This window comes from Doryrhamphus excisus, chromosome 16 (assembly GCF_030265055.1).
Source record: "Doryrhamphus excisus isolate RoL2022-K1 chromosome 16, RoL_Dexc_1.0, whole genome shotgun sequence".
NCBI classification, from domain to species: domain Eukaryota; kingdom Metazoa; phylum Chordata; class Actinopteri; order Syngnathiformes; family Syngnathidae; genus Doryrhamphus; species Doryrhamphus excisus.
This window is the reverse complement of record NC_080481.1, coordinates 5,282,926-5,416,268: the sequence shown is the minus strand read 5'-3', so window position 1 is coordinate 5,416,268 and position 133,343 is coordinate 5,282,926. Positions and strand designations below refer to the sequence as shown.

At 44.5% G+C, this 133,343-nt stretch overlaps 8 protein-coding genes and 1 pseudogene across 24 annotated transcripts; 4 read left to right on the top strand and 5 right to left on the bottom strand.

Annotated features, from left to right (window-relative positions):
• The first annotated feature begins 5,386 nt into the window (after positions 1–5,386).
• LOC131104239 (XK-related protein 7-like) lies at positions 5,387–59,595 on the top strand. Its single transcript, XM_058051216.1, has 4 exons — positions 5,387–6,140; positions 54,036–54,235; positions 54,745–54,964; positions 55,337–59,595. The coding sequence occupies exons 1-4, from the start codon at positions 5,509–5,511 to the stop codon at positions 56,139–56,141; spliced, it is 1,857 nt and encodes a 618-aa protein (XP_057907199.1). The 5' UTR covers positions 5,387–5,508; the 3' UTR covers positions 56,142–59,595.
• A 9,729-nt stretch (positions 59,596–69,324) lies between these two features.
• LOC131104700 (major histocompatibility complex class I-related gene protein-like) lies at positions 69,325–69,882 on the top strand (annotated as a pseudogene).
• A 2,040-nt stretch (positions 69,883–71,922) lies between these two features.
• Positions 71,923–75,260, bottom strand: LOC131104035 (major histocompatibility complex class I-related gene protein-like). Of its 4 annotated transcripts, none has more exons than XM_058050739.1 (7): positions 75,186–75,260; positions 73,422–73,655; positions 73,021–73,299; positions 72,649–72,957; positions 72,380–72,490; positions 72,169–72,186; positions 71,923–72,094 (listed from the first exon to the last, which is right to left on the bottom strand). In XM_058050739.1, the coding sequence occupies exons 2-7, from the start codon at positions 73,651–73,653 to the stop codon at positions 72,069–72,071; spliced, it is 975 nt and encodes a 324-aa protein (XP_057906722.1). In that variant the 5' UTR covers positions 73,654–73,655; positions 75,186–75,260; the 3' UTR covers positions 71,923–72,068. The 4 variants fall into 4 exon arrangements, 2 of the variants coding, with proteins under 2 accessions (XP_057906722.1, XP_057906721.1); XM_058050738.1 differs by lacking the exon at positions 75,186–75,260 and adding an exon at positions 74,234–74,645; XR_009119721.1 differs by lacking the exon at positions 75,186–75,260 and adding an exon at positions 74,234–74,646 and having other exon boundaries at positions 71,960–72,094; positions 72,169–72,325.
• A 2,026-nt stretch (positions 75,261–77,286) lies between these two features.
• On the bottom strand, positions 77,287–85,921 carry LOC131104034 (oocyte zinc finger protein XlCOF22-like). 2 transcript variants are annotated; one of them, XM_058050735.1, is made up of 4 exons: positions 85,682–85,826; positions 79,638–81,120; positions 79,157–79,435; positions 77,287–78,988 (listed from the first exon to the last, which is right to left on the bottom strand). In XM_058050735.1, the coding sequence occupies exons 2-4, from the start codon at positions 79,987–79,989 to the stop codon at positions 77,853–77,855; spliced, it is 1,767 nt and encodes a 588-aa protein (XP_057906718.1). In that variant the 5' UTR covers positions 79,990–81,120; positions 85,682–85,826; the 3' UTR covers positions 77,287–77,852. The 2 variants fall into 2 exon arrangements, with proteins under 2 accessions (XP_057906718.1, XP_057906717.1); XM_058050734.1 differs by having other exon boundaries at positions 77,288–78,988; positions 79,638–79,907; positions 85,682–85,921.
• A 4,241-nt stretch (positions 85,922–90,162) lies between these two features.
• Positions 90,163–94,752, top strand: snx21 (sorting nexin family member 21). 4 transcript variants are annotated; one of them, XM_058052113.1, is made up of 7 exons: positions 90,163–90,319; positions 91,397–91,681; positions 91,741–91,915; positions 92,002–92,143; positions 92,208–92,431; positions 92,515–94,137; positions 94,230–94,752. In XM_058052113.1, exons 2-6 carry the CDS (start codon positions 91,405–91,407, stop codon positions 92,966–92,968), a joined length of 1,272 nt encoding a protein of 423 aa, XP_057908096.1. In that variant the 5' UTR covers positions 90,163–90,319; positions 91,397–91,404; the 3' UTR covers positions 92,969–94,137; positions 94,230–94,752. The 4 variants fall into 4 exon arrangements, with proteins under 4 accessions (XP_057908096.1, XP_057908098.1, XP_057908099.1 ...); XM_058052115.1 differs by having other exon boundaries at positions 91,741–91,922; positions 92,208–92,373; positions 94,230–94,742; XM_058052116.1 differs by lacking the exon at positions 92,515–94,137 and having other exon boundaries at positions 91,741–91,922; positions 92,208–92,373; positions 94,230–94,728.
• On the bottom strand, positions 92,953–101,964 carry LOC131104669 (uncharacterized). 2 transcript variants are annotated; one of them, XM_058052111.1, is made up of 6 exons: positions 101,729–101,964; positions 98,002–98,219; positions 97,540–97,723; positions 97,010–97,105; positions 96,460–96,943; positions 92,953–96,311 (listed from the first exon to the last, which is right to left on the bottom strand). In XM_058052111.1, exons 1-6 carry the CDS (start codon positions 101,753–101,755, stop codon positions 95,374–95,376), a joined length of 1,947 nt encoding a protein of 648 aa, XP_057908094.1. In that variant the 5' UTR covers positions 101,756–101,964; the 3' UTR covers positions 92,953–95,373. The 2 variants fall into 2 exon arrangements, with proteins under 2 accessions (XP_057908094.1, XP_057908095.1); XM_058052112.1 differs by having other exon boundaries at positions 96,244–96,387.
• A 682-nt stretch (positions 101,965–102,646) lies between these two features.
• On the bottom strand, positions 102,647–110,962 carry LOC131104862 (peptidase inhibitor 16-like). Its single transcript, XM_058052466.1, has 6 exons — positions 110,573–110,962; positions 105,629–105,779; positions 105,359–105,426; positions 104,773–104,882; positions 103,843–103,934; positions 102,647–103,576 (listed from the first exon to the last, which is right to left on the bottom strand). Exons 1-6 carry the CDS (start codon positions 110,855–110,857, stop codon positions 103,032–103,034), a joined length of 1,251 nt encoding a protein of 416 aa, XP_057908449.1. The 5' UTR covers positions 110,858–110,962; the 3' UTR covers positions 102,647–103,031.
• A 3,343-nt stretch (positions 110,963–114,305) lies between these two features.
• edem2 (ER degradation enhancer, mannosidase alpha-like 2) lies at positions 114,306–118,793 on the bottom strand. 2 transcript variants are annotated; one of them, XM_058051596.1, is made up of 11 exons: positions 118,563–118,674; positions 117,891–118,001; positions 117,775–117,814; positions 117,595–117,700; positions 117,377–117,502; positions 116,938–117,149; positions 116,438–116,579; positions 116,254–116,378; positions 116,040–116,184; positions 115,853–115,974; positions 114,306–115,793 (listed from the first exon to the last, which is right to left on the bottom strand). In XM_058051596.1, exons 1-11 carry the CDS (start codon positions 118,565–118,567, stop codon positions 115,347–115,349), a joined length of 1,581 nt encoding a protein of 526 aa, XP_057907579.1. In that variant the 5' UTR covers positions 118,568–118,674; the 3' UTR covers positions 114,306–115,346. The 2 variants fall into 2 exon arrangements, with proteins under 2 accessions (XP_057907579.1, XP_057907578.1); XM_058051595.1 differs by having other exon boundaries at positions 114,310–115,793; positions 118,558–118,793.
• A 7,616-nt stretch (positions 118,794–126,409) lies between these two features.
• Positions 126,410–133,137, top strand: ccdc135 (coiled-coil domain containing 135). Of its 8 annotated transcripts, XM_058051520.1 has the most exons (19): positions 126,414–126,546; positions 126,645–126,725; positions 126,860–127,052; positions 127,281–127,437; positions 127,522–127,647; positions 127,717–127,911; positions 127,968–128,102; positions 128,180–128,398; positions 129,286–129,411; positions 129,483–129,561; positions 129,788–129,916; positions 129,980–130,108; positions 130,185–130,408; positions 131,249–131,446; positions 131,522–131,632; positions 131,832–131,942; positions 132,104–132,298; positions 132,426–132,565; positions 132,630–133,135. In XM_058051520.1, exons 3-19 carry the CDS (start codon positions 126,922–126,924, stop codon positions 132,715–132,717), a joined length of 2,493 nt encoding a protein of 830 aa, XP_057907503.1. In that variant the 5' UTR covers positions 126,414–126,546; positions 126,645–126,725; positions 126,860–126,921; the 3' UTR covers positions 132,718–133,135. The 8 variants fall into 8 exon arrangements, with proteins under 8 accessions (XP_057907508.1, XP_057907503.1, XP_057907501.1 ...); XM_058051525.1 differs by lacking the exon at positions 126,645–126,725 and having other exon boundaries at positions 126,410–126,546; positions 127,570–127,647; positions 132,630–133,137; XM_058051518.1 differs by lacking the exon at positions 126,645–126,725 and having other exon boundaries at positions 126,922–127,052; positions 132,630–133,134.
• Positions 133,138–133,343: the final 206 nt, after the last annotated feature.

Below are 133,343 nucleotides of genomic sequence, written 5' to 3'. Positions count from 1 at the left end.
CAGCCGAGCCTTTTTATGGCTTAACATTGCTCTCAAGTGAATTCATTATTGGAGCTCCTGCCTCGCCTCTTGCTTCTCGCACAAAAAAACGTAAAAGGCGTACAAGTACATTGTTGGGATCGGGGCGTTTGCACAAAAACTTCACATTTTTTTGTGCTCTTTTACAATTGTCATGCTACAGTGCTGTGAACATTTGGCTTTGGACATCCCAAGGTGGCAAAAAGGAGGACAAGGGCAAGAGATGGCCGACTGTGAGACATTCTTAGGGATGGAGGTTCTCTGTGATCTAGTGATCTGTCTATTTCTAAACCCTCAAGCCTTTTTGCTATTTGCGTGTCCAAACGTTCCGTTATAGCTCGCAATATTTATCTTCCTGGCTGGCGCAGTTTCCCCGAATGGACGTGCGTGGGTCTAACCAGCGGCTTTGCGATGTGGAAACCTGGCTAAAATTAAATGGAATTTCAGCCCGTCTTGCTATATTTGGTCGCCGCCGGTTTTGTCACTAGAAGAGGCCCTGACGCCACGTGGGAGAGGGCGCGCGGCGTGGCGACCCAGCATGACGCCGCGGTGAGACGCAAAGAGAAAGTGTGGGAAACTGAAAAAAGAACAGCAGACTGAGGAGGAGGGAGGAAGGGGGGGACAATCCAACAGGAGTCAAACTAAGAATAGATTCCGTAGTGAACAAAAATAGGATCATTACATTCATCTTCACAATGATCATTTTTAATAGGAGTGGGATGTCTCCAGCATGTCCAAACAGCCAATATAAAGGACTGAGCGAGCCCTGCTGAAAAAATCAGCACAGACCAGCTTCCAGCATACGACGGCGCAGACCAGCGTACCTTGTGTTTCCGTGTTCCGTGGTCCTCCAGACCAGCATAGACCAGTTCCCAACATGACCTCCATACCAGCTTGAAAACATAATGTATGCTGGTCTGTGCTGCTTTTGGTTTCCTTGACCACAAAAACATACCATGGGAGGGCCTACCTCTGAAAATGCTCAAAATGTTGGTATAATTGTTAGCATCATAACATTAGCATAGTAGCATTTCTCGCCCAGTAGCATTTTTAACACCTAGGATGATGGTAATAAGTGTTCATAAAAGTGTCTACCCATGAAAGCGGCTAAAAATACTACTATGCTAATATTAGCATGCTAACACACATCGTGATAGTGGTGTTTGCAGTATACTATATGTGTCAATCCATGAAAATAGCAAACAATTCTTAGCAGTCATGCAAGCAAAGAGGTTATAGTGTTCATAGTAATGGCAATAGAAATTGTCTGTTCCAGGGTCAAACTGTGGCCAATATAAAAGCTTAATAATGGTGTATAGCTAATGTTGCATGCTATCCATAAACGTGAAGTCCGTATGTTCTAGATACATCACAACATATCATAGCAATGCTCAGACACAAGGCTGCTTTTCTGTACATGTGAGGCATGGACGGACACGTGTGGGGTCATTGTTCCAATCCCTGCAGTCTGCAGTGCCGCTCAATGCAGAAGCTGGGCGCCATTGAGACGTCTTTTCTTGTTAGTGTTTGTCTCCTGCTTTCACTTTCCCCATCCCCCCCCCATGCTAACTATATATTATAGTGTGTGTGTGTCTGGAGCCATGAGATGGAGTGTGTGGTTAGCCGCTGGTGTGTTCAGGGACTGTGGGGCACCTCATTCTCTCTTCCCCCCTCTCTCTCTCGGTCTGCTGCTGGCTCTGTCACTCTGTCATTTGGCCGCCTACGTGGGTCACGTGACCAGCGTGTCCCAGCGTGTCCCGCCATGTTCCCGTCTCCTTCAACGCTTCCTTCAACTACCGTGGAACCTCCTTTTGGATTCAGTTATATGTGTAAACTTGGCTGCCGGGGGAGTAGACGGTAAGGGCGACTAATGTGAAAGAGGGAAGATTCGCAGGAAATGGCCTAAAGTAAACATCCTGAGGCAGGAAACCTCTCTGGCACAGCAACAAGTGTTTAAAAATGTGCTCTTAATGACAATGCGTGCTTTTAAAGAGTCTCTCATCCATGATTCCACGGGTATTAGTGTACCCGGAAGCCAATCAAATGACTCTTCTGCGCGAGGAGGTGGTGTTGTTGCCCGTTCGCGCCAGCAGATGGCGACAGCTGACTTAAAAAGAAATCCCCCTTTGCGGCTTCTAATGGCATGCAGCCAATGTCAAAATTGATTGACAGCGTCAGAAAAGAGTGACTAATTTCTATTGAATTGATATTCATTCATGTTTATTCATGTGGTACTTTTGGCTTGTGCAAAATGCGATTGAAGAAAGACATAACGATCCTAAAGGTGACACGTCGTTAGCAAATAAAATAGCCAGGAGCTAAAGGGAAGACAAAAAAAGGCGTCATTAAAGCAGAATCTTTAAGTAGGGTATAGAAATAGCCCTCCATCGTCTCAGCCATCCATCTTCTCTCTCGCTCTCTCGCTTGTTAATATCATAATGAGAGCGTTTCCATTTTTGGACTGATTCATCTTCGTTGCTGAGGCGTAATCATTTCAAATAGTTCAGGAAGTAATGTCGTGAGTCACAACCGAAATCGAAACGATAGCTAAATGAAACAAACTACCTGTAGGCGTGGATAAAGAAGCTGAGTCGTTGTAGGAGGCATCAGAGCCCGAGGTGGCTGTCAATCAGTGGCGCCCCCAGGTGGAAACATCAATCACCTTCTCAGGCTGAGTGATGGATCTGCTTGACGCCTGAGACAGACGAAAGGTGGCGTCCTGGCGGGGCTCGGGTTTAGTCGGAAGAGCTGACATGGGTGATTTTGTGAAGGCAACATAATCACTGCAGCTGAAATGTATAGCAGAAAAGTGAAGAAGGGAAAACCCACAAGGGGATCACAACAGATGTTCAGTCTCATCAGCGACACGCTTTGATGATTTCTATTTCTAGTCGACTTTTTGTAGTTATTACACCACTACAGAGTATCTAGCCATAATGATTCCTGGCATTGGTGGCCACAGTTTGACCCTGGAACAGATGATTTCTATGGACTTTATTTCCGTGAGTAAGACATTTTGGACGCATTGCTAACTGTCCAAACTGCTGAGTGGTGAGAGCTGTCCGTCAAACTCGGCCACGTCAGCCATGGTGGCTTTTCCGACTCGTAAATCCGCATTTTTTTTCTTCCCCAGCTTTTACAGGATTGACTTGGCTCGGAGCAAATGAGCAAATCATCAGGAAGGCCGGGATGAAAGCTTGGAAAATGAGGAAGGCTATAATAAAGCTACATTTGTGTATTTGCACCGTTTGATAAGCTCGTCCAAATAACGGCCCTTGCTTTAGATTAAAGCCTGCACCTCCGGTGTGCTTCACACTTGCAGCGTTTAATGAGCCGCTAAGAACCATCTGGCTAGGCGATGCTCGCTTTTGGAAAAATCCCAGTCAAACATTTGATTCCAGTCAAGGGACAGCGCTGTAGACCAGGGCTTCTAGATCCGTCCCGCTTGGGTCAGCAGCAGCACCGTCAACAATGACATCAGAACGTACATTCAAGTAAAACTGAGCAGTCGTCTTCCTCTGTGGTGTATGAACACGGCACAGTTAGGAGTCAAATATCTCACTGGTGGTTTTTTACTCTTTACTTTGTTTGTTTGTTAGACAAAATGCCTTCAGAAATTCCTCTAAAATGCACTCACTCATAACTGGTCATTCATTCATTCATTTTCTACCGCTTATCCTCACGAGGGTCGCGGGGGTGCTGGATCCTATCCCAGCTGTCTTGGGGCGAGAGGCGGGGTACACCCTGGACTGGTGGCCAGCCAATCACAGGGCACATATAGACAAACAACCATTCCCACCCACATTCATACCTATGGACAATTTGGAGTGGCCAATTAACCTAGCATGTTTTTGGAATGGGGGAGGAAACCGGAGTACCCGGAGAAAGCCACACATGAGATGCCCGAGGGTCCACTCGAACTCCGGTCTCCTAGCTGCGAGGCCTGTGCGCTAACCACTCGTCCATCAATTTGGAGTTATTAACGTTATTAAGTTATTTAGGTTTTGGCCTATTACATAATTTGGAATTAATTTAATTTGCGTTAATAACTCAAAAACTAAAACAGCACAAACTTTCATTTTAACTGTGCAAACCTAGCACAAAAAAATGAGACTACTTTGGTTGAATTCGGAGCATGTTGGGGGGCTGGCTGACCTTTGGTTGACCTAAGTAATAAACTGTGGTAAGTTTTGAGTGAGGTGGGGGGCCAACTTCACTCAGGTAATGGGTCAAAAGAAGATAAGAAAAAACAACTTATATTTAAAAAAAAAAACAAATCTATACTTTTTTATAGAAATGTAAAAAAAATTAAAATATTAAATGATTTAAATGGGCGGCACGGCGGTCGAGTGGTTAGCGTGCAGACCTCACAGCTAGGAGACCAGGGTTCAATTCCCACCCTCGGCCATCTCTGTGTGGAGTTTCCATGTTCTCCCCATGCATGCGTGGGTTTTCTCCGGGTACTCCGGTTTCCTCCCACATTCCAAAAACATGCTAGGTTAATTGGCCACTCCAAATTGTCCATAGGTATGAATGTGGGTGGGAATGGTTGTTTGTCTATATGTGCCCTGTGATTGGCTGGCCACCAGTCCAGGGTGGACCCCGCCTCTCGCCCGAAGACAGCTGGGATAGGCTCCAGCATCCCCCGCGACCCTTGTGAGGAAAAAGCGGTAGAAAATGAATGAATGAATGAAGAAAAATGTAAAAATACAAATGTGTAAATATATACTTAAATAAAGTGTAAAAAATAAGACGTTAAGATCTCGGAACAGTGAGATTGATATGTACAGGCAGCACTCGTGCATTCCCAGACCTTGCCTTTCCACCACCTTGCTTGACAGTTAGCAAGGCACTATTATACCACCAAAACAGCCCCAAATACCAGAAAATATTATCAAAATAAAAAAGAACAGCAAAAATGGCAAGAAAGAGCAAAAGGATGACAAAGATGAGATACTTTTTTTTCTTGACATTTGCATCACTTCAGACGTTCGAATTCTCCAATATGAGCCTAACGTGTATGTTTTGTGTTTTTTTTTATTGGGGGGGGGGGGGTGACGGTCACCCTCAATTCCAAACTCATGATGATGTCCACCAGGGGGCGTTTGACCTTTAATCCAGCATCTAATCACCTGGATTTAACCTGAAGATGCGTACAGCTTTATGCGACGCTATTAGCTGTTTTTGTTTTTTATTATGAATATATATATATAAAAGACAGCAGAAACAGACATGTGGTATTCCCAATATTCCACTATTTTGGGAATGTCGTCAAAGATGCATGCGGCATTGATCTGCTGCAGACTTGATCTTTTTGGGGCCAACCTAGTCTAGATCTGCTGCGAGGAAGGCGAAATGGTCCTTGACGCTTAATTGGCTAATGATGAGGCTAGTTATGACGTCATCCCTCTAAGCTGCTGCACGCCGACAGCCCCCTCCTCTCCTCCAACACCTCCTCCTCCTCCGTCTTTCTCTCCTACCCCATCCAACATGGCCGCTAAGTCTGATGGAGCAGCGGTGGCTGTGGAAGATGACAACCCGCCCAGGAGCCTCTCGGAGCCGGGCCACGCCGCCGCCTCCACCCCCGCTACCGCCGCCGCCGCCGCCGCCGCCGCCGCCGCCCGGCCCCGGCGCGGCCCCGTCGGCGGAGAGGCTTACACGCTGCTGGACTGCTGCTGGGTGCTGTGCGCCCTGCTCGTCTTCTTCTCCGACGGCGCCACCGACCTGTGGCTGGCCGCCGACTACTACCTGCGAGACGACTACTGGTGGTTCGGCCTGACCCTCGTCTTCGTCGTGGTGCCGTCCGCCGTCGTGCAGGTTCTCAGTTTCCGGTGGTTCGTGTACGACTACACGGAGCTGAGCGGCGGGGACGGAGGGGCGGCGAGCGGCGCAGCGGCAAGCGCGACGACCGGGGACGCCGCTTTAGGCACCAAGGACAGTGACCAGCGCGGCGCGGGCGCGGCAGCGGCGAACGCCGCCAACGCCACCGCCGCCGCCGCGTCTTCCTGCTCGCCTGCGGCGGCGGCGGCAGAGAGAGGCGGGCGACCCCGGAGATGTTGCACCGTGTGCATGTGGGTCTTTCAGTCGGTGCTGCACGTCTTACAGCTTGGACAAGTATGGAGGTAGGACACGCGTGGATCTACAGTATGTGTATATGTAGCTGTGTGTGTGTGTGTGTGTGTGTGTGTGTGTGTGTCTGTGTGTGTGTGTGTGTGTGTGTGCACCATACATGCTGGTTGATTTTTGCTCGTGGCAACACACACGTGTCTGCTTCATGCATCAGCACACCCCTGCTGGTGTGCGTGTGCTTGTGTGTGTGTATGTGTGTGTGCGTGCGTGTCCAGCTACCACTATTGTTCCACACTATTGTCAAGGTATTTGACAATGTCGTAAAAAAACTGCACCATTGTTTGTTTTGTGAAAAGTAAAGATGGCAACGTTGTCGGAGTGATGTGTAATGTCCATGCCGGGCCAGTAGTTGGCGATGTGGCTTTGCAAAGAACCACCACGCGACACTATTAGCTTCAAAGCTAATATAGCTATGGAAGTCATGTGACTACGTTGGACCCATGAGTTGGGTAGGAAACGTAGACGTTGATGGGGAAGTGGTAGAGATAGCGTTTCAGGATGGAACGTACACGTTGATGGGGAAGTGGTAGTGCGCCAAAACAAGATTCCGCCTGAGACCATCTTTAGCTGAAGAAAAAGGAAACAAACGCTCAGCGCATCCTCTTTGAAGGGTTTAGACATTTTGGTGGTGTCCTCGCCACGTTCATGTTGTTGTAAAACATACAGGGGCTAAGCTACTACTAAGCTAGCCACAATCACATCTAGCTCTGCCTGTGCTTTAAAGTATCGCTGGACATCCTGCATGTTACGCTTGTCGTACTGCTACTGCTGGACCAGCCAAGTTCTTGGATGTCAAAGTATAATAATAATAATCGTAATACTGCCATGTCTTTATTTTGCACTGAACAGGAAGTGACTGTGTAAAGATCACCTTTGCCTGTTGTTTACTTGAAATGTTTGATTTTTAGAAGGCGCAGCGGGCGGCATATGGCCCCCGCCCCACAGTGTGGGTACTCAGGTGAACTTACACCCGCAGGTGACCTGTACGCCAGCTCCTTTTCAAAGCGAGCATGTGGGATTTGACGTAATTGCGTGCGGAGATTGTAATAAAGAGCATTAATGATCAACAGCAACATGCTGACACATGCACATTAACCGTGAGCCTGAACACAACACTGCCAACAGTTCCTCAACGTCTTCTTCTTATCTGGTTGGTTTCACTCTCTATCTGCTGCTTTTCAAACCCATCCCACCGGCCCGGCTTTGCTTTTTCATGATATTACGTAACATTTTATCATCCCATCCATGGCAAGGCGCACAGTGGCCGCGTCCTGGGAGCTGTCCGTGGTCCTGAGATAGACAGCACAATTAGAAAAGGCAATTAGAGCAATAACCAATTTAAAGACCAAGACTATTACATAAACCCAAAAAAGCAAAACAAGCAAAAGTCATCACAGAAAAGCTATAGAAGAAGCAAAAAGGCACAGTATCATTACAAAACGCAAACAAATACTATAACAAAAACAGCAAAAAAAAATAGCACAAAGGAACATTCATTTTAAAAAGTAGCAAAAGCGCAAAAATTCAGCAAAAAGGCACACTACAATGACAAAAAGCAAAATGGCATAATACACAAAACAAAAAGCAATTACAAAAACTGCAAAAAAGGTCAAAAGGGAGTAAAATAATAAACAATAAATACAAAAGCGATTACAAAACGTAGCAAGAGAGCAGAAATCTACCAAAAAGGAACAATATAGTTACAAAAAGCAAACAAAAACTAGGAAAAATTAAGAAAAACAACAAATGCAAAAAGAGAGCAAAATGGCTATTAGGAAAAAGAACACAGGGGCATAAGTGCAAAAAGGTATAATAGAATAACAAAAAAGCATTACAAAACTAGCAAAAGAGTAAAAAGGAGAGATACAATTACAAGAAGCAAACAAAAACTCTTAGAAAAACAGCAAAGTAAAACGAGTAAAAATGCACAATCCCATAAAACCCATAAAACAGGTGAAATCCAAATAAAAGTAAACCAATAAAACCTGAGAAGTCGTTTTTATGCACAAAAAACAGCACAAGGGCTAGCTCCTGCATGCTAGCCAGCGCTTTGACTCTTTTTAGAACACACAGAAAAGGGAAAGACCTTTTGGTCACGGTTCAAGGATTCTGGATGATGGGCTGTTACCCTGCTGCACTTATTTTTACACCTGTGTAGCCCTTAACTCATTCAATCCCAGACATCTTTCAAAAGCCGTCCCACCCGGCACCGGACACTTTTCATGATTTGGACTCATCTTTCAAGGCACACAGACCATGGTGTTCTTGAAAAAGGCTTTCTGTGAAAAGATATCTTACATTCCAAGCATACATAAGCAGAAAGAAACAGTGGCAGTGGTCGTCGGCCATGATGTTAGTTTTCAGGCAATTTAAGGGCTTCCCCTCCCCTGTGCCAGACCAGATCAATCAGGCTGTCCCACAGGGGGGCTGCCTGTGGCGGTTCGGGGTGGACCGACGGCGGCTGTGCCGAGTCAGTGGTACTGCTGCTGATAATCAGCCAGAGTGGATGGACCACTGGCAGCCCAACTACACTTCATCATTCTGTGTGTGTGTGTGTGTGTGTGTGCGTGCACACATTATTGCCCTCACATTTCATTTTAATTTCACCGTCCTGTCACTTAGACTCACTAAAATGTGGTTGCCGTGGGTAACGAGAGCTTGACGGTTATTTAACAAATAACAAAGCAACCCGTTTTTTTTATTTCTTTTTATTTACTGCATCCTCAATTGTCATTCATTCATTCAGTCCATTGGAATGCAGGAAAAACATGTCGGCAGACACATGGCACTATCATACCAGGTTTAACATAAGCATTGCTAACATTAGCGTTGTAGCAATTGATCTGTTTCATGAGTGGAAACCAATGCTAATGTTAGCCTCATTGCATTTTTGTCAACAACATTTCTTTGGCAATTTCACTGCTGTGTTTTTGTGCAATGACAATAAAGGAAGTCTATCTATTTATTTTAATGAGTATTCAAATATGAAGACACTTAGTGCTACCTTGCATGCTATTGTGCATGTTAACGTTAGCATAGTAGCCAACATTGCCATTTTTACAGAAACACATGCTATCATGCGAAGTGCCAGCATGCTCATTTAACATCTTAGCATTTATAGTGTGCTAGCATGGTAGTAAGTTTCTCCATTTTCATTAGTTTTAACATGGGCAGACAATTAGCGCATCATACTAGGTTTAACATACTGCAAGCATTGTTAACATTAGCATTGTAGCTATTTGGCTGTTTCATCAGTGGAAACCAATGCTAATGTTAGCCTCATTTTAGTGAGTATTAAAATATGGAAACACTACCTTGCGCTACCATGCTAGCAAGTGCTAGCATGCTCACATTAACATGTTAGCATTGCTACCATGCTACTTTGGCATAATATCCTTTTAATCCATTTTCATTAGTTTTAACATTGGCAGGCACTCAGCGCTATCATGCTAGGTTTAATGCTAGGTCAAACTGATTAACACTCGTACTAGTGTAACCCTTGCCCACACTAGCATAATAGCATTTTAGTTGTTTCATGAGTAGAAAGCTATTTAAGACTGAGACTTGGTGCTATTATGTCAGGTGTGAGCATGTTAGTTCGATGTTAATATTAGCATAGTTGCATTTTTACATTTTACATTTTGGTAAGTATTAACACACGCAGACACTTATCTCTACCATGCTGGGTGTTCATTAACATGTTAGCATTGCTATCATGATAATCATAGCATTTCCTGTTGTTTTTATGAATATTAAAATAGGAAGACACTTAGAGGTACCATGCTTATTAATTGCATGTTAATGTTAGCATAGTTAGCATGTGTTTCTGCTACTGTGATAATGTTATGTTGCACAGTGATAGCATGGTCATGTTAACATGTTAGCATTGCTAGCATGCTAACATTAGTGCAATAGCATTTTAATACATGTTCATTCGTTTTAACATTGGCAGACACTTACTGGTATCATGCTAGGTTTAACATGCTAACATTAGCATTGCTAATTGCATAGCATTTTTGTCATTTTCGTAAGTACTAACACACGCACACACATACTTCTACCATGCTGGGTATTGTATGTTAATGTTAGCATGTTATCATTGTTCGAATGTTATTGTTAGCATCATAGCGTTTTACCCATTTTCACGAGTAGACACTTATCTGAACAATTAGTGCTCTCATGCTCGGTACACCCACTATCTATTCAGATCATAAAAGTTGTAATGATACCAGAATAAAGTCAAAATACTGTGGGAATAAAGTGAAAATCAACAGTGGGAGTGGAAAAAACACAGCTGCACTTTTACAAGAATATAGTCAGAATATCCAGTTAAAACAACCCCAGTTGATCCGCTGCCAAGCTGTGGTTTATTTTTGGGCGGCGAAGATGTCGCGACAGCACACCGCTCCCGATTTTTGACCCGTGACGGACTCCCGCGGCTGGTGTGCGCGTCTCTAAAAGGGCGTGCCTCTGCGTCCGGGCGCACAGAACTTCATGTAAAATTCAATAGAGTTATTGATTATGAATAAAAAGACGCCTGCGGGGAAAGTGTTGATGATCCGCAGCCACCTGCCCGTCTGATGCTCCGACTGATGTTTGTCTGTCAGACGCTGCTGAATTATTCACTGCGGCCCTCTGGGGAGCTGTCAATCACACGCCATGTGTGTGTGTGTGTGTGTGTGTGTGTGTGTGTGTGTCTTTGAACACTCTAGTTCTCACTGCCTACAGGTATGGCAGAGGCTGGCTCAGATAGAACCAACAGAAGCTAGACATATTTTCTCCCTGCTAATCATTGGCCCCGACATCCAAATCGATAGCGATGTTGGCCCAAGTAAGAGGACAGTATTATTATGAACAGACAGGAGAACGTGATTGGAAATCGCTACGCAAGCAAGATAGAGCATCCTTGCAAAATCTGATGATATGTGAGCATACTGTAGTTTGGTAGTATTTTTCTTCCCATAGAAATCCACTTAATGCTCTTGAAGAACGTACTCATCCCCACCGCGAACGGCAAAGTTCATCTCGTTTTACGGCCTTTTGCTCCAAATGAAGCGCGCCGTCAGAATTGCCTCCGCGTTAGCGTTTTGGAATTCAATCTCCAGAGGAGCGGACGCACTTTGAAAGGCAAACTATTTTGCTGCTGAATGAACTCTGATGGCTTTGGAGCCCATTAGCGGCAGAGCGAAGGAAATCAGCTGTAATTCTCTGCAGCTTTTATGAGATGTAGAGGCGCTCGGCACACTCGCACGCCTCAGATGCCACACATTAATGCGCAACGCTGTTGCTTCACGTCGCAGGGACGCGTTCTGCTGAAGAAAGGAGAGTCGTCACGTCGCTGTGTGGTGTGCATGCATCACATGTGACAAAACCCATAAGGTCAAACCTTATTCGTAGATCCCAGCCTGTTGACAGATTTCCTTTCTCTGCTGCGAGCATCAATAGAAAGCGGTTTAATGCTGCGGTTACTACACGAATGAAAGTTCATTCACTCAACATTTTCCAGCAGGACGATGTTTCGGCAAGGTGTGATCTGGTGTATGTTTCAACACTTGACGCGGTTCACAACTTTGCAACTCGCAACTCAAGCACACGCTCTGTGATGGGTGGCTCGAGTGGCTCATGGACCCGATTCACAATATCCAAGTTTCTCCACATTGCTGTATTCCATTATGTATCCACATTGCAAGTATTCGATGGTTTGACGTGTTGCACACTTTGCATTTTCTACATGCGCTCTGTGACAGGCGACTCGGGTAATTGATTCACAACCTGTTGGGCATGTGTGAGTTTCTAAGTAAAATGCTCTGAGCATGAACTCGGGTAACTGATTCATGACTTCATACGCTCTGTGATGGGTGACTTGAGTGACTCAAGTACTCGATTTACAACTTGACTTTCTATGCATTTCTACTGGGCGTACAACTCGGTGTATCAAGTACCCGATTCCAAGTGACTGTGGATCCCTGCAGTTAGTAAAAGGATGGAGTCTCCCGTCACTACCTCATAACGTCTGCCTGTAATTGGTTCTTAGGTTTACAATTTAAGAAGCATTTCATAACATTTCATTCATTCATTCATTCATTCATTTTCTACCGCTTTTTCCTCACGAGGGGCGCGGGGGTGCTGGAGCCTATCCCAGCTGTCTTTGGGCGAGAGGCGGGGTACACCCTGGACTGGTGGCCAGCCAATCACAGGGCACATATAGACAAACAACCATTCACACTCACATTCATACCTATGGACAATTTGGAGTGGCCAATTAACCTAGCATGTTTTTGGAATGGGGGAGGAAACCGGAGTACCCGGAGAACATGCAAACTCCACACAGAGATGACCGAGGGTGGAATTGAACCCTGGTCTCCTAGCTGTGAGGTCTGCGTGCTAACCACTCATCCGCCGTGCTGCCCTGTAACATTTCATAAGCATTTCATTTCATAGTGTAAAAAGAAGCGAGCAGCACACCATGATGAAAGAAGCCTTTTTGTGATACCAAAGTTTGTGACCTCCATGCTGTTTGTGTGTGCGTGCGCGTGTGTGCGTGCAGTAAACATGCAGTACATTCCAGTTCCTAAGTTCCTATTCCCGATGTGTAAATGCATGCATTGATATTCTGCTGCTGTACTGGAACCTTCACTTCACATTCCAGTGGTGTAAATGCATGCATTGATACTTTGAAAGATGAATCTAGCAATGCTCATATTCTTTGGGAATACATGAATGTGCTTTAAATATGCACAGTAATATTCCAGCAACACTGCTGATGGGAATGCAGTCACCTTGTTCACTTCCAATAATATTGACAAGACTAAGAAGCTGGCTGGAACGAGGGAGTACTCGCTTTGAGGAAGATACAGTTAGCATGCCTGCTAACAACAAGTGACACAAGGAAAAGAGATTTGTGTTGTTTTGAGTACATTCCACTCCTCCACTGTGTTGCTTCTATTTGATGGATGGTTGCTGCTGGATCGGGGCCCGCCCTGATCCTGGTGACAGATGAGGCTCTGCGGGAATAGGCCCCATCAATCAATCAGCGACGGAGCCTCCAGCTCTCGCTCTGGAGCGCTCCACTCGCTGGGCCCGTTTGCCTCCCAGCTGGACTTTAAAGGGCAGAAATGAAGCACTTTTTATTCATCACGCATGACTGAAGTGTAATATTTCTCCTCGTGGCTTCGCAGGACGCCGCCTCGTATTTGCCATCGATTGGTGGGGGGGGGGGGGGGGGCAAATACAGTGGAACATCCAAAATCCCACGCCGTCATCAAACTTTATGAAGTGTACATGTTTGACGCCACATTTTGACATTCTTAAGAGTCATGCTGGTGTACAAGGACGTTACCAGCAGCATGTCATGCACTGCCATGACAACATTAAACTCATCACACAGCAGCTTAACATCCAAGAGTTATACCGCAGGAATATACAAACATAGCAATACAAGTTTCATATGAAACCAACATATTGACGTTTTTATTGTTTTTATTTTATTTCCATATAAACGCTGTAGTTGTCACTGTGTAGCTACAAGCGGGAGCAAATGTGTAGAGATGGAGAAAGAAAGCTTCAATTCTTGGCAGATGGCTCTCACGACAAGACCCCAGTTATTTGCATCTCCTGTCACTGTGAGTGGAACTGTCACGGTCTATGTCGTCGTTGACTTGCCAGAGAGAAGCGGGAAGGTACTGAAGCACTCGGACGTTTATACAGTGGTACCAAGGCCTACTAGCGTCTCAACTAAGGACCCAGCCGTCTCTGGGCTGACGGTTTGCTTGGAGATGCGAGGTCAAATTTGGGTACGTGTTGCTTGTTAATGGCAGGCATGGCATTAGACATCTATATTGGGTCTTGTGTCATTTCAGCGCTAACAGCTCTCTGGGCTCTCTGGGCTCTCTGGTATTAGCAAGAAATAGTAGACATTGGCTGTGTTGGAAACCGCATACTAACTACTACATACTTCCATGTCCATACTATCCACACTCCAATCCATCAGACAGTATGCAAAGCGTTTACACTACAGTGTACTACATGATAACCCACAATGCATTGTCCAAATCGACAGGCTGAAGCTGATTCCACTTTATCTCTAAACTCTTTAATTACATCACTTTATTGAGATTTTTTAAAAATCAGGCGAGAAAGTAGCCGTTTAGATCCCGAGTGTGCCATTTATTTGTCCAAATACCAACCGGTTACAATTTCGTTCAGACGAATTTGGCAAAATTTTAAGCTAGCCGAAGTGAGCAACGCACTTCAGGTTATTTTCACAAAATAAAAAAAACCCTTACTTTTCTCATACAAAAACCTAGTGATAAATCACTGCTTTTACTTTGAAAACAAGAAGCGAACCAACTCGCAATATATCCTGCTTGACACCGCCGTTTGATCCATCCTGCTGCTCAGTGTTCAGCCAACGGTGACATCACGTCGCATTGCATCCTGGGTAATTTGAGTGTGAGTAGTAGGCTGATGATACATACTCAACATTTCTGGGGAATGCAGTATGCATCCGGAAACTTCTCACATACTCAAAAATGACATACTGCCGGTGTAGACACATTGCATACTCTAAGAGTTAGTATGAGTAGTAGTTAAGCATGAGTAGTATGCACTTTCCAACACAGCCATTGACACATCAGTAAAAGATGACATTATCTTTTATTTTAGTAGGTGTGTTCAGGGATGGTCATAAATGTGGGACAAATCACCGCTGGCATTCAGCATTCATGCCGGGGGGGGGGGGGGGGGGGGGGGGGTGAATAAGTGATCATAATGGCCGAAGTGATGCTTCTTTTTTCTACTTTATGCCTCCTTCCTGCTCTTTGCCCATTCTCTTTCTGCAGCTAATCCAGACTTACCTTTCTCTCTGCAATGAGAGCTTCTTCCCTGGAGTTGTCATGCATAGAAGAATTAACCAAGCTAGAGCTGTAGCACGGCGTCACTCGGGGCCAATAGGCAGCCAACGCATCGCATTTTCGCTCACGAATTGCGTGCCAAGTGTGTGAACATAACGCCAACAGTGCACAAACTGACACAGCTAGTTGAAAACAACGCTGAGCAGCGTTTCTGTGTGGTAGAAACATACCCTGGACCCTGGACTCAAGCGGTGTACGAATAAACGGAGAAAGACGCACGTCATGCTTTACATCAACCATGAAACTGGAAATAATTATCATGAAATCATCATAAAACCTTGATAAACTGGACAGAAAAAACGAGTCAGATTTCCGCTCTTAGATTTTTGCTAATTTTGGTTCAGTATCCATGCCAGCCCGACCCGACCTGCACCCGCGCAGAAGCGATGGTTGGAGCCAGACCCTAGAACGATGATGCCCATCACCCCTCCTGCTTGCTCGAATCAGGACATGAAGCGCCAGCCTTTCACTTGACAGGCTGTATTGTGCGACATCATTCCGCTTTGTCTCCAATCATCAGTGGAAGAAAACGTCATGGCGCCGATGAAAGGCAGCGAGAGTCGTTTTGCACCCTTCCTTTTGTTTCCGACAGCCGTCGTTTGAGCGCCAGTCAAAAGAAGAGACAATAATATTTGTTTTAAAGAGCTGGGGCTGCTTCTCTGGCGTGCAGCACACTTAGGGTAGCAAGGCGAGGAAAGACAGAGCGACCAACATGATGAGGAAACGATGGATGGAGGCCAACCAAGAAGAGGAGATTTGGTATTTGGACTGATAGCCATAACGATTGCAGCGGAAATAATCAAACGACCCAATTGGATATAATCACTGACAGACAGACGCATGCCAAGCAGCAGCAGCCAAGCAGCAGCAGCAAAGCAGCGGTAGACAGTGTCTACAGTGGAGGCAGGAGAGCGGCCTGCAGCATGTAGCTGCCAAGGTCACAGCTTCGATTTCTCACATTTTTAAGGAAATATTCACCTAGTATACGAATTCCTCTTGTGAAGCCAAACACAACGTCGTGAAAATGTACTCGAAATGAGCCCGAGTCGCTAATGCCTGCTGGCATGCATCTATTGCGGGTTGATTTAGCCAACTTTGGCCGGCGATGATCACCAATTCAACCCGATTGTTCCGTTCATTCCATCTTATCTATCCGCCGTCATCCACTGGACGGGTTTACTTTGTCTTTTATAGCAGAAATTTAGAGCCAGGAATTTGGAATGGTCTCAACGTGGGACCCACATTATCTTTATCATGGTCTTTAAGTCGCGACCCACTTTTAGTGAAGTCATTTTGCTCACATTTATTGAGTTGATTTCAGCTCTATTTAGTTTTTCCTGCTTTTATTTCAGTCATGAGCACCAAATGTAAAGAACAAACCCATTTTTCTATTTTTGTATATAACCAGCACACAAAGTTTTCTAGATCTTCCATGATCTGCACCTATTCAACTGATTTCTTTGGATTTCCTGCGTCTTTTTTTATGTATTCCAGTTGAGTTGATAATAAAGGCGATGTATCTTTTTGGCTTTGAACATCCAGCCATATGTGTTGGATCTCCAACCGCATCCGGAAGTAGAGACAGTCCAAGTTCCTTCAAGACGTCTCTCAATGGTAAGTAGCTTAAGTAGCTACGGCATGGGTAACCTATAATGTGTTTTGCGGGACTACACGTGTTAAAAAAACACTGGTGTAGAGCCACTAAGTGTGGTGGGAAAAGGCTATTAGCAACCTGGCTTCCTCTATGCTATAATGCTACACAGACGAACGCTTTTGCTCCATGACTTCCACTAAATAAAGATAGTTAGGACACTCGTGAACTGTTACTTACTGCTGGCTCTTCTTACTCTTCCACACCACCAAGTAACGTTGGAAAGGCGTAGGGCTTCAGCAAGTTTGTGGGCTAGTCCAGCTGCATCGTGAACTAACGTCATAGAAGATTAATAATGTTAACAATTAACAAAAACGTCTTCAACAAAATTTTCATAATCAACCGAGACAATGATACATTGTTTACAGAAACATCAAACACAATTTGGAGTCGTGGACCAACCTAGTAAAAGAATTTTGCTAAACAATAAAGATGATTTTGATCTAGCATAGCATAGCATAGCATAGCATAGCATAGCATAGCATGGCATAGCATAGCATAGCATGCCTTTCCTGCTATGACCAACCAAACAAAACATGATACCTTGTTGGATGTTGCGCATCCAAGAGAAGCTTCATTAGTTTTCTGAGCATGAAAGGAAAGATGGAAGAGAAGATGCTAACGTCCTCCAAGGACTTTGCTGTTAGAATCCCATTTACCGCTCTTTTACTTCCTAGTACTTTATCGTAGTCATGTGAACTACTTTTTATTGAAGCTACAAAAGAAAGAATCATGACAAACAATAATAATAATAACTAGAAAATTCCCGCGGAAATTTTGATGGACTGGCCACCTGTGCTGTGAACCTCGGACCCGGTGCACCAACGGCTACCGCGGTAGCACCTAGCAAGAAAGCCTCAAGTACGGAAAAGGTTGATGCAGTCCCATAGTGTCCCCACATCATGCCAAGAGTGTATTTGCCTTTAAACTTGAGTAAATTAGCTAAAATGCTAAAATGCTAAAATGCTAACATGATAACGGCTACCGTGCTAACACGTAGCAAAACAGCCTCAGGTCCTGAAAAGTTTGGGGCAGTCCTACAGTGTCCCCACATCATGTCATGTGTGTATTTTCCTTTAGATATGAGTAAATTAGCTCAAATGCTAACATGCTAACAGTCATCATGCTAGCACCTAGCAAGAGGGCCTCAAGTTTAGAAAGTACCAAGGTTGTCCTATAACCTCCCCACATCATGACATGTGCTTAGTAGCCTTTAATCATGAGTAAATTAGCTTAAATGCTAACATGCTAACAGTTATCATGCTAGCACCTAGCAAGAGAACCTCAACTTTAGAAAGTGCCAAGGTTGTCCTGTAACATCCCTACACCATGCCATGTGTGTATTTGCCTGTATACATGAGTAAATTAGCTTAAATGCTAACATGCTAACGGCTACCATGCTAGCACCTAGCAAGAGGGTTTCAAGTTTACAAAGTGCCAAGGTTGTCCTATAACCTCCCTATATCATGCCATGTGTGTATTTGCCTTTAAACGTGAGTAAATTAGCTTAAATGCTAACATGCTAACGGCTACCATGCTAGCACCTAGCAAGAGAGCCTCAAGTTTAGAAAGTGCCAAGGTTGTCCTATAACCTCCCCACATCATGTCATGTGTGTATTTGCCTTTAAACGTGAGTAAATTAGCTTAAATGCTGACATGCTACAATCATTATGCTAGCACCTAGCAAGAGAGCCTCAAGTTTAGAAAGTGCCAAGGTTGTCCTATAACCTCCCTACACCATGCCATGTGTGTATTTGCCTTTAGACATGAGTAAATTAGCTTAAATGCTAACATGCTAACGGCTACCATGCTAGCACCTAGCAAGAGAGCATCAAGTTGAGAAAGTGCCAAGGTTGTCCTATAACCTCCCTACATCATGCCATGTGTGTATTTGCCTTTAGATGTGAGTAAATTAGCTTAAATGCTAACATGCTAACATGCTAGCAATTAGCATTTAGCCACAGAGAGACTTCAGAAGTTTATCTCAAAAATTAGCCATCAATCACGTTTCTACGTGGCCGTATGGCTGAGCTACAAGGCTGTGAAAAGTCTGTAAATTCTCATTCTTTTCACTGGCATGAGCTGTTCTAAAAATAGCCCAAATGTCCCTAATTTTTTGAACCATTGATTTTTGCATTTTTCAAACGCGAATAGCGTCGCCATGGTTACACAAAACGTTCCAAAAAATAAATACCGCTGTAGTCCCGAGTGCCACGTTTCTGACGGTGTAACATGTGTGGGGATCCTTCCTGCGGTTTTGGCCGCATTACGCGCACAAAAGTGGGAAGATTAAGATATAAGAATAACTAGAAAATTCCCGCGGAAATTTTGATGGACTGGCCACCTGTGCTGTGAACCTCGGGCCCGGTGGGCCAACGGCTACCGCGGTAGCACCTAGCAAGAACGCCTCAAGTACAGAAAAAGTTGATGCAGTCCCATAGTGTCCCCACATCATGCCAAGTGTGTAATTGCCTTTAAACTTGAGTAAATTAGCTTAAATGCTAACATGCTAACAATCATTATGCTAGCACCTAGCAAGAGAGCCTCAAGTTTAGAAACTGCCAAGGTTGTCCTATAACCTCCCTACATCATGCCATGTGTGTATTTGCCTTTAGACATGAGTAAATTAGCTTAAATGCTAACATGCTAGCACCTAGCAAGACAGCCTTAAGTTTAGAAACTGCCAAGGATGTCCTATGACGTCCCTGCATCATGCATGTGTGTATTTGCCTTTAAACGTGAGCAAATTAGCTTAAATGCTAACATGCTAACAGTCATCATGCTAGCACCTAGCAAGAGAGTCCCAAGTTTAGAAAGTGTCAAGGTTGTCCTATCACCTCCCTACATCATACCATGTGTGTATTTGCCTTTAAACGTGAGTAAATTAGCTTAAATGCTAACATGCTAACAATCATTACGCTAGCACCTAGCAAGAGAGCCTCAGGTTTAGAAAGTGCCAAGGTTGTCCTATAACCTCCCTACATCATGCCATGTGTGTATTTGCCTTTAGACATGAGTAAATTAGCTTAAATGTTAACATGCTAACGGCTACCATGCTAGCACCTAGCAAGAGAGCATCAAGTTGAGAAAGTGCCAAGGTTGTCCTATAACCTCCCCACATCATGTCATGTGTGTATTTGCATTTAAACATTAGTAAATTAGCTTAAAAGCTAACATGCTAACAATCATTATGCTAGCACCTAGCAAGAGAGCCTCAAGTTTAGAAAGTGCCAAGGTTGTCCTATAACCTCCCTACACCATGCCATATGTGTATTTGCCTGAAGACATGAGTAAATTAGCTTAAATGCTAACATGCTAACGGCTACCATGCTAGCACCTAGCAAGAGAGCATCAAGTTGAGAAAGTGCCAAGGTTGTCCTATAACCTCCCTACATCATGCCATGTGTGTATTTGCCTTTAGACATGAGTAAATTAGCTTAAATGCTAACATGCTAACGGCTACCATGCTAGCACCGAGCAAGAGGGTTTCAAGTTTACAAAGTGCCAAGGTTGTCCTATAACCTCCCTACATCATGCCATGTGTGTATTTGCCTTTAAACGTGAGTAAATTAGCTTAGATGCTAACATGCTAACAGTTATCATGCTAGCACCTAGCAAGAGAGCCTCAAGTTTAGAAAGCGCCAAGGTTGTCCTATAACCTCCCTACACCATGCCATGTGTGTATTTGCCTGAAGACATGAGCAAATTAGCTTAAATGCTAACATGCTAACGGCTACCATGCTAGCACCTAGCAAGAGAGCATCAAGTTTAGAAAGTGCCAAGGTTGTCCTATAACCTCCCTACATCATGCCATGTGTGTATTTGCCTTTAGACATGAGTAAATTAGCTTTAATGCTAACATGCTAACAATCATTATGCTAGCACCTAGCAAGAGAGCCTCAAGTTTAGAAAGTGCCAAGGTTGTCCTATAACCTCCCTACATCATGTCATGTGTGTATTTGCATTTAGACATGAGTAAATTAGCTTAAATGCTAACACGCTAACGGCTAACATGCTAGCACCTAGCAAGAGAGTTTCAAGTTTACAAAGTGGAAAGGTTGTCCTTCAACCTCCCTATATCATGCCATGTGTGTATTTGCCTTTAAACGTGAGTAAATTAGCTTAAATGCTAACATGCTAACAGTTATCATGCTAGCACCTAGCAAGAGACCCTCAAGTTTAGAAAGTGCCAAGGTTGTCCTATAACCTCCCTACATCATGCCATGTGTGTATTTTCCTTTAGACATGAGTAAATTAGCTTAAATGCTAACATGCTAACGGCTAACATGCTAGCACCTAGCAAGACAGCCTCAAGTTTAGAAACTACCAAGGTTGTCCTATAACCTCCCCACATCATGTCATGTGTGTATTTGCCTTTAAACGTGAGTAAATTAGCTTAAATGCTAACATGCTAACAATCATTATGCTAGCACCTAGCAAGAGAGCCTCAAGTTTAGAAAGTGCCAAGGTTGTCCTATAACCTCCCTACACCATGCCATATGTGTATTTGCCTTTAGACATGACTAAATTAGCTTAAATGCTAACATGCTAACGGCTACCATGCTAGCACCTAGCAAGAGAGCCTCAAGTTTAGAAACTGCTAAGGTTGTCCTATAACCTCCCTACATCATGCCATGTGTGCAATTGCCTTTAAACGTGAGAAAATTAGCTTAAATGCTAACATGCTAACGGGTCCATGCTAGCACCTAGCAAGAGAGCCTCAAGTTTAGAAACTGCCAAGGTTGTCCTAGAACCTCCCTGCATCATGCCATGGGTGTATTTGCCTTTAAACATGAGTAAATTAGCTTAAATGCTAACATGCTAACATGCTAACAATTAGCATTTAGCCACAGAGAGAGTTCAGAAGTTTATCTAAAAAATGAGCCATCAACCACGTTTCTACGTGGCCGTATGGCTGAGCTACAAGGCTGTGAAATGTCTGTAAATTCTCGTTTTCTCTGGAATGCGGCTGTTCTAAAAATAGAATTCTGTACCTAATCAACTGGCCCATTTTTGAACGTTTCGGTTAATAGCGTCGCCATGGTTACACAAAACGTTCCAAAAAATAAATACCGCTGTAGTCCCGAGCGTCACGATTCCGACGGTGTAACATGTGTGGGGGTCCTTCTTGCGGTTTTTGCCGCATTACGCGCAAAAAAAGTGGAAGATTAAGATATAAGAATAATAAAAATTGGTAAACACCACAAGGAATAACAATATGGGCTGGCTCAGTAGCCAGCCCATAGACTGCTACTGCAAGTAGCAGTCTATGGGCTGGCTACTGGGCCAGTCCATAACTAGAAAATTCCCGCGGAAATTTTGATGGACTGGCCACCTGTGCTGTGAACCTCGGGCCCGGTGCGCCAACGGCTACCGCGGTAGCACCTAGCAAGAAAGCCTCAAGTGCGGAAAAGGTTGATGCAGTCCCATAGTGTCCCCACATCATGCCAAGTGTGTATTTGCCTTTAAACTTGAGTAAATTAGCTAAAATGCTAACATGCTAACGGCTACCGTGCTAACACATAGCAAAACAGCCTCAGGTCCTGAAAAGTTTGGGGCAGTCCTACAGTGTCCCCACATCATGCCATGTGTGTATTTTCCTCTAGACATGAGTAAATTAGCTAAAATGCTGACATGCTAACAGTCATCATGCTAGCACCTAGCAAGAGGGCCTCAAGTTTAGAAAGTACCAAGGTTGTCCTATAACCTCCCCACATCATGACATGTGCTTAGTAGCCTTTAGGCATGAGTAAATTAGCTTAAATGCTAGCATGCTAACAGTTATCATGCTAGCACCTAGCAAGAGAACCTCAACTTTAGAAAGTGCCAAGGTTGTCCTGTAACATCCCTACACCATGCCCTGTGTGTATTTGCCTGTAGACATGAGTAAATTAGCTTAAATGCTAACATGCTAACAGGCATTATGCTAGCACCTAGCAAGAGAGCCTCAAGTTTAGAAAGTGCCAAGGATGTCCTATAACGTCCCTGCATCATGCATGTGTTAATTTGCCTTTAAACATGAGCAAAGTAGCTTAAATGCTAACATGCTAACAGTCATCATGCTAGCACCTAGCAAGAGAGCCTCAAGTTTAGAAAGTGCCAAGGTTGTCCTATAACCTCCCTACATCATGCCATGTGTGTATTTGCCTTTAGACATGAGTAAATTAGCTTAAATGCTAACATGCTAACGGCTAACATGCTAGCAACTACCAAGAGGGCCTCAAGTTTAGAAAGTGCCAAGGTTGTCCTATAACCTCCCTACATCATGCCATGTGTGAATTTGCCTGTAGACATAAGTAAATTAGCTTAAATGCTAACATGCGAACGGCTACCATGCTAGCAACTAGCAAGAGGGCCTCAAGTTTAGAAAGTGCCAAGGTTGTCCTATAAACTCCCTACATCATGCCATGTGTGTATTTTCCTTTAGACATGAGTAAATTAGCTTAAATGCTAGCATGCTAACGGCTAACATGCTAGCACCTAGCAAGACAGCCTCAAGTTTAGAAACTGCCAAGGATGTCCTATAACGTCCCTGCATCATGCATGTGTGTATTTGCCTTTAAACATTAGCAAATTAGCTTAAATGCAAACATGCTAACAGCCATCATGCTAGCACCTAGCAAGAGAGTCTTAAGTTTAGAAAGTGCCAAGGTTGTCCTATAACCTCCCTACATCATGCCATGTGTGTATTTGCCTTTAGACATGAGCAAATTAGCTTAAATGCTAACATGCTAACGGCTAACATGCTACCACATAGCAAGACAGCCTCAAGTTTAGAAACTGCAAAGGATGTCCAATAACGTCCCTGCATCATGCATGTGTGTATTTGCCTTTAAACATGAGCAAATTAGCTTAAATGCTAACATGCTAACAGTCATCATGCTAGCACCTAGCAAGAGAGTCCCAACTTTAGAAAGTGCCAAGGTTGTCCTATAACCTCCCTACATCATGCCATCTGTGTATTTGCCTTTAGACATGAGCAAATTAGCTTAAATGCTAACATGCTAACGGCTAACATGCTAGCACCTAGCAAGACAGCCTCAAGTTTAGAAACTGCCAAGGTTGTCATATAACGTCCTTGCATCATGCATGTGTGTATTTGCCTTTAAACATAAGCAAATTAGCTTAAATGCTAACATGCTAACAGTCATCATGCTAGCACCTAGCAAGAGAGTCCCAAGTTTAGAAAGTGCCAAGGTTGTCCTATAACCTCCCCACATCATGCCATGTGTGTATTTGCCTTTAAACGTGAGTAAATTAGCTTAAATGCTAACATGCTAACAATCATTATGCTAGCACCTAGCAAGAGAGTCCCAACTTTAGAAAGTGCCAAGGTTGTCCTATAACCTCCCTACATCATGCCATCTGTGTATTTGCCTTTAGACATGAGCAAATTAGCTTAAATGCTAACATGCTAACGGCTAACATGCTACCACATAGCAAGACAGCCTCAAGTTTAGAAACTGCAAAGGATGTCCAATAACGTCCCTGCATCATGCATGTGTGTATTTGCCTTTAAACATGAGCAAATTAGCTTAAATGCTAACATGCTAACAGTCATCATGCTAGCACCTAGCAAGAGAGTCCCAACTTTAGAAAGTGCCAAGGTTGTCCTATAACCTCCCTACATCATGCCATCTGTGTATTTGCCTTTAGACATTAGCAAATTAGCTTAAATGCTAACATGCTAACGGCTAACATGCTAGCACCTAGCAAGACAGCCTCAAGTTTAGAAACTGCCAAGGTTGTCCTATAACGTCCCTGCATCATGCATGTGTGTATTTGCCTTTAAACATAAGCAAATTAGCTTAAATGCTAACATGCTAACAGTCATCATGCTAGCACCTAGCAAGAGAGTCCCAAGTTTAAAAAGTGCCAAGGTTGTCCTATAACCTCCCTACATCATGCCATGTGTGTATTTGCCTTTAAATGTGAGTAAATTAGCTAAAATGTTAACATGCTAACAGTCGTCATGCTAGCACCTAGCAAGAGAGCCTCAAGTTTAGAAAGTGCCAAGGTTGTCCTATAACCTCCCTACATCATGCCATGTGTGTATTTGCCTTTAGACATAAGTCAATTAGCTTAAATGCTAACATGCTAACGGCTAACATGCTAGCACCTAGCAAGACAGCCTCAAGTTTAGAAACTACCAAGGTTGTCCTATAACCTCCCCACATCATGTCATGTGTGTATTTGCCTTTAAACGTAAGTAAATTAGCTTAAATGCTAACATGCTAACAATCATTATGCTAGCACCTAGCAAGAGAGCCTCAAGTTTAGAAAGTGCCAAGGTTGTCCTATAACCTCCCTACACCATGCCATATGTGTATTTGCCTTTAGACATGAGTAAATTAGCTTAAATGCTAACATGCTAACGGCTACCATGCTAGCACCTAGCAAGAGAGCCTCAAGTTTAGAAACTGCTAAGGTTGTCCTATAACCTCCCTACATCATGCCATGTGTGCAATTGCCTTTAAACGTGAGAAAATTAGCTTAAATGCTAACATGCTAACGGGTCCATGCTAGCACCTAGCAAGAGAGCCTCAAGTTTAGAAACTGCCAAGGTTGTCCTAGAACCTCCCTGCATCATGCCATGGGTGTATTTGCCTTTAAACATGAGTAAATTAGCTTAAATGCTAACATGCTAACATGCTAACAATTAGCATTTAGCCACAGAGAGAGTTCAGAAGTTTATCTAAAAAATGAGCCATCAACCACGTTTCTACGTGGCCGTATGGATGAGCTACAAGGCTGTGAAATGTCTGTAAATTCTCGTTTTCTCTGGAATGCGGCTGTTCTAAAAATAGAATTCTGTACCTAATCAACTGGCCCATTTTTGAACGTTTCGGTTAATAGCGTCGCCATGGTTACACAAAACGTTCCAAAAAATAAATACCGCTGTAGTCCCGAGCGTCACGATTCCGACGGTGTAACATGTGTGGGGGTCCTTCTTGCGGTTTTGGCCGCATTACGCGCGCAAAAAAGGGAAGATTAAGATATAATAATAACTAGAAAATTCCCGCGGAAATTTTGATGGACTGGCCACCTGTGCTGTGAACCTCGGGCCCGGTGTGCCAACGGCTACCGCGGTAGCACCTAGCAAGAAAGCCTCAAGTGCGGAAAAGGTTGATGCAGTCCCATAGTGTCCCCACATCATGCCAAGTGTGTATTTGCCTTTGAACTTGAGTAAATTAGCTAAAATGCTAACATGCTAACAATCATTATGCTAGCACCTTGCAAGAGAGCCTCAAGTTTAGAAAGTGCCAAGGTTGTCCGATAACCTCCCTACATCATGCCATGTGTGTATTTGCCTTTAAACGTGAGTAAATTAGCTTAAATGCTAACATGCTAACAGTTATCATGCTAGCACCTAGCAAGAGCGCCTCAAGTTTAGAAAGTGCCAAGGTTGTCCTATAACCTCCCTACATCATGCCATGTGTGTATTTGCCTTTAAATGTGAGTAAATTAGCTTAAATGCTAACATGCTAACAGTCGTCATGCTAGCACCTAGCAAGAGAGTCCCAAGTTTAGAAAGTGCCAAGGGTGTCCTATAACCTCCCTACATCATGCCATGTGTGTATTTGCCTTTAGACATGAGTAAATTAGCTTAAATGCTAACATGCTAACGGCTAACATGCTAGCACCTAGCAAGAGAGTTTCAAGTTTACAAAGTGCCAAGGTTGTCCTTCAACCTCCCGACATCATGCCATGTGTGTGTTTGCCTTTAGACATGAGTAAATTAGCTTAAATGCTAACATGCTAACGGCTAACATGCTAGCACCTAGCAAGACGGCCTCAAGTTTAGAAACTGCCAAGGTTGTCCTATAACCTCCAGACATCATGCCATGTGTGTATTTGCCTTTAGACATGAGTAAATTAGCTTAAATGCTAACATGCTAACGGCTACCATGCTAGCACCTAGCAAGAGGGCCTCAAGTTCAGAAACTGCCAAGGTTGTCCTATAACCTCCCCACATCATGCCATCTGTGTATTTGCCTTTAAATGTGAGTAAATTAGCTTAGATGCTAACACGCTAACGGCTAACATGCTAGCACCTAGCAAGACAGCCTCAAGTTTAGAAAGTGCCAAGGATGTCCTATAACGTCCCTGCATCATGCCAAGTGTGTATTTGCCTTTAAACATGAGCAAATTAGCTTAAATGCTAACATGCTAACAGTCATCATGCTAGCACCTAGCAAGACAGCCTCAAGTTTAGAAACTGCCAAGGTTGTCCTATAACCTCCCTACATCATGCCATGTGTGTATTTGCCTTTAGACATGAGTAAATTAGCTTAAATGCTAACATGCTAACGGCTAACATGCTAGCACCGAGCAAGACAGCCTCAAGTTTAGAAACTGCCAAGGATGTCCTATAACGTCCCTGCATCATGTCATGTGTGTATTTGCCTTTAAACGTAAGTAAATTAGCTTAAATGCTAACATGCTAACCATCATTATGCTAGCACCTAGCAAGAGAGCCTCAAGTTTAGAAAGTGCCAAGGTTGTCCTATAACCTCCCTACATCATGCCATGTGTGGATTTGCCTTTAGACATGAGTAAATTAGCTTAAATGCTAACATGCTAACGGCTAACATGCTAGCACCTAGCAAGAGAGCCTCAAGTTTAGAAACTGCCAAGGTTGTACTATGACCTCCCTACATCATGCCATGTGTGTATTTGCCTTTAGACATGAGTAAATTAGCTTAAATGCTAACATGCTAACATGCTAGCAATTAGCATTTAGCCACAGAGAGAGTTCAGACGTTTATCTCAAAAATGAGCCATCAATCACGTTTCTACGTGGCCGTATGGCTGAGCTAAAAGGCTGTGAAAAGTCTGTAAATTCTCGTTTTCTATGTGCTGTTCTAAAAATAGAACAGCGATTCCCTAATCAAGTGGCCCATTTTTTAACGTTTTCGTTAATAGCGTCGCCATGGTTACACAAAACTTTCCAAAAATTAAATACCGCTGTAGTCCCGAGCGCCACGTTTCCGGCGGTGTAACATGTGTAGGGGTCCTTCTTGCGGTTTTGGCCGCATTACGCGCGCAAAAAGTGGAAGATTAAGATATAAGAATAAAAAAAATAATAATAACTAAACAGCAATAACAATATGGGCTGGCTCAGTAGCCAGCCCATAGACTGCTACTGCAAGTAGCAGTCTATGGGCTGGCTACTGGGCCAGTCCATAACTAGAAAATTCCCGCGGAAATTTTGATGGACTGGCCACCTGTGCTGTGAACCTCGGGCCCGGTGTGCCAACGGCTACCGTGGTAGCACCTAGCAAGAAAGCCTCAAGTACGGAAAAAGTTGATGCAGTCCAATAGTGTCCCCACATCATGCCAAGTGTGTAATTGCCTTTAAACTTGAGTAAATTAGCTTAAATGCTAACATGCTAACAATCATTATGCTAGCACCTAGCAAGAGAGCCTCAAGTTTAGAAAGTGCCAAGGTTGTCCTATAACCTCCCTACATCATGCCATGTGTGTATTTGCCTTTAAATGTGAGTAAATTAGCTTAAATGCTAACATGCTAACAGTTATCATGCTAGCACCTAGCAAGAGAGCCTCAAGTTAAAAAAGTGCCAAGGTTGTCCTATAACCTCCCTATATCATGCCATGTGTGTATTTGCCTTTAGACATGAGTAAATTAGCTTAAATGCTAACATGCTAGCACCTAGCAAGACAGCCTTAAGTTTAGAAACTGCCAAGGATGTCCTATGACGTCCCTGCATCATGCATGTGTGTATTTGCCTTTAAACGTGAGCAAATTAGCTTAAATGCTAACATGCTAACAGTCATCATGCTAGCACCTAGCAAGAGAGTCCCAAGTTTAGAAAGTGCCAAGGTTGTCCTATCACCTCCCTACATCATGCCATGTGTGTATTTGCCTTTAAACATGAGTAAATTAGCTTAAATGCTAACATGCTAACAATCATTATGCTAGCACCTAGCAAGAGAGCCTCAAGTTTAGAAAGTGCCAAGGTTGTTCTATATCCTCCCTACATCATGCCATGTGTGTATTTGCCTTTAGACATGAGTAAATTAGCTTAAATGCTAACATGCTAACGGCTACCATGCTAGCACCTAGCAAGAGAGCATCAAGTTGAGAAAGTGCCAAGGTTGTCCGACAACCTCCCCACATCATGTCATGTGTGTATTTGCCTTTAAACATGAGTAAATTAGCTTAAATGCTAACATGCTAACAATCATTATGCTAGCACCTAGCAAGAGAGCCTCAAGTTTAGAAAGTGCCAAGGTTGTCCTATAACCTCCCTACACCATGCCATATGTGTATTTGCCTGAAGACATGAGTAAATTAGCTTAAATGCTAACATGCTAACGGCTACCATGCTAGCACCTAGCAAGAGAGCATCAAGTTGAGAAAGTGCCAAGGTTGTCCTATAACCTCCCTACATCATGCCATGTGTGTATTTGCCTTTAGACATGAGTAAATTAGCTTAAATGCTAACATGCTAACGGCTACCATGCTAGCACCTAGCAAGAGGGTTTCAAGTTTACAAAGTGCCAAGGTTGTCCTATAACCTCCCTATATCATGCCATGTGTGTATTTGCCTTTAAACGTGAGTGAATTAGCTTAGATGCTAACATGCTAACAGTTATCATGCTAGCACCTAGCAAGAGAGCCTCAAGTTTAGAAAGCGCCAAGGTTGTCCTATAACCTCCCTACACCATGCCATGTGTGTATTTGCCTGAAGACATGAGTAAATTAGCTCAAATGCTAACATGCTAACGGCTACCATGCTAGCACCTAGCAAGAGAGCATCAAGTTTAGAAAGTGCCAAGGTTGTCCTACAACCTCCCTACATCATGCCATGTGTGTATTTGCCTTTAGACATGAGTAAATTAGCTTAAATGCTAACATGCTAACGGCTACCATGCTAGCACCTAGCAAGAGGGTTTCAAGTTTACAAAGTGCCAAGGTTGTCCTATAACCTCCCTATATCATGCCATGTGTGTATTTGCCTTTAAACGTGAGTAAATTAGCTTAGATGCTAACATGCTAACAGTTATCATGCTAGCACCTAGCAAGAGAGCCTCAAGTTTAGAAAGCGCCAAGGTTGTCCTATAACCTCCCTACACCATGCCATGTGTGTATTTTCATTTAGACATGAGTAAATTAGCTTAAATGCTAACATGCTAACGGGTCCATGCTAGCACCTAGCAAGAGAGCATCAAGTTTAGAAACTGCCAAGGTTGTCCTAGAACCTCCCTGCATCATGCAATGGGTGTATTTGCCTTTAAACATGAGTAAATTAGCTTAAATGCTAACATGCTAACATGCTAACAATTAGCATTTAGCCACAGAGAGAGTTCAGAAGTTTATCTAAAAAATGAGCCATCAACCACGTTTCTACGTGGCCGTATGGCTGAGCTACAAGGCTGTGAAATGTCTGTAAATTCTCGTTTTCTCTGGAATGCGGCTGTTCTAAAAATAGAATTCTGTACCTAATCAACTGGCCCATTTTTGAACGTTTCGGTTAATAGCGTCGCCATGGTTACACAAAACGTTCCAAAAAATAAATACCGCTGTAGTCCCGAGCGTCACGATTCCGACGGTGTAACATGTGTGGGGGTCCTTCTTGCGGTTTTGGCCGCATTACGCGCAAAAAAAGTGGAAGATTAAGATATAAGAATAATAAAAATTGGTAAACACCACAAGGAATAACAATATGGGCTGGCTCAGTAGCCAGCCCATAGACTGCTACTGCAAGTAGCAGTCTATGGGCTGGCTACTGGGCCAGTCCATAACTAGAAAATTCCCGCGGAAATTTTGATGGACTGGCCACCTGTGCTGTGAACCTCGGGCCCGGTGCGCCAACGGCTACCGCGGTAGCACCTAGCAAGAAAGCCTCAAGTACGGAAAAAGTTGATGCAGTCCCATAGTGTCCCCACATCATGCCAAGTGTGTAATTGCCTTTAAACTTGAGTAAATTAGCTTAAATGCTAACATGCTAACAATCATTATGCTAGCACCTAGCAAGAGAGCCTCAAGTTTAGAAAGTGCCAAGGTTGTCCTATAACCTCCCTACATCATGCCATGTGTGTATTTGCCTTTAAATGTGAGTAAATTAGCTTAAATGCTAACATGCTAACAGTTATCATGCTAGCACCTAGCAAGAGAGCCTCAAGTTTAGAAAGTGCCAAGGTTGTCCTATAACCTCCCTATATCATGCCATGTGTGTATTTGCCTTTAGACATGAGTAAATTTGCTTAAATGCTAACATGCTAGCACCTAGCAAGACAGCCTTAAGTTTAGAAACTGCCAAGGATGTCCTATGACGTCCCTGCATCATGCATGTGTGTATTTGCCTTTAAACGTGAGCAAATTAGCTTAAATGCTAACATGCTAACAGTCATCATGCTAGCACCTAGCAAGAGAGTCCCAAGTTTAGAAAGTGCCAAGGTTGTCCTATCACCTCCCTACATCATGCCATGTGTGTATTTGCCTTTAGACATGAGTAAATTAGCTTAAATGCTAACATGCTAACGGCTACCATGCTAGCACCTAGCAAGAGAGCATCAAGTTGAGAAAGTGCCAAGGTTGTCCTACAACCTCCCCACATCATGTCATGTGTGTATTTGCCTTTGAACATGAGTAAATTAGCTTAAATGCTAACATGCTAACAATCATTATGCTAGCACTTAGCAAGAGAGCCTCAAGTTTAGAAAGTGCCAAGGTTGTCCTATAACCTCCCTACACCATGCCATATGTGTATTTGCCTGAAGACATGAGTAAATTAGCTTAAATGCTAATATGCTAACGGCTACCATGCTAGCACCTAGCAAGAGAGCATCAAGTTTAGAAACTACCAAGGTTGTCCTATAACCTCCCCACATCATGTCATGTGTATATTTGCCTTTAAACGTGAGTAAATTAGCTAAAATGCTAAAATGCTAAAATGCTAACATGATAACGGCTACCGTGCTAACACGTAGCAAAACAGCCTCAGGTCCTGAAAAGTTTGGGGCAGTCCTACAGTGTCCCCACATCATGCCATGTGTGTATTTTCCTTTAGATATGAGTAAATTAGCTAAAATGCTAACATGCTAACAGTCATCATGCTAGCACCTAGCAAGAGGGCCTCAAGTTTAGAAAGTACCAAGGTTGTCCTATAACCTCCCCACATCATGACATGTGCTTAGTAGCCTTTAATCATGAGTAAATTAGCTTAAATGCTAACATGCTAACAGTTATCATGCTAACACCTAGCAAGAGAACCTCAACTTTAGAAAGTGCCATGGTTGTCCTGTAACATCCCTACACCATGCCATGTGTGTATTTGCCTGTATACATGAGTAAATTAGCTTAAATGCTAACATGCTAACGGCTACCATGCTAGCACCTAGCAAGAGGGTTTCAAGTTTACAAAGTGCCAAGGTTGTCCTATAACCTCCCTATATCATGCCATGTGTGTATTTGCCTTTAAACGTGAGTAAATTAGCTTAAATGCTAACATGCTAACAGTTATCATGCTACCACCTAGCAAGAGAGCCTCAAGTTTAGAAAGTGCCAAGGTTGCCCTATAACCTCCCTACATCATGCCATGTGTGTATTTGCCTTTAGACATGAGTAAATTAGCTTAAATGCTAACATGCTAGCACCTAGCAAGACAGCCTTAAGTTTAGAAACTGCCAAGGATGTCCTATGACGTCCCTGCATCATGCATGTGTGTATTTGCCTTTAAACGTGAGCAAATTAGCTTAAATGCTAACATGCTAACAGTCATCATGCTAGCACCTAGCAAGAGAGTCCCAAGTTTAGAAAGTGCCAAGGTTGTCCTATCACCTCCCTACATCATGCCATGTGTGTATTTGCCTTTAAACGTGAGTAAATTAGCTTAAATGCTAACATGCTAACAATCATTATGCTAGCACCTAGCAAGAGAGCCTCAAGTTTAGAAAGTGCCAAGGTTGTCCTATAACCTACCTACATCATGCCATGTGTGTATTTGCCTTTAGACATGAGTAAATTAGCTTAAATGTTAACATGCTAACGGCTACCACGCTAGCACCTAGCAAGAGAGCATCAAGTTGAGAAAGTGCCAAGGTTGTCCTATAGCCTCCCTACATCATGCCATGTGTGTATTTGCCTTTAGACATGAGTAAATTAGCTTAAATGCTAACATGCTAACGGCTACCATGCTAGCACCTAGCAAGAGGGTTTCAAGTTTACAAAGTGCCAAGGTTGTCCTATAACCTCCCTATATCATGCCATGTGTGTATTTGCCTTTAAACGTGAGTAAATTAGCTTAGATGCTAACATGCTAACAGTTATCATGCTAGCACCTAGCAAGAGAGCCTCAAGTTTAGAAAGCGCCAAGGTTGTCCTATAACCTCCCTACACCATGCCATGTGTGTATTTGTCTGAAGACATGAGTAAATTAGCTTAAATGCTAACATGCTAACGGCTAACATGCTATCACCTAGCAAGAGAGTTTCAAGTTTACAAAGTGCCAAGGTTGTCCTTCAACCTCCCTATATCATGCCATGTGTGTATATGCCTTTAAACGTGAGTAAATTAGCTTAAATGCTAACATGCTGACAGTTATCATGCTAGCACCTAGCAAGAGACCCTCAAGTTTAGAAAGTGCCAAGGTTGTCCTATAACCTCCCTACATCATGCCATGTGTGTATTTGCCTTTAGACATGAGTAAATTAGCTTAAATGCTAACATGCTAACGGCTAACATGCTAGCACCTAGCAAGACAGCCTCAAGTTTAGAAACTGCCAAGGATGTCCTATAACGTCCCTGCATCATGCATATGTGTATTTGCCTTTAAACATGAGCAAATTAGCTTAAATGCTAACATGCTAACAGTCATCATGCTAGCACCTAGCAAGAGAGTCCCAAGTTTAGAAAGTGCCAAGGTTGTCCTATAACATCCCTACATCATGCCATGTGTGTATTTGCCTTTAGACATGAGTAAATTAGCTTAAATGCTAACATGCTAACGGCTAACATGCTAGCACCTAGCAAGAGAGCCTCAAGTTTAGAAACTACCAAGGTTGTCCTATAACCTCCCCACATCATGTCATGTGTATATTTGCCTTTAAACGTGAGTAAATTAGCTTAAATGCTAACATGCTAACAATCATTATGCTAGCACCTAGCAAGACAGCCTCAAGTTTAGAAAGTGCCAAGGTTGTCCTATAACCTCCCTACACCATGCCATATGTGTATTTGCCTGAAGACATGAGTAAATTAGCTTAAATGCTAACATGCTAACGGCTACCATGTTAGCACCTAGCAAGAGGGTTTCAAGTTTAGAAAGTGCCAAGGTTGTCCTATAACCTCCCTATATCATGCCATGTGTGTATTTGCCTTTAAACGTGAGTAAATTAGCTTAAAGGCTAACATGCTAACAGTTATCATGCTAGCACCTAGCAAGAGAGCCTCAAGTTTAGAAAGTGCCAAGGTTGTCCTATAACCTCCCTACATCATGCCATGTGTGTATTTGCCTTTAGACATGAGTAAATTAGCTTAAATGCTAACATGCTAACGGCTAACATGCTAGCACCTAGCAAGAGAGCCTCAAGTTTAGAAACTGCCAAGGTTGTCCTATAACCTCCCTACATCATGCCATGTGTGTATTTGCCTTTAGAGATGAGTAAATTAGCTTAAATGCTAACATGCTAACATGCTAGCAATTAGCATTTAGCCACAGAGAGAGTTCAGACATTTATCTCAAAAATGAGCCATCAATCACGTTTCTACGTGGCCGTATGGCTGAGCTACAAGGCTGTGAAAAGTCTGTAAATTCTCGTTTCTTTCACTGGCATGAGCTGTTCTAAAAATAGAACAGCGATTCCCTAATCAAGTGGCCCATTTTTTAACGTTTTCGTTAATAGCGTCGCCATGGTTACACAAACCTTTCCAAAAATTAAATACCGCTGTAGTCCCGAGCGCCACGTTTCCGGCGGTGTAACATGTGTGGGGGTCCTTCTTCCGGTTTTGGCCGCATTACGCGCGCAAAAAGTGGAAGATTAAGATATACGGAATAATAATAACTAAACAGCAATAACAATATGGGCTGGCTCAGTAGCCAGCCCATAGACTGCTACTGCAAGTAGCAGTCTATGGGCTGGCTACTGGGCCAGTCCATAACTAGAAAATTCCCGCGGAAATTTTGATGGACTGGCCACCTGTGCTGTGAACCTCGGGCCCGGTGGGCCAACGGCTACCGCGGTAGCACCTAGCAAGAACGCCTCAAGTACGGAAAAAGTTGATGCAGTCCCATAGTGTCCCCACATCATGCCAAGTGTGTAATTGCCTTTAAACTTGAGTAAATTAGCTTAAATGCTAACATGCTAACAATCATTATGCTAGCACTTAGCAAGAGAGCCTCAAGTTTAGAAACTGCCAAGGTTGTCCTATAACCTCCCTACATCATGCCATGTGTGTATTTGCCTTTAGACATGAGTAAATTAGCTTAAATGCTAACATGCTAGCACCTAGCAAGACAGCCTTAAGTTTAGAAACTGCCAAGGATGTCCTATGACGTCCCTGCATCATGCATGTGTGTATTTGCCTTTAAACGTGAGCAAATTAGCTTAAATGCTAACATGCTAACAGTCATCATGCTAGCACCTAGCAAGAGAGTCCCAAGTTTAGAAAGTGTCAAGGTTGTCCTATCACCTCCCTACATCATACCATGTGTGTATTTGCCTTTAAACGTGAGTAAATTAGCTTAAATGCTAACATGCTAACAATCATTACGCTAGCACCTAGCAAGAGAGCCTCAGGTTTAGAAAGTGCCAAGGTTGTCCTATAACCTCCCTACATCATGCCATGTGTGTATTTGCCTTTAGACATGAGTAAATTAGCTTAAATGCTAACATGCTAACGGCTACCATGCTAGCACCTAGCAAGAGAGCATCAAGTTGAGAAAGTGCCAAGGTTGTCCTATAACCTCCCCACATCATGTCATGTGTGTATTTGCATTTAAACATGAGTAAATTAGCTTAAAAGCTAACATGCTAACAATCATTATGCTAGCACCTAGCAAGAGAGCCTCAAGTTTAGAAAGTGCCAAGGTTGTCCTATAACCTCCCTACACCATGCCATATGTGTATTTGCCTGAAGACACGAGTAAATTAGCTTAAATGCTAACATGCTAACGGCTACCATGCTAGCACCTAGCAAGAGAGCATCAAGTTGAGAAAGTGCCAAGGTTGTCCTATAACCTCCCTACATCATGCCATGTGTGTATTTGCCTTTAGACATGAGTAAATTAGCTTAAATGCTAACATGCTAACGGCTACCATGCTAGCACCGAGCAAGAGGGTTTCAAGTTTACAAAGTGCCAAGGTTGTCCTATAACCTCCCTACATCATGCCATGTGTGTATTTGCCTTTAAACGTGAGTAAATTAGCTTAGATGCTAACATGCTAACAGTTATCATGCTAGCACCTAGCAAGAGAGCCTCAAGTTTAGAAAGCGCCAAGGTTGTCCTATAACCTCCCTACACCATGCCATGTGTGTATTTGCCTGAAGACATGAGCAAATTAGCTTAAATGCTAACATGCTAACGGCTACCATGCTAGCACCTAGCAAGAGAGCATCAAGTTTAGAAAGTGCCAAGGTTGTCCTATAACCTCCCTACATCATGCCATGTGTGTATTTGCCTTTAGACATGAGTAAATTAGCTTTAATGCTAACATGCTAACAATCATTATGCTAGCACCTAGCAAGAGAGCCTCAAGTTTAGAAAGTGCCAAGGTTGTCCTATAACCTCCCTACATCATGTCATGTGTGTATTTGCATTTAGACATGAGTAAATTAGCTTAAATGGTAACACGCTAACGGCTAACATGCTAGCACCTAGCAAGAGAGTTTCAAGTTTACAAAGTGGAAAGGTTGTCCTTCAACCTCCCTATATCATGCCATGTGTGTATTTGCCTTTAAACGTGAGTAAATTAGCTTAAATGCTAACATGCTAACAGTTATCATGCTAGCACCTAGCAAGAGACCCTCAAGTTTAGAAAGTGCCAAGGTTGTCCTATAACCTCCCTACATCATGCCATGTGTGTATTTTCCTTTAGACATGAGTAAATTAGCTTAAATGCTAACATGCTAACGGCTAACATGCTAGCACCTAGCAAGACAGCCTCAAGTTTAGAAACTACCAAGGTTGTCCTATAACCTCCCCACATCATGTCATGTGTGTATTTGCCTTTAAACGTGAGTAAATTAGCTTAAATGCTAACATGCTAACAATCATTATGCTAGCACCTAGCAAGAGAGCCTCAAGTTTAGAAAGTGCCAAGGTTGTCCTATAACCTCCCTACACCATGCCATATGTGTATTTGCCTTTAGACATGACTAAATTAGCTTAAATGCTAACATGCTAACGGCTACCATGCTAGCACCTAGCAAGAGAGCCTCAAGTTTAGAAACTGCTAAGGTTGTCCTATAACCTCCCTACATCATGCCATGTGTGCAATTGCCTTTAAACGTGAGAAAATTAGCTTAAATGCTAACATGCTAACGGGTCCATGCTAGCACCTAGCAAGAGAGCCTCAAGTTTAGAAACTGCCAAGGTTGTCCTAGAACCTCCCTGCATCATGCCATGGGTGTATTTGCCTTTAAACATGAGTAAATTAGCTTAAATGCTAACATGCTAACATGCTAACAATTAGCATTTAGCCACAGAGAGAGTTCAGAAGTTTATCTAAAAAATGAGCCATCAACCACGTTTCTACGTGGCCGTATGGCTGAGCTACAAGGCTGTGAAATGTCTGTAAATTCTCGTTTTCTCTGGAATGCGGCTGTTCTAAAAATAGAATTCTGTACCTAATCAACTGGCCCATTTTTGAACGTTTCGGTTAATAGCGTCGCCATGGTTACACAAAACGTTCCAAAAAATAAATACCGCTGTAGTCCCGAGCGTCACGATTCCGACGGTGTAACATGTGTGGGGGTCCTTCTTGCGGTTTTGGCCGCATTACGCGCGCAAAAAAGGGAAGATTAAGATATAATAATAACTAGAAAATTCCCGCGGAAATTTTGATGGACTGGCCACCTGTGCTGTGAACCTCGGGCCCGGTGGGCCAACGGCTACCGCGGTAGCACCTAGCAAGAAAGCCTCAAGTACGGAAAAAGTTGATGCAGTCCCATAGTGTCCCCACATCATGCCAAGTGTGTAATTGCCTTTAAACTTGAGTAAATTAGCTTAAATGCTAACATGCTAACAATCATTATGCTAGCACCTAGCAAGAGAGCCTCAAGTTTAGAAAGTGCCAAGGTTGTCCTATAACCTCCCTATATCATGCCATGTGTGTATTTGCCTTTAAATGTGAGTAAATTAGCTTAAATGCTAACATGCTAACAGTCGTCATGCTAGCACCTAGCAAGAGAGCCTCAAGTTTAGAAAGTGCCATGGTTGTCCTATAACCTCCCTACATCATGCCATGTGTGTATTTGCCTTTAAACGTGAGTAAATTAGCTTAAATGCTAACATGCTAACAGTTATCATGCTAGCACCTATGAAGAGAGCCTCAAGTATAGAAAGTGCCAAGGTTGTCCTATAACCTCCCTACATCATGCCATGTGTGTATTTGCCTTTAGACATGAGTAAATTAGCTTAAATGCTAACATGCTAGCACCTAGCAAGACAGCCTTAAGTTTAGAAACTGCCAAGGATGTCCTATGACGTCCCTGCATCATGCATGTGTGTATTTGCCTTTAAACGTGAGCAAATTAGCTTAAATGCTAACATGCTAACAGTCATCATGCTAGCACCTAGCAAGAAAGTCCCAAGTTTAGAAAGTGCCAAGGTTGTCCTATCACCTCCCTACATCATGCCATGTGTGTATTTGCCTTTAAACGTGAGTAAATTAGCTTAAATGCTAACATGCTAACAATCATTATGCTAGCACCTAGCAAGAGAGCCTCAAGTTTAGAAAGTGCCAAGTTTGTCCTATAACCTCCCTACATCATGCCATATGTGTATTTGCCTTTAGACATGAGTAAATTAGCTTAAATGCTAACATGCTAACGGCTAACATGCTAGCACCTAGCATGACAGCCTCAAGTTTAGAAACTGCCATGGATGTCCTATGACGTCCCTGCATCATGCATGTGTGTATTTGCCTTTAAACATGAGCAAATTAGCTTAAATGTTAACATGCTAACAGTCATCATGCTAGCACCTAGCAAGAGAGCCTCAATTTTAGAAAGTGCCAAGGTTGTCCTATAACCTCCCTACATCATGCCATGTGTGTATTTGCCTTTAGACGTGAGTAAATTAGCTTAAATGCTAACATGCTAACGGCTAACATGCTAGCACTTAGCAAGACAGCCTCAAGTTTAGAAACTACCAAGGTTGTCCTATAACCTCCCCACATCATGTCATGTGTGTATTTGCCTTTAAACGTGAGTAAATTAGCTCAAATGCTAACATGCTAACAATCATTATGCTAGCACCTAGCAAGAGAGCCTCAAGTTTAGAAAGTGCCAAGGTTGTCCTATAACCTCCCTACATCATGCCATGTGTGTATTTGCCTTTAGACATGAGTAAATTAGCTTAAATGCTAACGTGCTAACGGCTACCATGCTAGCACCTAGCAAGAGGGCCTCAAGTTTAGAAAGTGCCAAGGTTGTCCTGTAACATCCCTACACCATGCCATGTGTGTATTTGCCTGTAGACATGAGTAAATTAGCCTAAATGCTAACATGCTAACGGCTACCATGCTAGCACCTAGCAAGAGAGCCTCAAGTTTAGAAAGTGCCATGGTTGTCCTATAACCTCCCTACATCATGCCATGTGTGTATTTGCCTTTAAACGTGAGTAAATTAGCTTAAATGCTAACATGCTAACAGTTATCATGCTAGCACCTATGAAGAGAGCCTCAAGTATAGAAAGTGCCAAGGTTGTCCTATAACCTCCCTACATCATGCCATGTGTGTATTTGCCTTTAGACATGAGTAAATTAGCTTAAATGCTAACATGCTAGCACCTAGCAAGACAGCCTTAAGTTTAGAAACTGCCAAGGATGTCCTATGACGTCCCTGCATCATGCATGTGTGTATTTGCCTTTAAACGTGAGCAAATTAGCTTAAATGCTAACATGCTAACAGTCATCATGCTAGCACCTAGCAAGAAAGTCCCAAGTTTAGAAAGTGCCAAGGTTGTCCTATCACCTCCCTACATCATGCCATGTGTGTATTTGCCTTTAAACGTGAGTAAATTAGCTTAAATGCTAACATGCTAACAATCATTATGCTAGCACCTAGCAAGAGAGCCTCAAGTTTAGAAAGTGCCAAGTTTGTCCTATAACCTCCCTACATCATGCCATATGTGTATTTGCCTTTAGACATGAGTAAATTAGCTTAAATGCTAACATGCTAACGGCTAACATGCTAGCACCTAGCATGACAGCCTCAAGTTTAGAAACTGCCATGGATGTCCTATGACGTCCCTGCATCATGCATGTGTGTATTTGCCTTTAAACATGAGCAAATTAGCTTAAATGTTAACATGCTAACAGTCATCATGCTAGCACCTAGCAAGAGAGCCTCAATTTTAGAAAGTGCCAAGGTTGTCCTATAACCTCCCTACATCATGCCATGTGTGTATTTGCCTTTAGACGTGAGTAAATTAGCTTAAATGCTAACATGCTAACGGCTAACATGCTAGCACTTAGCAAGACAGCCTCAAGTTTAGAAACTACCAAGGTTGTCCTATAACCTCCCCACATCATGTCATGTGTGTATTTGCCTTTAAACGTGAGTAAATTAGCTCAAATGCTAACATGCTAACAATCATTATGCTAGCACCTAGCAAGAGAGCCTCAAGTTTAGAAAGTGCCAAGGTTGTCCTATAACCTCCCTACATCATGCCATGTGTGTATTTGCCTTTAGACATGAGTAAATTAGCTTAAATGCTAACGTGCTAACGGCTACCATGCTAGCACCTAGCAAGAGGGCCTCAAGTTTAGAAAGTGCCAAGGTTGTCCTGTAACATCCCTACACCATGCCATGTGTGTATTTGCCTGTAGACATGAGTAAATTAGCCTAAATGCTAACATGCTAACGGCTACCATGCTAGCACCTAGCAAGAGGGCCTCAAGTTTAGAAACTGCCAAGGTTGTCCTATAACCTCCCCACATCATGCCATGTTTGTATTTGCCTTTAAACGTGAGCAAATTAGCTTAAATGCTAACATGCTAACAGTCATTATGCTAGCACCTAGCAAGAGAGCCTCAAGGTCAGAAAGTGCCAAGGATGTCCTATAACGTCCCCGCATCATGCATGTGTGTATTTGCCTTTAAACATGAGCAAAGTAGCTTAAATGCTAACATGCTAACAGTCGTCATGCTAGCACCTAGCAAGAGAGCCTCAAGTTTAGAAAGTGCCAAGGTTGTCCTATAACCTCCCTACATCATGCCATGTGTGTATTTGCCTTTAGACATGAGTAAATTAGCTTAAATGCTAACATGCTAACGGCTACCATGCTAGCACCTAGCAAGAGGGTTTCAAGTTTACAAAGTGCCAAGGTTGTCCTTCAACCTCCCAATATCATGCCATGTGTGTATTTGCCTTTAAATGTGAGTAAATTAGCTTAAATGCTAACATGCTATCAATCATTATGCTAGCACCTAGCAAGAGAGCCTCACGTTTAGAAAGTGCCCAAGGTTGTCCTATAACCTCCCTACATCATGCCATATGTGTAGTTGCCTGAAGACATGAGTAAATTAGCTTAAATGATAACATGCTAACGGCTACCATGCTCGCACCTAGCAAGAAAGCATCAAGTTGAGAAAGTGCCAAGGTTGTCCTATAACCTCCCTACATCATGCCATATGTGTATTTGCCTGAAGACATGAGTAAATTAGCTTAAATGCTAACATGCTAACGGCTACCATGCTAGCACCTAGCAAGAGAGCATCAAGTTGAGAAAGTGCCAAGGTTGTCCTATAACCTCCCTACATCATGCCATGTGTGTATTTGCCTTTAGACATGAGTAAATTAGCTTAGATGCTAACATGCTAACGGCTACCATGTTAGCACCTAGCAAGAGGGTTTCAAGTTTAGAAAGTGCCAAGGTTGTCCTATAACCTCCCTATATCATGCCATGTGTGTATTTGCCTTTAAACGTGAGTAAATTAGCTTAAATGCTAACATGCTAACAGTTATCATGCTAGCACCTAGCAAGAGAGCCTCAAGTTTAGAAAGTGCCAAGGTTGTCCTATAACCTCCCTACATCATGCCATGTGTGTATTTGCCTTTAGACATGAGTAAATTAGCTTAAATGCTAACATGCTAACGGCTAACATGGTAGCACCTAGCAAGAGAGCCTCAAGTTTAGAAACTGCCAAGGTTGTCCTATGACCTCCCTGCATCATGCCATGTGTGTATTTGCCTTTAGACATGAGTAAATTAGCTTCAATGCTAACATGCTAACATGCTAGCAATTAGCATTTAGCCACAGAGACAGTTCAGAAGTTTATCTAAAAAATGAGCCATCAATCACGTTTCTACGTGGCCGTATGGCTGAGCTACAAGGCTGTGAAAAGTCTGTAAATTTTCGTTTCTTTCACTGGCATGAGCTGTTCTAAAAATAGAACTGGGGTGTCCCTAATATAGTGGCCGATTTTTTTTTCTATCGCGAATACCGTCGCCATGGTTACACGAAACGTTCCAAAAAATAAATACCGCTGTAGTCCCGAGCGTCACGATTCCGGCGGTGTACCATGTGTGGGGGTCCTTCATGTGGTTTCGGCCGCATTACGCGCGCAAAAAGTGGAAGATTAAGATATAAGAATAAAAATAATTATAACTAAACAGCAATAACAATATGGGCTGGCTCAGTAGCCAGCCCATAGACTGCTACTGCAAGTAGCAGTCTATGGGCTGGCTACTGAGCCAGTCCATAACTAAACGCACAAGGAACTAGAAAATTCCCGCGGAAATTTTGATGGACTGGCCACCTGTGCTGTGAACCTCGGGCCCATTGTGCCAACGGCTACCGCGGTAGCACCTAGCAAGAAAGCCTCAAGTACGGAAAAGGTTGATGCAGTCCCATAGTGTCCCCACATCATGCCAAGTGTGTATTTGCCTTGAAACGTGAGTAAATTAGCTAAAATGCTAACATGCTAACATGATAACGGCTACCGTGCTAACACGTAGCAAAAACGCCTCAGGTCCTGAAAAGTTTGGGGCAGTCCTACAGTGTCCCCACATCATGCTGTGTGTATTTTCCTTTAGACATGAGTAAATTAGGTAAAATGCTAACATGCTAACAGTCATCATGCTAGCAACTAGCAAGAGAGCATCAAGTTTAGAAAGTGCCAAAGTTGTCCTATAACCTCCCTACCTCATGCCATGTGTGTATTTGCCTTTAAATGTAATTAAATTAGCTTGAATGCTAACATGCTAACAGTTATCATGCTAGCACCTAGCAAGAGACCCTCAAGTTTAGAAAGTGCCAAGGTTGTCCGATAACCTCCCGACATCATGCCATGTGTGTATTTGCCTTTAGACATGAGTAAATTAGCTTAAATGCTAACGTGCTAACGGCTACCATGCTAGCACCTAGCAAGAGGGCCTCAAGTTTAGAAAGTGCCAAGGTTGTCCTATAACCTCCCTACATCATGTCATGTGTGCATTTGCCTTTAGACATGAGTAAATTAGCTTAAATGCTAACATGCTAACAGTCATCATGCTAGCACCTAGCAAGACAGTCCCAAGTTTAGAAAGTGCCAAGGTTGTCCTATAACATCCCTACATCATGCCATGTGTGTATTTGCCTTTAGACATGAGTAAATTAGCTTAAATGCTAACATGCTAACGGCTAACATGCTAGCACCTAGCAAGACAGCCTCAAGTTTAGAAACTACCAAGGTTGTCCTATAACCTCCCCACATCATGTCATGTGTATATTTGCCTTTAAATGTGAGTAAATTAGCTTAAATGCTAATATGCTAACAATCATTATGCTAGCACCTAGCAAGACAGCCTCAAGTTTAGAAATTGCCAAGGTTGTCCTATAACCTCCCTACACCGTGCCATATGTGTATTTGCCTGAAGACATGAGTAAATTAGCTTAAATGCTAACATGCTAACAATCATTATGCTAGCACCTAGCAAGAGAGCCTCAAGTTTAGAAAGTGCCAAGGTTGTCCTATAACCTCCCTACATCATGCCATTTGTGTATTTGCCTTTAGACATGAGTAAATTAGCTTAATTGCTAACATGCTAGCACCTAGCAAGACAGCCTTAAGTTTAGAAACTGCCAAGGATGTCCTATGACGTCCCTGCATCATGCATGTGTGTATTTGCCTTTAAACATGAGCAAATTAGCTTAAATGCTAACATGCTAACAGTCATCATGCTAGCACCTAGCAAGAGAGTCCCAAGTTTAGAAAGTGCCAAGGGTGTCCTATAACCTCCCTACATCATGCCATGTGTGTATTTGCCTTTAGACATGAGTAAATTAGCTTAAATGCTAACATGCTAACGGCTAACATGCTAGCACCTAGCAAGAGAGTTTCAAGTTTACAAAGTGCCAAGGTTGTCCTTCAACCTCCCTATATCATGCCATGTGTGTATATGCCTTTAAACGTGAGTAAATTAGCTTAAATGCTAACATGCTAACAGTTATCATGCTAGCACCTAGCAACAGACCCTCAAGTTTAGAAAGTGCCAAGGTTGTACTATAACCTCCCTACATCATGCCATGTGTGTATTTGCCTTTAGACAAGAGTAAATTAGCTTAAATGTTAACATGCTAACGGCTAACATGCTAGCACCTAGCAAGAGAGCCTCAAGTTTAGAAACTGCCAAGGATGTCCTATAACGTCCCTGCATCATGCATATGTGTATTTGCCTTTAAACATGAGCAAATTAGCTTAAATGCTAACATGCTAACAGTCATCATGCTAGCACCTAGCAAGAGAGTCCCAAGTTTAGAAAGTGCCAAGGTTGTCCTATAACATCCCTACATCATGCCATGTGTGTATTTGCCTTTAGACATTAGTAAATTAGCTTAAATGCTAACATGTTAACGGCTAACATGCTAGCACCTAGCAAGACAGCCTCAAGTTTAGAAACTACCAAGGTTGTCCTATAACCTCCCCAAATCATGTCATGTGTATATTTGCCTTTAAACGTGAGTAAATTAGCTTAAATGCTAACATGCTAACAATCATTATGCTAGCACCTAGCAAGACAGCCTCAAGTTTAGAAAGTGCCAAGGTTGTCCTATAACCTCCCTACACCATGCCATATGTATATTTGCCTGAAGACATGAGTAAATTAGCTTAAATGCTAACATGCTAACGGCTACCATGTTAGCACCTAGCAAGAGGGTTTCAAGTTTAGAAAGTGCCAAGGTTGTCCTATAACCTCCCTATATCATGCCATGTGTGTATTTGCCTTTAAACGTGAGTAAATTAGCTTAAAGGCTAACATGCTAACAGTTATCATGCTAGCACCTAGCAAGAGAGCCTCAAGTTTAGAAACTGCCAAGGTTGTCCTATGACCTCCCTACATCATGCCATGTGTGTATTTGCCTTTAGACATGAGTAAATTAGCTTAAATGCTAACATGCTAACATGCTAGCAATTAGCATTTAGCCACAGAGAGAGTTCAGACGTTTATCTAAAAAATGAGCCATCAATCACGTTTCTACGTGGCCGTATGGCTGAGCTAAAAGGCTGTGAAAAGTCTGTAAATTCTCGTTTTCTATGTGCTGTTCTAAAAATAGAACAGCGATTCCCTAATCAAGTGGCCCATTTTTTAACGTTTTCGTTAATAGCGTCGCCATGGTTACACAAAACTTTCCAAAAATTAAATACCGCTGTAGTCCCGAGCGCCACGTTTCCGGCGGTGTAACATGTGTGGGGGTCCTTCTTGCGGTTTTGGCCGCATTACGCGCGCAAAAAGTGGAAGATTAAGATATACGGAATAATAACTAAACAGCAATAACAATATGGGCTGGCTCAGTAGCCAGCCCATAGACTGCTACTTGCAGTAGCAGTCTATGGGCTGGCTACTGAGCCAGTCCATAACTAAACGCACAAGGAATAACAATATGGGCTGGCTCAGTAGCCAGCCCATAGACTGCTACTGCAAGTAGCAGTCTATGGGCTGGCTACTGAGCCAGTCCATAATAATAATAGCTAAACAACAATAACAATATGGGCTGGCTCAGTAGCCAGCCCATAGACTGCTACTGCAAGTAGCAGTCTATGGGCTGGCTACTGGGCCAGTCCATAATAATATTGTGTTATTTTGAGTGCTGGTGAAGTAGCATGACATCGTCCACGCTCTTGGAATGTCAAGTTTCCGCGCTTTGACGTGAAAAGCGAGCGCTGAAAGACGACCTCTTGTCTGCCAAGATGTTGCACCTGCCTGCCCTCCAGCAGCCGAGTCCTCCTCTCCTTCGGCTCGCCGCTCTTGCCTTGTCTTTGCATCACTCTCCTGGTGTCAGCCTTCCTCCTCGTCCTCCTCCTCCTCCTACTCATGTCCAGTGTCGTCACCCAGGTCCAAGATGCATTCCACCTGGAAGCCACGTTGATTGCTATTGTTATTTATTGTTATTTATTGTTATTCATATCTGAAGCAAGCCTGAAAAGATAACAGTAGAGCATTTGAACACCGAGACTTTTTAGATACACTGCAGGAATCGTCTGTTCTGGGGTCAAACTGTGGCCATCGTAGAATGGAATTGGTGGAATTGAAGGATTTTTTTTTGGGGGGGGGGGGGTTGGACCAGTTCCCGATAATGGGAACAAAACTGCCCCCAACAAAAATGACACAATAAAATGGTGAAAAACATGTTTTTGAATAAATGAATGAATCAGTAAATATGAATACAAATATATAACAGTTAAAAAAAATATTTTAAAAAATATAAATGAATAAAGAAATGAATTTAAAAATCCAAATATCCAAAGAGAAATAGAAATGGAAAATATTAATTTAAAATCTGAAAAAAATTAACATTTTATTTGAGAAATATTTTATAAATATATGAATGAAAAATGTAAATAAAAAGACATAGAAAAGGAAAAAGAAGGAAAAAAATAAATAAAATTTAATCAATTGTTAAATTAACAACAAATAAATGAATACAAATAAAATAAATGTAGAAAAGTAGAAAGAAAAAGTAGAAATTTAAAATGTAAAAAAATAATACAAAAATATTTTATGAATTAATGAATAACGGAATCTAAATAAAAAGAAAAGTAAAACTACAAATTTAAACTGGGAATGAATAAATAAGGAAATATATTAAGTATGAAGTCGAAATTTGTTTTAAGAAATATTTCATAAATAAATGAATGAACAATATAAATAAAAGAACAAATAAAATTAAAATTTTATTTTTTAATTAATAAAATGTAAAAGAAATCATTTAAAATTTATTTATTTAAAAAATATATAACATATAACGGGTGTGTGGCCTTCGATGCCCTTCTGCCCTAGTAGGGTATGGTCTCCCGCTGGTCTTGGGGGTGCGGCTCTCTCCGGCCTGCTGGCGCCCTGTTGCCGGTTGGGATTGCTCCTCCATGGCCTCTTGCTGGTCTCTTCGGGGAGTTGCTTCGGGGGCGGGTCTTGGGGAGTCGGCCCTGGCTTTGCCCACACCCACGGGGCCGGAGGATCTCTGGCGGTGGGGGCTTGACCTGGCTGCGCGGGGCGGGGTTTGCTGGGTGGTAGAAGGCAGTCTCTCTCCTTTTGTCATTCTCAGTGACAATTACACATTCACACACTCGCATTCACATACACAACACACCTCCATATGGGCACTCACAGCACATGGGTGCTTCTCTATACAATCTACTCTCTTATCCCTGATGTTTATATAGTATTGGTATGCTATTATTACAGTAATAATGATGCCAAGCAATGAGATTTTAATTACTGTAACTGTATGGTTGCAATTGTGTTTACTATCATGGGTCATGTCCTCATTGTTACTATTGCTATTGGTAAGTTGGACTGTTTCATTCCACTGATATCATCTCCAGTGTGACCCTTAGCCATCATTGACATTTAACTGTTCTGTTTGTCACTGTTGTTGTTTTGGGAATTCTTGTTGCTGCTGTTTTTGTCTCTCCCTCTACTGCCCCCCCCACCCCCCCCCCCCCGACCCCACCTTTCTCTTCTCTCTTCTTCTTTTCTGTTCTTCTTCTTGCTCCGGTCCGGTCGTCCCAAATGGCATAACAAAGACATCAAATAACGGCAAATAAAATTTCATGGTACAGGGAAGTTGTAGCCAACACCTTTCCTGACACAGAGCAAATCTGTCTAGCATGTAAGGGCATTTAGATCAACAATACTATCTGCCCCAATGGCTGGACGGGACAAAAAAAAAAAAAAAAAAAATATATATATATATAACATTTTATAAATTATGATAAATAAATGAACAAACCAAAAAATAAACACAAATAAAAAGAAAAAACACGAAAAAGGTGTAATTTACTTTAATGAATAATATCAGAATGAATGAATAATTACAAATTAAAGGAAATAGAAAACATTAAAAGTAAAAACAAGTAAACATTAAAATCATGAATGTAAAAATATTTTTAAAATAAGTAAAATACATATTGTTAAACATAGTACTTAAGTAAATGAATTAATTAATAAACATTGAAATTTAAAATGTAAAAAATAATAAAATAAGGAAAAAACTATAAAAAAGCAGTTTAATGTTTATTTTTACAAAATCTTTCATAAATAAATGAATGAGCAATTAAATACAAATTAAGTGACATTTGTGGATTTAAAAAACTCCAAAAACATATGTTCACATGAAGTAGTGCGATCTAAATGTTCATGTGGACTACTGGCTGCTACAAAATGTAATATTTTCATTTTCCTCTTTTTCCCAGTCAAAGCATGCAGCGAACGTTTGACAGCAGTAACGGCAACACCGTATGGAATATGCTAAAACACTTAAACACAATAGCAACAGCAGCAAAGCGTGCAGAGGAACAACAATAATATTGTAACATCAATAATATTAAAATATCCAAGGCAAAAGCCAAATGATTGGACGTGGTGGACCTCATATCTACTGCTTGTGTCGGGTTCTAAATGTGACTTGCTAGAAGAAACATCAAGAAGTCAACACAATAGAAGTGGAAGTAGAAGTGACCTTCCAAGTCGTACTGTAATTCTGTTTCCATCGTTTTTCCTCCCGAAGCTTTCACACCAGCGTCGTCTGTGCTGCGGGTCGCGGCAGGAAGTCCACGCTAAAAGTACACAATGAGAGAGAAAGCCAGGATGGCGCTTCTAATTTGGGATGTGGAATGAGCATGAAGAAGGCGAGGGTGTGGACAAACAGAAAAAGGAAAGGAGGACGAGGAAGATGGCGGAGATTCATCCTGGCTAAAATATTCCTTCATTAGTCTCCGCTTCATCACAGCTGCCGCTCCTTTCACGTCTTTATGGCGAGTGTGAATGACGCTAATGAGGAATATACAAGCAGGAACATACCACTGTGTGTGTGTGTGCATGTGTGTGCGTGTGTGTTTATGTGTGTGCATGCATGTGTGTGTGATGAAACTAAACGTGTACATCCAGCAAAAAACGCCCAAGAAGAAGAAAGAGGCCATGATGAGTCGTCATTTTGGGACCTTTGTGTGCTCACACGAAGCTTTCTAGATCTTCCCGAATCTGCACCTATTCTAGCTGTGTTTCCTTGGATTCCACCCACAGTCCGCCTCCAGGCACGCCCACTCCGCTGTGAGTGGTCACACTCCCGAGGGTTCCTGAGGACTCCCGGACAGCTGCCGAACCCTGCTTTCAAATTTAGTGGGTATCGGAGTTGATGATTAGTGTAGATTAGTGATTAGTATTTAGTGGGAATGTGGCGGATAGTCCGGCTTCATGTTGGAAATGCCGTTGATAGATGACAATGTTTTTCCCTCGCTGGCCGAGAATCGAGCAACTCCAACCACTTATGACCGGAAGAAAGCCGTTGCTAACGCAGTAATAGGGCATGCCAACATTTCAACAGTTGTAGGTCAGAAAAGTGAGGAAGATTTGGTCCTTTTGGTGTGGAGTAAAGTATCTGAAATGTCCACTGGTGTGACTAATAAGGGCGCATCTTACGCCAAGTAAGATCCACCAGCAGGGGGCGCTGTTTTTACTCACCTGTAGCAGGAATTCTCAAATGTAGGGTTGAAAAACCATGAATAGGAACCACCGAGCCACCAACAGCTTCATGTGCGGTTACTGCTTGAGGATGTACATGATCCTGCCGCTGAGCTAAATAGATCCATATTTCCGTCCACTTCTCGTCATTTTATCATTTCTTCTTATAACATTATAGAATGAAAAGGCGACTATAGGAGTGTTATGTCATGGCTAGATGACTCTAATAACATTGAAACTGTGTTTGCAAGGTGCTAAACAGATTCCCTATGTCTTATTGTCTCTTATGTCTACTATATTTGGGTAATAGGAGTGAAAAGGTGAATATAGGGGTGTTATTTTATGTCTAGAGGACTCTAATAATGTTGAAACTGTGTTTACAAGGTGCTAAACAGATTTCCTATGTCTGACATGTCTTCTTGTCTCTTATGTCTACTATATTGGCTAACAGGAGTGAAAAGGTGAATATAGGGGTGTTATTTCATGTCAAGAGGGCTCTAATAACGATAAAATCTGTATTTCGAAGGTCGCCGGCTGGTGTTCTATGCTGTAAGCTGTAACTGAAAATTCTGTGATGGCGGTGGGCTCTGTATCCAGTTTAGAGCGATAAAGGAGACATTAGTGCTTCTGCAAATACTGATGGAGGTTGGAGGTTGAAGTGTACAGTGAAGGGATGTTCCTGCTTGTATTAACGATGATGCGTGTCGAGCCTCAAGCATAATAAAATGTCACATTTACTGGCCTCCACGGTGGCTAAGATGCTAACCTACATTCCAGCCAACACCTCATAAAGCCAATCAAGTTGCAAAGATTTAGTTTAGCGTTTCACATAAGTATCCCCTTTTGAGTTGGACTTCCTTGGTCCCAAACCAACACGGATGAATTGCGAGATATCAAATGTGGGGCGTCCAGGACTTAACCGCAGGGGGCGCCACCACCACTGTGTAACCAATATTAACAAGAGACTCCCCTGATAAGGAAAAGCTGAGTGTGTGTGGTTGGGGGGGGGGGTCAATATGGTAGTAGTCGAATTAACATCCTGTCAAATGATTCATCTGAAAGCGCCGCCGGCGTTTGGCCTGAGGGGGGCGCTGCATTTGTTTTCTCTGCACTGATTGGCCTGAGGGAAGCCTGCATCACTAGCAGGGGGACGACGTGTTTATTTTGCAACAACACACACACACTTTCTTCTCCCTGGATTTCAAACACACAGCTCAAAATAGCACACGCACACACACACACAGCTCACTTGAGTGGCTATGTGGGACAGCAGCTTGGGGATAGACAACTGATTCACTTTGAGTGGCACATGGATATTTATAGTGTGTGTGTGTGTGTGTGTATGTGTGTGTTATTATGGTAATGTGGTGCTACTCCTTGACATCTCACTGGGAGGACCTTTCTCCTTAGCAGGGACATCTTAGCTGCTCCACACAAGAACAAGAACAGTCCTAACACCAACTCACTCCGTGTGTGTGTGTGTGCGTGTGTGTGTGTCTGGGACTCACTGTCCAATATAGCTTTTCCCAACACGTCGCTACCATGGTTACACAGTGACATGAAGACGAGTCGTATGAGCATCCACACTGCTGATCTGTCTCGCTCACACACACACACACACACACGCACGCATGCAGGGTGGATACAATTAGATTTGGTTCATGTTATTTGTGCATATTGAGTGTTTTGTATACAAAGGAACAGCTAATATGCTAACTTCCTTAGCACAAGCAGAGGCTGATGTCGGTTCTTGTGGTGAAAGGCCGTCCTGCTTGGACGACTCGTCAACACGTGGGACCCCCCACCCCCGCTTCTTGTGATTGTTGTTGAGGAGTTGACACCAGTTGGCAACTGACGCAATGGAGACATAAAGGAGGCTGAGCAAGAGTACATCCTGGCATTTGAATGGTCCCGAGACACTTTTTTATTTGTGTTTTCTTATATTTGTTTAAGTCATTGTTTAGTCTCACATTACATGAAGGTACACAAAAACACACTGGTTACAGCGGAACTGATGACTTGGGGTTATGTAATTATTAACTACCGTAAAACAGAGTTATAAGGGACGGCGGGGTAATTACGGACAATTTTCGGGAAAAATTTTTTTGAACGATTTGTTCAAGAATCTTTGCTTCTTTGAAAAAACAACACAAAGCAGCTTCCTGTTTAACATGAAAAGGCAGAATTACATAGAAAACATTTTCCCGAAAATTGTCGCTTATTACCCCGCCGTCCCTCAACCCCGTTTTACGGTACTATTATTAATTATTTTCTGTACCTTATTGTAAAGTGTTACCCATTATCACTTTCATTTCCATCATTTCTTACGCTCATTGAAATATTTTTTTCTTTTTTTTACTTTTAAGTCATTTTATTTGTATTTATTATAATTATTTTGTACACTTTACAGCATCTTTATTTTTATTTAGATTTTTTTACTTTTACTTAAGTCATTTTAATTTTTTAATTTTTGAGTTTTTAATTTTATTTAAGTAATTTTATTGTATTTTTTAAACTTTACAGCATTTTTATTTATTTGTATTTTTACACTTCTACTTAAGTCATTTGTATTTTTTTTATTGGTTTTAATTTTTATTTTCGTCATTTTGTTTATATTTTCGTCATTTTTCTAAAAGCAGTACTGCATTTTTACAGCATTTTTATTTATTTGAATTTTTACACTTCTACTTAAGTCATTTGTATTTTTTTTATTGGTTTTAATTTTTATTTTCGCCATTTTGTTTATATTTTCGTCATTTTTCTTTAAGCAGTACTGCATTTTATTTGTATTTTTTTACTTTTATTCAGTCATTTATTTGCATATATAGACACTAGTTTATAGTGTACTGTAGGTAGGTAGAAAGAATACGTATGTCAACCTCCATACCACCCGCGGTTACCAGCTGATGTGGGTTCAGGCACCCTCTTGTGGCGAAAAGCGGTAGTGCGCGGATTGTTGCATAATAAACAGCGATTGATCCGCACTCCTCAGCAAAGCGAGTCCAAAAGTGTTGAAAAATCTGCTGCCTTCTCTTCCTCTTCACCGCTAATCTTATTTTCCATTCCTGCTTTCTAATCCCGCTTCGTCACATTCCCCGTCCTCTTTGGAGTAAATTAATTAATTTGATGTAAAGTTCAGTGACTAGTGACGCTTACACTGATTTATGGACGGGGGGTGGAGCGATCTGGACGCTTGAGGCGGATGCAACGCGTAAAAGGAGGACTTGGTCATTTGGACGAGGAGAAATGAAAGGAAAGGCTGACTGTGTTGACTTTGACCCAGAAAGAAAGGCATCGTTAGGGCGAAGAAGCTAAAAAGTGAAGGCAATGATGGACAGAGCAGATACAGTTCAACACAAAGCTCCACTTGGGCCCTCGATAAGGGAGGCAGTATATTGATGCAAGGATGCAAGGGCCACTTTATTGTTCAATTCCAACCTTTTTGCTCAGAAATTTTGCTCTCTTTATTCTTGGAAAATCACAGCTTTTCTTCTTAATACATCTTAATATAACCGTAAATGTTTTGTTCGTCTTTGCCGTACATGCTAACCTAGCATGATGTTGCTATTAAAGTGTGAATGTCATGTTAGCACTGTAGCTCACAATGCTATGCTGGTGTTGCTAACGTTTGTGCTCTCCTCAGGGTTCCATTGCATGTGATGCGGCATCTATTACGGAGGTGCCTACAGTGCATATGTACACAATAGCGTTTCTTGGAGGCACACATGCACAAACACGCCTCATTAGCACACGGAACAGCGGCCGTGTTCCCAACAGGGCTTGCTAGTAGCACTGAGCTTTGAGCTGGGGTAAAATTCCCAATAGTACAACTTTCCACTGTGTCGGGCGGTAAACGGCAGTCTTTTTACGCTAAGAGGGAGAGATTTCTCAGAAAAGCGACAGTTGGAAAGCGAGACGAGCCAATAGATCAATAAAGAGATAAGCCAGTGTGAGATAAATGGATTTGTACAAGTCGACACAATAGAGTGGCGGCGCAGGCAGGCACGGGATAGCGGCAGGCAGTGCTTGGCCAGCAGGTTATTTGCAGAGCCACACGTTATGTGTGTTATTCTTATCTCTCTATTCAAAATGACTTTTCATTCTCCTTGACATCATTTCTACACCACAACATGACCTCTGACCAACGTTGGCCAATGGGCGTCGTCACCTTGCTCATACCTTCTTTCGTCAGGTACATCCACGCCCTCTACCTGGGCGCCCAGAGTCGTTGGCACGGCGACAGTTCCCGCCACCGCTTCCACTGGCGGCTGATGTTCGAGAGCGCTGACATCACCATGCTCCGCCTCCTGGAGGCCTTCCTCAAGTCGGCACCACAGCTCGTCCTCCAGCTGAGCATCATGATCCACGGAAACGCAGTCCTGCCGCTGCAAGGTGAGGCCATCGCAGGGAGCTGAGGTCGGAGGTTACACTCGATATGTGTCAGAAACCTTTAAGAACCTTAACCCAAACCTCAAGCTCTCACTCTAATCACCTGTCCTCATCACAGCGCTACTCCATCTTTAACCATGAACCCAAACCCAGTGAACTTACCTGTGGCTGTGGGATCAAGGGTATCTAAGATACAGGCTCTGACCTCGCCATCATACTTACGCCAATTTCTAACACTAACCATAACCTTAACCCTGACATAACTCCCTAACCCTAAAGCTATGCTAACCGTTAACCAAAAACCCTAAAGGCTCTATTAATGCTGACGCCGAATCTCAAACCCAACCATAACCCTAGACTTAAACCTAACATCAAAGCAACCCTAAACAAACGACTAACCCAAACACCCAGCAAAGACTTGACAACTAGAATGCTAGATATAGAACAACTTCAGATCATTTTTTAGCACCTTCCTGTATAAGTAGTCGGGTCCATGTGGTTTCTGGGCACAGGTCTGTCAGCCTCGGCCTCCCTTGTGTCTCTGGCCTGGATGATCGCGTCCTACCAGAAAGTTCTGAGGGACTCACGAGATGACAAGCTGCCCATGTCCTACAAGGCTGTCATCGCCCAGATCTTGTGGCACCTGTTCACCATCGGGGCCAGGACGGTGGCCTTCGCCCTCTTCGCCTCAGTCTTCCAGCTCTACTTTGGAATCTTCATTGTCAGTCACTGGTAAGACCCGTTCTGGCAGAACAGCAGAAGTACTGCTCACCCTTTCTTCTGTCTTGTTCATCTAGACTTTGCCCAGCCTTGCTTTTTGTGTCTGTGGCTTCCTCAGTCAAATGAAAACCAAATTGAAAAAGTAGGCAACTGGACTTCTTGGTTGTTGAAGTATCATTCTGAATCCAAAAGGCTTCTACAACTTCTGGAGGAGTCTCTATATTCACGCCTGTGTTAGGAGTGTCCTCCAAAGGATGAATTTCCATAAATGTCTTCATCAACCAGTCCAGTTGTAAATGAAACCCTGATGAATTAGCATGACCTGGACGCCACAAAGACACCGGCTGTGTCAAGTCACAGGTTTGTGTTCGATTGGTCTTTCAGGTGTATAATGACCTTCTGGATCATCCAAGGCGAGACGGACTTCTGCATGTCTAAGTGGGAGGAGATCATCTACAACATGGTGGTTGGCATCATCTACATCTTCTGCTGGTTCAACGTCAAGGAAGGGCCCAGTCGCCTCCGCATGACCGTCTACTACACCGTGACGCTGGCCGAGAACGTGGCGCTGACGGCTGCCTGGTACACCTACCGCGGCCCCCACACCTCTGACTCCTACGCCCTGGTGGTGGTGTGCCTGGTGGCCTGCAGCTTCGCCTTGGGGACCTTCTTCATGCTAGTCTACTACTGCTGGCTGCACCCGGACGGGCCGGTCCTGGGCACAAATTGGGCAGGGTGTGTGGACGAGGGCATGGTGGCTGCAGGCGGGGTGGCTGGCGTCATCGATGCCTGCCTCACCCCCTCTCAAGGTTCGCAAACAGACATGGTGATCACCAGTCCTCCCAGGACTCTGCCCAGGACTAAAGACACAGGGGACATGATTCCAGGTGAGCAGGATAGGGACAGGGACAGGGATCGGGACAGTTGCCTGCCAGTCTTTCAGGTACGTCCGTCCCCTTCATCCTCGCCGGCACTCCTCCACAGGACCTCCTCCTCACAGGAGGGCCCTGTGATCCGTATCGACCTCCCGAGGAAAAGGTATCCGGCTTGGGATGCCCACTTTATTGACCGCCGTCTCCGCAAGACCATCCTACTTCTGGAGACCACGTCGGCGGTCAGTCCCAGGATACAATACAGGAGTAGCATGATGGGAAGCAAAGAGGTGCTTGAGTACGAGACCACGGTTTAAGCCAACCACGGAGCTTTTCAGTTTGGAAACATAGTCTGGGATTAAGGCATAGCCTTCGGCCGTGCACAGACTGCCCACGCCAGGAGACGGGGAACTATTTTTACACGAAAAATGGCTGTCAAAACGTGATAGTAAAATGTGAAGCGCAATCGTGGCAAAGGGTGACCCGGCCCAGGATAAGGCGGCAATGGTGAACCGATGAGGGAGAAAGGACTTCATTCTTCACCGTCACAATGAGATTAACGAGACGATGCATGAACACCTCAGACTGTGGAGACCAACCTAGGAAAACAAAAAAGAGTTCCGAGGTTAGCGGGGACACATGCAGTTATTGTGGTATTTACTGACACAGCCTCTCTCACACGGCTCCGGCATTTATCCGCCTTTGCCTTTTACACAGAACCACGCCAAGGGTGGCATAGCACACAGCAATACAAACATCCCACAGTCGGATAATCACATGACGTCAGCATCAGTGTCTGGTGTACTTCCAACACAACAGGGCAGAGATTCTTTTACAAACAAGCCAACCCCGCCGCCCCCACGTTCCGTGTTTAACGCAGCAGCAAAAAGGTGCAAAAATGCCGGATTTGACCGCCAGTGTGGAAGGGGCTGGTTTGATGAAAATCTGGCTTTGGTGTTAAAATGGATAGAAAATGTGGAGTTAAGCTATTGATCTGACTACAAGACGACCCTCTTCTCTACATACTACAGGGTTCGTAGTCATGTGGAAGAATTGGGACACCCCATGGGATGGTGTTAGCTCGTACTGCTGAACTGCTGCTCGCTAAAGTGTGACAATTTGTCAAAACATGCACCGCTATGGTGTTGCCTTCGCTACTATTTTTCTTACAAATAGACGACACGGTGATGCCGTTATTAAGCCCCAAGGTTTCTCACAGAGTCCAATGTGTTCTACAAAACACCCACCGTATCTTTAGAGTGTTTGGCCCAATCACCACCAAACTCGGTACACACCTCTATAGGACTGACACGTACATGTGTGTGCAATTTGAGCAAGATTGTGTTTGTGCTTCTGGCCTTAGACCAAGTTTCACCGAGACAACTCAGATGGTAACAATTCATTTTTTGACGCCTCCAGTGGATTGCACGTTCCTTGCAACCTTTAACAACCTCTAAAAGGCTGTGACGGGGTCTGAGAGGAATCTCCTTGAAGCTTAGCGGAGGCTACAAGTGTTTACGTCACATGACCGAGGCCTGGCGGTGATGTCCAGTGTTAGCTCTGAGCCACCTCACACTGTTGTACAGTCCAGTAAATACAAATGTCAGATATAAGCTACGTAGAAGACGTTGTAGTTACCGTAGGTGACCAGTGACTCCAAGCGCTCGGCAGAGTCGAAATGTCCATACAAGTTTCAAAAAAACAATCCTTCTGTCAATACACTTCAGTAAGTATACTGAATACACTTTCTTCCTGAATGTGCAAATGTTTGCGGTTTCGTGCTGCCCCGAATCAATGACATTGGTCCCTCCGTTTTTGTCGGGTTAGGGTTAGGGTCATTCCAAAAGGTCAAAACCAAAACATACAAAAACCGAGGCAATTTTTTTCCCATACCAAATAATGTCCGTGCATCCATCCACCTCAGCCTAAAGAGGGAAGCCCAGATTTCCCTCTCCCCGGCTACTGTATCCATTTTCTCCCATGTATCCCAAGGCCTTCCCATGCCAGTTGAGACATAGTCTCTCCAACGTGTCCCAGGTCTTCCCTGAGGCCTCCTATCAGTTGGACGAACACCAGGCAGGCATCCTGGAGGTATCCTGACCACATCCCCGAGCCACCTTATCTGGCTCCTCACAAAGCAGAGGAGTTCCTCCAGCCACCCTACGGATAAAACTAATTTGGCCAGCTTGTACTCGTGATCTTGTCCTTTGGCTCACTCCCCGAGGTTCCTACCTGACCATAGGTCCTGTATAGGAACGTAGATGGACTTCTAAATTGAGAGCTTTGCCTTCGGGATGCGCTCTCTCTTCACCGCAACGGACCGATGCAGAGTTTGCATCACTGCTGACACCGCACCAGTCAGCCAGTCGATCTTGTGAACAAGACCCCAACGTACTCCATGTCCTTCACTTGGGGCAGGATCTCATCCCCAACTCGTCGATGGCACTAAACCCTTTTCCGAGGGACAACCATAGACTCGGACTTTGAAGAGTTGATTCTCTTCCCTCACACTCGACTGCGAAGCAATCCGGTGAAAGTCGAAGATCCAGGCCGCTGAAGTCGCAAAAAACAGAGACCCAAACCTGCAGCCACCAAATCGGATCCCTTCAACGTCCTGGCTCCTGATGGGAAAATTCATACAAAAACTGGTGCATTGGAAAACCCAGGTTTACCGGTCATGACCATCACATTATTCACTCGCTTTTTCATCTTCTTCCTCTCTGCTTTTTACGTTTGGAATATTCTGGTGGTCACTCGCCTTCCGCTACATTGCCAAGATGGCCGTTATCAAGGGTGCTGAGTGTCTCCGTTGGCGCACTTGCGTACTTATACTTAGCTTTTGAGTACATAAGTGCAGTGCACTGTCCGTACCCGGACACTGACCACCCGCGATAGTCGCCATCTTGGCATAATTCCACCTCATTTGACGCAGGGTGAGTAGTTCCCTGAACAGACAAATGGTATGTAAAAAAATGCAAAAAAGACATCTTTGTGATGAAGCATCATCGGTGGATAAGCGTGGAATGTCTCACTTTCGCTTTCTGTGCCAGTGTGAACGCAAGAGAGACTCCCGAGGCGGGTCGTCATCTTTGAGAATGTACATAACGATGGCAGAGGGAGGGGGTTAGGGGGAGGGAGGTCACATGACACATGAGACTGAAAAGTTGGACATCAGTGTTGTTGTGGTGACGAAACTTTATGGTGCTGCAAACTCTTATGCCGCCCCCACCGCCCCCCTCCATCATGTGAGACATGATACGCTAATGTACAGAAGTTGTGGGCGGGGCTTGGCTAACGAACCAATCCTGTGGTGTTTGCTGTGGTGATTATTTATTAATAACTTGAACTTTACGGAAAAAATAGCATTCTGTTAATTGATGCAAGTATTTATGTTTATTTTTCTATTTGTTTTATACTTACATTCATTCTTGTTTAATCACTCGGTGGCCATGTCTTTGGTATATGAAGATGTACAAAGTAGATTTTTTTTTACTCATTGCGTCTATACAGTATGTACATAACAGACTAGTGTGTGTGTGTGTGTGTGTGTGCGTGTGTGTGTTGTTTGTGAAGTGTGCGTGTGGGCAAGGGATTTTTTTTTTCCTGACGGTGTTATAATTAAATGAGAAAACTATAAAAGAGCTCAACAAGCTGTGCTGATAACTGTAGATGGAAACAATTACTGTAGTAAACATGGCTGAACAGCAGGGGGCGTGTGTCTGCGTCTTATTCCACTGACGTGGTGCGTTTTTGGCATGGTTTGTTTATTGATACAATAAATACAAACATAATAACAATGAATATTTTTGACCTGTAATAATTTGACATCGTACAGGTATGTGGGACACGGTTGAAGGATTCTGTAACCAGAATGCAGCTGGAGCTCCTCCAGCTTTCCCCACACGTCTTCCTCCGCTCTCATGTCTTCCTTTCCAGCCTTCCCTCCAGAGGCGGCAGCAAAGTGTCTCCCTCCGGGCCGCCTCGTTTGATCTCAGCACATCTCGGCCTCCCTCCACCCTGAAGATGTTTATTCGGTCTCCAGCGAGCAAACAAGCAATGTTCCATCTTTCCATCTGTCTTATCGGTCTGCTTTCTTTTCTTTGTCTATTGTGGTTCTTTTTCTCCCGCCATTCCAGACTTTTCCCCTTCTTTCATTTCCATTTGTTTGCTATATTCCTAATTGCCCCGGGGCGGACTTTGCTTTGTCATTTAAAAAAAAAAACAATTTACTCCCATTTCCTTGTGGGAAGTGTGAGATAGCTTCAAGGTGATGACTTGTGTGTGTGTCTGTGCGTGCGTGTGCGTGTGTGAAAGACAAGGAGCAGTCTCGGAGCGTGGTTTAATGCGTCAACAAACGTCTCATCAGCAGGAATCGTCGAACAGTCATAGCATAGTATTTCCACTGTGCACAAAGTATTTATTCTTACTGATTTTCTCACATTGATACTGGCAGGGTGACTCGGCGGTACACTGCTGCCTCCCTGTGGCCAATGCGGCTAACTGCAAGAGAAAAAAATCCCCAAACCGAAACGGTGACGACCACACTGGAAAAGCATTTATTTCTTTTGTTTCAGTTACACTTCACTTGTTGTCACCGGATCAGAAAGATTGGAGATTGCTGTCGTACAAAAACAAGGGGGCGGGGGATCACCGCCTGCTTGGTAATCAGGAAGGATGTCCCTCTTTGTTAGTTTTTAACACAGAACTACATTACGTAGAAAACTCATGAGTCGTACGTTTTTAATCGCCGCGAGTCCGCCATCTTGTGTAGCACTACTTTGTTCGTTTGCGACTTTCAACGTTTTTACTGGTGGTTTCTGAAATTCTGGCGATAAGGCATTAAAGATGCCCTACTGTGCGCCTGTAAACTACCTATATATGCCTATACACTACGCACGCTGAGCTGCCAAGTTGTGCTACACAAGATGGCGGCGTGTGCACTGAAGCACTGCGCAGCGGCGACACCGCGCTCCGTGTGTTGTGTCCGGGGGTGAGCTTTCTACGTCTTTCTATTTTTTTGGAAGACATTACTCATATTATGCTAATATTCATTTCCGCATTCCCGTAAAAAGATTCTTCAGTGATTGGCAGTCGGTTACTTATTGGGCAATGATTGGGTACACTGATGTCACGTGATTTCATCCCGTCCGCTCCAGCGTTTACCCAAAGTGGCCACAAAGGAGAGCTCCATAGCGAGTCCGGCAGAAGACTACATTGTTTTTAATCCCCAATTCAATCTAATGAGTATACCCAACACAAGACACACGACTAAAATAAACCATATCCACCTCCAACTTCGCGGTGAGTGTGACCTGATTTAAAAAGTGACGTAATCGGCAAGTTGAATTCCCATTGGTTCAGGTGGTCAACTACAAATGTGGTCTCCTCATTTGCTGGCCTATCATGTTTGCTAGTCAAGCTAGTGTTGGTAAGGTTGTCTTTCTATGTAGGATTCAAGCTAACAAACACTATTTTGTTGTGAACTTGATCATGAACTTGCTTTTCTTATTTCTAATGGTGCAGCTACACAGTGGGGCGCCTAGTAAGTTTACTATTGACACTCTTTAAGCTAACATGAGCCACTTTGCTCTTCATTGGTGTTCAACTGTTGCTTTAACACTTTTGGCTTTGCTTTCAACTGTGACTGACACTACTTATACTGAAATACTTCAACATCTTGTGCAACATTTTGGGGGGAGTTTTGAATTAATGTTTTTATTAAGCGAGAAAACATTGCAAATCTACGTGGCTCAGTGTGATAACTTGCAGTGAGTCTCTTCTAGCGCTGCAGAGGAATTGTTGTCATTCAGCCACATTGGAGGCCTTTCCAGCATGAAGCCTTTTGAAGGTCATGCCACAGCATCTCAATGGGATTCAGCTTAAAATTTTGGTTTGCGTTAGTGGACTTGCTGCTGTGTTTTGGGTCATTGTCCTGCAGAACCAAAGTTGGCTTCAGATGGCCTGTGAAGGATTGTCTGTGACCTCCAACACCTGACATTGTCCTAAGCAGCAGACCATCACACTACCACCACCATATTTTACTGTTGCTATGATGGGTTTTTTTTAAATGCCAGATGTTATGGGACACGTACCTTCCAAAAAGTTAAACTTTTGTCTGGTCAGACCACAGAGTATTTTTTCCAAAGGTCAAAACAAAGACGGGCATCAATGTTTTTTTTTGTTGTCCAGCAATGGTTCTGGTCTTGGAACCGTATTTGTCTTTCTTATGGTCGTGAACACTGACCTTAACTGAGGCAAGTGAGGCCTGCACTTCTTTGGATGTTGTTGTGGGGTCTTTTGTGACCTCTTAGATGATTATTTGGGAAGGTTCCCCACTGTTCCGTGTTTTTGCCATAACAATGATAATGGCTCTTTCTGTGGTTGGCTGGAGTCCCAAAGCTTTAGAAGTGGCTTTATAACCTTTTCCAAATTGATAGATCTCAATTAATCTCAGCTAAGGGGGGAGGGGGGAGGGGAGTGCAATCACTTTTTCACACAGAGCCATGTAAGTATGAATTTTCAAAATTTTCTCCCTCAATAATAATTTGGAAAAACTGCATTTGTGTTCAGGTGTGTTGTTACTGACTAATATTTACATTTGTGGGATGATCTAAAATATTTAAGTGTGACAAACATAAAAACAATCAGTCACACAACTGCTTAAACACAGCCAAGTCACTAGTAACGACTGGTTGGCGGCGTGTTTTGAAAGCTACCATTGTTTGCTTGGTGTCTGTGTCACGATCGGGCTTCACCCCCTCGTGACGGCTTCCTTAGTTTTTGTCTTTCCTCCCTGTTCCTCGTTCGTGCCCTTATTTTGTAGTCACTTCCTCTGTTGCTGTGTTCTGCTTTCCGTTCCTTGCCATTTTCTCCCGCACCTGTTTTCAATTTCCACACTCCCTATTTAGTTCAGGTGTGTGCTCTTTCAGTTGTCGGTTCATTGTCTTATGTTGAGTTTTGCCTTGCTACTGCGCTATAGCGAAAATAAATACATTTACCTGCATTTGGGTCCTAATCTCTGCATCTTGGGGTCGAACTTTACAACTCACAAGCCGGACCGTGACAGTCTGACTCTTAAATCCAAACAAAAGTCAAACTAGAGTTTCTCGTCAGGTTTTGCCGGTTTAGCTTCCATTGTGCTCGCTTTCTCTGCTGCATTGTTGACATCGGGCCTGATTGTGTATAAGAAAACTCTCGTCTTGTTTTTTTCTTTCAGTTATCCACACACTGAAGTTTTTGTCCACTACCTCCTCCCAAGTTACGAACTTCCCAGATTGTGTGGAAGTTGTTCATGTTGATGAAGTTCAGGTCTTTTAATATGACAGCAAGAACAAGAAAACAGAAGCCGGACAGGACTGGATGAACAAAAGCAGAGTTGAAGAGCCAGATTGCTGGCTGAGACAGACAGGAGATGGTTTTGTTCGTGAGCAGAGGTTGAAATACTACCTTGACTTTGCTATGGAGGCTTTCAACCAAACTGGAGGTTTGTTTATGTTGAACCTTCTACTATTAAAATATATTTGATGTACTCTTACACTTTTTATACTGTAATAAAAACACATACATTACTGCAGGGATACCTTGTCTTGTTGCTAAGTGGTTACTCAACACTGTCGTTCTCTCAAGTGTTCACGCTCTCCAGGTGATGTACAGCTGTGAATGGGATGATGAGACTGATGAGGTTAAAGGTTGGTTTTGTTAAAACCCTTGTTACCAGGTGGTGCAAGACCCTTACCCCTTCGTGTGTTGAGGAGGCGTACCTATCTCTTTGACTATGTTAAAAAGGGTGCTCATAAGTCAGGTTGAAGGAAATTCACCCAGGTTTTCACGGCGTAGTTTGAGGCGGCCCCACTACATCCAGACTAAGCACAATGGAGTAGCCTTATTTAAATTGTACCCAGCACTAGACCCTCTACTTATAGCCGCTTGTAGTTCTGTGGAAACTTTACTAATCTATTAGTGATCAGAAGGACCTGTTTATCTTATCATAGATGTGACCGGAGCAACCTAAAAGGAATCTCCTCATGCAAACAGCTTACTCTTTTATCATACAAGACTTAAAAACAACAGAAAAGGTGAATCAAGGAAATTTAATAATACATTTGGCAAGGGCAAGAAGCAGCTAAATATGTAAAAGAATACATTACTTTGTCTTTCAAAATACTGTTGAGCTCCATTCACATATGAACAAAAATATGAACAAAGGTTGTAAAAATGTCCCAACCGGTAATGTCCAAAGTGGTCAAAAAGGAGGAGTGGGCCTCTACCACACTCTCAGTCTTTTCCCAAAAAGAACAAAAACTATGCCACAACGTCATCCAGATAAAAAAGTGAAAGTCAAAAGTAAAAAAATTGTCTCTATCACCACTGGAGAGAAAATCCTTATCCCATCAAGGTACCGTCGATAAATCCTCTTTGGTTTCCTGCAAGGCTCAACGTTGCACATGGAAAAAAAGAAGAGAAGGAGCCGCATCTATGTATGGCTTCCTTTGATGTCCACAGGCGCTGCTTCTTCTCACTAAGCTGCGCCTTGCTGGTTTAGCTATCAGGTTACACAGTCTGCGTTTCTTCTGATGAGAGAACAAGTCGCTCTATTCGCTTGCAGAACAAAGTCACAGTTTCATAGATAGATGCGCTGCACGGATACTGGGGACTAACAAGGAGGAAAAAGCCCCAAACTGCTTTGGGTGCGGTTCTTATACCTCTTCACCCTTCAGCGTCACAGTTTCAACATTTCTTACCATCTTGGGACAACTCTTCCTGGAACACTACTCTTCCTGGAATTCAAGATGGTTATGAGATGAGGTCATTTTCAACCAGCAGTGATATAAAATACATCTTTCCGAGCAAGCCTCCTCCTCTCACTGTATGTGTGTGTACGTGTTTATGTAAGTGCGGCCCTATCACACATCACTAACATGATGTGTGATGTATGATGATAACATGACACTAACACATCACACATGGTGAAGGCTCAACTAACGTGTGTGTGTGTATGTAGCTCCTCTTAACATTTGCACATTAGCTGCACATTATGCACTCTTAAGCAAAGCATAAAAGAAATACTCTGCCCTTACAGTAACCATTGCTGACACATGTATGTACAGCTTCATACCCTCCTTTCATAAGGCGAGGTTGACCTAAAAATACTAATTGCATAGCCATAAGCCTGGGGTCTCAAACACGCGGCCTGCGGGCCAAATGTGGCCTGCAGGACACTAGTTTGAAGCCCCCGCCTTGATATGAAAGTTTAATGTTAGTGCGGCCCCCGCAAATTTGATATGGATGCTGTATGGTATCATGTACCCCGAAAAAATTATTACGTTTGATTAATGTTCATGTTAAAGGTCAAATAACTGTTAATAGTTATCCTCCCTATCCGTGTGGAAGTGGTAAGTTTTTGGCTATTTAAGTTTAAAGGAAATAACTTGAAGGCTACCGTTTAGGTCGCTAGCTCTCTAGTTTGCGAGTTAGCATGTGTCTCAAGACCCTGCAGTTGCGCAATATGTTGTAAATAAAAAAAGTATAAATGTGACTATAGTTGTGTTTTGTCATGTCTACAGGGCTCTAATAATTCTTTGTTCATTTTAATCTGAAAAAATAATTTGTCTACCCACCAACTATATGTGGTTTCTTAAGTTTTTATTATTTGACGTTTTATTATTATTATTATATTTATTTATTACTGATTGATTGATTGATTTTCTGGCCGGCACAGCTAGGAGGACCAGGGTTCGATTCCACCCTCGGCCATCTCTGTGTGGAGTTTGCATGTTCTCCCCGTGCATGCGTGGGTTTTCTCCGGGTACTCCGGTTTCCTCCCCCATTCCAAAAACATGCTAGGTTAATTGGCCACTCCAAATTGTCCATAGGTATGAATGTGAGTATGAATGGTTGTTTGTCTATATGTGCCCTGTGATTGGCTGGCGACCAGTCCAGGGTGTACCCCGCCTCTCGCCCCAAGACAGCTGGGATAGGCTCCAGCACCCCCGCGACCCTCGTGAGCAAAAAGCGGTAGAAAATGAATGAATGAATGATTGATTTTCTTAATTCTTGATTTGTTTATTTATTTTTCATCTCATTTTGTGCAGAAAAATACAAATTAAGATATTTGAGAACAGTGGAATGTTTTATCAGAGCTTTTATTGTAGAAAATCGGAACCAAAGCACTGAAAAAGTTTATTTTTCTGTTTTTAATAAATGTGTTTTGGGGTTTTTTGGAAAACCTGGAGCGGCCCAGCCTTGCCCAGACCCTAGCTCCAGTGGCCCCCAGGTAAATTGAGTTTGAGACCCCTGCCATAAGCACAATCGTATTTAAAAGTGTCCCTCCTTTAGGCCATGTATCCCTCCTATGTCTACTCATGTGACCTTACAGTCCTTTTCTTTACTGGCTGTGGTTTTATGGCAACATCTTCCAAGGGTATACATAGTGTATACAATAGCAAATAGTTACCTTCCCATCCTCCTTACAGCCAGTTACCCTTGGCGGGGACCCTAGACAGGTGCTAACATTCCGGGCCAGAATGTACCTGGACGCAATGTGATGATTTAGAGGTAGCGTCACTCTCCTCAAGTCTTTTCCCCGACTTCATCACCGGATGCCTTTTACGGTCATGCCCAGGACCACACTGGATGCCTTTTACCGTCCTGCTCAGGACGTTGCCAAATAAGATAAGATAAGATAAGATAAGATAAGATAAGATATGCCTTTATTCGTCCCTCAGTGAGGAAATTTGTATTGCACAGCAGCAAGAGTACAGAGTCAGTTAAGCAGTACAAAATACACAATATAGAAAAATAAACAATATAAACAACCCAAGTATTAACAAAATCAACAGTTTTTCCCAGAGTTACAGTGAAGAAAATAAGTATTTGAACACCCTGCTATTTTGCTATTTCTCCCACTTAGAAATCATGGAGGGGTCTGAAATTTTCATCGTAGGTGCATGTCCACTGTGAGAGAGATAAACTAAAAAGAAAAATCCAGAAATCACAATGCATGATTTTTTAACAATTTATTTGTGTGATACAGCTGCAAATAAGTATTTGAACACCTGTGTATCATCTAGAATTCTGACCCTGAAAGACCTGTTAGTCTGCCCATTAGAAGTCCACCTGCACTCCATGTATCATCCTGAATCAGATGCACCTGTTTGAGGTCGTTAGCTGCATAAAGACACCTGTCCACCCCATACAATCAGTAAGACTTTAACTTGTAACATGGCGAAGACCAAAGAGCTGTCCAAAGACACCAGAGACAAAATTGTACACCTCCACAAGGCTGGAAAGGGCTACGGAGCAATTACCAAGCAGCTTGGTGAAAAAAGGTCCACTGTTGGAGCTATCATTAGAAAATGGAAGAAGCTAAACATGACGGTCAATCTCAATCGGAGTGGAGCCCCATGCAAGATATCACCTCGTGGGGTCTCAATGATTCTAAGAAAGGTGAGGAATCAGCCCAGAACTACACGACAGGACTTGGTCAATGACCTGAAAAGAGCTGGGACCACCGTTTCCAAGGTTACTGTAGGTAATACACTAAGACGTCATGATGTGAAATCATGCATGGCACGAAAGGTTCCCCTGCTTAAACCAGCACATGTCAAGGCCCGTCTTAAGTTTGCATATGACCATTTGGATGATACAGAGGAGTCATGGGAGAAAGTTTTATGGTCAGATGAGACCAAAATAGAACTTTTTGGTCATAATTCCAATAAGCGTGTTTGGAGGAAGAAGAATGAAGAGTACAATCCGAAGAACACCATCCCTACTGTGAAGCATGGGGGTGGTAGCATCATGCTTTGGGGGTGTTTTTCTGCACATGGGACAGGACGAGTGCACTGCATTAAAGAGAGGATGACTGGGGCCGTGTATTGTGAGATTTTGGGGAACAACCTCCTTCCCTCTGTCAGAGCATTGAAGATGGGTCGTGGCTGGGTCTTCCAACACGACAACGACCCGAAGCACACAGCCAGGAAAACCAAGGAGTGGCTCCGTAAGAAGCATATCAAGGTTCTAGCATGGCCCAGCCAGTCTCCAGACCTGAACCCAATCGAAAATCTTTGGAGGGAGCTCAAACTCCGTGTTTCTCAGCGACAGCCCAGAAACCTGACTGATCTAGAGAAGATCTGTGTGGAGGAGTGGGCCAAGATCCCTCCTGCAGTGTGTGCAAACCTGGTGAAAAACTACAGGAAACGTTTGACCTCTGTAATAGCAAACAAAGGCTACTGTACCAAATATTAACATTCATTTTCTCAGGTGTTCAAATACTTATTTGCAGCTGTATCACACAAATAAATTGTTAAAAAATCATGCATTGTGATTTCTGGATTTTTCTTTTTAGTTTATCTCTCTCACAGTGGACATGCACCTACGATGAAAATTTCAGACCCCTCCATGATTTCTAAGTGGGAGAAATAGCAAAATAGCAGGGTGTTCAAATACTTATTTTCTTCACTGTATATACAATACAGTATGTAGATAATATGAAACGAGATGACATATATGACCAGTCTATACTCTGAGATCTTGCTAGTGAGTTAATATGAGGCATTATGGAAATACTTCACATAGAACTTACTTCACCTTTTACAGTCCTGCTCAGGACGTTGCTGGATGCCTTTTTCGGTCATGCCAAGGACCAAGTCCTTGCATAACAGCCAAACAACACTGTGCCACAGGATTCTTGACAGTTACAGGTTGCTTATGATGGAGAAGATCTCCTGTTCAAATAAAATCAAATCAACTTTATTTGGATAGCACTTTTCCTGCAAAGACATGCAACACAAAGTGCTTTACAGAATTAAAACAATTTACACAATTAAAAGTAAAAAACAAAGAAACTGAGTACAAAGAAAACAAAGAAACAAAGAAAGCCCCTCCTTCCCACCCTCCATACTAGACCCACACACATACACGCACACACACACACCATCACACAATCACCCACCGTAGGGAGACATGGCATGGCAATGAGGAACAAGGAAACGCCACCTTTGGGGCCGTCCACACTGGGAGGAGCTGCAGGCCGTGCCATCGGAGGACCAGCACCCGGGCCCCCCGACTCCAACAGACGGGCGGACCCCCACATTAAAGAGAGGAACCCCCAGCCGGCCGGGTCGAAGGAACCCAAAGATGGAACCCCCTCAGCAGACCCGACACAGCCCCCAGTGTGGAGGACCCCCCTGAGGAAACACTGGAGTTATTGGACATGAAGACATGGACGTTGACCACTACAAATACAAATCCACAATTTGCTACCAACAAACACAAGTTGGATGAAGACAATCTTTTATTGTACTACTTGAAGTATTACTACACTGAGCGTTGTTCTTCTGAATTGAAGAAGTATGTGAACTACGGGAGGAAGGTCCTAACGAGAAGAGGTAGAACCACTTGATGTACTTTCACCTTTGTAACCACGCCCCCCACAGGAAGATTACTAGCATTACAAGCTACACTTTTTCTACTCTTTTCTCTCCATCGTTCTTCCTTCTCTCCATGTTGGGAAGGAGCTCCATCACTTCCTGTGCAGCGCTTCCAGAGTTGTTTCTCCTCCAGAAGACGCCATCTTCACCGGTCAGCTGCTTGGCGACAGGTTTCTACCCCAACAGAGCGGTCTTGTTTTGGAGGAAAGACGGCCAGGAGATCCACCAGGACGTGGAGCACGGAGAGCTCCTCCCCAACCATGACAGAACTTTCCAAATGACGGTGGACTGGAAGTGAATATGACGGCCGACGTGGAGGGCAAGTATGAATGTGTGTTTCAGCTGTCTGGCGTCAAGGAGGACATGGTCACCAAGCTGGAGAGAAGAAGCATCCTGAGCACACGTTTGGTGTGTCCTCCAAACGTCTCCTACCCCAACGTTCACCATGATTGATCCATGTCACAATAACAATGCTTGACCTTTGATAGGATGCATGCTAAGTAGTCATGAAGTTTTCCTCTTTGCGCTTCTTGCCGCTCTACAGACAAATGGAGCATCACCGTTGTGGCGGTCCTCGTTGTGGCCGTCCTCATTGGGGCGGTCCTCGTTGTGGCGGTCATTGTCATCATTGTCAAGCGTCTCAAGAACAGACAAGGTGAGGGACACAAATGTTGTCTGTCTTCTTCTGGAAGTTGATGCTTTCATCCAGGCTGCAAAGGTGCAGCCATGTTTGACTTGACTTTGGGGAGCTTCCACTCAAAGATCCACAGAGACAGAGCACACACTCTCACACACAAACATGCACCGTGAGGACAAAGTGCATGTCACCTTCTTTCTCTTTCATTTCATTCAACTACGATCCAGCTCGTCTCTGTGGATCTTTGAGTGGAAGCTCCTCAAGTCAAGTCAAGTCAAACATGGCTGCACCTTTGCAGCCTGGATGAAAGCATCAACTCCCAGAAGAAGACAGACAACATTTGTGTCCCTCACCTTGTCTGTTCTTGAGACTTGTGGGGCATACCCACTAACAACATTGAACAACCCACCTTCAATTTCTAGCTTCAGACTCATCACCCTATCTGACACTCTTTTTACCTCCAGGACATTCTTAACCAAGTCCTCCTCCTCCATTTCTCTTCCATCTACACCATGATAGAAGAAGTTGAACCCTGCTCCTAAACTTCTAGCCTTGCTACATTTCCGCCTGGTCTCCTGGACACACAGTATGTCTACCTTCCTCCTCTGCATCATGTCAACCAACTCTCTACCTTTTCCTGTCATGGTTCCAACATTCAAAGTCCCAACTCTCAGTTCTAGGTTCTTGGCGCTCCTCTTCTCTCTCTTCTTACGGGCACATCTTCCTCCTCTCCTTCTTTGACCAACAGTAAGCCAATTTCCACCCGCACCCTGTAGGTGAACAGCACCGATGGCGGTCGTTGTTAACCCGGGCCTTGACCGATCCGGTATGGAAGTCTTGTGTTTGATTGGCATAGTTGGTTTGGCAAAATGTTTACGTCGGATGCCCTTCCTGACACAACCCTCTGTATTTATCCAGGCTTGGGACTGGCACAGCAAGGCACTGGCTTCTACCCCATTGGGGCGACATTTGACAACATGCTGACAAGGTAGGCTAAATTAACATAAGCCACCAAGTCCGATAAGCAGGTTACAGATAAGCAAGTTCACCAAGCTCCCGATCTAATACCACATCACTGAAAGACAGGAGTAGCCGCAACCCTATAGTTGCTCTTACTATCGACAGCCCTCTGGCTGAAGTCGATAGTAATGTTCACTGGATTCATCAGTCAGTATGAATCAACATTTAAAAACATGTCAAATTATTGTGACATATACATAGTATATTTATATACTATATGTTACATATCTCTCCGCATATCTGTGTGGAGTTTCCATGTTCTCCCCGTGCATGTGTGGGTTTTCTCCGGGTACTCCGGCTTCCTCCCCCAGTCCAAAAACATGCTAGGTTAATTGGCGACTCCAAATTGTCCATAGGTATGAATGTGGGTGGGAATGGTTGTTTGTCTATATGTGCCCTGTGATTGGCTGGCCACCAGTCCAGGGTGTACCCCGCCTCTCGCCCGAAGACAGCTGTGATAGGCTCCAGCACCCCCGCGACCCTGGTGAGGATAAGCGGTGGTAGAAGATGGATGGATGTTGGTTTCACCGCGAGTGTTGGTTTGCTCTGTTTCTCTACAACCTGACTTGTGACTGTACAGATGTTTCTTATGCTGGCATTGTGTCTAAAAATCACACTAAAACCTAAAATCTGGGGAAAATGTGGATTTTTTTGTGTGTGTGTAAAAATGCCTAACCTGTATTGAACCCTTCATAGAAGTTAGAATGCAAATGGAAAACGTCCTTTTAACTTGTGTACAACAACAAATGCAGTGAAATGCTTCAAGCAACATCTCATGTTTTGGCTCATTGAATTTTTCCACCAATAGGACGAAGGTGGTGTCATGTTTCACTGCCTGTTTACTTTCACTTTCAGGCCCATACAGAAATGGCAAGTCATGGTGCATATGAATTGCACGTCTGGTTTTACCTGACTAGGCCTTTAGAGTTTGAAGCCGACACTTTCAACGTGGGATCATAACCAACATGAAAACCAACAAATTATGAGATGGTGATCATTTGTACGATACTGGAACAATTTATTGAAGGGCCAAGAAGAGGGATGACAATGTCTTGGTTTACACACAAAGACAGAACGTCTTGATGATCCAAAAAAAACAGTCAGAAGAACATTTGGGGGTGCAAACAGTCCATGTGAGCTAACTCAGCCTTCAGCCTCTCTCAGAGCTCGATGCCACCGTCACGAGCTGTCGGACAAACACAAACGCAGCATGAGCTGCTTCCTCATGTTCACAGAAGAAGAAGAAGATGTTTGACTTACCAGCTGGATCGTAGTTGACTGAAATGAAAGAGAAAGAAGGTGACGTGCACTTTGTCCTCACGGTGCGTGTTTGTGTGTGCGAGTGTGTGCTCTGTCTCTGTGGATCTTTGAGTGGAAGCTCCTCAAGTCAAGTCAAACATGGCTGCACCTTTGCAGCCTGGATGAAAGCATCAACTCCCAGAAGAAGACAGACAACATTTGTGTCCCTCACCTTGTCTGTTCTTGAGACGCTTGACAATGATGACAATGACCGCCACAACGAGGACCGCCCCAATGAGGACGGCCACAACGAGGACCGCCACAACGGTGATGCTCCATTTGTCTGTAGAGCGGCAAGAAGCGCAAAGAGGAAAACTTCATGACTACTTAGCATGCATCCTATCAAAGGTCAAGCATTGTTATTGTGACATGGATCAATCATGGTGAACGTTGGGGTAGGAGACGTTTGGAGGACACACCAACTAAATGTGTCTTTCTCACCTTCACGGCTTGCATTGCTCAGGATGCTTCTTCTCTCCAGCTTGGTGACCATGTCCTCCTTGACGCCAGACAGCTGAAACACACATTCATACTTGCCCTCCACGTCGGCCGTCACATCCACATCCAGGTCCACGGTCATCTGGAAGGTTCCGTCGTGGTTGGGGAGGAGCTCTCCGTGCGCCACGTCCTGGTGGATCTCCTGGCCGTCTTTCCTCCAAAACAAGACCGCTCTGTTGGGGTAGAAACCTGTTGCCAAGCAGCTGACCGGCGAGGACGGCGTCTTCTGGAGGAGAAACACCTCTGGAAGCTCTGCACAGGAAGGGCGCCATGTGTGGATGGAGGACAACGTAAAAGTACATCATGTGGTTCTACCTCTTCTCATTAGAACCTTCCTGCCATAGTTCACAAATCTCTTCAAGTTTTGCGGACACTCTTCAGTGAAGAAATACTTTGCATAGTCTAGTTGAGCTTTGTTTTGGTCCAACATGTCTTTGGTGGGGACAGCTTGTGGTTTTGCTGCAGTCCACGTCCAAGTCTTCATGTCCAATGATAGGATGTCTTCTCCATCGTACCCGGCCTGAAACCAACCTTCACTCTCGTCAGTATCTTCATCCCATTCACAGCCGAGCGTCACCTGGAGAACGTGAACACCTGAGAGAAGGACAAAGTGTTGGAAAGCAGAGTGAAACCTCATCACCGTCAGACACACGCAGTTGTCTTTGTCATTATGGGATGGATAGAGACAAGGGAGAGACAATTCAACATCAACAAACCTCCAGTTTGGTTGAAGCTCCTCTTTGCAGTTTCCAGATAATTTCTGTAGAACTGCGGAAGAAACCTGTCCCCTGCTGTGATGTTCTTCATCCAGTCCTGTTTGGGTTCTCTTCTCCTGCTGTTGCTGTTGTAGTTGTACATCTCAACTTCATCAACGTAACCATTGTTCACATAATCTGGAATGTTTGTAACTTCAGAGGACACCATGTAGATATGCTCCAGGGTGTGCATCACTGAAAGAAAAAAAACAGATGAGAATTGTGGTCAACAATATTGTACAATTAATACTAATGTCAATTATTTTTTCCCATTTTTTTTATCAATGCCCCCTCTGAGTCCATACACGGTAAGTCAGTGGTCTCCAGCCAGCAGTTCAAGTAGCTCTCATTTATTATCAATGCTATACCAACTAAATTAGCCCATGGGTTCAGCCGTAGGCCACATGGGAGTGTGACCAATCACAGTGGAGTGGGTGTGCCCCTGGGTGGAATGAATGAAAACAGAGCATTTTGGAAATCCAAGGATATACAGCTGGAACAGGTGCAGATTCTGGAAGATCTAGAAAGCTTTGGGTGCAGGTTATTGTGTGTAGTTGCTCTATAGGAGTCCTCAACTCAATACAAAGGGCCAAAAATGATCCCTCATAGGTCCCCTTTAAGTGAGAAGCAGATGAAAACAATGAAGTGACTCGTGTTAGCTCAAAGACCGTCAATAATAGTCATAATAATAAGGAGGTCCCGTCAGAAAGGTTTAAGGATATTTGGGATCAGGCAACACAAAGTGTATTTTGGAGTGAAGGAAGTGGACTTACCAGGCGCCACGCTGTGAATTTCCACAGCCAGAAGAAAGAATAAAAACAAGTTCATGATCAGCTGTCACAAGTGTAGAATAAAACGGTGTTTGTAGAAAGAGAAAGTGATGAGCACTGGCTTGACTAGCAATCACGACATGACAGTCAATGAGGAAACACACCTTGCTCGTTCTAAAATTTAACTCAAGAATTTAGCTTGTAGGTGACGTCACTCATTAACTGGTTACGCGCAAAGCCGAAGTCTTCTAGCGCCCCTTGTGGCCACATAAGGAAAAATGGTGGAGCGGCTTTCGGTGAAATCACGTGACGTCGGTTTGACCAATCATTGGCTAGGTTCGCAGCCAAAATTATTGTTGCTTCCTGTTACTCGGTGCCAAATTACTCAAATGTCAGGAAAATGATCGAAGACACATTTTTGGTGAAATACAGACCGAGTCTTTCGATAAATATTCAGTAATGTTTTTTAAAATCAGAACAATTAAGAGACGTTCTCATCACCAGGAAAGCAGTGAAAGTCGTCCCGTTTTCTATGAGAAACTATTTTGGATAAATGGACAAATAATAATAGTACTATAACTTTTATATCATAAAAGTTATGGTTGGTGGCCATTATGACCCTGGTGGAATCTCGCCTGATAAATCCTCTATATGTACATTATTGTACATATAGAGGATTGTACATATTTACAGCAACCTACGGAAAATAGCAGCAGCAGCGTACCTTGTCATTGTACGCAAATAATAAATACTATACAGAATAAATGTATTGAAATATCCTGCAGGCAAACTTATAACGTGCTGATTGAAGAGTAGCTTTTTTTCCACAAACAGGCGTCATGTTTCATTGCTTGTTTACTTTCGCTTTCAAGAGCAAACAAAATCGAGCTAACGTGACAACACGATGGCAACATCTTGGTGCATATTGTTATCTGGTTTTACTTGACCGACTTACCCTCAATGTAAATTCGTGATTTCAAAATTAGGACAACTTAGACGTCAGTCAACGTATGTGGATCGATTCCAAAGAGGAACCAATGCCAAGTAGTGTGTGTTTCAGTAAGACCTTGAATGATTGGTGAACACTAATACACCACTAAGCCAAGGAGGAAGAAGTCGCCTTCATAAGTTGCCGTTGTAACTCTTACAAGACGCTATTTTACTCCTGTCTAGTCCATGTGGCCAATGATGTAGTATTAGTGTAAGAACCTTTTGGATTCTTAAAGTTGAATAAATACGGTGCCGTTCTAAATGGATGTGCTATTGTTAGCCGCTAACGGTAGCGTGCTAGCAAGTCAATGTCGTCAGTGCAAGTTCATAATTTGTGTTGTGAATGTATTTTATGTTCTCCATGAGATTTTTTTGATTTAATATTTTAATACCGTTTTCTGTTTTTGTACAGTCCTCATGGTGCATAAAAGGAACATCTCGGTCTGCGCTTTTTCGACTGGAGGGTCGAGTTGGCGATATCACGTGAGGTCAAGTTTGTGCTGTGCCTATGTTGATTACATTATTGTTATAATTATGATTATGTTGATACAGGGTACATTTCAGGCTGGTAATGGCGATACCGATCCGATTCGGATACTTTGTGCAAATTCACCTCACGTGTCTAGTCCAGTTTATCAAGTTCATACATGAATTAAAGAAATGAATAATGATTTGAAGTTACTTTAAAAAGTGTTCCAGTGTACTTAAAAGTCACAATGCAGAATACACAACAGAAAAAAACAGAACAAGATGATATAAAATGAGAAAATTATGTTTTAAACAAAAAAAAACCTTTACAATAAAGGATGCATTATTGAGAAGTACTATGAGAATGATATCACAATATCAAAATGGCCACAGTATGCTGTCTGGGTACTGAACACACAAGAAATAGGAATGTTTCTGAAATGTTTATTTTGTCAAAGAGTTACAAAGACAAAAAGGTAGTCAACAAAAACTACCCAGGAAGTACTAGAACCTATCATACTGAAAAAGTTTACAAAAATACAGTATATAGTTACGCAATGTGTTTTACCATGTAGTACTGGCTGAGCAATTAACAGTTTTTTCTCGTATGTGTTCGCATGTGACAAGTTAAATTGGACTTCTGACAAAATGCAACTAACAGGTTTTACTCCTATGTGCGTTCTCATGTGACTCTTTACATTGGACTTCTGAGAAAATGCACAACCACAAATTGAAAGGTTTGTCCCGTATGCCTTCCCATGCGTATTGCAAATCCACTCTTAAAAGAAAAGCGTCTAGAACAGGGGTGGGCAAACTATGGCCCGGGGGCCACATCCGGCCCGCCAAGTGATTGAATATGGCCCGCCTGTTCTTTTTAAAGTATTTCATTTAAATTTATCGTACAACCTGGCATCATGGCTTGAGCCAACCTTTTGATGGTTTAAGTAGCTGTTTTATCAATATTGTTATTTGATGTGGTCTGTTGTTTACAAAGTGCTCCTGAAAAAAGGGACACAAGTACAATAAAAAAATAAAAAATAAATAAAACAATTTAAAAAATAAAAACAAAAAATATTAATTCATTCATTCGCACATATAGACAAACAACCATTCACACTCACATAAAATAAACATATTTAGATAATAATAATAATAAATTTAATTTATAACGCACTTTACGTTAAATGAATGACCTCAAAGTGCACATATAGCAGATTGCATGACACTTTTACAGATACAATAATTCCAGGTGGACAGTTACGTGTAAAAAACATAATAGTCTGGCCCCTCATCAATTTTGTTAAACCAATGCGGCCCGCGAGTCAAAAAGTTTGCCCACCCCTGGTCTAGAACAAACTGGCAGATGAAATCATTTTTGCTTGACTTCTTATTTTAGAGGATTGAGAGTGTTTATTGGGAGCGGGAGTCCAAATATTACTTTGACAGTCTGGTTACTCAGTGGTTCTTGGGTGTCATCCCTGCCTTCGCTCATATGGATACATATGGACCCTTCTTCGAAGTGGAGGCCTGGAGAGGTCCATGAAGATGCTACAGCAATACACAGTCAATTATTCAATAGCAAACTGACACTACTGAACACACGAAATAGGAATGTTTCACCAATCTTTATTCTGCCAAACGGTTACAAAAAGGTAGTAGACAAAGACTACCCAGGAAATAGAACTTTCCACACACAATATCCTGTGAAAAATACAGTACATATGGTTACGCAATTAACAATTAGTGACATCAACTTACAACTTAATTGTGTATCATTGTGATAACAAAAGTATACCCGGGGAATCAACCTTTTAGAGCAGCATTTTCACCTCTGGGTCCTCATGTGGCCTTTCAGATCATGTTTACCGCACACTGAGCAGCCGAAGGTTTTTTACCCTCTCTGTATAATGTGCGTCTCTTTGAGGCTACAGTGCAAACAGAGCAACTGAAAGGTTTTTCTCATGTGTCAAGTATTGTCAGCTGTTTCATCACATTGGTTGTTTCAATGAACCTTTTTCCCCCGTGTGTGTTGTCATGTATCTTACCAAACTTGCTTCCAAGTCATTGACAAACAGAGCAACTGTAAGGTTTTTCCCATGTGGGCTCATGAATGGGCTCCCACTGTCTTACCAAATAGTGTTGGCTAAACAATTCAAATGAGCAACTAACAGGTTTTTCTCTTGTGTGTTCTCATGTGACAATTGAAATGGGACTTCTGAGAAAATGCAGCGTCACAAACTGAGCAACTAAAAGGTTTCTCTCCTGTGTGCATTGTCATGTGACTCGTTAAAGTGGCCTTCAGAGAAAATGCGGCACCACAAACTGAGCAACTAAACGGAGTCTCTCCTGTGTGTGTTCTCATGTGTGAGACCAAACATTGCTGACTAGACAATCCTTTACCACAAACTGAGCAACTAAAAGGTTTCTCTTGTGTGTGTGTTCTCATGTGTATGACTAAATTATGCTTGGTGGTGACTCCTTTCCCACAAACTGAGCAACTAAAGGGTTTTTCTCCCGTGTGTGTTCTCATGTGTGTGACCAAATTATGCTTGGTGTTCAATCCTTTGCCACAGACTGAGCAACTAACAGGTTTTACTCCAGTGTGTGTTCTCATGTGACTCTTTAAATTGGACTTCCGAGAAAATGAGGCGCCACAAACTGAGCAGCTGAAAGGTTTTTCCCCTGTGTGTGTTCTCATGTGAATCTTTAAAGTGTACTTCTCAGAAAATGCGGCACCACAAACGGAGCAACCAAAAGGTTTTACTCCGGTGTGTGCTCTCATGTGACTCTTTAAAACAGACTTCTGAGAAAATGCACGACCACAAACGGAGCAATCAAAAGGTTTATCCCCCGTGTGCCTTCTCATGTGTATCGCAAGTCCACACTTGAAAGAAAAGCTTTTAGCACAAACTGAGCAGGTAAAACTTTTTTTGCTTGTCTTCTTTGTTTGAGAGGATTCAGAGCGTTCATTGGCAGTGGGAGTCCGCACGTTACCTTGACAGTCTGTACGGTTACTCAGTGGTTCTTGGGTGTCTTCCCTGCCTTCACCTCCAGTAGAGCGCGAGCTTGTGCTGTCTCTATCCGATAGTGGAGCTAGGAGGGGGTCTGCTCGTGATCCTCCACAGTGTTCTACATCAGCTTCTGTTACATGTTGTAGTGAGCTGCTGTTTGGAGGTGATGAGGTCCAGGGTTCCTCCTCTTCCTTTTTAACGTGGGGGGGCTGTGGCTCCTCATGTTTCCAAGTGGAGCTCACCCACCGCGGCCGAGGTTCTTCTTGACAACCAATCTGCTGCTGGACGTCTGCGGGACAAACAACGCAAATGTCAAATAGGATACACTTGTGACTACCTCATGCACAGCTGGCCTGCCAGAGGATAAGAAGACGTAGCAGGAGAGATCCATGTTGCCAGAAAACAGACAAGCAAAAAAATGTGTCATGACATTTGACAGTGCGGGTCCTCATATCACCTTCACGGTCTGTATTGCTGCTCAAGGCTTTTGGGGTGTCATCCCCGTCTTCAGCCTCAGGATGAAGGTCTAAGAAGTGTTTGTCTTCATGGTCTTCGGTCTTCACTGACACAACAATCAGTTTTAACTTGGCAAGATCAGCCTCCTCCGGCCCTTGACTGATCCACAGTTCATCCTCTTCCTTTTTAACATGGGGGGGCTGTGGCTCCTCCTGTTTCAAAGTGGAGCACCCCCACTGCCGCTTAGGTTCTTCTTGATGACTGACTGGCTGCTGGGCATCTGCAGGAGACATGCCAAATATTATATGCTGTGAAGACATCATGCACACCCAGTGTGATGTAAGGACAAGGGGGACGTGTTGCCAACCTAGCATTACCAAAGTCACCCAACGGCTCCACATTCTCTTGCCAAAAAGAGACCAGCAACACATCCAAAGCCACTTTTTTTCACTGTTTGTCATCAGCAAGAGGCCTCATATCACCTTGGAGGTCTGTGTCGCTGCTCAAAGGTTTTTGGGAGTCGTCCCTGTCTTCAGGTTCGTCGTCATGGGCTTTAGTCTTCACAGACACAACAATCAGCGGCATCTTGGCGAGATCAGGCTCCTCCAGCTCGAGAGGACGCTCTCCCTCCTGGGTGATCCAGAGCTCGTCCTCTTCCTTTTTAACATGGGGGGGCTGTAGCTCCAGTTTGGAGCTCCCCCACTGAGGCTGAGGGGGAGGCTCTTCTTTAAGAGCAAAGAACTGCTGGACATCTGCAGGACACAAAGGATAGCTTGAATTAAAAACTGTGGTTAAATGTGAGATCATCCATACGGTCACGCCCATGAAAACCATACACTATCGAAGCATCTTCTACCATTTCACACTTTTCAAGTACAATTGGCTTTTTCAGGGTTATCATTGTTTTGATCAGGCTGACAGAGTCAGTCGGTGGTCCTGAAAACATATGGTGGCCCTCAAGTACTATCTTTAGATAGTACTTAGATAGACCCTTTTCCACTTCCTGGTGGCACCTCCGCCACCTTGTGGATGTTTTTCTGGCTTAAAAGTGCATCATATGGTGGTTTCTATCATGGAGTTGCATCATCACCTCTTTGTGCGTCTTGTGCAAAAAAACGTAAAGGTGAGTGGCCGGTTTGAAAAAAACGTATCGGTAAATGACTTAAGCATTTTCAAGTGTAAAAATGGCTGAATGATGTCAAATCTAAACATTGGGCATTCAGGAGACGCCTTCAAAGACGCACATGTTGATATGTAGTGTCCCCCACCAGCCACTAGTCGGTGCCGGTAATGCTTCATTGCATGTCAGCGCAACAAGGAACTAGCCCTGTGCTAACATGCAAGTCTCTTTCCAAGGTGTTTATGAGCAAAGAAGTTTGGTTGGTGTTTTAAATCATGAAAATAGGGCGAGATACTGTAACTATTACATCAGTGTACGTGTTACTGCATGATCACAGCATGGATATCAAACCATGCAACGTTGTTAGAGTGTTTTTTAGAGGGCTTTATAGTCTAAATAGATGTATGTAGCTGAAATTAACTAATTGTCTCGTTATAATAAGGGAGAGAAATAAGTGTTCATGTTTCACATAAAGATTGGGAATGATGGGCAAAATAATAAAAAAGTGCACTTCCCCTTTAAAACAACAAAGTTCCCAATATTCAGTATCTTTGGCTGGTCTCTTCTACGCAGCAGCACGGTGATCCCTGAGCACATTCCAACTGTAGTCAGCAAGCATTCCACAGAGTCCACTTTCCCTGACATCTTTTCTCCATCACTGATATCCTGGTGGAATTGTTGCCTGTATTGCAGCCAAGGGCTTTGTAGGACTCCAGGAGGTTTGCCACCAGCTGCTTATAATGAAATCATAATCTGCCTTGTAGTCTCCAACAAAAGTAAATTTTTGCTCCTGTTGATGAAATTTCTCTACATGCACGCATTTTGTCCACTTGCGAGAGAGATTTCTGCAAATAAAAAGAAAACATTAAATGTCAAAACTCCAGACATATGAAAATGAATGTATTGGAATGTGCAGACAGGCTTTCCAATAGAACACACTCTACCTTCGGATAAACTAGCATGGGTGCCTATTTTCACCCAATGTTTTCTTTCTTAGCCACCTACACCAAGACAAATGTCTTTTGGACTTTTGGTCCGGGAGCACTTGTAGACCAGTGGAAAGGCTAAAGAGAAGCTAGGAATGTTAGCATGTCTTCAGGGTTAGAGGGGCCCCCAGAAGGATACAATTTGCTGTGGTAGTCTTTGAACAGGATGATGGTGGTTTCCCCGACTGAGACGATTCACCTCCACCAGAAGTTGATCCCCCGTCAAGAATTCACCCGCGAATTTGCCCTCTTCAGATCACCCCACAGATGCTAGATGGGATTCGGATCTGGATTCTGGCTAGGCCATCCCAAAGCCTCCGTCTAAAGCTATTCTTTTGTTGATCGAGGAGTGCACATCAGGTCGTTGCTGTTCCTCTTCTTCTTGTGATGCTCCGCCACGATGCTTGACTGTAGCTACAGTATGGCGTTATTCAGCTGATGTGCAGTGTTGGAGTGATGTCCAAAAAGTTCAAACTTGGTTTCACCGGAGCGCATCACATTTTCCCACATGCCTTTGGGAGATTTCTGATGTCTTTTTGCAAAATGAAGCCAGCGTTGGATGTTTTTCTTTTTAAGAGAAGGTGTCCTTCCGTCTTGCCACCCTAGCCGGTGAAGAAGATGGGAGGCTGCTGTCACGTGTACAACACAGACAGTCGTTGCCAGACATTCCCACAACTCCTCCGGTGTTGCCGTGGGCCTCTTGGCAGCCTCCCTGACTGGCTTCCTTCTCGTCTCATCACTTTTGGAGGGACATCCTGTTCTTGGTAATGTCACTGTTGTACCATAGACTGACTGACATCTTTGAATAACGAGATCCCTCTGATGCTTTGGAAGCTCTCTGCGGGCAATGGCTTGTGCTGGAAGATGTGGCTACAAAAATGTCAGGAAGAACCTACTAGGACAGCTGGACCTTATTTGGGGTTGATCAGAGGCACTTTAATTGGCAACAGGTCGCACTGACTCCATTTGGGAACACAGCCACACCCCCACTTCGAAAAGGGTGTGCACTCTAATCCATCTCAGTTCTTCAGTATCTTCTAAATGTGCAATGCTTCTGATGGATATACTGAATACTGCTATATTATTGGATTTTTATTTCATTTAATGTAACTACAAGCCTAAAGCCCCCCACTCCATCAACGACCGACGCCTAGCCAACGACCTGAACGAGTTCTACTGCCGCTTTGAAAGACAAAAGGACAGTCCAGCAACCATCCCCCTCGACACCTTCCAACAGCTCCAGCTCCAGCCATCTCCACCAAGACCTGCCTTAATGGCCCTCCCTTCCCCCTCCTCACCCACCTCAGTGACGACTCTTTCCATCCACGAGAGAGACGTAAACAAACTCTTCAGGAGACAGAACCCCCGGAAAGCAGCTGGACCGGACTCTGTGTCTCCGTCCGCCTTGAAGCACTGCGCTGACCAGCTGTCTCCAGTGTTCACAGAGATTTTCAACACCTCACTGGAGACATGCCACGTGCCTGCCTGCTTCAAGACCGCAACCATCATCCCTGTTCCCAAAAAGCCAAGGACCACAGGACTTAATGACTTCAGACCCGTCGCCCTGACCTCCGTGGTCATGAAGTCCTTTGAGCGCCTTGTGCTCTCTCACCTGAAAGTCATCACAGACCCTCTCCTAGACCCCCTGCAGTTTGCCTACAGAGCCAACAGGTCTGTAGACGATGCAGTCAACTTGGCCCTCCACTACATCCTCCAGCACCTGGACTCTGCAGGAACCTACGCTAGGATCCTGTTCGTGGACTTCAGCTCTGCATTCAACACCATCCTCCCATCTCTGCTCCAGGAGAAGCTCTCCCAGCTGAGCGTGCCTGATTCCACCTGCAGGTGGATTACAGACTTCCTGTCTGACAGGAAACAGTGTGTGAAGCTGGGGAAACACTTCTCCGATACAAGAACCATCAGCACCGGATCCCCCCAGGGCTGTGTTCTTTCTCCTCTGCTCTTCTCCCTGTACACGAACAGCTGTACCTCCAGTCACCAGTCTGTCAAGCTCCTGAAGTTTGCGGACGACACCACCCTCATCGGACTCATCTCTGACGGTGACGAGTCCGCCTACAGGTGGGAGGTTGACCATCTGGCGACTTGGTGCAACCTGAACAACCTGGAGCTCAACACCCTAAAAACAGTGGAGATGGTTGTGGACAACAGAAAGAAATCAGCCTCTCCTGTCCCCATCACCCTCTGTGACTCCACAATTGACATTGTGGAGTCCTCCCGCTTCCTGGGTACCATCATCTCCCAGGACCTCAAGTGGGAGCCGAACATCAGCTCCCTCATCAAGAAGGCTCAGCAGAGGATGTACTTCCTACGGCAGCTGAAGAAATTCAGCCTGCCAAAGACAATGATGGTGCACTTCTACACCTCCATCATTGAGTCCATCCTCACCTCCTCCATCACCATCTGGTACGCTGCTGCCACTGCTAAGGACAAGGGCAGGCTGCAGCGTGTCATTCGGTCTGCAGAGAAGGTGATTGGCTGCAATCTCCCGTCCCTCCAGGATCTGTACGCCTCCAGGACCCTGAGGCGTGCAGAAAGAATTGTGGCCGATCCCTCTCACCCCGGACATAGACTCTTCGAGACGCTCCCCTCTGGCAGGAGGCTGCGGTCCATCAGGACCAAAACCTCACGCCACAAGAACAGTTTCTTCCCGTCTGCTGTCAGCCTCATCAACAAGGCCCGGAACCCCACCTGACACTCTTCACACCCCACCTCTGCCTCATCCTGCCACTTTGACACTTTGACACTTTCATTGTATATGTTACATTAACGCTCAGTTTGGACTCTTAGGAAAACAATCAGACTGCACTTCCGGAAAACAAACAAAAACAGACTGTGTACATATATTTATACTGTTATTCTGTATATTTTGTATTTTCATATTTTGTATTTCATATTTTGTATTCTCATTCTTTTTTAATAGATGTGTATGCACCTACTACACCAAAACAAATTCCTAGTATGTGTTTGATCATACATGGCAATAAACCTTTTCTGATTTCTGATTTCTAGATGTTTTACTCTCCGACCAATTCAATTTGCATTAATATTCAGTTGCGATATCCATGTCAAAATGTACTTACATACTTGCGGCACCGTGGAAAATATAATTTTAAGTATGATAAGTGTTTTTTCCATCTAATTATCATATTATTTTTTTCATATTAAAGGGTACTTCATCCTCAGCAAGGGAAACCCCCGTCCACATACTGTACAAGTGTTGCAGTACTGCATTTCGTCAACGGGTGGCAGCCGCGGCAAGAGTGGGCACTGGGGCGCTGACTCTCCCGTAGTAGAAGAGCGCATATGATTCAATGAAAATACCATTCAGTAGTCAGCTTCAGTATTATGTCCATGGTGGGTTTGGCCGCCATGACAGAGAGCAGAACATAGAAAGTTTGCACTGAGAACATGCCATCGGTACACTTCAGTCTTTAATTGATCAACTAAAATATCCAAAAAGTTCCCCAAAACAAAGACATGTATGTGTGATTAAAATGTTGTAGATCTGGAAATAAACACAATATTGGGCAGGATTTAAAGTGTATATTGTATGGGACTCCCACACCATATATCTCGACGCTGATTTCTTTCTAGTCTGGGTGACTAGTTGAGAAGTCAGTGACGATTATTTAGATTGTTGTCAATCAAATGTACTAACAATGCCATTACTGAAATAAATATTGGATTGTGTAAATTGTGGAGCAAGAGCGTATAACTATTTTATACTTGTTGCTAGCTAGTAAATACATCGTATTCTATTGTCCGCCTAGCCCCGCCCACCTCGTTTACCCTGTGTCATGGCGGACTTTCAGCTGAATGCCATACTTCACTCCGTACTCAAAGGAATGGAAAGGTCAAGTTTACTGGGAAATCCGTGGTACAGACGCCGGTGCTGACTGTGTATTTCTTATGTGATGTTCCAGGTGGGTTTGTGTATCAAAAAGTGCACCTGTTCTTATCAGCATTTGTATATTAGTTTGCCTGTTAGCAATGGCGCTGCATTCCATTGCCGTCATCTGTGTGGAATATTGGCTAATTATATTGGCTAATACTCTACATAGCTGGCGTTAGCATAAACGGCTACTGCGAGCCGCTAACGGCGCCATTGTGAATACGACCCGTTCTTATTCCAGTGATATTCAGCTATTCTTAAAAAGGTGTTTATATTGTCAAATGTTCCATAATTGCAAAGTGTATGGCAGATGGAGCTGTATGTCTACACAAATGATGCAATCAAAATGCCATTCATTCAGACGCCGGTGCTTATTTGATGTTTCAGCACGAAATAAACATTCATGGAACACCTTGAGGAACTGTCATCTTAATGTGTGTAACATCGTGTTAACAATCTCCCATTCGATAGCTGCAAAGCCAGCTGAAATGGAACATGTAAACATACCTTGAATGTGGAGCACAGTAGAATCCTGTTGTCGCGCCTCGTACCCTTCTCTTGACCGCGAAGGTTCTTCCTCTCCCGACGCCATTGTTCTTGCAAACAGCCCAGAAATGTTCCTCAAGTAGTGATGTCGCCAGATGTGCCGCAGCTTCGAAGAAAACTGGGGGAAAAAAGAGTAATGGAGATGCGGTTTCCGCGCAGGCTTGCTTCCTCGAGGAGCGGGGTCTGGTTGGTGACGTCATAACCACGTGACTGATTCAGGAAGTGATGCGGTATTTATTTATTTGGGGGGAACAGAACACAAACAATGAACATACAAAGAGTATATACATACAAAAGTGGCAACAATTTCAAGCATATTCCAGAATAAAGACAAAGCAGGCAAAAAGGACAAAAGTAACGGCAGACGATAAATAAAATGCAATTAAAGTAGCAAAATACAAATAAGGGGAGTAAAAAATACAAACAATAACTTAACCAGGGGTTTCCATTAGGTTCAAAACACTAATTGTGTCTGATAGTTCCACAGCTTTACTATCCAAACTTCAAAACAATTAAAACAAAAACAAGTGTTCAGTGGTCTCCATGTCCCCATGACAAAAAGAACAACCATGTGAAACGACGTCTAAGAAATTCTTTTGATACCCATGAGAGTTTTGAGACAGTGAAAATGACAGTGACAGTGAAAATTGTTGTGAGATTAAGGTTGGGGTTGAACCTATAAGGAAAATGAAAATTAGTAAAGAATTCCCTAATTTTAGTTAGCATAACTACAAATAGAACTTAATTAGAAAACTTTAACATTTGGGAGACATTGCAAAAATGCAAATGTCATTTAAAGAAGCAGACACATGTTGGGAAGAATATTCCTCACCAGGATGGAATGTGTTTCTAGAGTTATTTATCCTGCATATACATTAGAAATTCCTAAATCAACAACCAAATTTATTAACAGGCTGAATTTGGATTTCATATGGAAACAAAAGACACAGTATATTAGCCATTATATCAGCCTAAATGGCACCCCAAAAATAAATTGGCTTAGGTCATTGTTAAAACATCACAATAACATATGGTTCCATATCCCAAGTCAAATATTCTCAGACCTGGGGGGCATCAACCTTTTGCTAAGATGTGACTTTGACATTAAAAATGAGCCATAATATCTTCCTCTTTCCCCAACAAGTTCTACTACACTGGAGGCTCATTTATAAACATGACCACACAACATTCCCAAAGGGAATTGCCGCTACATCAAAGTTTGAAATACATCTGTCTTTATCCAAAAATGGTATGAAAAAGGCGTTTGGTCGGTGATGCATTTATTCAACAATATCAACAATAGAGGTATTATGACTTTTGACCAGTTGACTTACAGTAATTCTATCATTTGGGTATAGATAAAAAAGAATTCCAAAAGATGATCAAGGCAATCCCTCTAAACATGGTGACCACGTCATGTCATCTCTTCCCAAACCCTGACTATCAGACTCCTGACTCCTGAGAATCAGTACATATCTGGTCGTTAATTTTTAAACTGTTAATAGCATTTCTTTCTTGTCTGATCTTTTCTAATCTACAAAGATATGCTGTGCTTATGTCACATCCTCCATCCCTTGGGTTTTTTAGTATAAATATCATCCATTGATGATTGTAGAGTCTTCCTACGTTGTTTGTCCTCATCATTCAAGGATGCTTTAGAACAGATATGGCTAAGTTCCCTGATAATCTCACTTTCTTTTTGCTGTTTTGAATAGCTATTCATTTACTATGTTTGATTGAGATTTGATGTACTTTCAATTTAAAAAAATCGAATTTTTCCATGTAAGACTTCAGGTTTTCATCAGTAGAAATACTTTTTAGTTGTTCAAGGATTTCAGTACAGAACTGTTCGTTGGCTAGAAGGCTAGACTTACATTTCCAGAAATGTAAGTTACGGGATTTTTCCAATTTATATGTGACATTGATCTGTATTAAGGTATGATCACTTCAAGGTGCAGCGGAGACCTCAGCCGGCAACAGTATTTTGCTAAATATTTCTTGAGACAAGCCAGAAATCGATTGGAGATCTAGCTGAGCCATCTGGTTTGAACCAAGAGAAGGATTGGTAACCTCCAAGGATCTGTTAGGTGAAGCTCTAAACAGAGGTTATGAAAAACCACATTAATATGATGACATTGGAATTTGGAGAGGAATCTATCGAGCCACTCATCACAAACCATCATAAACAGCTTTCCACCTCGTTATGAGGGTTCTTAAACAATAAAACTACCCCAGCCCATTTGTTCGTGCCATGACAAAAATGATTAGAGCAAAATGTTGGATCTGCCTCAACAGGGTGTGTTTCTTAAAGCAAAATGCAATTAGCCTTTACATTTTTACCAAACAAAAATATAAATTTTCTTTTCACACTATCTCTTAAACCCCTAGTATTTAAAGACACACAACTAAAATTAGAAAGAGAACGAGACATAACTAAAACCAGAGTAAATAAATAGAATATGGAGTGAATGGACTGTACTTAAAGTAGACCGATAAGGATAATAATACAAAATGTTAGAAACACTAAATCCCTCCAATTAAGGATAATGCAGATAATAGCGGCGGTCTCAGAATACAATATATTTGTGATCAGTCGAATTTGGGTATGAATTTCATGTCAAGTTAAAAAATAAAACAAACTTTTCAAAGTTTGGCGATGAATGTCTTTCTTTCCTTTGTGGTTTGAAATGGTTTCAGTACATATAGCACGATGTTTCCACGCAGTCCACGTTGAGGTGAGGAGCCTGGAATGGTGACATCAGAACCACGTGACGGATGCAGGAAGTGGTGCAGATAATAGCTTCATTTATTTAAGAAGTGCTAAAGGACAATGTTTGATGACCAATACTCACCAACGACTGAATGACTTTTGGATTTCAAGAGCAATTTGGTATTCTGCTGGAAGAAAATAAATATTGATGATGATGAAAACGTTGCCGGGTTTGATCCTCCTGTGATCATGTGGAAGTACAGTATCTCTGGGCAAGATAATGAAGCCCCGGTTGGTCCTGATGCTGCATCATCAGTCGGTAAATGTGCTAAGTGAGTGCCTTTTTGGGTGGAAAAGCACTCTACAAGTGGCTATAGTTTCCAATTACAGTGAAAATAGGAAACATATGCAAAATAAGGCAAAAGGGCTGCTTTATCAGAAGGTACTCTGTGTCTACAAGCTTCTATGGCATAAGTTGGACTCAAGCAACATGCTGCCACCTCCCGAAGATCATGGCGCCAATCAGTCTTGTCTTAGATTCCCCTGGACACGTTCCCAAAACACATACCCCATCTGGAAATTGTTAAAACGGATGTGCAAGGCCTCGGAGGGACTATTTTCCCAGGGTCTCTGTCGATGTGTGTATGTGGGCTTTTATTTTGCACCAGATTTACTGCTGCTAAGTCTATGTCTACTCACAGGGCAGTACAAACAAATAACCTGATCAGACAACGGTACCCGGGTTGAATTGCACATCACGGCAAGCTGCTGTAATTTGTGCTGTCAAAGGGCTAAACTTTTACCCAGATTAATCTGTTTTGTAAGTAATTAGTCACCATTTGCAACCATCTGAAATATGCCCATTTTTATTGTATTTAATGAAGAGAAAGATAAATGACAGGACAGGTTTATACATCACTGGTCTACAAGCCAAATCCTTCCAGACCAAAAGTAGGGACATTTGTCTTTGTTTTCTCGGTCGCGGAGAAAGAAAAAGTAAGAATTGCAGATCGTTTCCAAAATACAGCCTTGGTTGAAAATAGGAAATGTAGTGGTTAGTGCTCTGGACTTCGGAGCAAACGCCCCCAGGTTTGAATCTCCACTGGTAAGCATCAGGAAGGGCATCTGGATCAGTATACGGATCAAAAGATCCGAAGTGGCGATTTCGTAATTCGGAAAAGACGAAAGAAAGAAACAAATATGCCAAATAAATCTCTCTCTTGGAAGTGGACAAAATGCATGCATGCACAGAAACATCATCCACGGTAGCAGAAACTGACTTTTGCATCAGAGTTTGTTGGAAACTACAAGGCAGATAATTACAACCAGCTGAAGTCCTACAAAGCCCTTGGCAGCAATATGTCACTGAAGATACACTTTTTGCATTCCCATCTAGAGAAGGAAGTGGTGAGCACAGGGAAGGATTCCATCAGGACATTGCAGCTATGGAGAAAAGATATCAGGGAAAGTGGAACCAATCTATGCTTGCTGACAACTGCTTGAATGTGGTCAGGGATGACCCTGCTGCTCAGTAGAAGAGCCAAACCGAAACCCTCCTTCAGATACATATTATATATATATATATAAATATAAATAAATAAATATATATAATATGTGTGTGTATGTGACAAATACATTTGATGCATGTTTATGGAGCTGCAGCTCAAACAAAGCAGATTCAGGTGTTTAAATAGGCAGTGCTACGTATTCCGATACAATAGGTGGCGGTAGAGTCTACACTCGTGGCTTCAATCCGCCATTAAACCACAAAAGAGAAAGGAAGACTGAAAAAGATCACCAAACAACAGTTCGGGACCGAAGTTGCCAAACTTGTAAATAACAAGCGAGAATGGACAAGAATCGGGGGGCAGATTGAACCTCCGTCCTGGGTGAGTAGCCCAGATCCCGAGCAGCTGACCGAAGCGCTCTTCATTAGCTGCGAACAAACTTGTTGGCTTGTGTGCTAATTGTTGCTAACACACCCAAAATCAGAATCATTATCAGCTTTATTCGCCCTCTAGGAATTTCACTCAGGTCTAATGTCACTTTGAAGCACAGTTAGCTTTAATGTTCGACGTGAGCGACAGTGTTTAGTCTGTACGTTTGGCCAGATACTGAGTACTTAATGTGCCCGTCCATATCCTGTCAAATGACGCATGTCTCTAAGATGCAAAGCTTTTTATCTTGACGTTGTGGTACCTTCAGGGACACTTTGTAAACGTCGACTGTGCTCCCTTTGCTACACTCAAGCACTGTCTGACTCCGACAAAGTGATCATTTTGTTTACGCAGTCAAACGTGCCATGTGTTTTTCATTAACGCAGTTGATGTGGTGACTCACAGATGATATTAGACACTTTATACGCCATTGCTTACTTACCGCCTTACTGACTCCATTTGGGGTGGGCCGATCGATCCAATGTCCGTGTGTGCTAAGGGTATCCGTATCCGATCCATTTAACCGTCATGTATTTTATTCTGTTTCTTTCTTTCTTTCGTTGGGGCACAGGAGTGTTTGGTTGTATCTTGAGCAAACAGCTGTATCCAATAAAAAAGAAAAGTTGTTATTCTGTTGCTATTGTAACATTCTTATATTGTCTGTCATCTGGGTCAGGGATGTCCAAACCTTTTCCACCAAATGCAATATGGCCCACCTCGACTTTCCAAGGTGGAGGAAAGAAACATTCCAGAAGTTTGTCTTCCCTAGAGAAGACGCCAGATGTTTTTTATGCCGTACGTCAGATTGTGAAAGCAAGTCAGTGTGTTCTTGCTGTACTGAGCGAGGTGCTGCATTATTTACATGTGACATCCTTCCGTTGGAAAGATCTGGCAGTGCTTCAGGAAGTGGATCCATGCAGTCCAGCCTCCCTGCGCTGCTTCTGACCCGTCTTCTGCGTGTCCGAGGGCAATGAGAAACCTCCTCAGGGAAGGTTGCTAACTTTTCCTCTTTATTTGTCCTCACGCCAGGCGGCGCCATGGCGTCCCGGCTGCTGGACCGCTTGAAGCGCTCGCTCTTCAAAGAAGGCCAGGAGGCGGGGCCTGAGCAGGAAGCTGCCGGTGGAGATGCAGCGAAGGGGTGGAGTGAGGACTGCTGGGAGGCGGAGCTAGAAGAGGAGGAAGAGTGCGTGACGGAGCGACTCGGCGGCACACTCTCCTTCAACAGCCGAGGAGGAGCGGAGGGGGAGGGGTCGGGGCTGGACAGCGACTCTGACTTCCTGGGGGAGTCCGTAGAGGAGGGGCTCAGCAGTACAGGTGAGGGGGCGCGACTCGGGATGGGCATCCACTTGATTGAGTCATTCATTTTATTTTAGACGCCAGTCCCGTCGGCCCCGCCACTTCCAGCCTGCTGACTCGGCAGCTTCATGACAGCTGGCGGAGCCTGCACGGGCTGGGCGACGGAAGCCCCACCCCCAAGATGCAGCGCCAGGCGGACACTTTGTCTTTTGAGGTGACTGACGCCAGCGTGGTCCAAAACGACTCCTCAAAGTATGTGGTGAGTTGAGAGGCGAGGGGTGGTCACACGTCTGTGTCTTGGCTTTGTGTCTGGGATGGCGCTTGTGCTCTGCCGCCAGCTCTACACCATCCACGTCATCCGGTCTGGAGGAAGCGACAAGACCCCGGCCGTCATCACCCGCCGATACTCTGATTTCCGGCACCTACACGCCACCCTGCGCCGTCAACACGGAGGCCAGATGGAGCGTGTCGTCTTCCCACGTAAGAGCCCGGGAGGATGTGGTCGTGAGGATGTGCCACGATCACTTCCTGTTTGCCTCCACAGGAAAGAAGCTGCGCAGGAACTTCACGGCCGAGACCATCGCCAAGCGGAGCCGCGCCTTTGAACAGTACTTGTCTCACCTGTGCTCCCTCTCTGGCCTGGAGGGGGCTTCCTGCCTGCGTCAGTTCTTCTACCTGTCCGACCTGCAGACTGCACAGCTGCTCATCAGGTGACGCGTCTCTTCCACAGGAAGTGGTGCTGTTTGCTAGAAGATGTCATCACATTTTGTAAGGTTTCAATGGGAGTCAGCGCTGCAGTAAGTCCTCACAGACACTTGGAATGTTTCTGATCGGACTTGTCTCGTGTCCAGGGTGGGGCGTTACCAGGACGCTTTAGGTCCGCTGCTTAACGCCAAGAGGCTTCAAGACAAACTGGGCGGGGCCGTCTACTGCCCTTCTGACCGCCTTGCCCCACCTCCGGGCTCCTCCCATTGGTTGTTCACGCTAGTGGGACTGTCCTGCTGTTTCCAGGAAGTGGACCAGCTGGAGGAGGCCCGAGATCACGTGGCCCACGCCCTCCTGGTTCTGACGCCCCCTGAGGAGAAGCCACTCCCACCACAGATGCATCTGGACAGGCCCCACCCTCTCCTGCTGCCACTCTTGCGGGCCGCCGTGCGCCTGTGCTGGCAGACAGGAAGAGACAAGCGGCGGTGGGAGGAGCTGTTGTGTGGGGTGGAGGAGCAGTGGGCGGGGCTTGAGGATCAGCCAACCCTCAAAGAGTTTCTGGTCAAATGTAACTTGCACGAGAGTCAGGAGCAGGGCTAGAACACCGTGCACGCGTATCATGTGTACACGTGTATGACCACGGTAGCGGCACCATGCTCCGCATATATGCACATTTGGAAATGGGGCATTCGTGTTCTTACAAGATAACTAATTTATTATTGCTAGAGGATATATAGATATTATTTTGAAGATAACTTGCAGTAAAGCTAAATATTTTGTATCAGATATCACATGACGTGATTATTTAATGAAAATGTATTTGTATTGCGTGAAGTATATTGTGCTGATGTCAATCCTTAGTGTGTGTTGCTTGAGGAAACTTGCTGCTTCGATGGTGGATGGGGTTGCCATGGAGACCGTTGCGCATGCTGCGTGAGGGACGAAAATAGACCATCGATTTAAGGGAACACACACGTGACCACGTTTTTTTATTTCCTGCATTTTGTGCATTCCCGTGCTCCCTTTTTGAGAAGTTGTGGTTGTCACGGCGACGGGCTTGAAAGACGCATCAAAGAAAACCCATCTGAAGTGTACACCCCGTGTGTTTATTTTCAAAGACTGTGATTTCTAGCGCCACACTGTGGTCACTTTGTTGGTTGGAACATCTTGTGTGGAGACATTGTGTTGCCAGCTGTCATACTGTGGTGTGACCTGCGTACGAAGACCTACGTGTTCTGGGTCTGTGCTCTCCTTGTTCATATGGTAGAAGATGTGACAATGTGATGACAATGTGGGTCGGTGTCATGCGTCTTTCTGTGCAAGTCATGTCATGTGTTCACCAGCAGAGGCGCATGCGTGACAGACAGAAGCGAAGTATGTTGGGAAAAATTTGCAGTGGCGGTAAATGTGCCCTTGACAAACATCGCCATGGCGACAGCGAAGAGCCCAGTTGTCCTAGAAACAGCAGTTGCCCTGGCAACAGGAGAGATGTGAAGCAAAGACGAGCATGCTGGTTTCTGTCACATTGTGGACACGCTAAATCGCCTTTGAGCCTCCGAATTGTCATAAACGGCGACAGCATGTAGAACTGTGACCCTACGCCGTTGCCAGGCTTACTACAGAAGTACCCTAAAACTACTCAAATCTTTGCCAAGGGTAAAGAAAACATGAACGTGAACCAGGTTAGCAGGCTGTTCCCTGATTTCATTATGTAATTGTTTAGTATGTCCTGCAGCTGAGAAGATTAACGAAAGTATGAGGGTGCAAAGGTGTGTTTCAACAAAAAAAAAACTAAAAATGACTTTTGATTGAGCCGCACACACTTTACTGACAGGCACGCTCACGTCTTCCCCATTCCCAGGCACATGACGCCTCACTTCCTGTTTCATGATGACGTAGTCAGCAACCGGGAAGTGCAAACGGACGCCTTTCACCAGCGGGACTTGACTGAAAGTTGACTTCTAGAACGTTTCCTGAGTGTCGTTGAAGGTGCTCCCCACAAAACGAAGAAGCCGGACGCCGCAACACGTTGGAATGTCTTATTAACGCCATGACATGGTTGTGAGGTCACATGCTCTTATTGCTCACTGTCAGCACAAATGTCAACAAACACGTCACCTAGCGTGGAAAACTGAAGAACCACAGTACTCTATATATAAAAATAATTATCAAATATACCAGATTGTCCACAAACAAAGGTTACACATCTTTGGTGACTAAACTCTACAAAGACTTCCTGTGGCACACATGAACATAGAACGTCATAAACATCTCCACAGGCCTTCTTGCTGAGACTTCTACCTATCGTGTAATGACACTTGTATCTGTGGAATATTCATTTGTTCGGGACTTTGTAAAAAAAAAAAAAAAAAACCCTACAAATGCTGCCAGCCGTTCTCTAGCATTCCAATATTGTGCTGGATTGATGGTTTTAACTTCAAATTGGATCGTTGGTCAGAACTCTTTGGAAGAAAGTGGGCCAACACGGACCTGAGGGCAAGCTGAAGTTCTTCTGGTCCTCGGGTGGTACTGCAATGTCCGTCTGGTTTTGAAGAGGTCTGAACTTCAGACTTCTGCAGTTTCACGCTGTGCGCACCAATGTTCAGCTGCTCTGGTCCCTATCACCAGTTTTTAGTGCAGGTTAGGTTCTCCCCTCAGAGGAGCTTAGAAGTGCTGTAATGGTCTTCTCACTCTGATGGGAACAGAAGCTCAGTCAGGTATTTCACGTTCAGAAACCTGAGGTGAATGTGTTCCTCCAATATTGCAGACTCATCAGCGCCGGCAAACTCTCTGAGCATCGAATTTTGGTTCTGCAGCTTCTTAAAGAACCCCAATGGTCCTCGGAACGTATTGCTTGATTCTCCAACATTCTTTTGACTTGGTGCCGAAACCAAGTAAAGAAGCCTGGTTGGACCACTCCTGGAATAACTTTTTGGTATTGAAGTTGATGTCAATGTCGGCTCGCCTGAGCAACGGTAGCCATGGCCGTGTGAGGCTGCACCCCCTCAGACAGTAGTAACTGAGAGCAGAGGGCTGGGACAGAGCGGAGTGTCGGCCTCCACTCTGGTCCCGTGTGTCAGGAGCTCCTCCACCGTGGTCCAGTCATCCAGCAGCTTGCTATTCCTTAGCCGGTTCTGCTTCCTGTGGCTGAGCTCAAGAACCATCTGAGAAGACAGTGAACCCTGACCTACACCCGCTGCCTCCTCACCGCCACGGCGCTCTCGGTGTTGCCGTGACAGTGCCAGGTGACGTCTCCTTTCTGTCCGGTTCCAGTACCGGCCAGCCCACGGCCCATCATCCCCTTCGTTGTCCCCCGGTCTCCCCGTATCGCCCCGCATCTCTTCGTCAGTGGTGACCTCGCTGCGCTCCCGGGCCAGCCTGTATGCCCGGGCTCGGAGCAGCTGATTCCTGACTGACTTCTGATTGGACTGTCGGGAACGAGGGGAGAGCGGAGAACGATGGCTCGTGTGCGCCCCCGCTGTGCTGTAAAAACGACCAGCAGAATCTTTTTGGATGCTGGTTCGATTCCCCAGAGTCTGAAAACCACGCCAGTCTGTTGGATCACTATGAAGCATTCCATGTCTTCTCAAGTCTTCCTCCCTGCTGCGGCCCATGCTCTGGCAGGTTCTGGTTGTGTTGTGGTGACCTGTCATGCTGGTTCTATCTATGCTGAGGTGAGCGGAAGGCGGACAATTCATTGGATAACTGGCCCGGCTCCTGGGAACCAGTGTGTTGCTGGCCGGACGTGGTTGGCTGCTGTGGACCTGCGTCCTCACCGTGTCTGCTTCCATGTCCACAGGGTGGCTTGCCCTGCGGCGCTGTTGGGCCTCACTTAGATCCGTTACTGTTCGACTTCTTCCTGGCGCCTCGATGGTCCCGCCTCCTCGTCCCTGCCGCTCCTCCAACCATAGAGCTCTGCGCTGGCAGGGCTCTGTGCGGCAACCTGGTGGCAGAGAGGAATCATCAGGCTGGCTGTGGCTCTGATTGGACCACAAGAAGAACCACTGGATACCCCGCCACTGCACTTGGAACCCCAAAAGAAATTTATGACAGACGGAACTGCCATGCTTCCATGGTGGAGGTTTACTCACCAGCAGAGGGGGACGGTGGCGAGCGGTTGCGAGGCAAAGTTGGACTCCTCTCAGCTCGGTGGAAGTGGACCGTGGTGGTGGTGCTGTTGCCCACCGTACAGCGCGATGACGACGGCGCCCCGGCCTGGCTTATGGGAGTGGTCTCAGGGATGGACTCCAAATCCCAGCGTCCTTTCTGCTCTCCGGGGGAGTGGCCTGAGCGCAGATGGTGGGCGTGTCTGTGGATCTTATGGAAACACCTGTGCTCTCCGGTGCTGACACTGTGGAAACCCGAGTCGCTGGGTTCCGAGGAGATGAGCGACTCGGAGGAGGATGAGGAGCCTTGTGAGGAAGGGGTGTGGCCGGGTAGCGACGACATGGCATCTGTCTCGGCTTCGGAGAGCGCCACCCGTTGATGTGGGCTGTCTGGGCCACATCCCAGGCCACTGTCCAACTCGCTGAGGGGAAGGTATCCCAGAGGATGCCAGGGAGGGCGGTAGTCCGACTGGAGGGAAGAACATTTATTTTTGAGAACTCAATTACATCCGCGTTCTGGAATTGGATGCCCTACCTGCTTGGGGAAATTCTTGTGCTCCATTTTCTCAGAGTTGTAGCAGCCAAGCAGACAGCTCTCTGAGTTGGGCTGATATGCGGACATTTCAGGAGCCTGACCAAACACAAGAATGGAATTATAAAACTTTACATCGCAGGTACAAGCAGCCAAAATGAGTTTTCTCCGTAGGGTGGCTGGGCTCTCCCTCGGAGATCAGGTAAGAAGCACTGTCAACTGGGAAGAACCCAGAGTAGAACCACTGCTCCTCTATACTGATGAGGAGGCTTGGACATTAGGTCAGGGTGCCTCCCGATTGACTACCTGGGGAGGTGTTCAGGGCCGTAGGAGGCCTCGGTGAAGACCCAGGACACTTTGGAGAGACCTGGGAAAGCATCCAGATCCGACAGGAGGAGCTGGAAGAAGTCACCGGGGAGAGGGAAAGTTGGGCTTCCCTGCTTAGGCTGCTGCCCTCGTGACCCCACCTCATGGGGTGGATGGATGGATGGATGGATGATAAGAAAGCTGTTATGGACTTATCAGTCGCTCACCTGACAGTCCAGACGATCCAGGTGGTCCAAACTGTATGAGACACTGGGCAGGTAGTTGGAACCATGATGGTGTTGGCTGTTGGAGCCTCTGGACAGGTAGCCATTGGTGGGGTAGGTGTCAGGTGACATCATCACGGTGTTGTTGGCGGCGTACACGTTGGACGCCATGTTGTCGTAAAAGTGTCTGTTAGGACGACAGTCACTGATTAGCATCATCTTCTGCACTGGAGAGTCCAAATGTTCATGAATATTCAGTCTTCAAGTTGCACGGTTGCTGTCTCTGCAGTTGCCTTATGAATATTCATGAGCGCACCAAGTGGCGCCATGCAGCTTCTTATGACCTTGCTGACAAGGGAACTAAAGTACTGAGTGTGGTGATTGACCACCCCAATCTACTTCCTGAACAAGCCTGGTCCCTGGTCAAACTACACCGACCAAGGAACATATGACCCCCTCACCTACCCGGTGTTGTAGCCCTCTGCTCGGCCCTCCTCGGGCTCCATCAGTCCCATGGCTCTCAGGGCCTCCCAGTGTCTCTCTGAGGGGGTCCTGCTGTGCTCCACGCGTCGCCTCCTGTGCCCCGCCCCCCTTCTGCCTTCCACCTGCATGCTTATTGGCTGGCCGTACTGGTCCACAAAGCGCTGCTCCTCCTTGTGCCTGTGGCGGGAAGGTGGGCGAGCCTGCAGAGCATGACGAGACACATCGATAACATAACTCTAAGGACATTTTAAGCCAATCAGAGAAAAGAAAAAAGTCCTGGGCAGCTGGCGAGGCTACCATGAAATTGCACTGGGTGCAAAATGACAGGATACTTCTGGGGCGGGGTTCTGTTGGGTCCCACAAAGAACAAGACGTCCTATATACAAGCTGTCGTGCAGAAGAATGCACCTGCCAGGTTGCCAGGCGACACGCTACGCTTCTTGTTTGCATTACAGCCTCTCCTCCCAAGTGGGTCGATATCGAAGAAGCCCCCTCGGGGCTCGTCTGTTGTCTTTATTTGGCGATGCTGTTGTTACCATGGTGACAGCTCAGCGCTAAACACAGCAAAAGTTGAATTGTTGGCAATATTGAGGACTCTCACAGGATGCAGGGCAGCCGCCCTTGTCAACCCGGTTCGACTCTTCACGCTTACTGTTCAAGGCCTCGGGATGCACGTGCACAAGCACACACACAAGAATGCACGTGCATGGCAATGCTCCCTGGAGAAGAGCGTTGCGCTCCAGTGCACTTTGACATTAACACAAACTGATTTAAGTCTCGCTTTGTCCTTTTTGGCTTTCACTCATTCGTTACCACTCGCTGACACACACACACACACACACACCATAACAGAGTCAAGTACACAACGACACTAACACGACACGTCATTTTACTCACTTATCTTCCTGGGAGCTTTTATCACAAGGTTATGACAGTCAACCTCTAAAGTCGGGTCCAACCACTTGGAAAGATACTCCTCTCAAGTCGCACCATCGTTCTGAGGTCAAACTGTCACCTCACCAGAGCTCAGTTCAGCGAGCATCAAAGGACTGACAGAAAGGATTAACAGCATCACCGTACTTGTCCCTTGTCGGCTAAGTTAACGTAGCCAAGTTGACATAACTTAAAACGGACTAAATGAACTTAAACACAAATATCAGGCATTCAAAGTGAAGGAGTATTTGAAAGATACGTTGTGATGTGTCATATTCTACATTGATCGTTGGGTGTCAGTCATGTTACATCACGTTATATTGTTGAGCAGGAAGGACAGTACTGAATTAAAACGGAAGTAAATAAGAGACAAGGAGCTCTCCCAATGTAAATGTGGGAGTCTATGTACTATATTGGGTAGTAGAAGTGCAAAGGTATAGGACTATAGGGCTGTTATTTAATGTGGAGTATAGTATACTCTACTATCTATGAAAATATTACATTTTTAAATAATGAGGCCTACATTTCAGAAATTCACTTGTCGCGGTCGGGTGTGCAACGGCCATAAACAAGGATGGAAACATTGCATCATTGTGTGATTGTGCTGACGTGAGGAAGAGGAGGAGGAGGAGGAGGGTGACTCAGTCTCCTCTTTTGGACACAACAATCAGTTTGTCAAACAACCTTTGTTTTGCCAGACATTTTCATATTTGACTTTCTTTTAGGAGCGATTCAAATGTTTCTCATAGCATCGTCATCGCTGGTGTCGTAGAAAGACGTCCGGTGGGGCCTGGCAGGCAGCGCCTCGGCCCACTAATGTCAACATGTCACACTGACTACAGTCAAACGTGCTTTACATCCACACAAAGTAGGACAACGTGAACGCGACTTGGAGACACATAACGTGGATCACGTGAATCACCAAACATGAAATAATCATTAAGTGGATAATGAATCATACACACGTTTTGGTTGCTCCTGCAAATACATCACGGTTCACCTTTCGCTCATCCGTTCTAGTGAATGTGCTATCCTGGTGTTAAACCATGCCAAAGTTTCAGATCATGAGGGTTGCACATTTGGAATGAGCACTTGGATGGCTCCAAATGGTCGGTTTCAAAAGGCGTGGTAAAACTGCCCCTTCATGATGTCACAGAGGGGCGGACTTCTTTATTTGGTTCGTAGTTAGGAAGCACTTTGGGCGTGTGACCAATCACAGCGCAGTGGGTGGAATAAATTAAAACACCGTTTTGGTAAGAAGCACAAAGCCTAGGAAATCCAGCTGGAATAGGTGCAGATATTGCTAAATATAAGAAGTTTTCTATACGGGTTATCGTGTGTAGCTGCTCTATGGGATACCACAACTCAACACAACGGGTGGAAAAATTAACTTAAATTAAATTAAAGACGATTCCAAAAGCATCCAGCTCTCACAGTTGACTGGTCGTCTGTATAATGCCAATAAATATAGAACCTCAACAGTCCTGATTGACTAAAACAGAATCCGCCCATGGTGTTCTGCGTTCTGATTGGCTGTAGACAGTTGTCAATCAATATCCTTCATGAAGTACTGCTTGTTTCCTGTATGGTCGGTAGCTGCTAGCAATCGTACTAGCTGAATGAAGGCAGAAGTTACGCGGCTGTAAATGAATATTCGGTTCCTGGAGGACGACAAGGAACAATTAATGTTTTAATGGATGTCCGATCTCGTAAGTTGATCACGAAATTTTAACTTTGAGAGTGTTTAAACATGAGATAAATGTAATAAAATGTTAATGTCTGTCTGAGAAAAGTGTAAACAAAAATATAGTTGGCCACTCCACGGATTTCACTTATTGCGGGATATTTGGGGAACCTATCCCGTCCGCCATAAAAGAGGGAACGCTGTAGTCTAGTCCACCCGGGGCTTGAAACCACGAAACCAGGGCCCACTGAAAACTGAGACTCTTAAAGGAAAACTGCACATTTTCTGGAATTTAGCCCATCATCCACAATCCCAATGTGAGACATGAACTGTGTGTTCTAAAGGTATTAAAACAGATGACGAGAGGCAGCTCATGAATGCACGTAACAGGACACACCTATTCGGCCGACAGCGCCCACTTCTCCAAAAAACTCCAACAAGGAACACATATTATTATGTGGATAATAAAGCACACTTTTCCTTTAAGGAGGCATGGAGTGAGGTTCATGTCAACAAAATGCTAGATAGCCAGCCACAAATAAATGCACCAGTTTGCAACAAATATGGCAAATTTTTCTGGACTATAACACGAACTACCAGAAGCACTCACAGGCGGCCCTGTCTTACTTTGTTGTATTTGCTCACTTTTTGTCTCTCCCTCAGAGTTTGTAGAAATGACATGCACACACGTCAAGCCCACTTATGACAAGTTACCACCACAAATAGATCGCTGTCCTTTGGGAAGCACTGTGTAGCCTGTGTAACCAGCTTGTGATGATATTGTTTGACATTATGCTGCAAACAGTAACATTAGCCATTTTTGTAGCTGTGTTCGATGCCATGATGTGGTCACATGACGTGACCTCAGCCAACAACAACATGATGGTGTCATGGCATCATCACATGACATGTGACATCATCACCGCCCGTGTTTGCTGTCGTGTGACTTGCAGACAGGGAGAGGAACGGGCTGGTGTTTATCGGCGGCCCCTGACAGCTGTGTCATGTGACCGCCACATTGACGGCTGTTTCCACGGCGGCTACCGATCACGTGATGAATGACGCGTCCTCTCCCCGCAGGTGGTCACTCACCTTGTTGCGAGTGAGGCGACACCCCATGCTGTTAGCGGGCCTAGGTCAGAGGTCACCGGAGGCGTCAGGAGGGCGAAGGGGAGAGAGGAGGAGTTGAAGTCAGCTCACCGCGGGAACGCGCAGCTGCCATGATGGCGCCCCATGGCGAGGATGGCGATGATGAAGAAAAGCCAGCGAGTGATGGAGGTATGCAGAGGAGAGCGTTCCTCCTCCTTCGCTCTCATCCACCTCCTCCTTTTCATCCTCCTCCTCCTCTCTCTGCCTCCGAGCGCTGGCCAATCGCAGAGGCGGGATGCAGCCGGGCGCTGTGATTGGTGGAGAGCAGCGCAGCTGTAAACATCCATTCAGGCTTTTTCTCTCTGCGTCCTTCGCCGCTCTTCACACTCCTCCTCCTCCTGCTATGCTGAGCTGACATTCCGACACACAGCGACCGCTTTCAGGGCTTTTGTTGTGATAGTCACACTTCCTGTTCTGCTTGAAACGCTGCATCTCAGCTCACAGGGACACAGTTACACGTAATAACACTGGATATTACACAATATTATTCAGTGAGGACAAGACAGAGACGTCTGGGGGGGGGGGGGGGGGGTTGGATGTGGGGGAGGGGTTGTTGAGAAGAGCGATAGTGCTTTCATGTTGTAGTCCCTTTGCTCCTGTCATTAAAATCTTGGTGTCTAGTCTTACATTTGCTAATCAGGTTCTGTGCTCAGAGTTAGTTTTTCCACCTTAGGCTCCTGGCCAAAGCAGACCTTCACACCTTCATCAGCTCCAGGCTCGATCACTGCAAAAACATCTACTTTGTAGCATGAAAAGTGTTAGCCTGGTTATATTAATGCAAATAATGCTAATAGCATAGCCGTCAGTGGAAAGCATCCATGAAAGGAAGCTGTTACAATAACATGGACACATTCAGCCCGAAACACAACATGTCTTTATTACCTTATATACAACTCTTGAAGCTAAGTTGACTTCCTGTGCAGAACGGCGAGGAATTTGAAGCGTTTGAGATGTTTGCACTTCCAGCAGGACTACACCATGTACAGTACGTGCAGCGTAGCGTTACACGTTCGGGACATTACACAAAGAAAGGTCGTTAAAAGTTTCAGGAAAGAAATACATGTGTCTCCTTCTTTGCGTTGACATATGATGTTGTTTCCATGGAGACAGCCAAGCTCAGCATCATGCGTGGGTCCTCACACGTATCTACAGACTATATTGATGTGATATTGAGCTGCTCTGCTTGAGCGGGTCCCAGTTTGAGTCCGCGCGACCAAAAAAGTGGTGGCAGGTCAACAGCCGTGTACTAGATGTGAATGTGCATGTGTGCCAGCAGCAGGATGAAGGTCAGACTCCATAAAAGCATCAGAGAGGGGGATGGAGATGAAGATGATGAGTCAGAATCTGCCTGTATCTGGAGGATGTCCTCTTTTATCGTGAGGATCTCCGCTTTGAGTCCGTCCGTCCTTCTTTCTTTTCCTGCCTTCTCGTCCTTGTCCGCTAACTCCGCCTCCTTTCTTGTCTCCGCCTCCCGCTGAGCTGTTGTGAGGACTTTTGGGGGCGTGGCCCTTGGAGGAGGCGTGTTTGGGGCAGCGAGGTCCTGGGATGGGGCCAAGGTGCTGGTGGTACTGGTGGTACTGGTGGTACTGGTGGTGGTGGTGGTACTGGTGGTGGTGGTTGCAGGAGTCATGCTGGCGTCTTCTGGGTGGAATGATTGTGTTGTTGCCGGAGGAAGAACACCCTGCTCTTCTTCCTCTTCAGGCAGGAAGGCGGGGTCTGATGTCTCAAGAGGAGGAAGAACAGTTGACTCCTCTTCTACAACTTCACCTTCATCCTCCTCCGTATCGGGAACTAAAGAACCAAAAAGGAAAAGCTGCATCAGCAAATGAAGATATGTCCTACACTACTTTTCACAATATGTCGAGGGCCAATAAAAATGGCCCCCGGGCCGCACTTTTGACACTATGATATCATCCAATTCAGATTGAGACACAACAAAAGTTCAAACCACATCTTCAGAGCACAGTTTGACCCTGGAACAGACTGTTTCTATTAACATGGTGTCCAAATAGCAACACAATGGTGGACTGTGTTTGTCCTTTCGCTGTCGGTCGTACCGCAGAGGTTGTTTTCACATCTTAGAAGTTTGTCCGGACAACTGGAGCAGGAGTCTCCTTCCACGTATGGACGCTCGCCTTCATAGTTCCCCCTACAAGCACACACACGGATCAGCATGCAGACAATCTGGCGTCCGCCAGGGGGAGTGCTTGCTTAGCTCTAGGACAGGAGTGTCCGCTGGGGTCAGCATGGTGAAAAATGAATGGGATGTTTGATAAAATGTTTTTGTACGTAGATATGCAAAGAAGTTAAATATATTTCATCTCAGCTTTGTGTGTGTGTGTGATATAAGTGAAAAAGCACATGATTAGTATGAAAATCGATCTTTAATTTCCCAGATATTGCAACTTTCTCCTTAATCTTCCTAGATTTTCTTCTCCAAATATGATGACTTTATACTCATAGTAATTTGTGTTTATTCACATAATATTGTAACTTTTCCCCAATGGAATTTCCCCCTGACGACAACCATATTTCACCTCTATGGTTGATATTATTTTCCCTTATACTAATACTACACGTTTATTCTCGTAAAATTGCATTTTTTTTTTAATCTGGGCTGTTTTTCCCAAAACTATTTCAACCTTCTACTTGTCAATTTCCAATGTAACTGGCATAATATTATTGAGCTTATTATTATCACTTTTTCTGGCAACCTAATTTTCCCCCAAACAACTTTTAAAAATCACAATACATGAGGATAACAATAATAATTTTTCCTTAAACATTTCAACTCCATGCTGCTGAAATTACGTTATTATTCCTCATAATATTATGTATGTATTGTTGTAACATTTTTAGGATGTGCCCTGCAGCAGCAGCAGTAGTAGTAGTAGCAGCAGTATAGCAGCAGCAGCAGCAGCAGTAGTAGTAGTAGTAGTAGTAGTAGTAGTAGTAGTAGTAGTAGTAGTAGTAGTAGTGCTACTGACGCTGGGAAGTAGTTGCACACCAGGTAGGAGATCTTCTCCCAGGACAGACCCTCCATGTGGTCACACAGGTGGAAGGCACAGCCCACCCTGTGTGTGTCTGACCACACCATCTGGAACACACACACACACATAAACGCAGATACAGTATATTCCTTACATTTGTCTAGGAGGTGATATTTTTGGTGCGATCTGGATGAGGTGAGGATGCCAAATGTATTTCCAAGAGAGCCATATCCTACTTTGAAGGCTGAGTACTAAAACTAAAAGTGTGCATTTTTCAGCAAGACCAACAATTTTAGAATATAAATCGTCTGAATTGGATGGATTAAAATGTACAAGAAAGTAATTTTTTGTGTTTCACTTGAAAATGTCAGCAAAAAAGAGATATTCCTTTTTTTAATATAATTTGTTATATATATATATATATATATATATATATATATATATATATAATATATATTCCCAAACTAATATTGCAGACATGAGTTTTGTTTCTCGTAATATTACACCTTTCATAAACCCATTTTTCCCAACCCTATGCTGTAAAATGGTGCGTGCCAGCATTGTTAATGTGCGTGTGAGAGACCTGTGTGTAGTGCCCACACATCTTGTCTTCATCGCAGCTATTGTTGTGGAAGTCGTAGTTGAGATGTTCTGCAAACATGACGACACACACGGTCAGACACGTGCACACGCGTTCTGCTCACACAGCTGTCATGAATTCAGACCAAGCTGGGCTGGGCGGCGCTCCACCTCGCCAGCGAGCTACGGTCATCAAACCTTTCCTGAGTGCAGCGCTGACCTTGCCACTTAAGTGCTTCAGCTGCCACGATTGATAAAGATGAGTCCCACTCACCCAGGAACCATTTCTCCATTGCCGCACGCAGGTCCAGAGGCCCGGTGCCGGCGTAGAGGTTCTCTCCGGTGTCCTCCAACTCCGGGTTGTGGTTCCAGATGCACTTGGCCGCGTAGCCCTCAGCCAGCACCTTCAGGTTGCGGTCCCATTTCTGAGAGGCGAGTCAGCATCACTAGCACGCATGTCAGGCTAAACTGGAGACTCCGGGTTATCCAGAGGTGTGCATGTGTGTGTATATAGGTGTCCTTGGTGTCCAAGGTGTCCTGCCACTGGTTGTACGGGGGGAGGGGGGGGACACCCCAATGAAAGCGCCTCCCCTCAACGAAATAAATGCCTCTCCTCTTAAGACAGGCATGGCATCTGTAAAGGAGTACAATTCCCACAGCACATGCAAATGCCAGAATAGACTAATTTCACAGCGTGTGTGTGTGTGTGTGTTTAGTAGCCCATTCATGACACACAACACAAACAAAAGTCATCGGGTGTCCTGCACATTCCTCTCCATTTTGTCTCCAGGCTCTCCACATCTGGACTTTGTTAGTTTGGACTTTCTCTTTCGACATTTTAGTCATGTGCCACACACACACGTCAGAAAGAAGCAATAAAACATTGTTTACATTTTCGAGCGTTTCTCTTTTGGGAAGCTGCAAACTATCTTTATGTGTGTTGATCATTTCCTGTCTTTGTGTTCTATGCTGGTCGTGAAGGTTTTCGGCTTCTATTGAAGTTGTGTTTGGCTGAAGGTGCTGATACAAAGCCGTGATGATGTGACGTTGACGACATGTACTTTTCATTATCAGCTACCAAATATGTATTATATATGTATTTTGGTCTTTTCTCCACTGTTTGAAGCATCATAAAACGTTGCTTATTACTACTATTTTGTCAGTGTGACACTGAGCTTGTCAGGGGGTCATGTCATATAGGATCCCAGTAGGGCACTGAGATGTTTTTTTTTTATAAAATACACCATAAATCTCCACCCTCGGCCATCTCTGTGTGGAGTTTGCATGTTCTCCCCGTGCATGCGTGGGTTTCTCCACTTTCCTCCCCCATTCCAAAAACATGCTAGGTTAATTGGCCACTCCAAATTGTCCATAGGTATGAATGTGGGTGGGAATGGTTGTTTGTCTATATGTGCCCTGTGATTGGCTGGCCACCAGTCCAGGGTGTACCCCGCCTCTCGCACGAAGACAGCTGGGATAGGCTCCAGCACCCCCGCGACCCTCGTGAGGATAAGCAGTAGAAAATGAATGAATGAATGAACTCCATAAATCTCTAGTGGTGTAAAGGCTAAATCTGCATTCTTCTCCTTTTGCCCAAAATGCTCAATTTGACAGCCTTCTCCCTGAGATAGAAACACCCCATGTTGAGACTCTTCTACTCCTGAACCATAACACGCAAAATGCTGAAAATGTGTTGGCTGTGCTATTATTTTTTTGACAACTACACCACACGGTGGTGCTGTTATGAAACTCCAATGTTTCAATCCGGTCTGATCGACTTGGGTTCTCACACGGCTCACTGCACTCTAAAAAAAACACCCACTGTAACTTTAGGGTGTTTTGTCAAATCACCATGGAATTTGGTTCACTTCGCAAAGACTGACAAACACCCGTGTGTAAAATTCCAGCAAGATTGGTTGAAGAACATGAACGCCATGAAGCGAAACATCTAAGCGTTATTGAGCATTGTCAGTATATGGGTGTGACATCCTAGCATGTGTTCCAAAGCATTTTGGCCACACCAGTACAATTATTTCAAGTGGTTTATTCTTGTTCCAAAAATCATGTTCCAAACCAATCTCCTAATGGAAATATTGTGTTTTCGAACTTTTCTAAAGTTTGCATCACTATTTGAGGCTGCGAGTGGTGTGTGATAGATGTCACATGACCTCGCCCCAGGACACACACGATGAGACAAATGTCCCAATTTGCAAAAGTGCACAACGGTCCCTTTCTCCGAGCACAATAAGCTGGATTGTGACACAGTGAGCTCACTGGTGTCATGCTAGCCGTCTTGCCGGGCTAGGGAGGGAGGGCCGGGCCGATAGAAGATTTTTGACTTTTACTTCAAACTGTAGTGTTCATCGTTATTGTAAATCGCAGGAGTCCAAACTCCTTGCCGCCCAACTCCATGCAGGGCGGCAAGCAGAAAAATGCGGAGATCCCTTTGATATTCATCACATACAGTACGTAAGTCTGAACAGACGCAAACGTGAGACAAGTCACCTTAAATAGCATTCATGCTGGTTCAGTGGTGGTGTCCATGTGTGTATTTATCACATCATCTTCCACTTCCTGTAGTTCATTTATTAAAACCAAAGTTTGTTTTCATTGAGCGGAAGTGTCGGCGCCATATGTGCGGCGCTGAGGTCCACATAGCCTAGAGGAACGTGAGTCTTATCCAGTGCATCTCAACACGGGGACTACACCGACTGTTTTTGCTTGTTTGTATGGCGGCAAGCCTGCGCTGTCAATAACACACACTGGGCGGGGCTACAACAATTACAAACTCACAATTAATCATAGCTAGAAATATGTTTTTATCTTTAAAAAGTATAACCGTTTGATACACAAATACAACAATAACTACTGTACTCGGGGTGTGCAACACAGCCCGTAATTGTATTTGTATTTGTTGAAGTCAGAAAAGTATTTGTATTCAAGTCAAATTTTAAATACCCCCCCCCCCCCCCGAAAAAAATGAATTCATAAAATAAAATAAAAAAATAATTACAATAATGATAATTAGGAATAATGTTTTTTTCATAAATCCACCAATGAACCTGTAAGGAAAAACTAATAATACCAACAGCCATAACCTCATGGATGGCTAAAATTGGGTTGGGTATATTGTGTTGTTCCAAGCTGCTGTTCCATGTGTAAGCTATAGAGGGCAGTCAGGTTCAGCATGCTGGTTAGAGCAAGTGTTTGGAGGAAAAACACCAGAATAAGACATGGAGGAAGTGTTCACGCCGTGACGAGAGTCAGCATGCAAGACAGGAAGTGCTGTATGTTGATGTTACAAATGAATGGCCAACTGAATGCAGCCATCCTGACGTCTAGTTATTCAGCCGCCATTACAATATCATTGTCAACATGACTCCCCCCCCACACTTAAAGTAACTTAAAGGTACCAAATACCACCCATCCAATTCTACACAAGTTCCCAAGCCTTACTTAACCGCTTAAAGCCAACGTGAACATTACACTGTCAACAGCCTTAATGTTAGTGAGCTAATGCTAAAAGAGCCAACAGGAGAACGCCCAATTGCAGAAGTAAATAGCAACTAAATGCAGCACAAAATACGGATGCAACTCAGTTAAGCCTCCTTCGTTGCTGGGAGGGGCAGGCAGACCCCCGCCCCCGACTGCTGAACACCAATCATCATTCCATTGGCTGATCCGGGCCTGCACTGCGGTGTCACCAAGAAATTTCATAAAGTATTTGTTCCAATTCATTATTCATAAAATAGTCATTATTCATGCCGTTCCGAATACCGTATTGGAGTTCAGCGTTAGAAATGGAATGTTTATTACGAGCGCCGATTTGACCCACTGTTTGCTGGTCCTTGAACGCACCTTCTACGTTCTCTCACACATATAGCCTGTTGTACTGTATTTTTAGCCTTTTTTCTTTAACCTCATATTTGCTCCCAAATGGTGACACTATGTGGGAATGCATCAAGGTCTGGGCTTCTTGAGTGCTGATGTGCTTACTTGTGGTACACAACCTCTCTGAAAAACCAGCGCTAGTGCTAAATAGCGGCCATCGGCTATGCTGGTAACGAGCAGCTCCTAGCCCAAATGTTAGCTTGCAGTTCAAACCACAAAAAAAGCTGGCAATTAAAAATCACTAGTTAGTTGGGACACTGGTATGCCAAAGTACAATTTCAAAAAATAGCTGTGGTGCGGTGCTTCAGAAACTTCTCTCTTCTCCCAGAAGCGACGTACTTGGCGACAACTCACCAGTCACATGCAGCGACACAAATAACTTGTTCTTGTCGACCGAGGCATCAGCCAGGGTTTTGAAGCTAAACTTAGCACTCAAAACGACAATTTCTTTGTTCATTCCTGTTCAATATTTGTTCCCCAGCTGCTGCTGCTGCTGGTCTTACGGCGATGCAGAGGGTCAAACAGGACATGCAGATGTTAATCGGCAGGAATTATTAACGCATTAACTCCAACAGACCTAATGATTAATCATTCTTTTGTTAAATAATAAAACAAAAAGCCCTGTGATTGGCTGGCCACCAGTCCAGGGTGGACCCCGCCTTTTGCCCCAAGACAGCTGGGATAGGCTCCAGCACCCCCGCCACCCTCGCGAGGATAAGTGGTAGAAAATGAATTAATGAATGAATAAATAAAATTTATTACAAACACTGTATATTGGAATTAGATAGATAATATAAATAAAAACAAGAAATAATGTATTTATATTTATTTTTATACATATTGTGTGTAAATGTGTAAATATTTTCATATAATTTTTAAATATATAATTTTATAATATATTTCCAACTACATTTCAATTCATAGCTTATTCTCACAAGCATCGCGGGGGTGCTGGAGCCTATCCCAGCTGTCTTGGGGCGAGAGGCGGGGTCCACCCTGGACTGGTGGACAGCCAATCACAGGGCACATATAGACATTCACGCTCACATATAAATTATATAATACTAAGTTATTTTTTTCTAAATAATAAAATGTACCAACCTTAGAAATAAAATATATATTGTATAGTATATTTATATAAATATATTTTTAAAATAATTAAATTAAATCAAATCAAATAGCTGTATGTATATTATGAATTGACATGATATAATAATGTTAATACATAATTGTGTCATGCATTTATGGCGATATGCCCATACTTCAGGGATACCTCATTATTCCCCTCTTTTCTTCATGCAGCAAAGACACCCAAGGCCGGTCTTACCAGGGGCAGCATGGCGGAGGCGCTGGGCGACACCTGTCCTCTGTAGTGATTGTGGAGCTCCACCAGCAGCTCCTCCTGCTCCTCGCTGAGGCTGCTCCAGGCTCCAGGCACCAGGAAGGCACCCAGCACCAGCCATGCCCACAGAGGAGCACCTCGCCTCCTCTTCAACCCCGACGGAGCCGCAGTAGCAGCCTGATCGGAGGAGAATCCATCCTGGACCTCTGGTGGCAACGTGACCCCCTGCTGGGTGACCTTCTGGAGCTCTGAGGTGCCCCGGTGTTGCATGATGGGAAACACCGTCCTTGGAGGTGGGGGGGCTGAAGTCGTCCAGAAAGGTGGCGAGTGTGTCTGTGTGTGTATGAGTGCAGTCAAAGTGTGTGTTGTGTGTCCTTCCCCAGTGCAGATGTGCCCCTCGCTCGCGCTCACAGCCGCTTTAAGAGCGCCGAGGCCCTCCTCCCCACGTGCACACACACACAGTTCACATTTCACACAGCTTTGCACAACAAACACACACTTAAGCACACATCTCCTCCTCCGTCATGCCTCCCTCCTCTTCATCAACTTGACTTTGTTAGCGCCACTTTCTTTGCAGCAACTCTCAAAGATTTTGTATTGATTGAAATTGGTATGTACAGTATATATGAATGGATGTCAACACAGACAGAAATCACAGCAAGACATATTAGACAACCTTTTGGTGGTGAATATGTATTGGTAGCTAACATACTGGACATTGGTAGCTAACATACTGGACATACGTCAGAGACGTACAGCATGGCTATAAGTGGAAGCTGCGTAACAGGACACGCTAAATAACATGTGTGTCTATGTATGGATACTATGTATGGAAAGGGAAAGTTAAACTAAGCACTTTAACTTGACTTTGTGTGCACACTATGCACTGTACATCACTACTGTACGTCACTACTGTACATCACTACTGTGGTGTCGTACAGACAGTGCATGCCTCATTAGGACTTTCTAAATACAGTCAATTTTAGCACAGTCAACCTTCTACATGGCTCAGGAGGTAGAGCAGGTCGTCCTGAAAGCGGAGGGTTGGCTGTTCAATCCAGGCCTCCTCCACCTCCACCTCGCCTCTGGTGCTGCCCACACTGGTGTGTGATTGTTTAGTGGTGGTTGGCGAATAGGCGTTGATTGGCAGCCATGTTTCCCTCACAGTCTGTGACTACCGCTGTCGGATGCCACTAGGGTTGGCCCATCAATTTTCTAGACACGTATAAATTCTTCCAATGATGAGAAAAGGATTTATACCGGTATAAACGAGAATTTTAAATGGGGAAAAAAGCAGAGTTGATGACTTCATTAAACTCATTAAATTGAGTTTAATGAAAATTTAACTTTAATTTAATTAAATTTAATTTAAATTGCTGAAATGACGATAAACACCAGGGAAAGTTGGCGGAACCTCCTCCTGCGGCGCGTGAATGGAAGCTCGCGGGGTGAAAAAATTGTCCATTGATCTTTTGCATCATTAAATATGAGGATTTTTGCATTTAATTAACGGGCATTTTATTCACTAACCCATGAAGCACACACACTGTGCTGGTAAACATGAGTGTAAAATGTAAGGGGAAGGTGGGAAAACGACAGATTTGTTGGAATTGAGTACATCCTTGGGTCCATACAATACATATGCCCAGCCCTACTAACGACCACCAATGTGTGACTGAGGAGTGAATGAATAATTCATTTTAAAGCACTTTGGGTACCTTAACGTAACACCCCAGTAGTCACTTTTACATTCCTATCATTCTTTGTTTCCATCGCATTGCAGGCACATGGCCGCCACGAGCACAGCAAGCTAGCGAGCTAATGAGTTAGCTACTGCAACTTACTCATTCTAAACTGTGTTGGAAGGAATGACAAAGAAGCCAAAAAATGACCACTTCCACACAGATGTGAGATCTGTGTCAGCTCTGTGTGGTGGGAAAGTAATGAGATTTCATGTTATTATTGATGCCGATTGTCTTTCAATCATTTTTGAGTCATAATAGTTCATAGTCATCCACAAAAAAGCGATCATGTGTCGATTACGTTTAGAGTGAGGAGTGATATTAGAACCGCAATATAGCAAGGGATGACTGTATACAGTATTATACAGTATATACAGTACAATGCCGGCCACTAGCTCAGCATATGTAATGCAGTTGAAAGTGTTTACAAGTCGATAACAAAGATCTTCCTTAGAGAGAGGAGTAAACACGTTAAATCTACTTTTAGTCCATGACAAATCTAAAATATAAGATAAACACGAAGATTTGTGGGATGGTTTCAGACAGCATCAAGAGAACAAAGTGAAGCAGAGAACCACAACAAAAGTGTGGAGAAGTTCTGAATGTTCCCTGCAGGGTGGAGTCGCCTGAGTGTTTGTGTGTTGACACAACACCGAGACATGTCAGCTGATTTAGCCACACACAACTTTGCCTTTGCCACCAGCGATTCTTCTCGCCGCTTACCAAGGTGTCCAGCTGCGGGCGGAATTCCCCTTCCCTCACATACTGGGAATGATGGGAAAAAACTGGCCCGAGAGCCTCCTCCATACATCCCACACACGCACGCACACACATCATGAGAAGACTATGCAGTGGTGTGTGAGCACAGCGGGCCCCGCCCTCGTGATTTTGTTGTCATTGACGATCTGCTAATGATGAACAGATGACTCGTGTGTGTGGGTTTGTGGACACAAATGAAACACACACCATGGTACGCACCTAAGGTGCTTTAACATCAACTTTCAGTTCACTTGAAACGCTTCCATCTTGTCCATTCTCACCGTGTCCACTCTGGAACTGGTCTCGGTCTCAATGTGTGTCAGAGCAGACTTCACTGCCTGGTGCAAGTGAACTCTGATGATGTCACGGTTCTGGAAGCCAACCCCTCCTTAGAGTCCACGTCAAACATTTCAGTAAACATCTGGACCAGTGCTGCTAGAAACCGGGAACTGGTTTCACCGGAGGCACACTGGTGTGTCTGCAGCTAGTCTTTGGTTGCACTTGGTTGGTGGCTTCTACTTGGGTGTGGTTCTGCTGGTCTCATCCCTTTGTTCACTGAGATAGCTCTGCCTTTGGTTGGTTGTGACGGTTTACTGTACATGGGGTTTATGTGGTGCTTGTGTTCTACTTCTTCATGGTTCTACACATTCTATTTTGCGCTGCTTTAGTCGGATCTACCTTTGTATAATTATGGTTTTGTTGATTCTTCATTTTTTCCACTGGTTTAGTTCTACATTTGTATAGTTATGGTTTCATAGATTCTGCTGTTTTAGTGGGTTCTATGACTGGTTTATTTAGGTCTACCTTTATATTGCTGTTGTTTTATTGATTTCACTGGTCAATCCTACCCATGGCCATCTCTGTGTGGAGTTTGCATGTTCTCCATGTACATGCGTGGGTTTTCTCCGGGTACTCCGGGTCCTCCTGCCACATTCCAAAAACATGCTAGGTTAATCGGCGACTCCAAATTGTCCATAGGTATGAATGTGGGTGGGAATGGTTGTTTGTCTATATGTGCCCTGTGATTGGCTGGCCACCAGTCCAGGGTGTACCCCGCCTCTCGCCCAAAGACAGCTGGGATAGGCTCCAGCACCCCCGCAACCCTCATGAGGATAAGCGGTAGAAAATGAAATGAAGGAATGATTTAACTGCTTTAGTTGGTTCTAGCATTGTAAAGCTGTTATGGTTGCATCAATTTCAATGGTTTGGAAGGTTCTACCTTATGGTTTTGTTGGTTCCACTCATTGCTGTGGTTTCATCGGGTCCCCAGGTTCATTCGGTTGTGCTCCTGTACAGTTGTTATGGTTTCATTGACGCTACGGGTTTAGTCGGTTCTATGTTTGTTTAACTAGTTTATTTAGGTCTACCTTCGTATAGTTGCTATGGTTTTATTGGTTCCACTGATTATAACTTTGTATAAATATTAATAAATATTACGTTTTCATTGGTTTCCCTGGTGTTGACGGTTCTAATTGCATGTGGTTCTCGTTGTTTCATCAGCGCTGCTGTGGTTCTACTAGTTTGCTTGGCGGTTTTATTGTCATTCATCCCGTGTGGTTCTGAAGGTGTCTTGTCTCGAGTCATCAAAACGAGTAGTTCTTCATTTGTAGTATCGTTGTAGTTGCACTGGTGTTGATGGTCCTGAGTGTGGTTCTATGGGTTCTACGTAGATGTGGTTATGTTTGTGTGTGGTTCCATCATTAACATCTGACAAGGTCACCACAAACAAGAGTGGACGTTTAAAGCCTGTGTCCGAGCAGAGCCTCACAGCACTTTGTCATGATGGAGTCATGCGGAGAGACGAGTCCAGAACCACACCCTGAGAGAAGGGGGGGCAGACTGGAAAGGGGTCCCTGTGAGGGTATGGAGGAAGGAGAGGAGACAAGATGAAGGAAATGTAATGAGGAAAATGATAAAAGTTGTTAAGAAGACATGAAATGAGGACACATTAGATTAGGACATGTGAGGAGGACACCACTGAGGGACCCGCCCTGATTGAGGGGATTTCTGCTGGTCCAGAAGTTGATGTAAGAAGTCATGTCCAACATGCCGACTTTGCCTAAGTGTGCTGCCCCCTCGTGGACACTATCATAAAGACGTGTGTGTTGTGTTAAGACAGTGAGGACCACGTTATAATAAATAAAAATAGACTTTGCTCTCAATTTACACGGAGAAACACAGGTCATGGGTCGTAAGACCAAACCAAGATGGCTTCCAGAGCCAAAATAAGCATTTAAGGTGTCACGTGACGTGTGAGGTCAGGTATTGTCTGTGAAAACCTGTCCTAGGATGGCGAGCCGAGTGCTAAAAGGCTGAACAGGACAGGACAGCAGGGGCAGCGTCTTCCTCTGGCCGGGCTTCAAGGCAATGCTCTCTGATTGGCCGGGGAGGGGGTCTTCTGCGTGCAAGGTGGGCGGACCCAACCGGTCGCCGAGCAGAATGTCACGCAGCTCCTGGTGCTCGAGGGCGTGACGGCTGCAGCAGTGGAGTGCCGCCGGGTCCAGCGGGTGGGCCTCCGTGTTGAAAATGTAGCCCCCCGCGCTCAGGATGCACCGGCCGTCCTCGCCGCCCTCCTCCCACGACTCGGCCCCGCCGCCGTGCAGGAAGTGGTCAGGGTCAAAGAGCAGATACAGGTACTTGATGGTCTCGGCCAGGAAGAAGGACTCCATTCTGTTGTCCAGCTGGTGGTCTCGCATGTCTTTCACCTGAAAACGCAAACATCATCAGGTCGACGTCTGACTGAGGCCCCGCCCACCTCACTCACGCTGGCATAGCCACAGGGCGTCTTGGCGATCCTCTCGATGGACTCCAGGGCATCTAGGCCAAATTGCAGGTAGGTGTGGTCACCCGTGGCCCTGAACAGGTACATGGCGCTCTCGATCAGCTCTGCACACAAAAACATGGCCGACGTATAAGATCTAGCTGCCATTTTGGATGTTAATTGAACAGACCTGGTCTGAGTGGGTAACCCTCCCTCTTGTCCACGGTGTGACCCTGAGGGATGCTGTAGAACTCAGGGAGACCTCCAAACTGCCTCCACACCGAATAGTAGTTCTGGAAGGTTCTAACTGCTCCGTGCAGGTTCCCCAGCAGAGACTGAAACAAACACGAGCGCCAGTGAGGCCTTCAGTGAGCGCGTCAGTCACACTGCGTGGCCGTGGCTACCTGTAGACCGGGCCAGAAGGCCTCCAGAGACTGGAAGACGGGCATGGAGACGGTTCCTTTGTGCATATGGACCCACAGGTACCAGTCGTCAAAGCGCGTGTAGTTCTGAATGGCGCGGTCGTACGCTGTGAAACAAAAGAGATGGCTCAGTCATTCCCGTCAGCCAGCGGGTCACGTGACTCACCCTGAAACATGTGCAGCAGCTCCTCGTCCTGCAGCAAGATGGCGCCTTTCACCAGATACTCAAAGTAGGAGTCCACACCGGCGCCGATGCCGGCGTCCTGCGCCACCCACTTCCTGGTCACTATGTCGATGTGGTTACCAACCTGCATGCACACAACATATTCCAGCAGGAAGATGCTTTGCTTAATTTGGTCTCAACAACATGTTGACAATAATATCGTTCATGTGCGCTGATGATGCTAGCCTGGTATGAAGACTATGGTGGGTATACTTGGCACTAGGTGCCATACAAGGCTCCTTGCAGTTTCAGTAATGTCCACAAGGGTCAAATAAAGGTCAAATCCCGGATGCTAGATCCTAGATGCTTGCTTTTGGAGCGTAAGATATGACGTTTCAGGGACCATGGCCCATAAACCACACAAAAAGCGGGGATTGCTCTTAACTAATGTGGTGTGTTGATTGGTGGACACAAGCCTGGCTTGCTGAGGCGTGTGGACGTACGAGTCCGATGTCCGATCTGGTCTTCCAAAGCATTCTCAGGGCCTGGCGAGCTGCATCCTCAAACGTGGCATCTCCGGTGAGACGGCTGAGCGTGGCGAATTCCAGGATGAAGGTTCCAACGCCGGCGGTGCAGGTAACGGGCGTCTCGGTGGGACTGACGCCCCGCAGGAGGTTGACTGTGCCGTATGGCATTCCGGTGGGAGTCTGGAACGCTGGAAGACAGGAACGAGTCAGCCATGTTGATTTGTGTCATACTTACGGCAGATGAGACATAAAGTTGTGCAGGTGTGAAAGTATCTATTACGGGTTTGTGTTTAAAAGACACCATGACACCAAAGGAAGTTCAGATTGGTATTTATAGCTGCTGGTGTCCCACAAGGATCGGGTCTAACACCCCTGCTACTTCATTTTAACCATGCTTGACCACAGATTTCATTACCAGGGAGCAGCTTCCTGGCGGCGTCCTCGGCCATCCTCAGAAGTGGACCAGAACACGGCCAGCCGGGCTCCAGCTGCATGCCGGCCTTGCCTGACAGCAGGTGGGCCGACAGCAGACCCCCCACCACTGGAGGAAGGACGTATTCCAAACAGGATGTCTTGTTTATCATGCATAGGCTTCGTGAGAACGTGAAGATGGCGGAGGGGGGAGACACGTACCCCGGATGTTGGTCTCAAAGACGGATGCGTTGACATCGGTGTCGAAGTTGACAGTGTCTTGGAGCAGCAACGCCACACGCTGGAACTCTGTTTGGTTTCCCAGCACCTTTGCAGTAAGACGGCTCAATCAACCCATCAACTAAAAACACAGCCCAACAGGAAGCTGGCTTTGTGTCTCACCAGCAGGGTGTCGAGCGCGTCGATGAGCGTCAGTGAGAAACTGCACAAGAGGAGGAGGAAGGTGATGACTGGCACGCCCCAACAACAGCTGCTAAGAAGGCAACCTTTGACCTCACCTGCCCCAAGTGTCCTGGCCATCACAGGTGAGGGGGCGGAGCTCGTCATAGGGGAAGGCGTTGTCCAGGTAGCTGTTGTAGGCGTGGTAAAACATGCCTTTGATTCGCTGTCTGAAAGGTTGAAGGGTATTTTTGTGTGAAGATGAGTTTAAGTGCACTCAACAACATCATGACAGTATAACGTCAAGAATCAGAGTCCGTGCAGATGTAGTTTTCATATGATATGGGATGTATTTTCATTCATACACGTGTTTATTAGGCGGATTACTACTTCATCGTAATTTGCAACTAAAGCCCTTAAAATGGGAATTGTGCGAAATGCTTTTGCTTTTTCCGGGTGAAAAGGAACACACGTCGTGCTGCCACACTGCAGTGTGAGCCATATGCGTGAAAAATATCACACTGTTTTCCCTGGACTTTTTGGTCATCAGAAATTTTAGGTTGCTGAGGCGATAACATGGGGCGATAACAGTTCGTCTTGGGGGACCAAAAGCAATATTTTCCTTTCTAAAATCTGCTCTTAACTCCTTTCATAATGAGGGTGGAGAAATTAATGAGGTATCGAATTAAAGTTCAAGTCATGCTTTATCAGATAGAATTAATCACAGACTTGATTTGACTAAATTGTGTATACATTGCTTCAAGAAGTGCTTTATAAAGTTGTAACCTGACGTCATGCATGTCCTCCTCAGTGAACTGATGACTCGGGGCCGCCGTCGCGACCCACAAAAGGAGCAGGACGCGCACGGGAGTGTGCATGGCGACCGGAGGGATGGCCGAAAGTGTCCAAAACGAAACAAAAAGAAAAGAGTTCGGAGAACGTGAAAGGAAAAGAGCGATCACCGCTGAATGTCAGCAGGAGAGCTAAGCTAAAGGCACCGGCTGGCTTGTGTTGTTGTCAGACTGACAGGAAGCCGGAGGTGGAGACTCTGCGCATGCGTCATGCATGCTGAGATGCGTTCAATGACAATCTGTAAACTGGCGGTTGTCGGTTAACTTAAAATTGTGCTTTTTTTATCGATTCGAATATGTGTGTGTGTGTGTGTGTGTGTGTATAACACATTGCTCAATGACAAGACAATTGATTTCATTTCATAACTTCCCTTTTGGCCATAGATTTTTTTATTTGATTTATTCTACTCATCTTTTCTTGTAAGGATGAGTAACTTGAGAACTTTATTCACTGGCTTTGTTCGTTGCTGTGAAATATCATGTTTATGAGCCCCATGATATGAGATCCATCCTTCTCCTATCCAGCCATCTCCATTCCAGGGTTACGTTGTCCACACAGCATCTTTTTAAAGATGTGGCCAGGGTTTTGAGAAGATTTGCCCAGGAAACCTTACGACTGCATACCATGCAGGCTAGAGACTATTCCCTGTAACTCAGTACATTCTTTCCTATTTTTGCTAGCATAGTGCCTCAACTGGTCATCACAGTCCTTCCATTCAACCATAACCTCTCCAGCTGGGCACATGGTGGACATCCTGTGAACATGAAGCATTACACCGGTAAAATCCCTTCCCTTTTTTGCAGGCCATGTAAACACAAGCAGCAGCTTCAACTGCTTCTGAGAGACAGTTACCACAACAACGAATCTCACTTGGCCTTTGCAGCATTTGTATAGTTTATAGCGGCGTCCGTCCGTACAAAGGAAGGTCTATATCATGATTGACCGCACCCTGGTGTGGACCAGATGCTTTCTGTCGGTAGTTTGCATGAAAACAAATGAAGCAGGAAAGCATTCAATAAGAGTGGCATGATGACACACGCAGATGACAAGATGGAGAAAGTTCTTCTGGCTGTCACGGCGCTGTCAGGCAAGTCATTCTCACAAGACGTTGGGTGTTATAAAAAGTATAACCATGTCGCTATCTCCAGGTATATGTGTTGTGCCGTCGGGTGCTCAGCGCCACTTCCATATCATTTACGCGCCAAAGAGCTGGAATGAGGCGTTGGCTCACTGCAGAGCGTGGCATCACAACCTTGCCAGCGTGCACGGCGGGGAGGATGTGAAGGCCATTATGGACCTGGTGGACCGCAGCAGGATGCCCAATGGAGAAAAGGTGAGAGCATGCACGCATGTTGTCTTAGGTCGTCCAAAGGGAGTTTGGCCGCCCACCTCGCTCTAAACTCTGGTCAAATAGTCTCATTTTTTAGTGCCACGTTTGTGCTGTTTTTAACGATTTAAGTCTTGGCCGATTACCTAACCAGCCCCCCCACCTTGTTCCGAATTATGTAATAGGCCAAAACTTAAATTGTTAATAACTCGAACACAAAAGTGGCATCTTCATTTTAACTGCTCAAAACAGCACAAACGAAGCACAAGACTACTTGGGTTGAATTTGGAGCATGTTGGGGGGCTGGCCGGTTCGGTAAAAACTCAAAAACTCAAAAACGAAAGCAGCACAAACATCACAAAACAGCACTAAATCTAGCACTAAAAAATGAGACTATTTGACCAGAGTTTTGAGTGAGGTGGGGGGTGGCACACGTCCTCCTCACGACCTCCACGTGGTTCCTTGCAGTTGGCCTGGATTGGACTCTACGACGACAGGCTCAGCTGGACGTGGTCGCTGTCAGGACAACGTCTGGACGACAGCGACAACTTCACCAATTGGGCGGCCAAAGAACCCAACAGCTGGATGAACAAAGAACATTGCGTCGTGATGTACGATGATGGCTTGTGGAATGATGACGATTGTGGCGTACATCTTCACGCTGTCTGCGTTAAGTCCACAGGTGAGAGCTTGGCACGCGCATTAAAGTCTCAGCCGCTCCAGTCGCCACGTCAATCACACTTGATGGAGCAGACCAATGCATAGCATAGCAGACCTGCCTGCATAAGGGTAATCAAAGTAGAAAAATAACATTACATTTTTTATATTTTCTTTATATATATATATATATATATATATATATATATATATATATATATATATATATATATATATATATATATATATAATTTTATTATTATTCTAATTATATTTTCAAATATATTTTTAGTTACTTTAATATTAAATTAGGGCTGTCAAAAATAGTTAACGCGTTAACTAATTTATATCCTTAATTACGTAACATTTTTTAGCATAATTAATTTAATTTAGCCTGCGCACCAGAGCAAGCACGCCTCGGGTCCAACGGGTCTGCCATCATAGCGCAGTGGCAGGTGGAGCGTCCTCACAGTCCCAGAGCACAATCCCTCATTGTTCATAGTAACACATTTAAAGTGGGATTCAAATGTTCTACTGCTATTCAAGAGTCAAAGTATTAGAGTATTAAGTATTAGTTTTGCTTGATTGGCATAGCCAATTCATTTGGAGCTCTTAATACATAATGATATATATCATCATTTATCTTTTTATTCATTAAATACAGTAAAAATGGGCATATTTCAGACATAGTTAAATTAATCACATGGTGATTAATCATGATTAATGGGTTAAAAATCTGTGATTAATCTGATTAAAAAAATTTTATCATTTGACAGCCCTAATAAAAATATGTTTATTATTTATGTGGCGGAGAGGCTTCTCGGGTTGTGAGATGTCTCGTATAGGTGGTGTGTTCAAATCAAAGAACACGGAAGGTTGTCCTCTTTTGGTGATTTTATTTAGGTTTATGCTGTGGTAATCTATGACATACATACAAAGACAAATACACAATAAATGATAAGTAACGTAACGTAACTCATATTACACAATTATAATGATAAGCCAAAGGCACGCTACACACTGAAATCAACCAAGGAACCAAGCAAACATGAGGGTCACTAAAACAACAGTTAGTCATGGCTAGCTTAGATACTGATAGTGAGCCTAACTCCGTGAAAAGGGTGTCCCAACTACTCCACAGCTCCCACAACAGAGCCAAAAACTCACCTCTATGCATTCGCGCACAGCATCAACCTTGTGAAATGATGTATGAGGCGCAATAAGGCTTAGAGATCTATGAATTGTTCAACCGGAAAAAAAATGTCCCTGTGGTGTGTTTACTGACCGTTGAACACTGTAGGACAAACGACACTCAAAGTTGAACATTATCAATGATACAATGCAATGTAAATTATGGGCTTTCTAACAATTTATTTGTTACTTTTTTACATTTCTGTGTTACACACATTATTATTACTATTATTACTATTATTTAATATATGTTTTTATAACTTTGGCAGCTTACTAATTTCCCAGAAATGACAATCACAATATTTACCTGCTTCCTCTTTGTCTTTTTTTTCTCCTTTTTAATTGTCCAATCTCCAAAAGTGAACAAAAGACCAGAAAAGGTTGCTAGATTTGACGTTAAGACTGCTCCTTCCTGCTACATTTTCTTATTCTCTGCCGGCTTTAAACGACTTTATACTCCAGTGACTATTATTGTGTAAGAAGTTTAACCTGCAACAGGGTGCCTGTTCTGGCGATCACGTCTCACCTTCTGGCGGCACCTAGTGGCCAATGGGGAACACTACGTTCACAAGTAGAATGTTTCCTCAACCTTCAGCACAAAATGGTGTTTATTTAATGAAGTGGGATGTGAAGCCACGTGTGGTAACTCTAAGGTGGTATCTCTAACCCAATCCATTACAGGAGTGCCAATCCTCAGCCACAATAAACTGCCGTGGGCCAGTGCTCAGGCGTTCTGCAGGAAGTATCACCGGGATTTGGTCACCGTGTCCAACGAGCAGGACAACACACGCGTCATGCAGCTGCTCCATTCAGTGCAGAAGGCTTGGATCGGCCTTTCCCGGGACTCCTGGAAGTGGTGTGACCGGAGTAACGTCACATCAGAGATGTGGCAAAGCGGACAACCCGACAACAGGAGCCGGAATGAGTCGTGCGTGGCGGCTGATCTCAACAACGCGGCTCAATGGAATGACTCCAGTTGTGATTCCCGACGTGCATTTATTTGCTCTGACGGTACGAGACGCATGCTGGTGCTGTTTAGTGCCTGATAAAAGGAAGCTTGGTGGGGAAAGAATGACTCCATGACTTCATATTCCCTTCCAGAGGTTCAACCCAAGTCAAAGCGACAGATACGGTTGAGTGTGGCGTGCAGTAACTCCTCAGTGGACCTTAGTGAGCCTGCGGTGATGGAGGACATCTTCAAGCAGGTAGAAAGGCCACTTTTACTCCCGGGATAATGTCGTCACTTCATAATGTCGCTGTTGTGTTTTTGCCAGCTGGAACGGCGTTTGCAGTGCAGCGCCCCCAGCAAACACGTCAAGCTGAGCTGGGTCCGCCGGGCGGATGGCAAAGTTTTCCATGAGAAGCCCAAGAAGGCAATACACTAGCTCACTGATGGATGCATTCAATAAATGACGCACACATTGGTCCAAAATGGCTTGCTAAGACAAAAATAAAAGCCAGGGGGTGTCTGACAGAGTCGTTCATTCGTTACGACTCGTGTCTACATAATGTGGTTGAGTTGACAAAAAAACTTATTCTGTGCAAACGGTTAGATGGGAATTGAATGCTCGTTTTGATTCATGCTAGCATACAGTGGTGTGAAAGTCTTTTCCCCTACCTGTTTTCTTATTTTTGTTCCACTTCAATGTTTCAGATCATCAAACAAATGTAAATATTAGTCAATGACTACACCACTCAACACTAAATGCAGTTTTTAAATGAAACCTTTTATTGTTAAAACCAAGGCTGTTAAAGTTAACGCGTTATCAGACGTTTCCTTCAACGGCAGTCATTTTTTGATGATAAGTGCACTCCTCCTATTTGACCCTTGGCCCACACCGTAGATTGATCGAAGCACAGTAACTCACGGGAACTAACCAGTGCTTTTCACATTTTTACATCACTTTGATGATTTTGGCATTGAACTGCCAGCTAAATTGGACTTCCAGCTGCTATTGACGGGCTGTCAATCTGATGACCGCGGCTGAAGTCCAGTGTTTTGCTAGTGTTAGCCATTTAACATGGAACTAGCACAATGATGCACATTAGCACTCAAAGTCATCAAATCTTACCTTTATGGGTTCCCACATAGTATCAGCATTTGGGAGCAAATAGGAGGTGAAAGAAAAAAGGGGGAAACTCCATCCAAATACATCCATACAGCCCTCTGGGCATCGGAGAATGGTGCATCAATGACCATCAGCAAAGTAGGACAAATACAAAGGGTTGTGTCTGGAAGGGCATCCGACGTAAACATTTAGCCAAACCAACTATGCAAACCAACAATATGACTTCCATACCGGATCGGTCAAGGACCGGGTTAACAACAACCGCCATCGGTGCTGTTGACGTACATCAGGGGTGGGCTGATATTTTGACTTGTGGGCCACATTGAGTTAACAAAATTGTCCGGGGGCCCAGAACGTATATTAAACACACACATACACACTATTTTATGCTTATTATTTTCCTTGAAAAATTGGTCTAATTTGATCTATAAAAGTGTTATACTACCAGCTGTATGTTCCCTTTTTAAACATTAAACATCAGACCACAGCAAACTATGTAATTACATTTTACAATTTTATTGTTTTTTTTGTTTTGTTTTTTTTACTAAATAAGACATCCGACTTGGAAGTCATGTTGCCAGTTTGGATGTTAAAAGTTGAAATACTTACAAAGCGTCTGGCAGGTCGGATTCAAACGCTTCGTGGGCCACATGTGGTCCCCGGGCCGTAGTTTGCCCATCTCTGACCTACAGGGTTACTGTTGGTCAAAGAAGGAGAGGAGGAAGATGTGTCTGTAAGAAGAGACAGAAGAGGAGCGCCAAGAACCTAGAACTGACAGTAGGGCCTTTGAATGTTGGAACCATGACAGGAAAAGGTAGAGAGTTGGTTGACATGATGCAGAGGAGGAAGGTAGACATACTGTGTGTCCAGGAGACCAGGCGGAATGGTTGCAAGGCTAGAAGTTTAGGAGCAGGGTTCAACCTCTTCTATCATGGTGTAGATGGAAGAGAAATGGAGGAGGAGGACTTGGTTAAGAATGTCCTGGAGGTAAAAAGAGTGTCACATAGGGTGATGAGTCTGAAGCTAGAAATTGAAGGTGGGTTGTTCAATGTTGTTAGTGGGTATGCCCCACAAGTAGGATGGGAAATTGTGTCTGGACCTTGATGAATTGATGCAGAGCATCCCTAGAAGGGAAAGAGTTGTCATTGGGGCAGACTTGAATGGACATGTTGGTGCAGGAAATAGAGGTGATGAAGAGGTGATGGGCAGGTTTGGTATTCAGGAGAGGAACGCAGAAGGACAGATGGTGGTTGACTTTGCCTGTAGCGAATGCGTTCTTCCAGAAGAGAGAGGAACATAGGGTGTCCTATACGAGTGGAGGTAGGAGTACACAGGTAGACTACATCTTGTGTAGACGCTGTCATCTGAAGGAGATCAGTGACTGCAAAGTAGTGGTAGGTGAAAGTGTAGCCAGACAGCATAGGATGGGGGGGGGTGTAGAAGGACCCTCATGGTGAGGAAGATGAAGAGGACCAAATGGTGGAAGCTGAAACAAGAAGAGTGTTGTAGGACTTTTACACCTTTGTCACCGATTCTGTTCACAATTTTCATGGACAGAATTTCTAGGTGCAGCCAAGGTGTTGAGGGAGTCCGGTTCGGGGGCCTTAGGATCTTATCTCTGCTGTTGGCAGATGATGTGGTGCTTATGGCCTCATCAGGCTCTGACCTTCGGCGTTTACTGAGACGGTTTGCATCTGGGATGAGACTCAGCATCTCCAAATCAGAGGCCATGGTTCTCAGTCGGAAAAGGGTGGAGTGCTCCCTCTGGGTTGGGAATGAGGTCCTCCCCCAAGTGGAGGAGTTTAAGTATCTCGGGGTCTTGTTCACGAGTGAGGGAAGGTGGCAGCGTGAGGTCGACGGACGGATCGGCGCATCCTCGGCAGTAAACAAAACATGAAACAGTGGTCAACCTTCCAGGGAGTGACCTCATCCAAGAGGTCCAAAAAGACCCCGCAACAACATCCAAAGAAGTGCAGGCCTCCCTTGCCTCAGTTCAGGTCAGTGTTCATGACTCCACCAGACACTGGGCAAAAACGACCTGTATGGCAGAGTTCCAAGCCCAGAATCACTGCTGGACAAAAAGAACATGAATCAATCAAATCATCTAGATGATCCCCAAGACCTTTGTTTTCTTTTTTTCTCCCTTAATGATAAAAAAGTTCCATTAATAAACTGTATTTTGTGTTCAGTTGTGTTGTCGTTGACTAATATTTACGTTTATTTGATGACCTGAAACATTTCAGTGTGACAAACATCCACCAAAAACATTTTTTCACACCACTCTATGTGTTATTAGCGCGCAGGCCACAGAGCTACGAGACCTGAGTTCGATTCCACCTTCGGTCATCTCTGTCTGGTGCATGCGTGGGTTTTCTCCGGGTACTCCGGTTTCCTCCCACATTCCAAACACGTTAGCTTACCCACGTTAGCACACCCCGAATGTGCAGCATGAATCAGTCCATATACGTTTATAAATCCTCTTTTTTTAAACGAACGTCATCAGCACATACTGTATTTACGTCTGTACAGCAGCGATATGGCAGGAGGCTGAAGTTTGGCTGCGCTGCGTCACCAATCGTTACGGTAGTGTTGTGCGCAAGTCAGTAACCATGGTGATCTGATGACTGCCGTCGGCTGTAAACCAAGCAACGTTCTAAGGAAAACTCTCGCTCGACGACGGTATGTTTTCATATATTCGTAATAATCATTAATAATAATAAAATGTAATAAATTTGAAATGATCAGTCATAGAAATTGTCTTTAATTCAATTGTTTAGTTGGGCGGAGCCGCCTCTTTGCTTCCGTCGTATGGCGTTAAACAGAAGTTTCGTGATAGCTTGACGTTGCACACCATAAAAGTAAGCTAGAAAGTAAAAGTTAGTAAGAAAGTAAGTTCGAGGATAGCAATATATGGATAATAATATATGTCATAACTATACACACTCTTGGACTTATATGGACTATTTTGGCTACTGGTATGTTTGATTGACAGGTGTATTCAGCAGCAGCAGCAGCAGCAGCTTTTGAAGGCGTTTGACAATATTTGTGTAAAAGATGGAGCCGATATTGGAGACCGACAGCGAGGAGCTGTCAGAAAGTGAAGACGACGACGAGGAGGAGGAGGAGGAAGAGGAGGATGAGCAGGAGGAGAAGAAAGTCAGAGAGTCTCCTCCCAGTGAGTACCTGTGAGTTACCGACACACACACTTTGCAACCTCATCATTTATAATTGTGTGTAAAGAGTCCTTGTGGTTTTGGAGTGTCTGTTTGACTTCCCGTTCCCGCCGACTCGTTGCCCTTTGTCCTCGTCATCCACTGTGAGTGGCAAAAAGGGTTTGACAGGATCAAGTCTGCCTAGCAACAAGTGGAAACGCCACTACATTTTGAAGATGTCTAAGGCCAGGTGTCTCCAAGCAGGTCTGCTCCGCTCCTTCCCGACTCGTACAAGCAGAATTCCCCTGACGAGGTCTGCCTTTTGGCCATTGCCGACAACTTCCGGCGCCAGTATCGTCTTTTGTGTCCCGAGCGCAAGCCTCTGTTGCTCTGCCCCATCAACGAATGCGGCGTCAAGGTAAGCATGACAACGCCACCCGCATCTCTATCGGTACCGCCGCCGTGCGTGATGCCTTTTTGCGTGATGCCTTTTTGCGTGTAGAAGTTTGTGTCGACCACTCTGCGACCCACCATGACCATCCACCCGCAGCTGCTCAACTGGGAAGGATGTGCCTTGTTTGTGGCCGACTTCCTGTCTCTGACTCCTCTGGAGCCGCCTGTGGAGCTGGTGAGCAACATGGCCGATGCAAATAATAAAGCATGTTTACGACTATTTGAAGATGCGAGTGTGTTCCAGCCCAGGTTCTTGTTCTCCGCAACATCAGTGCTGCACAGTCAGACGGCAACGTGTTTCGAGTACGCCTCTGTCCTTTGCAGTCTTCTGCTGGGCGCCAACTACGACGCCTACTGCGTTAGCGGCTACGCTAGCAAGGAGATGTGCCTACTGGACCAGAGCCTGGACGAGTGCCACCTCATGGACACCGAGGCCAAGGTAGGCGTCACAGCCTGCTGCTTCTCTCTGTGAGTTATCCAATGTGATGGTGCCAGCAGGTCACCAGCGCCAAGGCGAAGGTTGAGAGTGAAACCGGGCTCAAACTTGAGCGGGAGGTGAAGAGCCGCTTCTTGACCAATCAGGCCAACAAGGAGCGGGAGGAGGCGGAGGCCAAAGCCAAGCCGCATGAGGTAACGTGACACAGGAAGTCTGAAATGACCTTCAGTTAATTTCACATCTTGTTTTTGTCGGGTACCTCCTCTGGCAGGAGGTTCTCCAGCCGCCCGTCGACTCACTGAATGGTCTGCGGGTCCACTGCTGGGTGCTGGTCCTAGCCGGGTGCCGCAGCGTCCAGGAGAACTTCTTTATCGACCCGCTCACGGGAAAGAGCTACAGCACCGCTTATGACCACTTCCTGGGGGTGGAGAGTGTGTGGAACAACTTCAACTACTATGTCAACATGCAGGACTGCAAGGACGGCTGCGCAGTGAGTGCACTAGAGCACAATGACCTGTTTGCAACCATCGTAAAATCTCGCTAGCATGCTAGCAATGCTAACATGTTAACATTAGCATGCTAATATCTAACATAATGCCTACCTAATGAAAATGGCTTAAAATGCTAGTATGCTAATGTTAGTATGCTAACACAGCATGATAGTGCTCAGTCTTCATATGAGTGTTTACCCATGAAAACGAATGAAAATGCTATTATCCTCATAGTAATATGCTCATATTAGCATGATAGCAATGCGAACATATTAAGGTTAGCATGCTAACATCTAACATAATAATGTCTACCTTATGAAAATGGCAAAAATGCTACCATGCTAATGTTAGTATGCTAACATCTAGCATGATAGTGCTCAGTCTTCATGTGAGTATTTACCCATGAAAACAGCTATAAATGCTACAATGCTAATATTAATATACTCATGTTAGCATACTAGTAATGCTAACATATTAACATTAGCATGCTACCATCTAACAATGACCTCTACCTTGTGAAAATGGCAGAAATACTACTATGCTAATGTTAGTATGCTAACACCTAGTATGATAGCGCAGTGTACCGGGAAGGCCAAATGTTGCTCTGACTTATGCTCTGCTCATTTTTCTTGTGGCCTTATAATAACAAATGCCAAAAATGGTCCTTTTTTGCAATGTTAAAAGACGGTGATCCAGATCAGCACTGAAATTGAATGACTCCTTCTATGCCCCTGCAAATTTCATCCAAATTTCATCCAAATCCATTCCGAACATTTTGAGTTATTGAACACCGACAAATAGATGAATGCCGGCAGAACCGTAACCTCCGCGCTGTGCTTGGCGGCAGTTCAGGCCACATTGTGTTTGTGCGTGCGTGCGTACGTAGGAGCTGGTGTTTGACCTTCACGACATCCGGCTGTGGGAGCCGGTCTTGTTCGGGGCCACTAGCAAGAGACAACTCTTTCTCAATGTCCTCAAGAGGAAGGAGATGAAGATGATGGGCATGACCTGGGTACGTGACTGTTCGCAATAAGACAGGAAGTAGCCGCAACCATGAAGGATGACGTGCTGCCGTGTTTGAAGGAGGAAGAGGAGGAGGAGCAGGAGCTGGTGTATGAGATGCCAAGGTCCTGGGTTTCCTACATCAACATCACCAAACAAGGTAGCATTTTTTGCATGACATGACAGTCCTAAAGCATAAGACCAGTTGAAAAATTGCTAGAATATGCATTTTGCACATTTGGACCTTAATGAGGTTTGAAGTAGAGCAAATATGCAAAAGCAAGAAGGAGTGCGGAAAAAGTGACTCAGCGGTCAGTGTGACAAAACACTACCGTCTTGTCCTGCTAAGGCGTATGATGTAAGACAGGGTGCTGCTCGTCATTCAGACTTGGAGACACGCTGGCCAGGAAGCAGGAAGCTGACACGCTACAAGAAAGCCCACCTGGAGACCTTTGCTCCTTACCTGCGACTGGACGGGCTGGTGACCCGACTGACCGTCTTCAAGGACCTGGACTGTAAGTGCACATGCTAGCTTGGATGAACGTGTGTGTGTGATGTGTCGTGTGTGTGTGTGGCAGGCACAGAGACGCTGACGGTGAAAGAATGGTACCTGGACAGAAACGACCACCTGAAGGAGCGAGAAGTCAACAAGGTCTCTGGCATCACCATCGAGCGCTTCACGGCAGGACGACAGTTCCACCTGTTATGTAAGCCAGCACTATTCTTGCTATATTATCAGTACTACTATACCACTACTGCATTGTTTGTGTGTGTTGTTTCCAGTCCACAGGTTCACGTCCACGGCAGTAGAGGGCGGCGAGCACGAGATGGAGTTCAGCGGCGCTCGTGTGGACGGTCTGGTGAGGCGCGTGGACAAGCCGGAGGAAATGACGGAGACCTTCGAGGGCCGCGAGGACTTTCTCTACTATCGCCACGTGGTTTTCGAACAACCCGTGGAGACGGAAGACGACGATGTCGACCCCCAGCCGGAAGAGAGACCCCTGCTGGTAAGTGGGCTCGATGGTCACTTCATTAGGTACTCCTATCTAATGACAAACCGAGAAAAACACGTTTCATTTTTACTGTTTGTTCAAAATATGTTAATAAATCATGCTGTGTTGTGGTTGAATAGTTATTAATTAAAACATGTGTATATTTAATATATTAATATTTTCAAGCGGCTAAATCAAGTAATATATATAGTATATATATATATATATATATATATATATATATATAAGGCATTGAGGACTTTGTGATGTGTAGTATTCTACACTAGTCACAAGGTGTCAGTAATGTTACTGTAATGTTCGGTGAGACACACAAGCACCAGACTTGAACAACAGGCAGGTTTGAATGAACCAATAATCTTTAACATGGGCTACTGTTGCAGCCGTAACATAGGCCATGTCTTATTTATGGCATATTTCCTGTTATTATGCCTACTATATTGGGTAATAGCAATTAAACGGTGTCTATAGGGGTGTTATCTCATGTCCAGAGGGCTCTAATAATATTAAAACCTGTATTTAGAAGGTCTTAAACAGGTTTTCTATGCCCTAACTATGAAAACATTCCATTTATAAGTTCCCTTATGTGGAACCGCCATAAACAAAGGATTACTGTAAATAGGAATAATCTGCTGATTGTTGCTGGGCGAAGTTCCTGGGGCTCATCCATCACCAAAATGATGACGTAACTAGACATCATCTGTCCCAGCATCAACTTGCAGCTGTCATTAAAGCTTCATGAAGTATAGAGGTGCCACTGAAGTGCCACCAAAGTGGATGGAGTAGAATGTTGGCTGCAGCTTGTAGTGGAGTCTCCTTGGTGTTTGTGCCAAACAGAAAGTGGTGGAGCGCTTCCACAGGAACCCAAAGAAGGACGCCAACGATGATGTGGCCGAGCGAGTGTTTCTGTCCTCCCAGAAGAAGGTAGAGGTGACGTACCACCTGGAGGAGAACAGGTTCGTACCGTGCGTGAGGACCTTCGTCAAACCGCGGGAGTCGCACGGCTTCAAGGCCGACTTGGTCTCCGGCTTCCACGTGCGTATTGATGTCTTGCTAGAGTCCTGACGAGCCGCAGAGGCTGCATCTTGACCCTTGAACTCCCGTGTGTAGGTGGACCCGACTAAGAAACCTCTGCACACGCTGGCGCTGTACGACCTCTTCTCTGCGCTCGCCAAGGCCGAGAAGGACGTCGAGCTGCAGATCAAGAGGTCCAAGAGAGAGGTGAGGGGTCACATGACGGCGTCTCATTGTGTGAACCTCAACTGCAGAGAATACTAGGCCTTATGATGAAACGATAATGAAACCAGAAGATCATAGCGCTGACATGGCATCCAAACAAATCAACATATAGCTGACAGCCACCAGGGGCATATTTATGCTCTGCTATGTGATGTGTTGATGATGGTGTGTGTGATGTCAGGTCGGAGACATCGTGTCCTGCAGAGAGCAGGAGGAGGCAGACATTCTTCTTCACTTCTCGCCGTGGACCACCACCGGTGCTGCCAAGGCCCGCAAGCAAAGAGAGGAAATGGTTTGGTTGTGACGCACACATCACAGCAGTGTCCTGGTGTGACCATTGGAGAGGGGCTGTCACACACAGCTGACCTCTTTTGGCCTCACTGAGCACTTTTATCTGGATCTGCACCACACGCCACCAACTAGCCCTCTCACTGTGTGTGTGTGTGTGTTCAGGATCGCGTGGCGGCCGAGGAGCAGAGGTGGTTGCATGAGAAGGAGAAGGACTACCTGGCCCCCTTCCTCATTCGACTGGGCAACATGGAGAACGTGAGCGCAGACGACGCGAGGTGCCTCTACGACGACTGTCTGAGCGACTTCAAGGAGCGCATGGTCGTGCAGGCCCGACTTATCCAGGATCGCCACGACCAGGTACGCCACCCACGGACCCATCATTTGCACTTCAACAAGACCAGCCATCACCCACTCTCCATGAAGTGGCCAGTGTGTCACGTGCATGCGTGTGTGTGTGTGCGTGTGTGTGTGTGTGTGTGTGCAGGCCACACAAGCGCTGCAGAAGAAACAACTACACTACCAACACAACCAGATGAACATGAGCCACCAGGAGGAGAAAGAGTACCAGGCCTTCTGCGCAGAGCACACCTTCCAAATACACATCGCCAACGAACGCCTCAGCATGTACGTGCGCACACACACACACAGACACACACGCAAGTGAATTATTAACTACGAGTGTTTGCAGGCACAAGAAATCAGTTGCTCAGAGGTACCGTGCACTGGATCAGAGGCTCAAACAAGACCCACGACTGGCACCTTACCTGCTCAGCTGAACGCTCTCACTCTCTCCAACACAGCATGTACACTCGGTGTGTCACTGTCAGTCGAATAAAGTGTGGAAAAAGGCGAGTCCAGCTGATGTGCCAAGACTACATCACGTACAACAACACACAGCCACAAGTTCAAGGGTGCAATGTGCACTGCAGGCCACTAGTTGGCCATGTCTATGGCTCACTACAGTGTGAAAAAACGCACAAATACCACTCTACTCGCACTGGTGGGCTCCGAATAAGGCTTGCTGCTGCTCTCTGCTCACGTGTGGTCACCTCCTTGCTGAGTTATGGCACCATGTCTCCAGATCAGACCCAATCTGAGGCCGGGCGTGTTGTCCTGTTCTTCCCTGTCCCTCCCTGTCCCTCCTTGTCCATTCCTGTCCTTCCCTGTCCATCCCTGTCCGTCCCTGTCCATCCCTGTCCTTCCCTGTCCTTCCCTGTCCCTCCCTGTCCCTCCCTGTTCTTCCCTGTCCTTCCGTCTCTCCATGTCCATTCCTGTCCATCCCTGTCCTTTCGTGTCCTTCCCTGTTCTTCCCTCTCCTTCACTGTCCCTACCTGTCCTTCCCTGTTCTTCCCTCTCCTTCCCTGTCCCTACCTGTCCTTCCCTGTTCTTCCCTCTCCTTCAC

What these genes read in the sequence shown, in the direction of transcription:
- LOC131104035 (XM_058050738.1), bottom strand. Translation starts at nt 74,288, where the DNA reads ATGAACTTGTTTTTATTCTTTCTTCTGGCTGTGGAAATTCACAGCGTG. An exon ending in AATTCACAGCGTGGCGCCTG is followed by an intron (nt 73,656 to 74,233) that starts GTAAGTCCACTT and finishes TTTTTCTTTCAG; the next exon opens with TGATGCACACCCTGGAGCAT. An exon ending in GAAGGTTCTAATGAGAAGAG is followed by an intron (nt 72,958 to 73,020) that starts GTAGAACCACAT and finishes CTTCCTGTGCAG; the next exon opens with AGCTTCCAGAGGTGTTTCTC.
- LOC131104862 (XM_058052466.1), bottom strand. Translation starts at nt 110,857, where the DNA reads ATGCAACACCGGGGCACCTCAGAGCTCCAGAAGGTCACCCAGCAGGGG. An exon ending in CCTCCGCCATGCTGCCCCTG is followed by an intron (nt 105,780 to 110,572) that starts GTAAGACCGGCC and finishes CTCGCCTCTCAG; the next exon opens with AAATGGGACCGCAACCTGAA. An exon ending in AATGGAGAAATGGTTCCTGG is followed by an intron (nt 105,427 to 105,628) that starts GTGAGTGGGACT and finishes TCATGTTTGCAG; the next exon opens with AACATCTCAACTACGACTTC.
- LOC131104034 (XM_058050734.1), bottom strand. Translation starts at nt 85,766, where the DNA reads ATGGCGTCGGGAGAGGAAGAACCTTCGCGGTCAAGAGAAGGGTACGAG. An exon ending in TACTGTGCTCCACATTCAAG is followed by an intron (nt 79,908 to 85,681) that starts GTATGTTTACAT and finishes TGTGTCCTGCAG; the next exon opens with ATGTCCAGCAGTTCTTTGCT. An exon ending in CAGCGACACAGACCTCCAAG is followed by an intron (nt 79,436 to 79,637) that starts GTGATATGAGGC and finishes TGTCTCCTGCAG; the next exon opens with ATGCCCAGCAGCCAGTCAGT.
- ccdc135 (XM_058051520.1), top strand. Translation starts at nt 126,922, where the DNA reads ATGGAGCCGATATTGGAGACCGACAGCGAGGAGCTGTCAGAAAGTGAA. An exon ending in TCTCCTCCCAGTGAGTACCT is followed by an intron (nt 127,053 to 127,280) that starts GTGAGTTACCGA and finishes GGTGTCTCCAAG; the next exon opens with CAGGTCTGCTCCGCTCCTTC. An exon ending in CCAAAGCCAAGCCGCATGAG is followed by an intron (nt 128,103 to 128,179) that starts GTAACGTGACAC and finishes CTCCTCTGGCAG; the next exon opens with GAGGTTCTCCAGCCGCCCGT.
- LOC131104239 (XM_058051216.1), top strand. Translation starts at nt 5,509, where the DNA reads ATGGCCGCTAAGTCTGATGGAGCAGCGGTGGCTGTGGAAGATGACAAC. An exon ending in CAGCTTGGACAAGTATGGAG is followed by an intron (nt 6,141 to 54,035) that starts GTAGGACACGCG and finishes TTCTTTCGTCAG; the next exon opens with GTACATCCACGCCCTCTACC. An exon ending in CGCAGTCCTGCCGCTGCAAG is followed by an intron (nt 54,236 to 54,744) that starts GTGAGGCCATCG and finishes TTCTGGGCACAG; the next exon opens with GTCTGTCAGCCTCGGCCTCC.
- snx21 (XM_058052113.1), top strand. Translation starts at nt 91,405, where the DNA reads ATGGCGTCCCGGCTGCTGGACCGCTTGAAGCGCTCGCTCTTCAAAGAA. An exon ending in GGAGGGGCTCAGCAGTACAG is followed by an intron (nt 91,682 to 91,740) that starts GTGAGGGGGCGC and finishes ATTTTATTTTAG; the next exon opens with ACGCCAGTCCCGTCGGCCCC. An exon ending in GTCCAAAACGACTCCTCAAA is followed by an intron (nt 91,916 to 92,001) that starts GTATGTGGTGAG and finishes CTCTGCCGCCAG; the next exon opens with CTCTACACCATCCACGTCAT.
- edem2 (XM_058051595.1), bottom strand. Translation starts at nt 118,649, where the DNA reads ATGCACACTCCCGTGCGCGTCCTGCTCCTTTTGTGGGTCGCGACGGCG. An exon ending in CTTTGAGACCAACATCCGGG is followed by an intron (nt 117,503 to 117,594) that starts GTACGTGTCTCC and finishes TCCTTCCTCCAG; the next exon opens with TGGTGGGGGGTCTGCTGTCG. An exon ending in CCAGATCGGACATCGGACTC is followed by an intron (nt 116,580 to 116,937) that starts GTACGTCCACAC and finishes GTGTGCATGCAG; the next exon opens with GTTGGTAACCACATCGACAT.
- LOC131104669 (XM_058052111.1), bottom strand. Translation starts at nt 101,755, where the DNA reads ATGGGGTGTCGCCTCACTCGCAACAAG. An exon ending in TGGATCGTCTGGACTGTCAG is followed by an intron (nt 97,106 to 97,539) that starts GTGAGCGACTGA and finishes GTGTTTGGTCAG; the next exon opens with GCTCCTGAAATGTCCGCATA. An exon ending in ACAAGAATTTCCCCAAGCAG is followed by an intron (nt 96,944 to 97,009) that starts GTAGGGCATCCA and finishes TCTTCCCTCCAG; the next exon opens with TCGGACTACCGCCCTCCCTG.